General features: G+C 43.2%; 5 protein-coding genes across 6 annotated transcripts in view; 1 reads left to right on the forward strand and 4 right to left on the reverse strand.

The window, feature by feature from the left end:
- Rwdd1 (RWD domain containing 1) overlaps positions 1–15,387 on the reverse strand; it is a 19,566-nt gene extending 4,179 nt beyond the window's left edge. Inside the window, exons 1-4 of one of the 2 annotated variants that reach the window (XM_051175528.1) lie at positions 15,204–15,387; positions 7,749–7,814; positions 2,735–2,865; positions 348–491 (exon numbers count right to left, since the gene is read on the reverse strand). In XM_051175528.1, the coding sequence (XP_051031485.1) occupies positions 348–491; positions 2,735–2,865; positions 7,749–7,814; positions 15,204–15,276 (414 nt within the window). In that variant the 5' untranslated portion in view covers positions 15,277–15,387. The remainder of the gene's footprint in view (positions 1–347; positions 492–2,734; positions 2,866–7,748; positions 7,815–15,203) is intronic. The other variant, XM_051175529.1, reaches the window with a different exon arrangement.
- Positions 15,388–29,820: 14,433 nt separating this feature from the next.
- Positions 29,821–32,698, reverse strand: Calhm4 (calcium homeostasis modulator family member 4). The gene is made up of 2 exons (XM_051175628.1): positions 32,107–32,698; positions 29,821–30,322 (listed from the first exon to the last, which is right to left on the reverse strand). The coding sequence occupies exons 1-2, from the start codon at positions 32,665–32,667 to the stop codon at positions 29,936–29,938; spliced, it is 948 nt and encodes a 315-aa protein (XP_051031585.1). The 5' UTR covers positions 32,668–32,698; the 3' UTR covers positions 29,821–29,935.
- A 7,584-nt stretch (positions 32,699–40,282) lies between these two features.
- On the forward strand, positions 40,283–86,995 carry Trappc3l (trafficking protein particle complex subunit 3L). Its single transcript, XM_051175530.1, has 5 exons — positions 40,283–40,324; positions 43,340–43,437; positions 48,911–49,010; positions 81,994–82,179; positions 86,868–86,995. Exons 1-5 carry the CDS (start codon positions 40,283–40,285, stop codon positions 86,985–86,987), a joined length of 546 nt encoding a protein of 181 aa, XP_051031487.1. The 3' UTR covers positions 86,988–86,995.
- Calhm5 (calcium homeostasis modulator family member 5) lies at positions 74,031–79,957 on the reverse strand. Its single transcript, XM_051175531.1, has 2 exons — positions 79,377–79,957; positions 74,031–76,043 (listed from the first exon to the last, which is right to left on the reverse strand). The coding sequence occupies exons 1-2, from the start codon at positions 79,914–79,916 to the stop codon at positions 75,654–75,656; spliced, it is 930 nt and encodes a 309-aa protein (XP_051031488.1). The 5' UTR covers positions 79,917–79,957; the 3' UTR covers positions 74,031–75,653.
- An 11,748-nt stretch (positions 86,996–98,743) lies between the features above and the next one.
- Calhm6 (calcium homeostasis modulator family member 6) lies at positions 98,744–100,515 on the reverse strand. The gene is made up of 2 exons (XM_051175532.1): positions 99,831–100,515; positions 98,744–99,239 (listed from the first exon to the last, which is right to left on the reverse strand). Exons 1-2 carry the CDS (start codon positions 100,353–100,355, stop codon positions 98,817–98,819), a joined length of 948 nt encoding a protein of 315 aa, XP_051031489.1. The 5' UTR covers positions 100,356–100,515; the 3' UTR covers positions 98,744–98,816.
- Positions 100,516–116,830: the final 16,315 nt, after the last annotated feature.

Consider the following 116,830-nt stretch of genomic DNA (forward strand, 5'->3'; position numbering starts at 1 on the left):
TTGGTCTCTGTATAATCAGGAACTGCTCAGATCACTGTTGACAGGGCTTAGCAGTTCAGCGCTACACACGGGCTAGAATGATTTACAATTCTTGGTGCCAATGAGTGAGCTTTACCATTTGTAACTCACAATGTGTCATCAACAAAATTTCACCCCCAGTAAAATTTACTTATTAGTTTCACAACTGTGACTTCCAAAAGCAAGTTACGAAAACTATCAGAAAAGGGCTGGAGGGGTAGCTCAGCCGTTAAACCAAAGATAAAATTATCAGAAAAAAGAAAAGCTAAACATCAAAGAAGTCAACAAAGAGACCTGAAGAAAAGGAAAACCAAGGTTTTCAAGTGTACCTTCTCTGCTTCTTCTGCTTCCTTTTCTTTCTGTTTCTTTTCTTCCTCTCTTCTGGTTTTTATCTCATCTACTATCTCATTTAACTTTTCCTGAACGGCTGTCACGAGAGTGAAGATCATTACCATGCCAAGATTCTCCTCAGCCTGTGTAAAAAAAAAAGGGGTGGCGACAAACACGCTTCTCAAGAAAAGAAAAGCTGCCCAAAGACCAATGTTTCGTAATAATAACTAAACCCCATGTTTAGAACATAAACCCCCATTTGGTTATACCATATATTTGGATAAGTGAACATTTAAAATTTGAGTATGGGCTAGGAATAGTAGCCTGTAAATTCCAGCACTTGTCAGATGAAAGCAAAAGGATCGGAAATTCTTGGCTACACAGGGAGCTCAAGGCCACCCTGGGCTACGTGTGCCCTTGTCTTTAATGACAAGAACATGGACATAGGAAACAAAGAGGTATTGCTGCTCTAAAATCTAACAATATAGTGGGAAAGATAAAGGGTCACTTCTTAAGGATTAAGAGAATTTCAAGAGGACATTATGATTCTAGGCTTGTATGTCCAGAACACAAGACAGGTACACACAATTTTATAAAACAAATACCATTAGATGTAACATCAAAGACTAACCCCAGCACAGCAGAGTGGATGATCAGTACACAAAAAGAGCTGTGAGCTGAGCTGTCAAGTGGGTGCTGAGAACCAAACCCACATCCTCTAAGAGCAGCACCTACTCCTAACTGCTGAGCCCATCTGGCCCGTCCCCTTCTGTTTCTGTTGGTTAGTTTAGCTAGTGTCTACTTATTTATCATTTCAAAGATCCAATTCCTGTTTTGTTGATTCTTTGTATTCTTTTGTTTCCATTTCATTCATTTTGGCCTTGGAGTCTCCTGATTCAGGGTCTGGGTTCTTGGGTCTCTATGGCTTTGAGGTATCTGTAAGTTACTTGAGAGCTTGCTTATTTCTCAGTGTAGATGCATCTATACACTTCCTTCTTTGGGCTGTTCGCATAGTACTCCATAGGATCTGCTATGTTGTGTCTTAATTTTCATTTGTTTCTAGGAATGTTTCTATTTCCCTCTTCTTCATGGGCCTATTAACCATTCAATAGTGTATTGTTTAATCTCTATGCATTTGTGTATGCTCCAGAGTTTCTCTTAATAGAAGTATTTCAGTTTTCCCATATGTCTTGAGACTTGATCTGTTTTAAAGAAAGTTCCACAGGCTGCTAAGAAAATAAATATTCTTCAGTATCTGGATGGAATGTTATATAGATATCTTTTAAGTCCATTTGATCTATATCATTTAATTTAGATATTTTCCTGCAACTCCATTTCCAAAGGTCCAATGCGCTCTGCTGGTTCTCATAGGCACCAGGTATAAACACAGTGCAAATACGTATGTAAACCTGGTCAAAAGCCCATGACTGAGAAGTCGTAGACCCTAATGGAGAATCTACTATTACTGTTTTGCTAAAGGTTGTGTTATCAAACAGTCTTCTAAGTATTTAAACTTATACACAATGCTGTTCCCAGCCTTGGAGAGAATGAGAACTGCCCAAAGTGCTGAAAACACGTGACTGCTGACTCCCCATCCCTAAACAACACAGTCCACCCCCAGAGTTCAGGAACGTCATGGAAGAGGGTGTGGAAAGACTAAGAGCCAGAGGATAGGGAAGTGTTCTGTGTCTTCAGGACAGGCATAGTCATTGTGTTCACAAACTCATGAGAGCTGTAGAAACACACACAAAACCTACACTAGATCAAACCCGTCAGAATTCCAGCATAGATGGGAGAGGACACAAGACCCACCCTCAGCTGAGGAGCTATGGGCAGCTGATAGCTTCCACGGGAAGGAGTCATTTTTCTTGGGGGTATGGCCGATAGTAACTTGCCCATGCTCCAGTAAATGGTCCCTAGCCAAGAGAATACTGACAGCACTGATCGTAGTGAGCTATTTAAGGGAAGGGCTGGAGAGGTGGCACAAACTGCTTTTTCAGAAGACCAGAGTGCAGTTCCCAGCCCCTACATCAGATAGTGACTCCTGCTCCGGGGGCCAACACCTCTGCACTCCGTGCACAGACCCACCTAGAGACACACAAACACACACATAATTAAAAGGAAATCTTTAAAACACAAAGAAGGAGAACAGGGTCGAAGGTGGGGAACAGTTTGTTGAGGGAGGATCTGGGGTTAACATTATAGACATACATGAGATTCTCAAAGAATAAAATCCTGTCTTTTTAAAAGATGCTTTGTGGTTGTATATCATGAATTCTGATTGGTCAATGTACTATTTTATATTTACTTTAAAAAAACATCTTTTAGTCAACATTATAATAAGGCCAATAAAATATGCTGCTATAAAGCAAAATTATTTACTTACCTGCAATGCCAGTAATTTTAAAATGTCAGAGACATCATTATCTTCTAGATTTTCCTGGGAGAATATTTCATAAAGGGGAGCTTCATCAGGGTATTTTTCACTATATGTAAACTTCAGAGTAGTCTGCACAGCTAAAGCACAAGATAAAAGTTTAAAGGAAGCACATTAAAAGTAAAAAAAAAAAAAAAAAAAAAAATCAGTTTCTATTGAGTCAATAATTTATAACATCAGTGAAAAGTAGTACAACAGAATTACTAATTTAAACAACAACCTCAATAAAAATGAGGCAAACAAATCAAGGGAAAGGCAGAAATCTCTTCCTGCCCATGAAACACACTTATTACCTAGTGGCATTTTACTATACTGTATTTCAGAGGACAATATTCATTTAAAAAAAAAAAATCCTGGCAAACAAAAAAATTATTGTTTGTTTTTGGACGCATGGTTTCTGTGTGTAGCCTTGGCTGTCCTGGAACTAGCTCTGTAGACCAGGCTAGCCTTGAACTATTTATTGCCACAGTCTCACACAGTCTCACAGTCAGACTTTACTAGAGGAAGTTCCTGACAGCAGAGGAGTTAGCCATAGCCTGGTTCACATTCAAACATGCACAGTGCTAGCAGGCTAGCTGGGTAGTAGGTGACACATTTTACACCAGGCAGTTTGAGAGGCTAGCTGGGAATTTTTCAGCTAGACTCACCTACACTAATATTCTTAACTTTCTGGTTTATGCCAGTTTACTGACCTGCCATTTAAGAGTGCAATTCTTATGAGTATACGAGTGCAAGATAAAGCCCATGGGTGCTCTGGTCCATGAACAGGTTAAAGGCAGTTGTAATTAAATCTACGATCTTTTAGAGTTTATCATTCCTGTTATATCATTCCTATTACTCACATTTTTATTATTAAACCTAGTGATTAAGAATATAGTTATTTGCTTTGCATGAGGGGTTGTGTCACAAAGTACATGTGGAGATCGAGAACTTACAGGTGCTGGCTCCCCCACCGTGCAGGCTCTGGGGATCAAACTCTGGCTGCCAGACTTAGCTGCAAATGCCTTTTACACTGATCAGCCGAAAAGCCCACTGGTTATGATAAAGTAAATTCAAACTCATATTGTTCTCAATTAGAAAGCTAAAGCCTACAGGTTTGATATTGTTTTAATTTTCATGTCGAGTATCAATAAATATTTTTATGGTCTCCTGTGGTGATACATCTATAAGCTGAGCATTTAGGAGGTTGACCTATGGGGATCATGAATTCCAGAACAGTCTACACAGGAAGACCTTACATCAAAACATTTTTTAAAAATTTTAATCAAATTAGAAGTTTTTAAAAGCACAAAAGAACCAAAACTGGGAAGACACACAGCTTAGTGTGAGAGTGCTTGCCTCTGTGTTCAAGACCTTCTTTGTTCATTCCCAGTATTGTAAAATAAAAAAGCATTTGAGAGGCAGGCACAGACAGAAGGTCTGAGTGTGCAAGGCCAGTCAGTCTGGGTTACACAGACAGAGGGTCTGAGTGTGCAAGGCCAGTCAGTCTGGGTTACACAGACAGAGGGTCTGAGTGTGCAAGGCCAGTCTGGGTTACACAGGGACATCCTGTCCAGGACCAGGGTGCAAGGTCTTGTGGGTATCAGGTAAGTTCTTAGCACTGTACTACAGTTCCTCAGCCCAATTACAGAATATTGAAAGCCAGTAACTGCTAAGAAATTAAAATCACAAAATTTAACACATAAAATTCACCACAATCGGCATATCAGTATTTACCTCTACTCTCTGGAGTTCAACAATTTATTGTTTTCATGTTCATTACCCCAATTATTTTTTAAAGACACATTATAAACAACTGTAATGAAGTTTCTCCTACGGGTATATTAAAATGCACTTACCTATTTTAAGCAGTTAAACTGTAGGTATTTTTGTTGTTACTGTGTCTATTTTAGTTTCATTTGCATAGCCCAGGCTGACCTTGAATTCAAACTGCCCTGCCTCAGTTCTAAATGATGGGACTATAAGGATGTGTTGCTACATCTACTAAAAAGCATAAGCAAAACAAACAAACAAAATCTTACTGCTCCTTCTATAAGCAATATCAAGTATTCATTACAGAAAAGTAACAATAGCCACGATGCTAACAATAGTACATGATTGAGTCATTTCACTATATGCAAACTTATGAAATCAGAACACTATAGCATGTCTACAACTATTTACCAATTGAAAGTAAGACTGAAAGGCTGGAGAGATAATCCATGGATAATGTACTTGCCATACAAGCCAGAGAACCTAAACTTGACTGCCCAGAATCCACATAAAAACAGGGTAAGGAATGCACACATGGAATTCCAGTGACAAGATGGCAGACTGACACAGGACAATCCCTCCCCGAAAGCTTTTGCAGGCTAGGCAAAGACTAACACCTAAGATTGTCCTCTGGCTTCCACACATGGCAAGCATACACACATACACACTCGCACACTCACATACACACACGTGCGCACACACACACACACGTGCGCGCACACACACACACACACACACACACACACACACACACACACACACACACACTAAGGGCTGGAGAGGGATCAGCGGTTAAGAGAACTGGCTGCTCTTCCAGGGGACCTAGGTTCAGTTCTCAGCACCCACAAGATGGTTCACAACCATCCATAACTCTAGTTCCAGGAGATTTGATCCCTTCTTCTAGTCTCTACAGGATGTAATCACGTATGCTTACATACAAGAAGGGAAACACGAACAAAAATAAAATCTTAAAAAAATAAAAAAGGAATTAAGATTAAAGAAACAAAATATATAAAGACATTAACTCCAAACTCAAACCTAACAGGTACATCATTAAAATTCCCTAAATATTAAAAATAAGCAAACTTCCCTAAATATGTCACCATTTACTGGTTAAGACAGAATATGATTATAATATCCCATGTATCTTTTACTTTCCTTACAATAATATCCCATAAGTAGAAATGCACAAAGGGTTACTTTCTCATATCCCCTGCTCCATGATCTAACACATGTAAATGTTTACATACCCTGCTCCATGATCTAACACATGTAAATGTTTACATATCCTGCTCCATGATCTAACACATGTAAATGTTTACATATCCTGCTCTATGATCTAACACATTAAGTTTTCACATCCTTGCTCCATGATCTAACACATGTAAATGTTTACATCCCTGGTCCATGACCTAGCAGCTCTCCTATACTAACCTAAACTCACTTCTCCATTCACCAACACTGAAAATCTCCTGGATGAGATGAAACATCATCATTTGAATTTGTCCTAAGTATTAGTAAGACTAGTTTTTAAGTAATCATCTATAATGCCATATCTACAAACTACATATCAATTCCCTGTCAACACTTTTACCAATCAGTTCATTAAAATGAATTTAGACCCAGCACTCAGGAGGTAGTGGTAGGCAGATCTCTGTGAGTTCGAGTCCAGCCTAATCTACAAAGCGAGTTCCAGAACAGCCAGGGTTGTTACACAGAGAAACCCTGTCTCAAATAAAAATAAAATAAAATGAAGCACAGGAACAAAACCAGCATGACCTAGGCAGGCACTGTTTCAAACATATAGTTACACAGCATTTCTCAAATTAAGGATGAACTAACTGTACACAACATTACTACAGGGTGTTATTAGCTCCCAATGAAGGTTCTGTTCAGAACACAGGAATGTCTCCAGAACCTTCAATGAAGTGTAACAAATTGTCTCACTGAGCACTGCCATGCCATTCTGTATACACACACTGGTTTCACACAGCCAACTGATGCTAAAGAGCTCAGGGCAGGTTACAGCAGATTTATCTGGAACTTTGTTGGACTACTGGAAAATGTGTAGAAACTTATCCACAGAAGGACAGAAAGTAACTGTATCTAACATTCTTTTTATTGAAATTGCAAAATATCTCAATGTGCATTATGGAATATTAATTGAAGATGTGTTACATTTGTTTACACTGTGGAGCATTTGTTTAATGTGTTGCATTCTCTTATGCATTTGTTGATCTCTATGAAACTATGTTACTCTGTAGGTCTAAAACACATGATTGGTCGAATAAAAGCTGAACAGCCAATTGCAAGACAGAAGAAAGGGAAAGCTGGCAGGCAGAAAGAATAAAGAGAAGGAGGCATCTGAGGGGGGGTCTACTGTGGGGGGGGGAGGACCCCAGGGGCAGCTACACAGCAAGCCAGAGGCAAAGGGTAGATGGGATAATGTAAGCTAAGAAAAGTTGGCTGGAAACAAGCCAAGCTAAGGCTAGGCATTTATAAGAATTAGTCCCCAAAAGAGCCCAAAGAATAAAAAATAACCACCCAGCTTATATATACTTTTAAAATTACTACATTAACTTAGACCAAAAAATAGGTAACCTTCATATTATCACTAAATTTAGCTTACTTAGTTTTAAAGCTGTTTTATTTTTAGGGGGTAGGTGAACAAAGATAAGCAGACAGGTGTACATTCAGCCTGTTTATAATAGCAAATGCTCAATAAATAATCTATACTTCCAAAGAAAATAGAGGCATTCAAAAAGTAGTAGTCAGCTAGGCGTTGGTGGTGCATGCCTTTAATCCCAGCACTTGGGAGGCAGAGGCAGAGGCAGGCCGATCTCTGTGAGTTAGAGACCAGCCTGGTCTACAGAGCTAGTTCCAGGACAGCCTCCAAAACAATACAGAGAAACCCCGTCTGGAAAAACCAAGTAGTAGTCACTTGACAAACACTTTGAACAAGAATCTCCACCTCTCTTCATCTGCTGTCTTGTTAACCTGAATGCTTCACTTCTAAACATCAAGCATACTGACTGTGCAGACTAGAGAGCCCAGACCGCCTTTGTCCCCAGGAGCCACACCTACACAGAAAACACAGGCTACAAACCCAGCGCCTCAAACCTTGGCACCTGCAGTGCCCTGCACAATGACCGCTGAAGGAGCAGAAGTCCCAAGGAGCAGAGAAAAACCAGGGTAACTTCATCATGCTTACTTTCATCATTTTCTCCAGCCTCCGATGTCACGGTAATGGTGAAGCTGGGTGGATTTTCTGATAATACTGCAAGAAAATATACACAGCAGTTATTAGGATACTTCCCACAGCAGACACTTCCAGCAATTTACCACAGCTCAGCACTAGAAATTCATACCTTTACTTAAAGAACTTTCAAATCAATTAAATGTCAAGGCATTCACATTTTATCTCAAAGTCTACCAATATATGAAAAATATATTCCAAAAAAAAATCCAAATAGAGTGGTAAATAAAAACTCTGGCATTTTTTCACCAGCCACTACCCACTAATATTCATTCATGATGGATTGTTATATTATCTTATTATTTTCTGCAAGATTAAGTGAAGCCAAATCTAAGCTTTCCAAAAGACTGGGCCTTTACCATCTTTCACACAATTATAAAAGAAGGTTGGTAAGAACCTGAACATCAAATTACTTAAAACTTACCAAGCCAGACATGTAAGTCAACATTTACATAGGTAAGGAGTCTTGGAAGAGCACTTTAGAACATGTTCAATAACATCTGTCAGTCATCCACTCCCACACAAGAGTATAATAAAACACTGCGAGGAACCTCAAATCAGTGCCCAGCGAAAAGCGAGCAAATACTTAATGGAGGAAACGAATGGGCAAAATGGAAAAAACGAGAAAGAGAAAATTAAAAACCAAGTGAGACATAACCAGGAAGGCTCTGGCTGCAGGGGTGACTACTGTGCCCAGGCTTCACTCCACCCCGGGAAGAGCTGACCTCTCACAGCTGGCAGCAGCTGTGTGAACTCTGGAGAGCACAGATCACTCAAGAAGCCACAATGGAGACTTGCATGGCTTTAAACTGCGCAGGTACTTCCTGAAGATGCCACAGACACACGTTATCATAATGCTTTTAAGACGGAGGCCCTTACTGTGACTCAGGTTTAAAACAAAATGACCATCTATGATGACTCAAAAGCAGTTTGCCCCCAAAAATGAAGCACTCTCCCTACGTCACCATCTCAGACAATACACCCCTTGCTGAATAAGAACTGGAAGCTTCCTGGAAGCTCCCAAATAGGGTGTTCTTACCAATTTTAAATGTTTATTACATACCTCATTATTCTTCCTTAACAGTAACATACCACAAAAGTAAGTACTGGGACACAGAAATAAATGACATACCAACCAAGACTCCAGGAAGCTATCAGCCTAACAATCACAGGCATGCTGATTGAATACCACACTGTACTTGTGCTATGCTATGCACTTTAACAGAAATCCTTTAAGTCCAATACAAGACCATGGCTTTATACTCTTAACTACAGTCCACCAAATTTAAGATCCTGACCACAAAATGATTTACCTTATTCCCACTAAAAAAAGGTGCCAATTGAATATTGATACATAATTCTTACTCCAGTCATGTTCAAATACAAGGCATGCATCTCAGAAACAGTTACCTACACCGTGACCTCAAGGCCACAGATGTGGACACTGAGGCACAGAGTTTTCACATAAATTACCTGCATGAGCTTCTGCAGCTCTAAGTGCAAGCCTGGATAAACCACACAGGGCTTCCTTTTAAAAGGGGGAAAAATGACTCCCAGGTGATAAATTTCAGGGATATTATTTGAATGAGGCTGAAAGCCATGAATGGCACATTAGCAAGTCGAGTGGACGAAGGGGGAGCAGTGCGTGTAGGGCGGCAGGGCACAATGGACGAAGCGGAGGGACGCTTAGGGAAGAACTGTTTTCTGTAGGATGGGTACATGTGAGTGGACTAGCGAAAGGACATTCGCAGTATAACCCTAGGCAGTTACAGCGCCAGCAGCTGGACCCGTGTCTCTGCACAGGGCAGTACAAGACAAAGTGCACAGGATCGGCGGCTGATGAAACTAGGCAACTCGTGCAATCAAGCAATCGGCCAAGGATAATGAGGTTCTGAACTAGGATGGGAGCCATGGGAATAGCAGCAAATGAAGATGGTGATGACAGAGTTGAGTTTGCAGCTGCGAATATGGTGCCACTAACCCAGACGTGAGCACAGAAGAAATCAGACATGATAGATTTTAAATAGAGGAAGCCTGCAGGGGTGAGGAGTGGGCAACCAGAAACAAGCAAATAGGAGTCAAACAAGGTTTTAACTCAATTCGGGTCTGCTGGTAATAGTTGAAGCTATCGGACTAAGGGGGTCATCAGAATTAGATTAATGAGATCATTAGAGACAAGAAAAAAAAAAAAAGACAAAGGCAGCTTTGTAAGGAGTCCTTCATTTGGGAAAAAAAGGGGGAGGAAAAAACTGCCAGAAAAAAAAAATGTGGCAGCCACATAAGACAGTAACAAACAGTACATGATTGTAACACAAATCAAAGGGAAAGAGTCCGAGGGTGGACGGTAGCCCTGCTATCCCAGCCCGGCCCACCCCAGCACCACCCTGCTATCCCAGCCCGGCCCACCCCAGCACCACCCTGCTATCCCAGCCCGGCCCACCCCAGCACCACCCTGCTATCCCAGCCCGGCCCACCCCAGCACCACCCTGCTATCCCAGCCCGGCCCACCCCAGCATCACCCGTGCTCCGTCATCACTCACGTTGCCTCTTTTATAAGCAGTTCTCAGGACAGGGCTGGTGGCACCTGCCTGTTATCCCAGCACTTAGGAGGTGGAGAGAGAACAGTCAGGAAAGCAAGCCAGGCGAAGCCTGGCAATGGTGGGGGGAAGCCCTACACACAGCTCTCTAACTGTCCTCGGTGAGTTAAGATCACTGATGGCCCCCGCTCGCTCGTTAGTGCTCATCTCCCATCTCCCACTTCTTTCTTTCAGCTCTAACAATGCCATCACTCCCACTCAGCACAGCTGTCTGCTGTGGGATATCTAACTAGGCAAAGATGGCTTACACTTGTTTACGCTCCATTTGTTTAACGATGTAAACATGTGTTACTTTGCCTGTCTAAGGCACCTGATTGGTCTAATAAAAAGCTGAACAGCCAATAGCTAGGTGGTAGAGGACAGGTAGGACTGGCAGACAGAATAAGTTGGAGGAGGAATCTAGGCTTGAGAAGAGAGAGAATGAGAAGGAGAGGACAAGGGAAAAAGAGGAAGATGCCCAGGGCCAGGCGTCTGCCAGCAGTCTGACACGGAGTAGTACATGCAGAATGAAGGAAAAATTAAAAAGCCCCGAGGCAAAACATAGATGAAGAGAAGCAGGTTAAATTAAGTTATAAGACCTAGTGGGACAAGTATAAACTGAGGCCAGGCATTCATAACGAATAATAAGTCTCCATGTCATCATGTGGGAGCTGGTTGGTGGCCCAAAAGAAAGCCTTCTACACGTGTCAAGAATCCTGCTTCTGCACATGCGTGTCCCTAGCTTCACTCAACATCTCTGCTTTCCAAAAACACATCTGGCTATCCCCCCCCCCCCCGAATATATATTGCCTACTTCCCCAACAGACTGAGTTCTTTAATGTGTAACTAACAAATACTTAGTAAATGAAGATTCCTAAAGGACACAGACAGGTTAGCAAAAGTAACGCTACACAGCTAATCTGGGACAACAGAATAGGAAGGCAGAAAGCAGAACTACCAATCCAAAGTAACCCCAAGAGGTCTGTAAGGGCATGGGAACAAAAAGCCAAAGGAGCACAAAGGTCTCAGAGACAGGGATCTCCCCGATGTCCACATGCAACACAAAATCAAAAGTATTAGCTAATGAAGATGAAGAAGGATGAGGCCCCATCCCCAGAAGTATCAACAACTATGCTTGTCTTAAGCTTATTGAACTGTTACAAAGTATCAACCTTTACATTATTTCCCACCAAACACTTGAAGAAATCCAGGCTTGCAAAGGATACTAAGCCAAGCTGCCACTTTAAAGGGGAAAGGGAAGGAAAATGGGTACAGCTAAAAAAAAAAAAAAAAAAAATGCCAGAAAACTTAGTATGATGGGGCAAGTCCCTGCTACAAAAATGCAGACATATACGCCTTCTGACAATCACCAGGACATTTTCTTAGAAAACTGCTGGCGTCCCCACCCCAGGCCCACCTCCAGCCCTTTCTCTATGCTGCCGTTGCTGATGCTGCCAACTTGCCCAAGATGGTGAGACCACACCTTAAGGAAGACAAAACTAGAAGCCCCTTCCTGAAGGAACTTTCTTGAATGGAGCTGCCATGAGACTTTCACCTACGATTAAAAAAAAAATACTTTTACTTTTAAAACCTAATTTAGATTGTCACAGGTGAATCTAAAAATAATGAATGAATAAATAAATAATAAAATGAGGAAGGGAGGGGATAATGCCAATGTAGGGATGGGGAAATTACTCAACTGTATTTGCAAAAATTAACAATTCTTAAGTTCTGTTTTGTTCTTCGAGATGGGGGTTTCACCATGAAACCCAGGCTGGCCTAGAATTCCCAATCCTCCTGACTCAGGCTTCCACGTGCTTGGATTACAGGAATGCACCGTGAGTTCTGATTACAGGATCCCTGAGCTCTGATGAAGCAGTTCCATTCTAACACGCTGTTGTGGGTTAGGACGAGCCATGGGTGCCAGACTTCCACCGCTGTGGAAAGATCACAACACGTTTGAAGTTTATTTGTGTGTGTGTGTGTGTGTGTGTGTGTGTGTGTGTGTGTGTACATGTACACATACATCTCCTAGGTGTGAAGTAACCTACAGAGACCAGAAGGGGTAATGGATCCCAAGAGTTGGAGTTACAGGTTGGGTTCCTAGATAGAGCAGCAAGTGGTCTTAACTCCGAGCATCACTCCAGGCCAGGACCAAAGTACTTTTGAGGAAAGTAGCAGATTTCTGGGCATAGAAGAAGAAATTAGTAAGCAATCAGAACAGATGCCAGCTGACACAGAGAACAACATGCACGAAAAGGTGGAATTGAGGGTTTTGTTGAAAACATAATGGAGATGATGTCTAAGAGCTATACCAACAGGCTATACAAACAACGTTGTTCTTCCACACACACACAAAACACACAAAAGCCCACAAAAAATAAAAACAAAAACCAAGCAAACAAACAAAAAGCTCCTATTAAATAGATCCTTTGCTTGATGGGGGTACCTAACCTTTCAGAAAGTATTTCTCAAAAAAAAAAAAAAAAAAAAAAAAAAAAAAAAAAATCTGCTTTCACAACATGACCTCCACTCTTCCTTTATGATACAGCTGTAACTGTTGAGTGCTAATGACTTCTATTCGGAAACCTACAGAACAAATCCAGGATCCTGTCTATTCTTGGTAAAGCAAACAGAACTGAGGGGACTTGGCTTTGGTTAAGTGAAGGTCGACCACCGACTTCCAGAAAACTCCCACTATCACATAACCTAATACAGCAATGCAGACAACTACATTCTACTACCTTAGCAGATCTGTCCAGGAAAGCACTGCCGATGGAGAATGGCATCCAGAGAGTCCACTGGGACTTTGCAAAGCTAGCTGTTAGGAGGGTGGGTCAAAGTGCAGCCAAGCTGTGGCGTAGGTACGAAGGAGAAACTAACATGGTGATGATTCACAAGACAAGCAACCCTGGACCAAAAAGTCATCACAAATAGAACGGCACAAATACTAAGTGGCAGTGAGGTCTATGGGCCACAAGTTGCCTTTTGGATAGCACGCATGGTCAGGTGTACCCAACAAATGCTTCTCTCCTAGTTCACAAGTATCCATTAAAGAGAGGGGAGGATGGGGCAGAATGAGGTCCAATTCCTTCACCAGATAGAGTGTTTGCTAAGTCCAATAATAAATGTGATTCAAAATGAGGCAAGAAACTAGTGCTCTTGGCAAACGGACACAGGGTAACTTTCTTAAACCTAAATGTAAGTATGGAAACATACAACAAGCCACAAAACAGCAAACCTTAGAATTTCCAAGACCAAGCACAGAAATATTTTATTTCAAAGTCCTATCTTTTCTCTAAAAGGTTTCATAAGACAATGCTCAAAAGCAATGCAAAAATCCCTATGAAGTATAAATCAAGATCTTTTTATCTATTGTACAGATGCTGACAGGAATTATAAGCAGGCTCAACTGGTCACTACAGAATAGCTGAACGCATCAAAATAGTCATAAATTGTCATCTGTTACCCTGGCTCAGGCTCCTCTAACAAGAATTTCTTATACTACAGCTAATGGGACCTGTAAATTTTGACACAATACTGCTTTAGGATTTAAAATCATCTTTGTAAGATGCACATACACGCACAGTATTTAGCAAAGGGCACCTTTACATCAAAGACAAGAATATCACAAACCCCATGCACTTTTGCTTCTGCCTACAAGGGGTTTGTGCGTATTATTTTTCCAGAGTCCTAGAAAGGTCTAACATCAGATTAAGACTATCTGACAACCGACCCTAGGCTTCTATTTTAGTTTGACATTGACATATGTGCAAGAATAGAGAAGGGAGCCAGCCTCCTAACGCACTCACCCAGGTAATGACACTTCATTCATCCCTGAACACCCTCAGCACAGCTGTAGTGAGAGAGAACATGAACACAGCTGGAACTACCCAGGGGTAGCTGAGAGACATCTGCCTGTTGGCAAAGCAGAATAAAAATTGCCACCACTGCAAGCAGTTGACCAAATGGTGAAGCCAAGAAAAAAAACTAAACAACCAGAGGGTGGGTTTGGGGCTCAAGAGTTAAAGCAGTATCCCTTAGACTCTTGATTCAGACAACCAGGGATGCCACAACACTTGGAGGAAGGGGAATGTAAATCCCACCAAACTGGAACCTACCCGCTTCAAACTGGCTTTACCCTGACTAATCTCAAGTCTAAGAAAAAACCATAGATAGGTTATCCACGAAAACACAGGCTCACGCGGAAGGATTCCCCTAATAATGATTTATTTTCTCACACATGTTTTCCCTTGGCCCAAATCGCTGAAGCTGGATCCCAAACCTGAATCTGCAAGCCGAAAGAACAGGTTAAGAACTGGGACCCGGAGGCGGACCCAGAGCACAAGCCACTTGCCTTCCCCGGGCCTCCAGAACCTCGACGAAGTCTAAATTACCGTGCAGTCTCGCCCCTAAGAGCCACAGCGGCCACGACGCACACCAGACCAGGCATTCTGCAGAACGCCGCGCTCATCCTTCTGCCTAAATAAAATGGACAAACCCGAGCGCGCTGCTCTCAGAGCTCAGCATGCCAGGCATCGCTGCAGGAAGAACAAGGGGATGAAAGGGAGGCGGGGGTGCGGGGAAGGACCACCCTCCGCGGCTCTGGCCAAAGTCCCAGAGTTGCTTCCGCGAATCTCGGGTGGCTGCGGTTGCGCGAAACCAAAGCGCTCGGGGCCGATCCCGGGGCCTCGGCGGCGGCGCCCGGACCCTCAGGTTTCAGGACAGTGGGGAAGGGGGCAGGCAGGGAGCTGGAAACCGACCGGGGAGCCGGGGCAGGGGGCGGGCGGGCGGGCCCGGCCTCCGCCCCAGCGCGGGCGGCGGCCACAGTTACCTGTGAAGGAGTCGGGGTAGATGGACTCCAGCGCCTCCAACTCGTTGCGCTGCTCCTCGCCGTAATCTGTCATGGTGGCCCGCGCTGCTGCCCCTGCATCGGCGCGACACCCTGGCTGCGGGCTGCAGCGGACCCCGTGGCCGCCGGCTGCCGGGCGGGCGCACGCGCACAGTCCGGGTGGGAAGGCCTGGCCCGGCCGGCGGAGAATCAGCCCGGCTCGGCGGGTCGGGGCTCGACTCGTCGTGCCTGGGCCGCTGATTGGCTGGCTGCCCAACGGCCGCTCGGGATTGGCTGGAGCGTGCCGGCAGCCGGTCGGGCGTTCGGGAAGGTCCGGATGGGCCCGCGGCTCGGCTTTGCGGGCTTCCGATCCTTCTGCGCTCTATACGTCTGGGCTGAAAGTCTGGGTGTCGCGTAGGGCGCGCTGGCGACGCCGAGGGCGGGGCGGGGCGGGGCGTGGAGCTCCGCCCCTTCCGCTTTCCCAGGTTCCCCGCTCAGGCCCAGAGCGTTAAGCAGCTACTCGGACGTACATTTGTTTATAACAAAAGAGGACTTGATGGCGTCAACGAAATGTGGGGAAATGTGCGTTAGGCATAATAACTCAACATAACAAAATTATTCCTCCCAAGTTGTTCAACCTTTCTTATGTATTAAAGCTCACTTTACTTGTATAGCGTTCTCTTGCTGAATCATTGATGGCTCCATGGATGAGTTTTTCAGATTTTCTAAGTTTTGCCTGTGGTTGCTGTTGTTGCTTGGATGGATCTTGCCTAGGATTGCTGGAATTCATGATACCCTACCCTGCCCTCAATAGTGCAGTGATTTGGGTGTGACTCACTTACACATAGAATTTTGTTTTTGTTTTTAACTATCAAGTATTGCTAACAACAAAGGAATACGTTGTATCAGATGTATTCTACCACACTTCTGACTTACTTTAAATATATTAAGGGTTGATTTATGTCTTCTTTTAAGCATTAAAGAGAGAAAAGGAAACTCCTGAGATACTTAGTACTAGGGCCCACGAAGTAACAAGTTGCTTTGTTTGTTTACTTAAAGGAATTTTAATGATTTGTTACCAGGGTGGACTAAGGGAAGCAGCTGCTTCACAGTTTTTTTTTTTTTTTTTTTTTAAGACAGGGTTTCTCTGTATAACCCTGGCTGTCCTAGAACTCACTCTGTAGACCAGGATGGCTTTGAACTCAGAGGTCTGCCTAGGGTGGGATTGAAGGCCTGTTAAACACACACACGCACGCACGCGCACACGCACGCGCACACACACACACCCCTACCTCTGGGCTGCTTCATCGTTCCTAGGGAAACAGTTCTCTTGGCAGGTTGGAAGCCAGGGTTGTGGGGAATTGAAGTGTTGGCAAAGACTTGGTATTTGAGACATACCACTGTGGCTACTCAAGGGGACAAATCTGAAAGCAGAGAGTTTGGATACTATGTCCATAAGCTAAGCAACCCTATCCTGATTTGGACAGATATAAGGATCAAATGAATGTGTCAGGATTTGATGCTGGTGAGTGTGGGAAGAATCGAAACTAACTTGGATGATGAAGTTCTGATGATCAAAAATGGCAGGTGAAGAAAATGGTATACATTTGACAAAGGTGACACATGTTTCAAGGACCCAAGAGTCAAAGGACAAAGCGAATCCTCACAGAATAACAATGAAAACAAGTTGCCAAAATAGTTGAGGTACAAACAACCACCATAAAAAATTACAGAATGGCTCCTATTGGCTCATTTCCGTCTACTAAGTGGAGAGCCCCTTTATTTGATCACCACTTTATTAAGTGAGGTTTGGTACATCCCCGACTCATCTGTCCTGCTCAGAGACTCAGATAAGTGTAGTCCTTACCCCTCATTGAAGAATCTGCTTTCCAAAGCAGACTGAGAAACTAACCACAATTGATGAAAATGCAGAGAACAAGTGAATGTGGAGTATCCAACCCCAATTGATACACCTTGAACACAGCCGAGCCATCTAAGCCTTAGGGGAGAGCAGAAAAGGGAAAGGAGAAGTTGTAAGAGCCAGAGGACCAGGAAGTCTGCCCCAAGATTGTCTTCTAGATATGACAAGTATCTATGCCCATGAAATCTCATAAATATGATTAGCTTAAACAAGACCTGAACATTGACAGCACTAATTAACAAGCCAGCATGCAAAAGGGAAACCCATAGGGTGTCAGCGCTTGATGAAGAGCCACAATCCCCAGCTGCTGAGAGAATTAGTCTTCCCCACTGATGGCACCAAATCCCAGCACTCAAAGCTTCATTTAGTGACAAGAGATGATCAGTTGGAATTCTGTCTCCCTATTGTTTAGCTGCGGTGAAATAATACTTCTGCACACTATGAAAATGTGTCGCTCTCATTGTCTTAGGATCCAGGTGTAGAACTCTCAGCTACTTCTCCAGCACTATGGTTGCCTGTGTGCCACCATGTTTTCTGTCATGACACGATCATGGACTAAACCTCTGGAATGTACGGCAGCCCCAGTTTAGTGTTTTCCGTAATAAGAGTTGCCATGGTCATGGTGTCTCAGCAATAGAAACCCTAAGACTTGTCCTCCTGATCTGGCTAGAACTTGAAGTACTACACTGAATAAGTATGGAGAGAGTTAAGAGATTGATTTTAGTGGAATTACTTTGAATTCCTCTCTAAGTTGATATTGTCTATAGGCTTGTCATGAACTGTCTTTATTATATTTGGGTAAGTCCCTTGTATCCTTAATCTCTCTAAAATTTTTATCTTGAAGCATTGCTAAGATTTTTCAAAGGCCTTTATTGCATCTAAAGAGATGATCATGTTGTTTTGATCTTTCTGTTTGTTTACACAGTAGATTACATTTATCAGTTTATTTTATTGAACCATCTTTGCATCTCTGGGATGAAACACTTGATCAGAGTGGATTATCTTTTTGAGGTGTTCTTAGTTTCATTTTGCAAGTGTTTTATTGAGAATTTTTGCATCTATGTTCATAAGAGAAATTGGTCTGTAATTCTCTTTCTTTGTTGGGTCTTTGTGCGGTTTGAGTATCAGGGTAACTGTGGCTGGCAATGAATTGGCAATGTTCTTTTCTATTTCTATTCATTGGAATAATTTGAGGAGTATTGGCATTAATTCTTCCTTGAAAGTCTGGTAGAATTTTTGGTTGGAGGAGTTTTAATGATTGCTTCTGTATCACAGGGGGTTATAGGTTTGTTTAAATTACATATCTCATACTGATTTAGCTTTGGTATATGGTGTGTATCAAGAAAAGTATCCATTTCTTTTAGATTTTCCAACTTGGTGGAGTACAGGTTTTTAAAGTATGCCCTGATGATTGTCTAGATTTCCCCAGTGCCTATTGTTATGTCCCCTTTTCACTTCTGATTTTGTTAACTTGGATATTCTCTCTCTGTCTCTGCCTTTTAGTTAGTTTGGATAAGGGTTAGTCAATCTTTTTTAATTTCTCAAAGAACAGACTCTTTGTTTCATTGAATCCTTGTAATTTTTTTTTTTTTGCCTGTTTGTTTCTAGTTTATTTATTTCAGCCCCTAGTTTATTTCTTGCTGTCTACTCTTTTGGGCTATGATTTCTTCTGTTTATTTTTAAAGCTTTCAGATATGCTGTTAAGTTGCTAGTATGAGATCTCTCCAGTTTTTTTATGTGGGAACTTTGTGCTATGAACCTGCGCCTTGGAACTGCCTTCATTGCGTCTCACAAGTTTGGGAATGTTGTGTATTCATTTTCATTAAACTCTAGAAAGTGTTTCATTTCTGCCTTGATCCATCTTCACGCAGTGGTGAGTTGTTCAGTTTCCATGAGTTTGTAAGCTTTCTGTTGTTGCCATTCAGCTTTTGACCTGTGATGGTCAGATAGGATTCACAATGTTACTTAAACTTTCTTGTAGGTGTTGAGACTTGCTTTTTGTGCAAGGATGTGGTCAATTTTGGGGGGAATTGTGTGAAAAGAAGGTATATTGTTTTGTGTTTGGCTGAAATGGTACGTAAATATGTTAAGTCCATTTGGTTTATACCATCACTTAACTCCTCTGGGAATGGGGGCAGAGTGAGTCACAACAGGTGGTCTTCTAAAATCTGAGGCTTGAGGACTTACTTCACCAGCCTATTTGCTTATCTGGCAGGCTTGACTGGGGGGTTCCCAGGGAGTGCCTTATGGAAGTGGGGGCAGGGGTAACAGGATGAGTGGGGAGGAAGGTTGGAGGAGAAGATCTGATTGATGGAAAAGGGACAGAAGGAAGAGGGAGGCCACAGTGTGTGGTTCACTACAGAGTTCAGAGTGAGACTGGGGAATTGGATTTGGAGGACAGGATGGAGAGAGGTGAAGATCTACAGTTCGCAGAGCTGAGCCCGTGGCCGAAGTCAATTGCTACGTTATCTTTGAATCATATGGATGATGGAGACCTCCCAGATCTAGACCACAAGTGCAAGGGTTGGCACTAGTTCAGGGGGAACTGCACTTCCAACACGGCTGTGTAGGAACAGGAGAAAGGCAAGCAGACAAGCAGTAAAATGTGCATGTTCCTTCTCTCAAGCCTACAAGGAACAGCTTCCTCTCTAACCTTCTTCCCCAACTGCCCCCGCCCCAAGAGTGTGCTTTAAATTACTGTGTTTAAGGGATCTATAAATACCTATAATCTGTAAATCCCACTTGCCCAATAGCCGTCGGTCATGTAGGATAACAAGGCCCGTGATTTGCTTCTGTAAACAAGCTTGGTTGCCCAGAATGCACAGGGTGTCATGATCATACTGAGGCAGGAAGTTCTTCAGGGCATATGCTTGCCTGTGATTGGACAAAGGCAGGAAGCATGTAGCCTTGCATGTTTTTCTTTTCTAAGCCTCTGACTAAAGTAATTTAGTGCTGTTCTACACTGGGAATCCCAGGTATGGACCTGGGCACTGTCTACCGCCCTGCAGTGTTAAATAAAGCTTGCTTCAAATTTGGCTCAAAAATTGTGATAATTGTCTTATTCTCACCTGGTGGGATGAACATTCTCTCTCTCTCTCTCTCTCTCTCTCTCTCTCTCTCTCTCTCTCTCTCTCTCTCTCTCTCTCTCTCAAACTAAGGAGCAAAAGAATAGGACAGGATTCATGCCCAGGACAAAAGTGACCTAGCATTAAAATGAAAAGGTAAATAAGTCACCCTTCCTGTGAGGAAAGTGAAGGATCCAGTTAGGGTTTTACCTGAGGCATACAAGCTCCAGCTGGAGGTATCACGGCAGTGGAGAAAGAAACCCTCCAGCTTAGCCTGCTCTGAGTTACTTTGGTTTTAACTGGCTTTAAAAATGACTCATTTGGAAGTCTCAAAGCTGACTGTCCTGACCCCTACCAGGTTCACTGTTGGTGGTGCTTCTGGCTTGCAGGCCTTGGGGGAGCAGTAGCCTGAGTCACTTTTTAGGGGCACTGAGGACATTTGGTTGAAACGTCTAACCCTTTGGTTAGGCCTTCACAAGTGTCAAGTTAGTAAGTTTTTTTTGTTTGTTTTGTTTTTGTGTTGTTTTTTTTTAGGTCAGGATGCCCACCAAATCTTACTATCACCATCATTGTCTGCACAGACACCCTTTCAAGGGCCATCAACCTGCCTGCTCCTTTACTCTGTAAATGTATTCAAACTGTCTTGGGGAGAAAGACTTGAGTTTTCTGTCTCCGTGCTGGGCTGCTTACAAATAAACTCCTTTGTAAAATTAATTAGTATACTGTGTAGTAATAGGGCTGTCTGGCTTTTAAAGCAATTCATTGCATTAAAACGTGTTTTAAAATTCCATGGGCCCTTGAGGCTGGAGAGATGGATGGCTGAGCAGTTAAGAGCGCTTGCAGCTCCTCCACAGGACCTGAGTTCTGTTTTCAGCAACCCCACTGACCTGCACAAAACCTCCTGTAACTCAGGCTCCAGGGGATCCCATGCCCTCTTCCAGCCTCCACGGGCACCCACAGGCACATGATTACACACAGAGAAACAACACTCTCTCTCTCTCTCTCTCTCTCTCTCTCTCTCTCTCTCTCTCTCTCTCTCTCTAAAACAGGCTCATCTAAGATACAGTGGATTTATTTATGAAGACTTGGAATAAATGAGGAGATCCATATATATCTTTTGCAAGTATAGGGATTGTAGTTTAGATCCCCGGACCCCATGTAAAAGCTAGGCAGGTGTGACTATCTGTAATCCCAGCCCTTGGGAAGCAGAGACGTGGGATCCCCAGGTAAGATGGCTACCTGGAATCCATAAGCTCTGGGTTCAACATCAAACCACACCTCAATAAATAAAGTATAAGCCAAGTAAGGAAGACACCTGAGGTTAGTTTGGACCTCCACACGCAAGCTCATACATGCATCCAAACTCACATGTGTGCTCACATTTGAATATGCATAATGCATGCATGCATGCCATGCACATACACAGAGAGGGGGGAGAGGGAGAGAGAGTTGCCTATGCCCTATCTTTTCCATTTCAGGCTAACCAGCCACCTCTTCCTGTTCTTTAATGTCAATGCTCAGATGCAGTTTTGTATACCACCATGCATCTTCTTTTTGTTTGTTTTGTTTGAGACAGGGTCTTATTATTACATAGCCCTGGTTGATCGGAACTTGCTTATCCTGGCCAGGCTGAACTCACAGAGGTTCCCCGGCCTCTGCCTCCTGAATGCTGGGATTAAAGGCATGCACCACCACACCTGGCTGCAGTAGTGTTTTGTTTTGTTTTATGTTTGTTTGTTTTCAGGCTATAAACTTGAACCAAGTGCAAACAGTATTTGCAATGGAAGTGGTAACAGAAGGATCCCTAGCCTTTCAGTGTGGTCCAGCCCTGTAATCTCAGCCCTGGGAGATTTAGGCAGGACTGTGATTTGGAGGCTACCCTGAGCTACGTTATAGGAACTTATCTCTAATGATAAAAACAACACACAGTAATAATAGAATCCTAAATGGAATAAACATGTTACTATTTTGTTAGGATGCATAAACTATACACAGTAACCAGTTCCTTGTGACATTTTCATACATGTGTGTATGTTTGACCCTACTCACCCCATTACCCTCTCTTGTCCATCTCCTCCCACTGACTGACCCCTTCCTCTTCTCAACAAGCTTCTCTTATGCTTTCATGTCCTGTGTGTGCAGGAGAGGTAAGGGGAGGGGGGAGGAAGGGAGAGAGAGAGAGAGAGCTAATGCATTTCCTTAGGGTTGGTTATAGAGTCCTGGATGTGAGGTTATTTTCATGAGCATGGGTCCCTTACTAAGTAACTGCATCATGGAAGTAAATGTCTCCCCGTTCATCTCATACCTATTACCTATAGATCTATGGTTGGGGCTTAATTTTCATGAAGTATAAGCTTCAGTTGGCTCCCGAAACTGTGTATGATACTGATGATACACAAGCAGGCTAAGCAAGCTGTCTAACCATTGAGGAATCTCCCCAACCTTGAGTGTGTGTGTGTGTGTGTGTGTGTGTGTGTGTGTGTGAGGGATCATTGCATATATGAAAAGGGGGGATTATGAGGGTTGGGGACTTTAATATTTTTAAAAGTGATCTGCAGGATTCGGGTCTTTCACTGTTAGAGAGATCCCGCTGTGCTATCTCTCAACTTTATATATAGAATGTGGGGTGTTTTGTTTTCGGGTTTTTGTTTGTTTGTTTTTGTTTTGTTTTCCTAGACGGTTTTACTGTGTAGCTCTGGTTGTCCTGGAACTCTCTTTGTAGACCAGGCAGGCCTCAAACTTAAAGATCCACCCGCCTCTGCCTTTGGAGTGCTGGCAGCAAATAAAAATCTTACCCAAAATATGCAGAAAAGATGTAAGAAACCGTCTCCTTTCCAAATTGATCCGCGGTCAGAAAAGACAGCAATTTCACCTTAAGTCTCAAAGAAAGCCTAATCCTGGGCTGCCGCCCTGGTACCCAGGGTACCCTACACCACTAGGGATGCAGGCGGGAGTTGGCACCTGAGGGCAGAGTGCCGGGAAGTCGCTGGCCACACGGGGGCGTAAAGCTCTCGATCCAAGCTTGGGTGCCACCGGGCTTCGCTCCCATACCCCACCCTGGTACCTGGAATATTTCAATGAAAGCTCAAGGGCCAGGCGCCCTGATGGCGAGCGGATAATAATCATTACCTCTTGTTCTGCATGTAATAACCTGCTTTTTGGTTTAGGGAACAGATGAGAGATGCTTTGGGCTTTGTTTTAGAAAAAAGAAAACCTTTCTCAAAGTATTTGTTAGTCTACTAAAGATGCTTATTTCGCAGGTGACTTTCTTCAATGAAAGGACGGCAGTGTAGTCTTTCCAATAGCAAGCCAGCTTAATGTATGAAACTTACACAATCCATGAAGGCAGGCCCACAGAAATTAAAATTCCTTTAACTTTTTTTTTTTTTTTTGCTTTAATCCTGACACTCAGGAGGCAGAGACAGGCAGCTCTCTGAGTTCAAGAGCAACCTGGTCTACAGACCAAATTCCAGGACAGCCAAGGACTACAGAGAAACCTTATGAGAAAAAAAAAAAGTGTGTGTGTGTGTGTGTGTGTGTGTGTGTGTGTGTGTGTGTGTGAGCGTTCGTATGAATAAGCATTTGGTATGACATTTGCTTTCCTACATTTCAATAAATGAAATTAACTTATAGTATACAGATCTATTAATGCTAACTGCCATTGGACCAACTCAGACCCCCTGAACATGGGTCTCAGAAGGCCTGGGCTGTCTAAGGGACCTCAGACAGTGGAACCAGGATGTATCCCTGGTGCATGAAAGGACTTTGGGGGCACATCCCCCATGGAAGGATACTCCCTTAACCCAGAGGCAGGAGGGAGGGCCTAGTACCTACTCCAAATGACTTGACAGATCTTGTTGATTCCTTCTGGAAGGCATCACCTTCCCTGTGGAGTGGGGGGGTAGGAGAATGGGATGGGAGGGGGACGGGGGGCATGGGAGGGAGGGAGGGAAGAAGGGAGGGAGAGACGGAGGAAGAAGGAACTGGAATCAATATGTAAAATAAGAAAAAAGCACACATGCAAAAAAAAAGAAACAAATATTTTTAATTATGTTTGTAGCTTTAAAAACTGAAGCCTATGGGCTGAGTGCTATATTTCTGTAATCCCAATATTCAGTCATCTGAGGCAGGAGGATCATTAATTCAGTACTAGCCTGAGTTACACAGTGAATTTGAGACAAGCCTCAGCTACACACACACACAGAGAGAGAGAGAGAGAAAGAGAGAGAGAGAACAAGCATTTATGAATCTAATAAAGTTAATGTGAGCTCTTTTTGCAATACCTTAAAGTCATATTACGTTGTATTTTATTTCTTTACAACCCACTACAGATGATGGATAAATGACTGACAGATAGATAGGTATAATAAATTTCTGTAGACTAGGTGGTTTTAAGAAATGCAAATGTATCGTCCTGTAGTGTGAACTTTATGGAATTCTTGCCAGTCTGACACTGGTCTCCATAGGTCAAAATGATGTCAGCAGCTGTGTTCCTTCTGGAAGTTCTGGGAAAGCATCTACATCTTTGCCTCTTTGTAGAGGATGCCCACATCTCTTAGCTCATGGTACTCTTCACTTGTGACACTGGACACTTAGTGATGGCTTTTCTTTCTCCCATGTGACAATACACTCCAAAATGAAACATTTGCTCCAGGAGGGAGGTGCCTCAAGATTTTGGAAGTAACAATTCAATAGTCCCGGGGAGCCCCAAAACTTACCTGGTTCACAAGACTTCTTCTCCTTCCCCAAAGTTGCATAAACACCAAAGATGGTGCGCAGAAACCCAGGGATCTAGCCCGTGCATGACGGGCTTTTGTGGGATGCGCTTGGCTTTGAGTCACACCTACTCCTGAAAGCAGCCCTTCACCTATACTCCAGGAAACTCCTTGGCCTGCCAAGTTGCACTTGGTAGAATTGCTTCTTTGGTCTGTTTGTTAGTTCCCTGTCTTCGATGGGTAGACATTGCTTATGATTCTCCAGGAAGAGCCACACACTGCGATTGAGTCCTACTGGGGGAACGACTTATGACTACATGGGAAGAGATCCTCATCTAAAACTATTTAGCTTGATCACATTGGCAAAGGGTCTCCTTCCATAAAAACTGCGCTGCAAGGGCGTCCCCGAGTGTAAATTCTGTGGCATGTGAAGTAAATGTGTCTGTATATATGTGCAACTCTGTAGACAATTTGTTCAAAGTAGATTTCTCTAGAAGTACTCTTCAAATAAATCTGTGCTCAAAATGGTTTACTCAACCATTCCTACAACTTAATCATCCTCTCCCACCTCACATGAAGGAAAGTTAAGGTTCCAGAGAGATTGGAATCCGTGAGGCAGTATGAGTAATGGGAGAGTTCCCCTGACCTGTGCTTTAACCCTTCATAACCATGGCCTCCTGAAAACAAGTTAGATCATAGTGCTATCCTGACTGGGTCCTGAGAGAGGCCGGGGGACCTGGGACTCTAGGACAGGCTTATGATTACTCTCAGAATGGTAGAATCAGTGTTGCTGGCTACTGGGAAGTCCAAACTGAGTCTCCAGTAGGTGTGAAGACATCAGTCTGGGGAAAAAAAGGACAGTGCCTTGGCCGTGAGCCCTTCCTTACGCATGCCGGTGAGGTGTAGGTGGAAAGAGAGAGGAGCTCAAATGTACTATTGCGCCTTCTTCTTGGAGCTAAGGGTGAATGTAGGTGCACCTACAAGGCCAGTGAAGGCCAGTAATGCGCCCCTTGCTGCACAGCTCAACACTATGGAATGCAGGACGAGAAGTCAGAGAGCTGGGGCTGCATCCTGGCTTCCATACATGAAATGACGTGACCATCAGCACAATTCCTTGACCTCTGTGTGTCTCAATTGATTCATTAATAAAACAGAAGGGGCTATTTTGTGAGTGTCAAACAGGCTGGATTCCGAAGACTGATGAATTACTTGTAACCTAATAAAACAATTGTACATGTAGGAACATTACTTTGTGTAAGACTTGAAAAAAAATTGTCAGTCCTAACATTACCTAAGGTCATTTTGTGAAGCTGTTCCCTAAGATGTGACCCTATTTGCCAGATTTATAAATTGGTGGCACATGGTAATCCTGTAAAATACTTTCTTCTCCTTTAGTTGGGTCATCAATTCTCTGGAATGCTTGAGACCAGAAGGACTTTCAGATATCAGAGGTGTTTTTTTCAGGTTGGGAATATTTGTGTAGATTTACTTATTGGGCACTCCTAGCCCATCCTCTTGCTGCTTTAAATGTTTCAAATTTTGGAGCAATTCAATTCAGTTTTGTTTCTTGTTTTGTTTTAATGCTCATGTAAACCACTAGATGGCAACAGAGGAAACCATACATGGCTTAGACCAAGAACAGTGCGGTTCCCCTGTCAAGAACTATTTGTTGTTTTGTTCTTAAGTCACATCAGTGGACTTGTTGTCATCCAGGCCACCATCCAGCTCATGCAACCAGTATGAAATCTGCCTTCTCCCAACCCTGTCACTCTGTTCTCTCTTGGTCATATCTAAGCTTTGATATACTGCATTTTGAAACTAAAATTGTGTCTCTACACTTGGTATTTTTAAGATAACGTGTGTGTGTGTGTGTGTGTGTGTGTGTGTGTTCCACAATCAGAAAGTCTTTAATCGGTCATGTTATTTCAAAATGTGAAGGTTAATGTGCCTGCCTTTTAGTACAAACTGGAGGCAAGGGAACAGGAAATTCCTGCAGAAGTTTCTTTTTTCTTAAAAAAAAAAAAAAAAAAAAGTGTGTGTGTGTGTGTGTGTGTGTGTTTGCATGCATATGCACGCTCATGCACATGGGTCATGTATGTGCAGGATCCAGAGGAGAGAGGAGGAGGGTGATGGATCCCCTGGGACTAGAGTTTCAGGTGGTTACAAACTGCCATGTGCAGGTGCTAGGAATAGAATGCAACCCCTCAACATTGAGCCCCACACTGCTGTTTTTAATTACAATTACTAATTTGAATTTTTAAACAAAAATTCATCTGGAAATGAGCACACAGTACAGAAAAAGAGGGAGGATGGCAACATGTGACTTCTGTATAGATCACTGTTGATAACATAAAGGAATTAGCATCTACCATAGCTCAGCTTTGGGAAAGAGGCGATCCGAATACTGGGGGGGGGGGCGGGTTAACAAAGCAGAAGTCAGCAAGTCTCTCTCTGCCAAGCTAGATGCACTTGGCAGCAAAATACAAAGTAGTCTTAACACATATAATTGATTTTAATTACATGTTTTGTAGTTATGTAAATCAATTAAGCATAAAGGGGAGGAAGTGCCACATTCTTAGTGAAACAAAGTTTTGCCTAACTAGCTATGGAACAAAAGAATATGCCAAAAGTGTGTGTGTGAGGGGGTCAATGTTGTTTACTTTGAGTGCATGATACACAATACATGAAATCCCAAGGATATATTCTATTCTTCAGTTATTCATATAGATGGCCAGAATCCCTTGAAACTCTGTAGATGAGGATTTCTCCATCTCTTTTACCAAAAAGCCGTGATCATGATTAACTGGCTCAGTAGATGATGTATGTCATGCTTTCAGTTTGATGTAGAAAGGGCTTCAGAAGCCAGCCCAGTCTGTTCCTAGTGTTATCATGGCAACTGTCAATCTTCCTGGTGATGTAACACCATAAGATCATAATTCTTTGATTGTGCTGTTAATTGAAAACCTTTCTGAAGAGTCTGAAAACTAATAAACCAATTCTGAATATGGTGATAATGACTCATCTACTAGTTAGTCCCGGCAAGACGAAATTCAAAAACTCTTGTATCCATGAAGACTGAGAATTCTAGAGAATGGAGAGAATTATGAATAAAATGGATGATACATTCTGTATTTAATAGCTCTGGTATTCGAGGGAACTAAAAACCTGCATGGCCTTCCACAACAAACATTGTCTTTGTTTTCAAAATTGCTTTTGCAACACTGTATCATTACTGAGTTAAAAAGCAGAGTTAGCTTTCCCAGCCACCCGGAACTGAACGCTCTTCCAAAAGTAGAATGACAGTAGATGTTTTTAGAGAATGCCAAAGATTCAACTTGGTGAGGAAGCAACGCATGCCTCCTGTAGACATTAATTAACCTGTATAACAAGAAACATAAACATTCTATCAGGTTAGGAAGGAACTTCAATAGTTCATCTTGTTCACTCCCTTGCCTTCCACAAGGTAGGGTAACATCATCCCTTCTCTATAAATGGCTTAGGCCCCCAGAGACATGGCCGGGCTTTGGTAAGGTTGATGGTGAGGACAAAGCAGTGTCCTGACCTAGCACAGTGTTAAAGTCAGCAAATTCTACTGTGGAAACTTCTGAAGAGGTTTTGTTTTCTCAAAACTTCTTCCTTACTTGTGTCTGTCAAGACAAAGTACACAGAATTTGACACAAAATATAATCCTCCATTGTATACAGACTTATTGCTAAGAAATTGGTAGCACTTCAAATAATTCAGTTATTTGATCTACCCGAATGTCAAGTTGACATTCAGCAGCTGGTCCTCTGGCAACCCAAAATCATTCAGCTAAACTAAAGAAGTGAGTGAACAAGCTTTGGGATCTCTCTGTGGTCCGATGAGCCATGCTTAATTGAACACAGCAGAAATCAGGTTTGAAGCCAATCTAATCAAGACCCATCGGAAGATGTCAGATGTTAGAGGTTGCATTTAGCAAAGCCTGGCGGGGAAAAGCTGGTGCCCTCCCCCAGGTTCCATTTATTTTTAGAATTGTGTGCCTCTGTGTGTGTGTGTGTGTGTGTGTGTGTGTGTGTGTGTGTGTGTGTGTGTGTGTGGAGTTATGATCCTGTGAGACCAGTACCTATGGAGGGCAGAGGCATTCGATGCCTGAATCTGGAATTTCAGGCAGTGTGGGCCACCTGATGGGCGTGAAGAACCAAAGTGAGGTCACCCATGGATCAGTGTTTGCTCTTACCATGGAGCCCTCTTTCCAGCACCGTCCCCACCCCCCACAGCTTTGGGTTCTAGAAACAACCAGTTGTGCTTTGTGCTTCAGTTCCTTAAATCTACTTTGAGCATAGAGGGAGAAGTAGACAAGGAAAGGTATGGCTGGGACCCCTGTTGTGGGGCACAGAAGGGAAGCCTCTAGGATAACCTTTGTAAGAAGCTGTCTTAAAGACACCCCTACTGTGATGCTGAGGATAGCATACTCCCAATGATACCATGATGATGCGCCATCCTCCCTGAGCACAGGACATCACTCAAAACCTCCCTCACCATTACCACCGCAGAAACGCCATTTTATTCTTCCTTTCCCTATAGTGGGCTACACATTCAGACTTGAGGACAGAGGAGAAGGTAATAAAAATGTATCCTTTAAATTAAGATGTGGAGGAAACGAAGAATGAGAATGAGGAAAGACAATGACAGGAGACACAAATCAGGGAGAGTGGAAAGGGTCCCTGATCTTCTCAACACCCTCTGAGGTAGCTAATGTGGGCGTAGGACAAACTAACACTCAGGAATATTGATGTTCACACAGATGCTCACTAACAGAACTACATGCCAATTTGACATGATTTAAAATGGACCAACATGACACAATAGTCGTTATGAACACAGGTGACACCTGGTAAGTATGGGGAGGTTGTCTCTCTATAAAGTGATTTTGGAAATAAGATTTTGGAAGGACCTCTGTAAATAAGTGTCAGAGTGATAGCAAAGGGAGAGATTGCACTGAAACTCTAGCACCAGGAAATCAAGCACCCCGAACTTTGAAAGGTACAGCTATCAAGGTTTCAGTTCAATGCCTTCCTGTCTCTCTTCTTCATTTTCCTCAACCACCCTGTCTCCAAGGAAGCTATAGGGACCCTGTGAGGTGTCACCCACACAAAGAATATTGGGTATGGAAATATCTCTCCAATCCTGGCATGAAGGAATACGAATATGTTTGATGTCTTCACTCCCAGGAAGAAAGCCAAACACTTTCTTGATGCGATGTCTGATGAGAAGTCTGGAGTGCTCCTCTGCAGCTTGTTCAAAGAGCGCTCTCTCACTCTGGAGGTGTTTGGTCCAGTAGTGATGCTGCATGGATGTGAGGGGAGAGCAACATCTTGCCAGACAGTTGGAGACCAGAAGAACAATGGTTGTCAAAATGATCAAAATCCAGCCCAGCATCTACACATAATTAGTAGGAATATAATTAGTAGGCATAAGCATCAATCAATACAGCAAACATTCAAGAAGCAGCCATGGTAAGAGGGAGTCCCACAAACCTCAGAACTAAGATGTGGGTATCTGCTTCTGGTTTCTAATGTACAACATACAATGATAATCATTTGATGTGGAAACAGCTGTGGTGGAAGGGCAGGTCAAGCCATTTTGGTGTAGCCTTCATATTACAAAGGAATTTGACCTGTTCATGTGGGATGGATCCTAAGTACTGTCCTTGAAGTGATAGACGCTATGAACCACCAATTAACCTTATATAAAATGCTAAAACCTTGTCCTTTGCTTATAACCCAATTTTGCTTCTCAATCATTAGGTACAGACCCATGCATTTGTTGGGGGCTTAATTAATATTTGATAATGATGCTGTCATAGACACTAATGGCAACCTCCCAAGATGTCTTCGATGACCTGCTACCAAGTACTCATAGACATATCTTCCTGCATTCCTCTTATCTTTTGCAACCAAAGAAGTCAGCAAACAACTGTAGGCCATACCTTGAAATTCCTTATTGTTTACCTTTTGGATAAACTAGCTTTATTTGTGACTACTTGGTACCTGCTTTTTTAACACAACATTTTCTTTCTTTCTTTCTTTCTTTCTTTCTTTCTCTCTTTCTTTCTGTGTGTCTGTCTGCCTGTCTTATAATCTTTTTTTTTCCCCCTTCTGTATTATTCTTTTAAAAACATTTAGCCTCTGGCAGGTAAAACAGACAAGCTTTCAGGAATGCTAACAGAACACAGTCACAGATGGACAATACAAATGTCCTCTGCATCTGGCTTTTCTCCTACAAGCTTTCCCAAGCTCCTCTGCCTGAGTTGGTTTTGTGACTAGTCAAAAACAAATGACAAAAAAGAAAACCCCAAAAACAGTTGTGACCAATTTTCTGACTTTTCATCAATCGGAGCATTTCAGGGCTCTGAGTCTTGACTGTAATTTTTCTAACACAACAGTATCTAAATAACTGAAAGATAGCAGCAGACCAAAAGCCATGGAAGCCTTTGTAATTGGTACTTTTATGACACTCCAGTGCTTTGAAAGTATGTTTTAACTCATCCCTTAGGGAAAGTGATGGCTTTTTCTTGCCAAAATGAAAAACTGCACTTCTTCAATTTAACCTAAAAGCCTTGCAGACCCATGCCATCCTCCTATCCCCTCCCATTCCCTGCCACTAATTCATCCTTGAACATTATATTTAGTTACCATTGGAGATTTTAGAAACATAATTGAGCTTGCTGTAACTTCAGAAGAGTTTTTAATATAGAAGAACACAAATGTGAAAACGCACTGAAAAATGAGATTTGGTAATGTAGCACTATTATGATACTTACGATAATATTTATAATAATACTAATACTCATTATTTTAACAGAGGCTAGGCACAGTCATGAACTCTTTAAATGAATTAATTTTCTCATTCACAACCATTTAGGTGACAGTTTCTATTATTGTCTTCATTCCGCGGATTAGGAAAGTGAAGCGTGGAGAATTGTACAACTTAGTAAAAATCTTGTCAGTCACTAAGTGGTAAAGCAACAGGAGTGAACGAAGCCTAGGGACTCCCAGCATCCTAACTAAGTGCACGCAGCTGTCCAGTAGAATTCCCTTGCATGCATGGGGTCTCACTTGTGCTCTGAAATCAGACACTATGAGAGACAGCAGACACGCGGTTCGTAGGAACGGTAGTAAGCTCGGAATTGCATAATGGGACAAAAAAGGTCATGAACTTACTTGTGACTGGTATCTGTGTTGGAGAGCCACTTCATCTCTTACTGGAACGACATCAGATGGAACTGACGTGTAGCATGGAAATCCAGCTAGGATCTCTTCCCGTTTGCTGGCAGTGACATTAGCAAACATGGGGTACTGGTCCACAGAGGCAAACTCACTGGCTGCACATTCATAGTAGGTGCCTGTCATCAGGGTCACTGTCAGCCACGTTAGCGGAGCAACCAGCGCCCTCCCAGTGACGCTGAAGAACATCAGGCAGGCCAGCCTCCTCTCTAGAGGGCTGCTTCTCCGGTAGGGCGGGGTACAGCTGCCGCAGCAGTATTCGCTGACAGTGGTCCACATTTGGCCTCTTAGAGCATAGCCAGCAATCAGGAGGATCAAGGCAGGGACCACAAGAAAAGCTGAACCGTAATAGAAATTTTTCCCGACTTGACACGGACAATTGAATGTGTAAGAGGAGAACAGCTGCTGCCCACAAATAGTCAAAATCGCAATCAAAGAATTGGTGCACGTTCCACTTCTCTGCAGAGACGAGAGAAGGCAGTTGAGAGTTGGGCTCATTGTGGAAGCTCTGATCCAGCCAGCTGGTGGCCCTTTCTGGTCTCTAGACTCCACCAGCTCTGACCGTTTTATAGGACTGCACTGGTTTAACTGGTTGTGTCAAGCGACCCAACATCCTTCTGTGTTTAAAGGATCCTAGACTCTTCTTATGTGCTTTGTGAATCCTGAGCTAGTAAATTCACACCAGACGGTAACCAGGAGAAAGGAAAGAGGTCTCAGTTTTGTTTGAAAGGAGACCTTTGCAACGTCCCATCGTGGATGGCCAAAGCACATTAGCTAGGCAGATGCCCCCCCCCCAATCTTGCTATGCACTACTTTGTACAACACGGAATATTAAGCACCAGCCAACATCGCCTAGGAAGCGAAACAGAGACACTCTTCCCTCAGTGACAAACACATTCTACAGCCAAAGCACTGCAAAACACAGAGAAATGGAAACGATCAAATATTAGAGGAATCCAAAATTTTTAGGAGGCCCCACAATGTTTTCTAAAAGAGAAGGGGTCAGGTACAACAAAGCCATGTCAAAACAAAGATGTTTGTCAACAGGATATCGCTGTGTTAGCTTAAGAGTTAAATTGCAAACTTATTTTCATGATATCCCTGGGTTGTATGAAAATGTGATTATTTGTGATAGTTGTATAGTTTTAAATAAGAATGACATGATCAAACATGTAAGCTGTTTGTACTATATAATTAGGAAATATTTACCATACAATTTCTATGTACAGAGCACTGGAAAGAGGTTGGTTGGATTTATAAATCTCTTTCTCAGATTCTAGAGTGGCTATAATAAAGAACATCATTAGTATACATCATTAGTGAACTGACACAGAATACTGAGAAATTCATACAAAGTGAAACGCAGAATTATAAAAAATATAGTTCAAAAAGCACAGAGGACACAAAAGATAGACGAGGTCAACCCCAGTGTGAAATAGGAATTCCAAGAGAGGGTCAGGGGAAGGCTAGGCAGAGAAGTAATACTTGGAGAAAAAATAGGATCAAAGTTCTCACACAGAAAACGTTTGGAATAAAGCAGTATGAAGATACACTCACTGCCTGGATTCATTAGAGCGAAGTTATATACTGTGAAAACAAACATATTCTTAAAAGGTACAAGACAGAAAAAGTAGACATTGCACCCCCCCACAAAAAAAAGGCAATAGATCTAGAGCAGAATTCACATCAGGGACAATAGAGAGTAGAAAACAATATATCTTCAGGGGGTTTAGGCATCATTCTAGACAGAGCAAAATAAACAGATAAAGATAAAGAGAATTTGTTCATTAAGAGGATTACAGAAGGGCATATTTCAGCAAGAGGTAGATGAACCCTGAGGACAGACCTCAGATCACAGATAATAATGAGCCTAAAATACTAAATGATTCTCTGCTAGGTGTTGAAGCTATTATTTATATTTCAAAAATGCAACTATGTATTAATATGTGACAATATGTGACAATATATTATTATAATATGGCATCACTACTTATCTACAAAAAAATTGTGACGATTAACCAGCCAGATGTTGCTGAGGATGTACAGCAGCTGGAGTTCTCACACACTGGTGGCAGGAATGTCAAGTGGAACAGCTCTCTTTGGAAGACTGTGCCTTTCTTAAAGTATATCTATCCCTATCATATAATTGTCACATCTCCAAGTTATTTGTAACCGATAAAGGAAAGCATATGTCTATGTTAACATTTACACCTGAATATCCGTAGAAACTTCCTTCATAAAAGCCATAAACTAAAAATAACTCAAATACCCATCACCAAATGACTGAATTGACAAGCTGGCACACGCCCATTATCACTGCTTTCAGCAAAATCAAGAAGAAGGAAAAAAATCATGAATGAATTACGACTAATTTTTTTCTAGATAAAAATAACCAAAATAAATATGTACGATGCTCTTTATATAAAACTCTAAAAATATAACCAGGTAGGAGGCACAAGCCTTGAATTCCAGCACTCGGGAGACAGAGAATTCCAGTACTCTGCGAGATCAAAGCCAGCCTGGTCTGCATAGTGAGTTCCAGGACAGCCAGGGCTACATGGAGAGACCCTATCTCAAAACAACAAGAAAATAAACTCTAAAAATATAAATGTCTAACCACAGGAAGTAGACCCGTGCTTGCCGAGGGAGCAGGGAAGGAGGGATGGGAAGCGAGGTAAAGAGTCACGAGGAAAGCCTTTGAGTTATACATTTCACCCCAGTGGTTGGATTTGTGGGGGGGAAACGCCAACACTACCAAAAGATTTATTCTTTCTCTATCCCCCAGGAAACTAGGTCAGGGAATGCCAAGCCAGGCTACACCAGGAAGTATCAGCCTGGGTCAGAAGGTGCAAGGAGGAAGAGATAGCCTAGACCAGAGCCTTTCCTGGGTATCACCTGGGGAAGAGGAGACAGGGCAGGTGAACAAGCAAGATTGTCTTTAAATAAATCTAGTGGGCTTTGGGCGTAGAGATTATCCCTATATGTCTGCAACCTGGTAAAGGTTGATTTCAGGCAGGACGATGTTCACTCAGTATGTGAGCATTCAATAAGTTGATGGCTCTGGCTTTTGACCTCTGGCTCACAGGGGAAATACAAATAGCTTGCTATTTGGCCTTGTAATTAACGGATACCAAATAGATAAACATAGAACAGGGTGATAGCAATGTTAATTACATTGATTAAAATCTTGATCTATATACTTATCACACTGTATCAAATGCATCTTGATAAACCATTTTAACTATGATCTCTGAAAGACTAGATATACCATCCATAGATCATTCAAAACATACCCAAGAATGATAAAGAGAAAAGACAAACCACAGTGTAAATGAGACCAGACACATCAACAATAGCAATAAAATATTTTAATTAACTACCAACGACTGCTTGCTATCTGCTAGGAATTGTGTTAAGGACATTGAATCTCCCCAATAATCCAGTCTTGAGATACGACAAAATTAAAGAACTTGCCTATCCCCACACACAGATGGATGGAGGAGTCAAAACTAAGACCGATGTAGCCTGGCACATGCCTTTAACCCCATACCAGAGCTGGTTTAAACCTGCCCATGCAGTGCTTTAAAAACAGACATGCTGCTTCCAAGGGACACTCCCAGATCTATACCACACACAAAGCTTGAGACAAAGAGTGGAAGCATGGATCACTGGGAATGATAGTATTAGGGGACTGCAAGACTGGCTACGGGTAAAGAGGCAAAGGCTAACTGCACACTCCATCTTAATAGAAACAATGTACAAAGACGTGAGAGTGTCAATTTGTACATCCACGACTGCATAACTCTAAAACATGAAAAAGGAAGATCTGGCCAAATAATAAGGGGGAATTCTTTTACAGAGAGATTCTTAATTTAACACTAACAAGTGAGTTGATCAAATAAACAAAAGTAGATGAAAGGTTAAAAACAATAATTTAGCAAGTTTTGCCTAAGTCAGATTGTTAACGATACATGGCATTCTATGACCTAAAAATAGAGGATAAACATTTTATTATAAGTCCCACAAATAATTTCCCTCTAAATTGTGTGGGTGGTACAGAGGGTCATCAAGGAAATCTCAGTATTGGCATCCAATAACAAGGACATGGATTCAGAAACCATGGCAATGGTATATATTATAGTTGTGAGGTTAATAAAGTATGGTGTAGGGGCCAAATTGACTTGTTTTGTCCGGGTTAAGGAGCTAAGAATGACTTTTGCATTTTAAAATGGTAAAAAAAAATCTAATATGTATCATGAAAATTAAATTAACTACAGATGTCAGTGCTTATTAATAAAGTTTTATTGGAAAATAGCCATGTCTGCTTGGGGATGTCTGCTTTCCTACTGACAACAGGATGCAGTTACTATTACAGAATATGTATGGCTACAGAACCTAACTTACTTACTATCTGGTCCTTTACAGAAAGTTATCCTGACCTGATGTTAACCTGTGTCAATAAATTATCTACAATGGCAGGTTATCATTGTGGATGAACCTCAGCAAATAACCTTGAGGGAAAAGTTCTGGCGTGAGTTGTAAGCTGTATGTCACCACTATAATATAAAGTCACAAGTACGATGACATATTCTGTATGGGTAGTAATACACGAGGAACCTATGGTCCACAGAGTGATGATCACCAAGTAGGAAAGGAAGATAGGCTGTAAGACAGTTCAGCCAAGCATATACAGCAAAGCTTGGTGATGCCTACCACATCCTTCTTTGTGTTTATTATCTCATATCTTAAAAGCCATTCATTATAGTATCTGGTATATGAGGGAACGGACAAGAAAATTAGGACGCATTCCTTCTGGGGGCTGCATAGGATGCAGTAGAGCACTGATTGAACCCTCCTGGAGTACGGGCTTCCTTGATGCAAATCTGTAAGGATTTGCTTTGTAGATTCCTTTATGGCATAGCCGCGTGTGCTAGCGTTGGGTTGATGCTCCCCTCGCCCCTCCCTCACCCCCACTTGAGCTTTTCCGCCCCCTCCCCACCCCCCCTGTCCTCCCTTCCACTTTAATGCCACATGTGTTCTATTACCCTGCCCGTGCCTCTCCTGGATGCCTCTAGTGGCCACACACACCCTTTTCTCATAAATACGCATGTATCAAAATTCGAAGCTAGAACCCACATCAAGAATGAATGTGCTTGCCCTTCTGAACCCGTGTCCTCGCTTACAGCATGTTCCAGCCCTGTGTATTGGCCTGTAAATTTCCCAACTCCATTTTTCTTTATTGTTTACTTTGATAAACTGAATCCTAAACTTAGTGTGCTGTTGTCTGTAGACTCAGAAGAGATCACACCTTGATTTTACATAAGGGAACCAGGTTAAAATAAACACAAAGGTCAGCTTAAAGCAGAACGGGGTGTGTGTGTGTGTGTGTGTGTGTGTGTGTGCACATGTGCATGTATTTGTGCACAAATGTGTGGAGACCAGGCAAAGAAATCGGTATCTTCTTCTATCACTTCTTCCTTTCACTGAACTGGATTTTGTTGGTTCGGCTGGGCTGGCTGACTGGCAAGTTTGCAGAATCTGTCTGTCTTGGCCTGCCAAAGTTGGGATTATAAGCATAGGTAGTTATGCCTGCCTTTTTAGGGGGGCAACTGGGATTTGAACTCAAGTCCTCTTGCTTTTACATGTTACCCCTGAATCATCTCCCTAGGTCCTAGTAAAAATGTCTAAGACGAAGTAAGACTCTGGATGGTACTTTAGTAGCTGGGGTCACTGTTGTCTCCTGTTAGAACCTTCCCATGTCTTTCCTCAGTTGTCCAGCTGCCCCCGAAGGACCCGGGGGCAGAGGTGGGTAGAGGTGTGGTCCAAGACTCTGTTAACTTGGTGGCTGACAGCTGGGCAGATGGGGAAAGATTGAAGAGTGATTCTCAATTCTGACTCCAGGTTCCATTCTAGTCAGCTTAACTATTAGTGAAAGTAGAAACACAACACTTGGGCATCATTTCGAACCAATTCTCCTCCTCCCTGCTCTAGCACCAGGGCAAACATTGGTCACTTACCGTCGGAAGCACCAAACTACGTGTTCTCCTGTTTAAGAGTGGGGTGTTTTTAACGTAAAAAGAAGGGGTCTGGGAAAGGCAAGGTGTACTCCAATGATAAGAAGTATTGAAGGATGCTGAGTTTCACAGTTTGCAAAAGAGCAAACCAGTGTTCAAGTGAAGCCATGGCTGTGTTTGACCATGATGTGTGCTGTGTACCTGCTAGGCACTTAGGTCCTTCCTCAGTCAGGTGCTGGTCTGAGCTGGAGGGCTGATGGCAAATGAACAGCCTGTCAATCTGGAACAAAGAGTCGCCTTTTCAAAGGTTCCTAGGGCATCTTGAAGCTTTGTAGTGGCCTTGATATGACCACGACACAGCCGTGGCCTTGTATCTGTTGACTACAGTGACACCTTCCCCTGTTCCTCTCAGGGGTCTCTTACCTTGAAGCCTGAATTACCCCCAAATTGGCAATATGCTCTCAATTGCACATTCATAGTTGTTCAGTGTCCATGTCTAAAAGATTTTAGCAACTATGTTAGAATGTAAATAATAGATAAAGGGGGGAGGTATTTGGAATCTGCAAACGTAGTTTTGCTCCCTACGATCCAGATCAGGTTCAAGAGCTTTGTTGGTCTTTTTATTTTTATATTCCTATCCTATAAAATGACGAGTGTCATATTACTTCACCGACTATAGTAGAATTAAAATGATAAAGACCCTGAAAACTATGCTGTAAGCTGTGAGGTTGTAAATATGTTATCAGTCTGCCTCTAGGCCTCCAAACCAAGTATTACCGATTTCCCTGAGACCATGGTTTCACAGAGCAAACAGAACTATGTCACATGGTATTGAATTCCATCCCATATATCTGCCTATAAGAAGAGCCTGCAGTAATTAATTTTTATACAATGCATTATAATGTGTTTTACAGTGCATACCATCTCTTTGATAGTCAAATTACTCTGTGAGGTAGGTATTACTATTGCCATTTCACAGATGTGAAAACTGAGCCACCGAGCAATAAAGCAGCTTTTCCACGGTCACACAGCCAGTAATCAGGAGGACTGCAACTGAATCGGAGCCTTGCCAGTCATCCTAGGCTCTTTCAACTGTGCCACACTCTTCTTCAAAGTGCTCGCCCGTCTCTACTTTGCAGGAAGAGTGCGCCAGAACCGACAGGGCTAATTGTCTTCTAGATGTAAGAAGCGAAAGGTTGCCTTCTCCACCGAATCTTCCATGTCTATTTCTGGAACAGCGTTGAACTCCCCGCACTCTGCATTTGTCACGATGAGACGTCTTTATTTGAACTTTAAATATATGTGCTTTTGCATAAATAAAGAGAGCCTCCAGTAGCTCGGGAACCATCGAAAGAAAGCTAAGGGCTTATCCCCTCTGCCAGAATCGTTATGCATTATTAAACTGTAGAGCATCCATTCTGAGCAACAGCTCTGTAAGAAAATCGTGGCTCCTTAAAGTTGCTGATCGCCATTGTGAAAAGTTACCTTTCCAGAACAAGAAGCTAGATCTGTTCCGACAAGACGCCGTGAGGACACACGATGGGGGCAGGAAGTGTTCTGGGGACAATATGAAATTCATTTGTTGATCAAATTTAAACGCAGGATTTAGTGCCCGAAGACTGCTGATCCCGTCTCTGTAATTCATAGAACAATCAATACGGGAGTGAATAATGCTAACATTTAGATCTCTCTTGGATTGCAAAGGTTTCTGTTTGTGATTTTAAAACAATACCTTGGCATCTGAACAAAACACCACTCATCAACTCCCTAGGGCTGGAAAGATTTTAGTGTCTTGGTGCTTTGGGTCTGACTTCACACACACTGTGAGCTTTTATGGGCCTGGATTACAAGGGAGGCTGTTCCTTGATCAGTAGCAGGTTGCAAAGGAACAAGACAGTGCTGCCCTTCACATATTTTCGTGGTTTGTTTGTTTGTTTGTTTTCTTCCATTCAGTGAAGAGCAAAGGCAGCAGAGAACACTCCTGAATCAAAGCAAGGAGGAACTTGCTAAGACAAAAGGCGAGGAGAGGACTTCTGAAGCACATAGAAGTCACAGAGCAAAGAAAAGAACTGAAGGTCATTCTTCACCTACCAGGAGGGATGTCTCGCCCTGCACACAAAAGGCCAGAATGTCACAAAATAGTAAGACCATTTTTCAAATAGCCTTGCCTCTACCTCCCAGCAAATGTTTCCTTGAGGGGTGTTTTGTGTATCTGGGGAAATAATTCTCAAAGGTGATGATGTTTCATGAATGACCCTTCTGGGAATAGTTACAAGTATCTTTTAATAGTGTAGGAGAATAATCAATTCTTTATACAGATTTTTAGGATCTCCTTTTCTGTTGGATGACTTGAATACAGGTATCAAATATTCCTTTTGCCTCTAAGATAAAAGGATGAAAGCATCAATCAGTTCTTTGTATTTCATGTTTTATTACATAGTAAATGAAATGTATAGTCAATTATGTGTGTAAGATTAAATAGGAAAAGATCATCAAAACACCAGGAATCCAAATATTGCCATTAAAGATACATTACCTAGTCTTACATGTGTTTGTATTTGGCATGTGCTTTCTATATCTTCCAAATTTACTTGTTTCTAAAGTGTTTTGTTTAGGCACATTTAATTTGAAACAGTGCTCTTTTATTAAAACAAAAACCCTCCTAATTATAGCTTTAGTAATTCAGATAGTACAAGTCAGAAAAATTGTGGTAATGTTTAATGTGTTTTAATTATTTCAGGACTGGTAGCCTTTAGTGTGATTAGGTGATTCCAGCGCTCTGCTTTCCAGGCTGCATTGACTAGCTGCTGTGGACCACAGCTGGAAATGCCTACAAATACTTCATCTGTCATTCTGTAATCTTGAACCATTTGTGTGTTGAACTACCAAATGACAAAAATGTATAGCACTTAACTCAAATTGTGCCTAAATCAACACACACACACACACACACACACCAGTTTAAACCTTTTTATACTGGTGTACACCAAACCACTGAGAAAAATAACTGGAGTACTGATTTTCATCTGAAAGTTGTTGATTTTATTGTTTTAAAAACCATAAAGAAATTCCCGTTGCTAATTTTTGGGATCTGTAGTATGGGTTTGAGACATACAAAGATAGACTAGCTATGCGTTCACAGCATAAATCTCTGGTAATGAAACAAGATGAAGAGATGGAGCTTTATGGACAATGTACTTGAAACTCAGGTGGAAGCTGACATGTTTCAGTGTATCCTATGGAGGGGGTAGAGAAGGGGAGAGGAAGGAAGGGGGAGAAGGAGGGGTGGGGGGAGGGAGAAGGAGGGAGGAAAGGACCTGAGATTCCAGGGCAAGCTTCACCTTGGCTTTAATTCAAAGCAGACAGCATGCTCACACAATTTCACCTCTCTTCTCCATACAAATTCTTATTCGTGCAGAGTAGGAACCCATTCCTCTTTCTCCTCTCCCCTCTCCCCTCCCTCCTCCCCTGGAGCCCCTCCCTCTCTTCCTCTCCTTCCTGCTTCCCCTCCCCCATTCACATCCCTTTATCTCTAAGCTACAGCGTTGGTACATGGCAATGCTTAGTTCTCTGCTTGGCTTCTAGGTTAGGTAGAAGCTTTGTACATAATACATTATTGTGTTCTGTGTTGAACCTCTTGGAAAGTTTATATCACTAAAACAGGGATAAAATGAAACATTTGTGTCCCTCAGTCATAGGTTAACATTATTTTTGTTTGAATCTCTTGCGTAGATCCCCTATTTCCTGGAAAAAGTATTAACGTATTATCATAATGTTAATAAACATGGAATATAAATTAATTTACAGTCTATTCTACATATTCTTATGGCAATTTGTTTCTAGTTTTTACATAAATTGGTCCAGATGTACCAACTAATATTTATATTCCTTTCTTTAAAAATGTATCAATAATAAACATTTCCACTTGGCAAAGAGGCATGCTTGTCATGATATAAACCCACACCTCTCAATCAAATGTTCTCCAGTGGGAACACTGACGCATTGAGTTAATTTGGAATTATTTGCATCAAAGCTCATGGTGTTTTACAGGAGTTATTTGGTTGAATAAATAGTCATTGATTTTTTAAAAAGACATTCACATCCATCTTTAAAATATAGACCCGTGCATGATCACACCTCTGCTCTCCTACCTATGAAGTTAAGACACTTGATGGTAGAGGTAAGGATGACCCTCCTAGCCTGAAATCCACACTGACCTCTCATGAAAGTATGGGACTCTGGGAAATACTCTTATTTTCAACAGTGTACCCATATTACCTCCCTCTTCCATTTGCCTCTGCTCCTTCCACACATGTTCGTGGGTGATTAACTCTGTGTCAGAGTTGGAGCCTGGAGTTGGGGGGGGCCTTCTTGCTCTAGATGGCTGAGCGAGTATCTGCAACCTCCATGTCCTCCTTGGGCTCTGTAGGATGCGCAATGCGGAACACATTCTCCACATGCTTCCTGTCTTTCATAGGCAGTGCTTCTTTGCAGGGGCAGGACAGACTTTTAAAACAGGCTGACCAAACTTAGTTTTCTGCTTTTATTTTCATCTTCTTTGTACTAAATGAAGCCTGACAGGGCCTCAGTTTTAATTTTTTGCATGTAATTCATTCTAAAAAAAAAGAAATGGAACATAATTTGGAGTTTTATTTTTAAAGAAATAAAAAGGTACTAACATTTATATTTGGGTCCTCTAAAAATCTCCTCTTTTCTCTAAGCAAAAAGCAGAAACAATTCCTGCCATCTTATTGCTGTGGCTGGGAACATCCTGAAGCCCTCCTTGGCAGATCTGGGACTTAGAAGAGGCTATGTAAACTAACAGCAAGCCTCACCAGGCAGTGTAAAGCGGAGGCATTCCAGAATAATAATAATATTGTATCAGAAACTAGTAATTTTACAAAAGACCCTCCTCCATGAAAGTACACATCAAGGTATGAGATACAAATTCGTTGGAAGATGTTCTCATGTAAGAACACAGGCTTCTCCCAGCCTAGCAATGTGTGCAAATAAATGTAAGTGATGACTCAAGAATGCAAATTGTTACAGATGTGGGAAAGTGGGAAAAGTGATTCCAACCCATAGATTAAAATAAATAATACAGTAATACCCTGTCATAACTGCCTTAACAAAACCATGCATATTCTCCTCTGCAGAGCAAAGACCTTTTTGTCCTCACCTATGGAGCTCTGGTTGCCCAGCTATGCAAGGATTATGAAAAAGATGAAGATGTGAACAAATACTTAGACAAAATGTAAGTAGATTTCTTTTTGCTGTTAATAATCTATTGCTTATTAACAGAGCCTGCGTTTTCCAGCTCCCAATGGCTTGCCCCACCTCCTCAGATCCTCCTCGGAGCCTGCAAACCACATCTGAAAGCAGAGCATAATTTCTTACAACTCAGCTTAAACGAATAGGAAGGAACTTTTCCTTATTTCAATCAAATATAGAATTCTCTTTTGCCAGGTCGGAGATGATTTCTTTATTAGTCACATATGAGCAGCTGACATTATGGAACAAATGTATGTGATCATTTAGTAAGATTATAGAATATCCAATTTGATTTTGAATTTTCACATTTCCCTACAATGGAAATGTTCGCTTACACAAGCACTGGCCACCTATTAGGGCTTGCGCGGTAACAGGAAAACAAACAAAAAACTAAAGGTGGTTGCCTAAGAAGAAGACCAAGGAACTCGATTGAAAGGGGATTGTCTTTTTCTTATATAATAAAAATACTTCCACTGCTTGTGTGTTTTAGAAAAGATTTCTAATATAAAAACCCAATCTTCCTTTATAAATAATTTTTTTTTCCTTTTTTATTTCATTAGTGAAGATTCCTTCAGCTTATATTCAACCTCCTAGTTTTCCCCCAAATAATTACATGATCACCAAATTATTGGGTTTGTGTGTGTGTGTTCTTTTATTTGGTTACATTTTTTTGTTTGTTTGCTTTTATTTTTTTATTTTAAATATTGATCCCACTTCCCTCTCCCTCCCTCCTTCCCTCCCTTCTTCCCTTCTTCCCTCCCTTCCTCCCTCCCTCCTTCCCTACCTCCCTCCCATGCCTCCCCTCCCACTCCACAGGGAGGGTGATGCCTTCCAAGTAGGATCAACAAAATCATTTGGAGTAGGGTCTAGGACATCGCTCCTGCCTCTAGGTTTAGGGGAGTATCCCTCCATGGGGAATGTACTCCCAAAGTCCTTTCCATGCACCAGGGATACATCCTGGTTCCACTGTCAGAGGTCCCTTAGACTGCCCGGGCCTTCAAAAAGAGGCACATGGTATGCACTCACTCATATATGGATTTAAGACATAGAGCAAAGGATCACCAGCCTATAATTCACACCGCCAGAGAAACTAGGACACAAGGAGGAGTCTAAGAGATTCATACAAGGTCCCTCACATAAGGAGAAAGGAAAAGATCTCCTGAGCATATTGGGAGGAGGGGCAGTGAGTGGAGAGGGAGCTAGGAGAAAGAGAAGGGGAGGAGAGGAAAGCATGTGGGACCAGGAAGACTGAGTCAGGGGATGAATAGAAGAGAGAGAGAGAGAGAGAGAGAGAGAGAGAGAGAGAGAGAGAGAGAGCATAAAAGAGGGAGCCATTATAGAAATGTACAGAGACCTACAAGGGTGACCCCCAACTAGCAATCTGAGCAATAGTAGAGAGGCTATCTAAAATGTCCTTCTCTGATAATGAGATAGATGACTAACTTATCCACCATCCTAGAGCCCTCATCTAGTAGCTGATGGAAACAGAAGCAGACACCCACAGCTAAACACTGAACCGAACTGGAATCCAGATGCAGAGAGGGAGGAGTGATAAGAAAAGGGGTCCAGACCAGGCTGGAGAAACCCACAGAAACAGCTGACCTGAGCAAGGGGGAGCTCATGGGCCCCAGACTGACAGCTGGGAATCCAGCATTGGACCGACTCAGACCCCCGATCACTAAATTATTATAAAGTTGTCACAGTTTTTAACTTTTTCTTTTTTAATGTTTTATGAGCATTTATTTATCACGCAGGATAATGGGGTTATTATGACACCTTCATACATGTTCACAGTGTGTTTTGGTCGCATTAACGCCCTTTACCCTCTCTTGCCTCCCTCTCCTCCCTGCTAATCCTCTTCCTCTCTCACAGGCCCATTCCTTTCATGTCTTCTTTATACCTGGTGAGTTTCAGTGTTTCAGCAGCGGAGTCCTTCACGGGACCACAGACACCTTAGCAGTGGCTATACCACTGACCCAAACGTCTCTCCCTCCTCCATCAACCATTGCCAGCGTGAAAACAGAAGGGCCCCTCCCCCTCTCATAGCAAACTGTTGAATATGCAGATTGTATGTGGGGAGGTGGAGCTGCTCTGAGCCCAATAGTCACCTCACGCCCCACGCGGATGCCAGCATTCCATGCCTCTCCCCATCTCCCCACCCCTCCAGCTCTGACTCCCTCCCTGCATCTTCATCCTCGGTGTTCAGTAAGCCTTCGGAGGAAGGAGTGACACCGAGGCCCCAGTTTTGGCTGACTATTCAACAGGTATTTATTTGTTTCAGTATTTCGATATTTTGAGTATAAACGAGTCACTGCTGACAACTAAAACACAAACAAACACAAAAACCTTTCTCTTACCAAAGCTGGCAGCAGTACCATTCATTACACAGATATAAACACAGATATTTATAAAGCAGTTTGAAATGTTCATTATGACCACTTAGCAAGGCAACAACAGTAGCTTCCCCACTAGGGTCTAGGACCTCTCCAGCCGCAGGCTTTTGCCTGGGTTTACAGCCTTAAACACGACTTCCCTCCCGTGGACAGGTCATCAAATCGAGTCAGAAAGTGGTAACCACACAACAGACTTGCCTTTATTGTGCCAGTGTGCTCACCTTGCCTGGCTGCTCAGTATCCTTGCACAGGACCTGCAGAAAACTGCTAATAACATTTCTCCCCGCAGCCTGAGTCACCCCAGTACTAACTATTAGTGCGGCCAGTGCTGAGGAAGCTTCTAGCCCCGGTCTAGCTTGAGTTGTCTGTATCTTGCTACTAAGATGCATGCTATGTTCACCAATAATTCCTGACCAGGACATATTAGTTTTGATGGGAAACCAACCGCAATTGCTTGTATTGGTTTAGGACCTCAGGGACCTCTATGAGCATCAACTCATAGGTAGGCAGCCGGGCCTTGGCTATTTTTGTTTAATAGCCTATAGCTTCTGGGAACAGTTATATGTGCTCACACAGGGTATAGTCCTTAGAACTTGTTTTTAAATTCATGTATTTAAGTGTGTGTGTGTGTGTGTGTGTCTGCCGTAGCATGACTGTGGAGGTCAGAGGACAACTCTGGGGAATTGTTTAAATTCTTCCACTGGGAATCAAACACAGGTCATCATCCCTTTGCTCAAGCACCTCTACCTGCTAAGTCATCTTGCCAGTTCTCCACTTTATTTATTTATCATTTATTTAATACAGGTTCTCTCACTGAACACAAGTTCACTGATTGTCAAAGATGGCTGACCAGGAAGCTCCTGCCATCCACCAGCGGCAAAGTTACTGAGCAACGGTGGTGGAGTTGCTCGTCGCTATGTGGCTTTTACGTATGTGCTGGGGATCTGAACTCCAGCCTTCATGCTGGCACAGCAATCACTTTACTGCCTGAGCCATCTCTCCAGCCACTCCATAGTTTTATTACTTGATGGGCTTTTATCAAGTATCAGATTTCATTATAGCCCCGTGAGCACCCATTTTCTTCCCATCTCCCCAACTGATTGTCCCACCTAAAGTGTCCCAGCTCTAGAGTTTTTTAACCTCTTCATTATGGACTCTGAAAAGAGCTATCGCAGAGTAATGACTGGGAAATACAGGTGGGTTGTAAGATTTATTCAGGTGGGGTGAAGGGGAAAGTGAGCCTAGGTTTTAATAATATTAAACAGGGCCCATGTGTGTTTCCAAGAGAATGCAGGGAAAGTAAACATAAAGGAAAGCTTGAGGGAAAATTTAAGTTCTTATTTTCTTCTATTTCCATTTCCATATATGCATACTTTTCTTTGGGGGAAGCTCTTTCAGTTTAGGACACATAGTTTTGTTGCATTTCTTGACAGTTGCATTTGCAAAGACACAAACTTCCAGACAACACCTGCAGCCTTGTCCTCCTCTTCCTCAGATAACTGTTGGCTAAGCTCAGGACACACATCCCATGTAGCATTTCCAGAAACTACTCCAATTTATTTGATGTATTGTTTTGCGGAATAGCTTATTTGATTAAAAACACATTTGGTAAACCGAGTACACAGCTTAACAGATGTGAGTGTAAGAGCCGACAAAGAATGAAATTTGAGATGCTGTACCAAGGCGTTGCTTGAGTAAAAAAAAAAATGTTTCACATGTGCACTTCTTGAACAGCTTCTGAGAGCATTTCACATTTTAAATTTCACATACACATGTGTACTTTGTAGAAACATAGTCTCTGGTGGAAGGCAAACATATACATACAAACATGTATACACTAGGTATGTACAATATGCACACGATCATCACATTCTCCTCATACATGTCCCGAGGCTGAGCCTATATACACGTAAAGATTAATAGAAAATATTTAAGGCCACACTCAGCTGTCTTTTGGAGAAAACTCTTGTCCTTTTGGCATAGCCTTGAACAGCTGAGCCATCTCTCTCTTCTGCACAGATTCCGTGGTCTTAATAAATAGAATATCTCAGTAGATTTGGTGAATTATTAAGGACTCTGACCTCAGAGCCATTTCCTCATAACTGTCAAGCTACCAGAGCTCTTCCCACTCTGGGTTTCAAGGCACAATCACTGCCTTGGAAGACTCCTGCACTGATTTCTGTTGCTCTCTCCAAATGGCTTCACTTGTCTATTTATATGTGGCTGTGTAAGTAAAAGCCATTTTTTTTTTGACTGGTAGCAAGGAAAAATAATATTCCTTTTTGTTCCTAGTTTAAGGTCTTATATCTGTTACTGGATTAGAAGTTCTTATAAGACAGAGTCTCTGGAATCTCTTGGTGTCCTTCTAAGAAATTTAAGTTTCTCAGGCTGTCTTGTTCAAGGGGGCTGCCGGACCATCTTAGCTACTTATTTGGTTATGTTATAGCTCCTCCGTAAAGGGCTTTCTCAAAGGGCTTTCTCAGCCGTACTTCAACTACTGCTACAGGTAGTTGATTGGGAGGAGTTAGTATGTACTTTCCCTGGACCCATCGTTCCAGTCTCTATGGAGTGAAAAATGTGTCTTCTAAAGTTTCTTGCTCACCTTTACACACACACACACACACACACACACACACAGGGGTGGGGAGAGAGAAAGGTGGAAAGAGGAGGGAGATAAACTTAAATACTGAAACGTTCGCTGGCAGCAAAAGGCTATTTCCCTGTTCCCGTCCCCTCTTCCTTACACAGCCCCTCTGGTGAAGCTGCTCCCTTGCCATGACATGGATCCTAAGAGAGTATCCAGGTGCCACACCTGCAGTGGAAAAATTGGCAACCATCTTACTCTGTTTCACAATAGCTAACAACGAGAAATAGGGCAACCACCCTATCCTGAATTTACTGTCAAGTTTGGGCCGGCCTCAACTCCAGTCAAACTTTTCCTAGATATGCTGGCCTCTGCTCTTGTGGTCTGTGGAACACACCCATTACCTAAGACAATTGGACCTGTTATGTTAGGCCTGGTTTGTTATCTACTGTGCAAATCACACTTCCCTTTATCCACAGGGGTTACGGTATTGGAACACGGCTGGTGGAAGATTTTTTGGCCCGATCCTGTGTGAGAAGATGTCATAGTTATTCAGAAGTCATAGATATAATTGCCCAGGTAATTGCATTTCTGTTTTTTTCAATGTATCTTGAGAACATTCAACCTCCAAAATGTGAGCTCCAGGTCAGACTGCGTTAAATAGTAAGTTCCAGGCCAGCCTAAGCTAAGTTTTTAAAGATTCTCTCTCAAAAACAAAACTCTTTGTGAGTTTGGTAGTTTCCAGATCTGACTAGACCCGTTCCATATGCATGTACTACTAGGGGAGTATGATTGAAAAGCTTTTGCTCCTTCTCCTCCTCTTTTGAGACAGGGGTTCTCTGTGTAATTCTGGCTGTCCTGGAACTCATTTTGTAGACCAACCAGTGCTGGGATAAAAGGCATGCGCCAACACTACCTGGCTTAAGCTTTTTATTTTCATACAGATATATAGCTATTAGGAACTGAAAACAAAGCTTCCAACACTGACATTCTGACATGTATGTATGTATGTATGTATGTATGCATGCATGCATGTGACTGGTAGTGCTTTCCAGGGGCTGGGAAGATGGCTTGGCTGGTGAAGTATCTGCTACACAAGCATGAGAACTCCGCTTTGGATCCCCGGGAGCAGACCCTTGCAGAGCAAATCTGCAGAGAGGAGTGTCCAATGGGAAGGCTATTGCTATTTGGTTTTGAAGTGCGGTAGTTTTGGGGACTGGAAGCAGCTGCTGAGATGCAGCCCTTTATGCAGCTGTGACAGGAACAATCTTCTCAGCCTGCAGCCCCATGCCTGCAGGAGGATGGAGCCACGGGGCCTGAGCAGAGGTTGTGCCTCTAAGGAGTGGTGAAGGAGGAGACGAGGGAGAAAACCGGGGTGGGGGGTGAGATCCTAGAGTCTTCAGGCTGCTTCCTCTGAAGAGGGCAGGCCAGGCCCCCAGCCCAGCAACTGGAGTCTTCCTGTCTGCCTCCTCCTTCCTGCAGGCGGTTCAGGCTCTGAAGCCCGGGAGGACCTGAATTTCTAGGAAACAGACTAAGCCCTGACATGCTGAACATGGGTATGAAAATAGGGTGGAAAAACGAGGCCATCATTGTCAAAACTGGTGGTGGGAGGGGGATTCTAGACCACCCAAGGGCTGCGGAAACAGTCAGGTCTGCAGGCCTCTGCCTCTGCAAGAGGAGGGAAGCAGGCACGCTTTTTAAATGTCATGTCAGTTCCCAGTTGCTATGGAAGTTTTTGCTTCTCAGCCTTGGGCTTTTGGCTGTCATTTCATCCAGCTTGGGGTTTTTGTCCATTGTTTGTGTTTCCTTTGCCCCTTTCCTACTTTGTGCTTTGTGATGGCAAACAGAGCATAACAGGCGACCTTAACAGCAGGCAAGCCCCAAACCAGTGCCAAATGCCACCACGAAGGGACTGGTGTTTACCGGTGTCACAGATCATGGCTGGAGCAGTACTTTCCCAAGAGAAAATATTCCCAAGCTCTTGCTGCAGTGTTGGGTGTGTGTGTTCATTTGTTCGTGGGAGCACATGGGTGCAGGTACACGTTTAAAAGGACATGATTAGAGAACTTTTTTTAAATTTTACATGCTGTGTGTGATGCCTTCCACAGTCCCGATGTGTGGAGGACAGCTTGGAATCGTCCAAGAATAGCTATCTTTCTTAGAATAACGCATCTGTAGCCAGCGTCCTTCCTTCTCAAACCTGTGGTTATCAGGCTAGTGTTGTTAGGTTGTTAGTCCTCGAGGATACAAGGTCCGTAGGAGGTCTTGGTATGTTGCCGAAATCCAGTTCACACAACACACCTACTGAGCCAGTTCCCTCCTCTTTTCTCTTGAGCCCTGACATTTACATACATGACAGAGCTGACTTTTTGCATGAATGGCTACCACACAGCACCGGCTCTGAGACTCTGATTGTAGGCACTGCCTTGGGTCCTTCCGTCTAAGAGCATCCCTCTGAGAACATGGAACAGGAGTTGCTGACTGCCATATTTCAAATAAAAGCTCTAGAAAGAATATGATGGAAGTGAGCAATCTACATGAAGAAATAAACTTTCAAAACCATAATTCAATCAAAGTTGTTTCCACATTTATTATTATTATTATTATTATTATTAATGGTTAATGAATCATGAACTGACATTGGAAATCAGCTGTCTTCCAACTTCAGCACAGTGAGTTTAACATACCATTAAGTAGGTTAAAAAGAACAGAAAAAGGAAGAAAACCCTTTCCATGTGTGTTGGCACATTACCATCAAGATCATGTAGCAGTGTTGTGTGTGTGTATTCATTTGTATGTGGGAGCACATGTGTGTGTAGGTGCATGCTTAAAAGGACATGATTAAGAGGACTATTTTTAAAGATCAGGTAAGAGCACTATCCATTTGGGAGCTGGGGTTTGTGTAACCTGTTATTGAGAACCAGAGGTTATTTTCCATCATGCGTTGAAATGCTAGAGCTCATCTGATCTATGCTCAATACATGGGGGGATACTGGGAGATACTGGGGAATACTGGGGAATACTGTTGGTCTGAGCCGTGCATTAGCACAGAGTACCCTTCCGTTTTCTCTCGGTGTTATTCTTAGCTCTGTGAACCTAGGTTGGTGATCTCACCTATTCATCTAAATCAGAAAACAAAAACAAAACTAGGCTTCTCTACTAGGAAAAAGAAATCCATGTAAGACCTTTGAGCCAGGTGTAACAATGTAAGCTGTAATTCCAGAAGTTGAGAGGCTGAGGCAGGAGGATTATGAGTTCAAGACCAACTTAAGCTAGACAGAAATGGAAGCCAGTTTGGGCTACAGAATGAGACCCTGACTGAAAACAAAACAGAAAGGAATAACCTTTTCTAATCAAAATTATCCTCCGAAGAAGCCCTAACAAATAATTTATGAAAGTCATTCTTGGAGGTGGCTACGATGGCAAAAGTCTCACATGGAATGGTCTCGTTGTCTACAAGATGTTGACTGCAGGAAGACTGCAAAGTCAAGACACAAAATAACAATTTCAGTATGAACTATGGCATATTTTTAATAGCCCATGTTTAGGGACCTAAGCCAGAGCTTGCTACTTGATAAAATGGGGTGGGGAAGAGATGAAAAGGAGGAAAGTGAGGGATGAGGGAGAAGAGACAAAGGCAAGCTTTTGTTTAAGAACTTTGGGAAGAGTTTTCTGTAACAGGGAGGGGCATGGGAATGCTCCTCAGACGCCAAACTGTTAGCCCTTTCGTGAGAATCTGGGCTACATTCCTACCTGGTAATGAAATTAAACAAGAACCATTTTAATGTACCAGATTAGAGAGGCCTCTAGTGGGAAATGTTATATGGAAAGTGAGAAAGAAAGAAAGAAAGAAAGGAGGGAGAAAGGGAGGGAGGAGGAAGGGCAGGAAGGAAGGAGGGAGAGAAAGAGGAAGGAAGGGAGGGAGAAGGGATGGAGGGAGGGGGAGGGAGGAAGGAAGAAAGAAAGGGGGGAAAGAAAGCAAAGAAAAAGAGAGAAAAAGATTAGCATTGAAAGACCTGAGTGACTCAGGGAGGTGCAACACCCCAAATCACTCACGAGAAGCGTTCTTGATGCAAATAGCAAGAGGATTTTATCCCACCAAGCTGGGATCCACAGTCACACATCACACAGGGGTAGAGGACTGAGGACCCCTACTGCAGAATTGAGACAGCTTTTATAGGGTTTACATCAAAGCTAACAAGCTAGGCCAGTTTCAAAGTTAGCCTGCTATTTTCACTAGGCCTAAAAGCAAGGTAAGCAAGGTCCTGGGACAGCTCAAAACTTGGATGGTTAATAAGGTTTCCAAGGTTACAGAGATTTCATAGAGTACATAGTTTTTACAAGGCGGGATTGTTTAGCTCACCTGCAAGGTTAGGGTTTCTCTCTCTCTCTCTCTCTCTCTCTCTCTCTCTCTCTCTCTCTCTCTCTCTCTCTCTCTCTCTCTCTCTCTCTCTAGGACCAGTGGGCTTAATGGGGGCAGGGAGAATGTCCTCTCCAGTCAGGGAGTTATCCATATCTATTGGCAGAAGCATTTGTTCTTTCTGGTTTTCCCTTGTTGCCACGAGTCCTGTATCTTTTAGTTATTAATTTTCTTTGTGGACAGGATGACCCATAACAGTTCCCAGACTGTTGTTGTGGATAACAGCATTCCTCAGAAACTGGGGTTATAATAATAATAATAATTCCCAGAAAACGGTCATGGTCATCATGACTGGACTATTTCATGTTTTCCATTTTCTCTGAGCTTTACACGAGGCTGGGGTGGTTTTCAAATACACGCTGGTGGGTGTTTTTAAACTTCCAACTTCCAATGGTCATGGGCAAGCAAGGCTGTATATTTTTTATCCTTTCAGTATCTCAGCCAAAGAGAAAAAGGTCCACAGGCAATGCCCCCCTCCCCCACTAAGCAAGCATGTTCTGTCTTTAACAGAAATAAAGTGAGTGGCTTCTGCAGATAGCAGCCTCCAAATGCATCATATTCCGCAGGCTAGACAAAAGACTGGCAGGTTTAAAATTAAAGCGTGTAGGGTGTCTGCTTCCCATCACTCTCTTCTCTAACCCTGTCAAGGTCTTGCTTCGTTGTCTGTTCTCAGTGAAGTCGCATTTCCTGTACAACTTTTCTTAGCAATAAAAAGTACATGTTGCCATTTTTGTAGACAGAGCAGCTGTCTCCTGGATACATCTTCCTCCCAAGGCCTGGCTTTCACCTCTTAATCATTTTTACTTCCCCAAAGCAAACAAACAAAAAACAAAACAAAACAAAACAAAACAAACAAACAAACAAAATCCCTCTCACCTGTGTTGATGAGGTCACGGCTTCAGGAGCATTTTGACACAGATGCAAAGGTCAGGCTTTAGCTATGTGCACGCCCACTGATGTTTTCTCTATAATTAGCAGCTTTCATTCAAAGATCTGACCTTTGGCAGCATTGTCTCATTAACCCTGTAAACTCCCTTCAGAGGAAGCAGGCGGTAAATGTGGCTGAGTCAGTTATAGAACTAGGGCAAATTCAGAGGACATGCAATCATAGCTTATGCCAGAGAGCATGGCAGAGTCAGAGCTTGTGCTTGCTTAGCTGATCTCTCAGGCCAAGCTCTGACCTCCTGAAGTGCGCAGCATCCATATCCCTCGGCTCCACAGAACCCGCATAGCTGTTCTGGTTTCAGAGAGAGAAAGCATACATTTCAAGCGAATATGCTAGACTGAGAAACCTACGTTCACACAGGAAAGGGATTCCTCTGAGTGCCTTAGGAGAGGGTGGGTGAGAACAGATCTCATGAGCTTGACATTCGCTCCGTTCTGCTCTGATTTTCAGAGAGGAGGGCTGGGCAGCTTGAGTGGTAACAAGATTCTCTTCTCTTGTTTTCTCACTTGGTACTTTTCAGAGGGAAGGTCATCCATTACTAGGCATCAGCTGGTTCTTCCCATGTGTGTAAGATCTCAAAATTTTGCCATCTAGTGGCCTAAAGAAAAATCTCACAGTAGAGTGCAAGAACATGCTTACACTTTCATCTTTGCTTGTTTTAAGGAGATGAGAGGCTAACTCTAAGTTTAACTTTCTGCTACACTAAAATAGATCCAGTTTTAAAAATGTGACTGCCATCTACAAGTTTAAGTTTTGTAATTGCACCCAAGTATATCTATAGACATTAAACAAAATACTTTAAAATTTTAAAATTAGAATCAAGCTTGTTTTACATGTCAATTCCAGTGCCTTCTCCTTCCCTGTCCCTGCCCCTCACTGCACCAACCCCCGGTCCCATCCCCTTTCTGCTCCCCAGGGAGGGTGAGGCCTTGCATGGGGGATCTTCAAAGTCTGGCATATCATTTGGAGCAGGGCCCATACCCTCCCCCTTGTGTCTAGGCTGAGAGAGTGTCCTTCTATGTGGGATGGACTCCCAAAGGTCATTAGTATACTAGGGATAAATACTGATCCATTGCCAGAGGCCTCCTAGACTGCCCAGTCCTCCTAACTAACATCCCTATTCAGGGGGTCTGGGTCAGTCCTATGCTGGTTTCTCAGCTGTCAGATTGGGATCCATAAACTCCCCCTTGTTCAGGTCAGCTGTTTCTGTAGGTTTCTCCAGCCTGGTCTTTGACTCCTTTGCTCATCACTCCTCCCTCTCTGAACTGGATTCCAGGAGTTCCGCTCATTGTTTAGCTGTGGGTCTCTGCTTCTGTTTCTATTAGCTACTGGGTGAAGGCTCTAGGATGGCACATAAGGTAGTCATCAATCTCATTATTAGGGAAGGGCATTTAAGGTAGCCTCTCCACTATTGCTTAGATTGTTAATTGGGGTCATCCTTGTAGATCTCTGGATATTTTCCTAGTGCCAGATTTCTCTTTAAACCTATAAAGGCTCCCTTTATATTAAGGTATCTCTTTTCTTGTTCTCCTCTAGTCTTTCCCTATCTCAACCTTCTTGTTCCCTCATGCCAACCTCTCCCCTCCTCTTCTCCCCTTCTCTTTCTCCTAACTCCCCCTCCCCTCCCCCATGCTCCCAATTTGTTCAGGAGATCTTGTCCCTTTCCCCTTCTCCAGGGGGCCACGTATGTCTCTGTTGGGTCCTCTTTGTTTCCTAGCTTCTCGGGCAGTGTGGATTATAGGCTGGTGATCCTTTGCTCTATGTCTAAAATCCATACATGAGTAAGTACACACCATGTTTGTCTTTTTGTGACTGGGTTATCTCACTCGGGATGATTTCTTCTAGTTCCATACATTTTCCTGGGAATTTCAAGATTCCATTGTTTTTTTTTTTTTTTTTTGCTGAGTAAATATACGACATTTTCTTCCAGGTTCTGGCTATTACAAACAATGCTGCTGTGAACGTAGCTGAACAGATGTCCTTGTTGTTCGAATGTGCATCTTTTGGGTATTTGCCTAAGAGTGAAATAATTGGGCCTTGCGGTAGACTGATTCCCATTTTCCTGAGAAACCACCATATTGATTTCCAAAGTGGCTGTATGAGTTTGCACTCCCACCAGCAGTGGAGGAGTGTTCCCCTTTCTCCACATCCTCTCCAACATAAACTGTCATTGGTGTTTTTAATTTCAGCCATTCTGGCAGGAGTAAGAATGGTATCTCAGAGTTGTTTTGGTTTGCATTTCCTGATGGCTAAGGATGTTGAACACTTTCTTAAGTGTCTTTCAGCCATTTTAGATTCCTCTATTGAGAATGCTCTACTTAGTTCAGTACCCCACTTTTTAATTGGATTATTTGGTGTTTTGGCAACTAGCTTTTTGAGTTCTTTGTATATTTTGGATCAGCCCTCTGTCAGATGTGGGGTCTTTTCCCATTTTGTGGGCTGCCATTTTTGTCTTGTCCACTGTGTCCTTTATCTTACAGAAGCTTCTCAGTTTCAGGAGGTCCCATTTATTAATTGTGGAACTCAGTGTCTTGCTACTGGTATTTTGTTCAGGAAGCTGTCTCCTGTACCAATTCATTCAAGGGTACCTCCCACTTTCTCTTCTAAGAGGTTCAGTGTGGCTGGATTTATGGTGAGGTCTTTGATCCATTTGGACTTAAGTTTTGTGCATGGTGATAGATATGGATCTATCTGCAGTGTTCTACATGTTAGCATCCAGTTATGTCAGCACCATTTGTTGAAGATGCTTTTTTTCCATTGTATAATTTTAGCTTCTTTGTCAAAAATCAGGTGTTTGTAGGTGTGTGGATTAATACCAGGGTTTTCAATTCGATTCCATTAGTCTTCTGTCTAATTTTGTGACAATACCGAGCTATTTTCAGGTCTATAGTTCTATAATTGAGCTTGAAGTCAGGGATGGTTTTGCCTCCGGAATATACTATCAGACACACATAACAAAAACTCCCTTGGAGTTTAATTCGTCTGGTTCATTCTAATGCTGCTTTATGTTTGTTTGTTTGTTTTTGCTCTTACAAATTAATTGCTTCTTTAAAATATAGATTTGAAAGCTTTTCCGATTTTAATTGTACTGAGACTGTAAACAAAAATGTGTAAGTTGTAATAGAATGGTCAGAGCTGAACTCTGACAATACATATCGGATCAATGAGCACATTTATGCTAAGATAGTTTAATTACTCCAATAAGCTAATTAGAATTTTGACTTGATTTTTGAAGCAAGGATAGTTATGTAGGCCAGGCTGGACTAGCATCACACATTAGAAAGTCCCTTGGTGCTGGGGATGCAGCTCTGTCTTGGCCCTTGCCCAGTATCTGTGAGACTTAAGTTTGATTTACAGCACAGGGGCCTGGGGGGGGGGTAACTTAAACACAGGGACTCTATGAGTGCTAGCCTAGCCTTGTCCAGTAATGTAGGGACTAGAAGAGAGGTCCCATCTTGTTCAGCCCTAAGCCTACTATGTGCTCTTCAAGTTACTCGGGCTATTGGAGCCCGTTTTCCTGCTGAGAGACCTCTCTCTGCTGTTAGCCGGATGTCCTGATAGTTTTTGCTTAGCTGGGCTCTGGATGCTAACTTGTGGTAAATACCTGATTGATGCTGACTTCTGCTACATACCTGACTGTGGTAGGTGAGACTTCTGAAATCTTCCTCACAGCACCCACATTGGTTGGTTAATGACAGTGTTTCTAACTGCTTGGCCTCGCACATGTTCAGCTCATCAAAGTGAAGACAGTTTTTACTGTCTGGTTAAAGTCAGAGTGATGGCTTCTCTGAGATGTCACAGAGAGAAAGTATCATTTGCCAGTGTAATTAATATGCTTTTGTTGTCACACTAACAGGGTTTTCTTAATTAGAGAACAAATACAAAGACTGGTTTAACTTGAGGCTTTGATCTCAGGCTTAAAATATTCAACCATAATATGATGTACTTGTTGAAAATGCCAGAAAGGAAGAAAAAAAGACCGTTTCCTTTTACAGAGTAATTTGAGATTTTACCTTAATTAAATAACGTGAGCAATGATTTCTTTGGGGGAGAGTGATATAAAATCAATAAAATGATGGAAGGGAAGCGATCACAGGAAGCGAAGGGCATAGGTGCACCAGCCAGGGAGGAATCTGCACAGTGAACACGGTGAGCATATGGGCTGGGAAGATGGTTCTCAGCCTCCCCAATGCCTCGACCCGTTAATGTCATTTGTTCCTCATGTCGTGGTGGCCCCAACCATAAAATCATTTCTGTTGCTACTTCATAACTGTAATTCTGCTACTGTTATAAATCATAATGTAAATATCCATGTTTTCCAACGGTCTTAGGAGACCCTTGTGAAACACTCAGTCAACCCCAAGAAATCTCTACTTGCAGGTTGAAAAACCATGGCTCCAGCGAAAAAAAGATGATTGGGGGTCACACGCCAGAGAGGAATCTGAGTAACACAAGAAAACTTTGCCCCAGCCTACAAGTTTGCCTAAGGCTACAGCTGAATCTGTGTAAGAGGGCTGCAGCAAATCACAGTAGTCATAATCTTTAAAGTCCTTCTGACCCGAATGCATAAATCTATGGGGAGACCCTTCTGGAAAAAAATAATGCTAATGACTCTTAAGCAATGACATGTTCACACACTGCCTCTCTGGGCAACTCAAGTTAGGTGGTGGGAGAGAGCAAAGGAAGCCCCCCTCCCTCCCACCCTCCTCCCCCCTCCCCCACCCTTATCCCCCACCCTCCCCCACCCTCCCCCACCCTCCCCCACTCCGCTTTTCCCCTTTTCCGGTAGCCTGCCACAGAAGCAAGTAGACTGAGAAGTACTAGTCTCAGTCAGCAAACTTTTCTTCAGAAACAAGGGATTTTCATTAAACATTGTAGAATTGTCAAATGTAGCCACTGCCTCCAGTATCTAAGAATTTCTCAACTCTAATAACCAATTATAAGCACCCATTTACTGACCCGACCAAGGTCTCCTGATACAGCTTCAAGGAATGTAATCAGGCCAGGCTGTGACAATATAATGAGAACAATCAGACGTTTTAGACCTGTTTCAGATCAGAATAATGATCCTGGCAATTGCCAGGATCAATACAGTTGTCGTTGCTAGGATACAATGAAGTTTGAAAACTATAAGGGTACACAAGATTAATGTCTAAGACCAATTGTCCTGTCAAGTTCCCATGTTTCCTTGACTACTAAGGGAAGATACAGAGACACACAAAGCAGCCTGTGATGGTTTGAAAGAAAATGGCTCCCACAGAGCACTATTAGGGAATGTGGCCTTGTTGGAGGAAGTGTGTCATTGTAGAGGTGGGCTTTGCGGCCTTATATATGCTCAAGCTGTACCCAGTGCCTCAGACCACTTCTTGATGCTTGCGAGGCAAGAACTCTCAGACCCTTTTACATCATCGTGTCTGCCTGCATGCTGCTTTGCTTCCTGCCAGACTATAATGGGTTAAACGATCAAATGTTTTCCTTTACAAGAGTTGCCCTGGTCATGGTGTCTCTTCACAGCAATAGAAAACCCAACTAAGACACCGCCTGAACACTTCATTGCCTCGGGGAGTGCATCAGTCTCTCAGGAACTGGAAGGTACGATGTGCCCCAGGAACCATGGACTCTAACCTAAAAAACCTATGACACATGCCTCTCAGGACAGCTAGGACAAGCCAACTCCATGGTTCCCTGCAACCAATTATCTCTCTAAATCACTCTCATGGCTAGGAATTCCAATGGTAGAATGGCCAAGAACCCCAGAATGTGGCTGACCGAATCCCCTCTATAAGACCAAGGATGTGCATGCACGGCACAGTGGTAGGTAATGTCCATAGCAAATGCGATGTAAGCCCTGGGTTTAGACTCATGATTGTGTGGGTACATCGAAGACTTTTAAGTCACATTTACGTTCTGAATATCTGTCGGTTTCATGGTGGCCAAAGGGTGAAATGGAGTTTGTAGGGCAGGAGTTACATACAGTCCTGGGATAAGTAAGGGAAGACCTAGCTTGGAGAAGAAAGCGAACCCGTGATTCCTTTTCTTAAACGCCTTTAAGTGAAAAGCAAGAGAGCAACATGAATACACATTTTGGTCTAAGGTTTTGACCAATCTGATCTTTTGCCTTTGATCTTCCAAAATTTCTCTATTGGTTAGTTTCTTTCCTGTGTATTTCAGTTCTCCATCTTACTACCCTAAAATGTGTTGGGAAGAATAGACAGTTGGTGCAGTGGTCAGGCTAATAGTCTCAGCTCCTCAGCAGGCTGGTGTGGGAGGATGTTCTGAGCCAGGGAGGGTGGGCTAGGCATCAACATGAGAATCTGGGAAAGGAAAATTCACTTCCCAACTTAGTATTATGGTGCGTGTAGGCTTTGTTTAATTTGGTACATTATTGTATTGTTCAGCAAATTTCATTTCTCTATTAGATGAGTAAGCTTTTTAAAGGGAGGAAATCGCCCAGCATTGCTGGTGTTCAGCCCGTTGTGTCAAACATTATGTACTTCATTAAGAGTTATTAATGTGAACTCAGGAAAAATTGAAAAGCCACCCTATGCAGGGTATCGTGTTTTTCTAATTTGTTTAGACACAGAAAGAAAGAGAGTTGTGGTCCACATTAATCTATAATTGAAGATTTCCACCCTCTCCTCATACCCTAATTCTTACCTCTCATCCAAGCAATATTTACTACATTGGTGTACATGGTAGATCATAGTAACAGACTATAGCAGCAAGGTTTAAACTGCAGCAGAATCCAGGAGAGGGAAGCATCTGTTCTCATTAAGTAATTGACAGTGAATTCATCTTGATAATTTCATCAAAATGTTTATTTTTACCACCGCCATCTATATGACTATGGAAAATTACAGGAGAGAGAGATTCATTCCTCTACTCTGAGGTCAGTCGCAATTACAAAAGGTAAACATTAAATAGGTAATTAAGTAATTACTAATAATATTTCATGTTAGGAAAACGTTTAACATATATCCTAAAACTTACTGTGGAGCCAAAATGCGGTAGACTCCTCCAGTTGATGGCCTTAGGGTTTGCCAGGTCACAGCGTTTACTAAACTATGTGCTGGGACGTAAAATGAGGCCCAAGAACAGAACTGGAAAACTGCTCCATCGCTTTTGTCCAGCCTTTGTGACTCTGTGTCAGTCCCTCTCTGTTTCAGAGACTCCGATCGTGTGTCAGCTGCTTGTCTCTTCTTGCAAGAGCTTCTAGTATTCCCCCCCTCTTTCCGTTCCTATGCTTCTGGAGCCACACAGAATTTTCTGCCCTGGAGCTTTTGCCCTCTCTTAAAATAAAATGTGTATGTGTGTGTGCATGTGTGCGTGTGTGTGAGAGCGTGTGTGAGCGCATGTGTATGCATGTGTGTATGTGTGCGCATGTGTGAGCACATGTGTATGCATGTGTGTGAGCGCGTGTGTGTAAGCACCGAGGCCCATGCGGAGGTTAGAGAATGACTTGGAGGAGCTGGTCCTCCCCTTCCACTGTGAGTTCCAACATTTGAATTCAGGCCACCTTGCTTGTGCACCAAGAACCACTCTTTTCCCTGGGTATTGTGTGTCTCTTGCCCAGTCCGTCATCTGTATCGCATGTTTGAAGGTATGAAAAGAACACCTCTAATCTGCCTGCTCAATCATGGGACACCCTGGATAAAGTTTATGCTGGGTCGTTCCCAGAGCCCCAGAGAAACAATAGACTGACTGCCAGGCTCTCAAATGTCCACAGAAGCACATTTAGCGTAACCACAATGGCAGGGTCATGAGGCAGAGCATGGCATCATGGGAATCCCTCAGAAATAGTTCTGAGACATAACAAATGGAGCAAAGCTATTGGTTCCTCTTGCTTAGGAAATAATAAAATATAACCCTTCCTCAGATCCCCCTCTCCACGTTATTCATTTCAGGGACGGCTATTCACTTTCCTTTATTCCGGGCTAGACTTTTCAGGGAACCTTAGTGTAGCAGGCGGCATTGGCGCTTGCCCTGAGGGTACCGCTGTGGAGAGAGCTGCCTTCATTATGTGTTTTGCAAGATAATGATCAAATAAGTAAATCTTTAAAAAAAAAAAAAAATGCCTCCCTTAGGAAGCAGTCCAAGTGAAACCACATTGTTAGTTGAGAGTAAGTATTTTGGACCATTAGTGGGAGTGGGCCAGACAGTTCTCAGAACAGTAAACTCCAAGGGGTGCTTGAGAGCAGAGGGGCAGACAGCCTCCTAAGTGATGCTGTGGTTCAGGGGACAGGCTGGGTTCTTAAGAGTTTACAAAGGAAGCAAGCATTCAAGCGTGCTCTGGTCCTCTACTTCTATGGAGTGCTTTGTTTCTTTCTCTTTCCCTCCTAAATGGTTTCCAGTCCTGTCTGTGGGCATTCTGAGTTCTTTTCAAACGATGTTGCCTGAGATGACCTGTTTTTTTTTTTTTTTTTTTTTTTTTCTAATGTGACTAGGAAAACTGCCCAGATAAAAAGAATTTGAACCAGACTGCTCAAGTTAGAGACACCAGCATGTTTGGGGTTGTTTAATTTTAGTTTTTAGTTTTTAAATTTTCTTTTTCTAAAACAAACAAACAAAAAACGCTTTTGTGCCCTATGCTTCTGTATTTTACCGACTCTCCTTTTTAACACACATGCACACGGATTTCTTCACTTTTAAAACAATGAGATGTCTGAAAGCTGCTGTATTTCACAATTATTGCTCCTTTATGATACCAGCACATGCTCGGTGTAGCCATCACTGCACTGCACTCCAAGGCTGGCCTGTGCCTGACCTCTGGACGGTCATTCTTTTGTCAGGATAGGAATCTCTGTTTCCATTATACAGCTGCTTTCTACTGTCCTAATTGCCTCCTTCGTGCACACACAGGTGCACACACACGCACGCACACACACACACACACACACACACACACACACACACACACAGCACACACCCCTTCTCTTACAACTTACCTTAAAAGACATACTAAGAAACGTAGTCAGCAGGATGCGGAAGAGAACTGGGACCTGGCAGTGAGGCACCTCGAAACCACCTAATTAGACCACTGCCTGGGTAGAGAGAGAAGCTCATTGTGGAACACAAACCCACTGAGAATAGAGGATGGCACCCTGCAGGGAAGCTTCATCCCTTTTGTGGGGACATGTAGCAGCAGGAAGAGGGGGGTGGGTGCAGTCCAGAGGGCCCTGGAGCTAGCATGAGGGCTATTTAAGTTAATCAGAAACTAGAGGTGCTTAGGGTGGCTGACCATTGGGGGCAGATAAGGAAAGCCTTCCTGACTCGTGGGAGCCTGTCTTGAGACTCCTGAGGAATGTTGAGTTTAGGTTTCTCTTTACATGGTAGCAGTCCTTTTGTTTGCCAGTCGGTGTACTGCCTGGGCTGGTCCCAAGCTGTCATTTAAGACACTGTTAGAAGCATTGCCATTTGGGATGGCTTGGATGCAAGAGGACCTCTTTGTTTCCCTGCCGTTTCTGCTCCTGTTTGTTAAAACCTCTCACTGGTTTACAGAACTGAGTTTTGCCGATGATTTTCCCATTCCTGCTGCTGGCACCTCATCAGGGCTGGGAGACATCACTGTGGCTGCCTAGCTGTCGGCTCTTCCAGGTGACCATGTTACCCAATGTTACCCCTGCCTCTTAGAGGGAACGCTTACTCCTCCACATAACTAACTACTTAGGACAGATACAAACATAAGACACAGAACATTTCCACACAACTTGGACCTACCCGTCGTGGGACCTCAATGGTCTACCCAGGATAACCTGTTAATGAGGAGGGTGTGACGAGGGTATGGAGGGCACCACTTACTTCATAGAGTTCACCCCCCAGACCTTAAATTATTTGGATGTCTTGCCACTCACTACCTTCTACAAGAAAACTTTTGGAAACCCTACACTGTTCCATGTGCTTCTCATGCAGCCAAAGATTGGAGTAGAAAAATGAGATGCTGGAATAATACCAACAGTTCTGAGTTTAAAACCCAGGCAAGCCTTCCCATGCATTGAGCTGAGGACTTGGGGGAGGGGGCAGGGAGAGCAGAAGTTCATTTGTTAGTGCAGAGTTTTTACAGACATGGAAAAGACAGGCTCACAACAAACTGGATGGAAACGGAAAACCAGGTCTGAGAGAGCGCTTCTCAGCGCAGTGCAGACAAGGCAGGGCCAATGGCCAAAGCATCATGTGTATGGACCACATTCTAACCAGCCCTGGGCTGGACCACATTCTAACCCTGGGCTGGGTTCTCCACTTCCTCTAATTCTCCCACTGGAAAAACTGGATGCTAATCACATTAAGTTTAAGCGTAGCATCTTCTTTGGCCGTTGCCATTTAGCAAAGCCTAAGTCATAGTCTAAACGAGCTGCTTGCCTTTCTTCTCCTTTGTCCTGACATATATTAAAATAAGTGGGAGCTCTTGGTAAATGGGAATTGAATTCCATAGAAGTCACGGACCAACATAACACAACATTCCAGAGAAGGTTGGCATCGGAGTTAGCTAAATGTCCAGGCTGTTTTCCTACTTAACATTTTTGGGCAAAGAAGAAAGGGAGTAGAAATAAATTAAAAGGAGAGAAAAATTCTTCGCTTCAATATTTGAACGTTGATAGTTTTAACAACCAAACCAACTCATAAGAGAATGTTTACTAATTAGGCCAGAAATGTGGTAGATAGGATATTAAAAAGAAGAAACTTTAAAAATATGTAGACAGTTCAATTTTTCTCCCATTAAGTAGGACAAAACCTATTATATAATCTAACCTCAGGGATAGGTAGAAGAGAAATGTGGGAAATAGTTTCTCTTGGGAAGAATGTGTCTGCAGCCACTGAAGGTGATGGGTTTTGGAATTCAGGTTTGGGGGGAACCTAGAGACTGTCTGAGCAGCTTTGTTAGGGTTCCAATATGAAGAAAAGGTACCTTCAGGGAAGTTATCCTTACACTATAAAGATTATATTTGAGAACAGTGTTTGTCCTTTGGTCACAGAGAAATATCTGCTAAGACTTGATTGCCAGTGAATTCTGAAAGGCCCTAAACAAAAGTCCTGCTTCCTTTCTTATTGGCAAATGTTAATCCTCCCCTTCTGTTTGTGACCAAGTCTTACATGTAAGTCAGGCTTGCTCTAGGCACCTTCTCCTTAACTATATTACCAAATATTTAGTAGAGGAAATTTCAAATGGTCCATGTCAGCATTGTTAAACCAGGCTGCCACATTTTGTATTTAGAGTTATTCATTTATTTAGTGTGCATATTGTATGACTGTGTAGATGCACATATATGCACAGTCATGTGTCTTCGTGTATGCATGCACACCTATGGGCATGTCATTGCTTAAGAGTCATTAGCACTATTGCTTAGGAGTCATTAGCATTATTTTTTTTTTCCAGAAGGCTCTCCCATTGGCCTGAAGCTCATTGAGTAGCCTAGACTGGCTGGCCAGAAAGCCCCATGACCTCCCTGTCTTTGCCTCCCCAGCTCTGAAATTAAATGTGCACCACTATGTCTGGCATTTTTTTGTGCGTTCCGGGGCTCAAACTCAGGCCTTCATGCCTCAGCAAGCCCTTTCTCAACTAAGCCATCTCTCTAGCTCCAGGTTTTGTAGGTTAGGTTTGTGTTGCTTTTTGTTTTTTATTTTTCTAATGTTTAATTTCTCTCAATCAAACTCATAAAATGAGACAAAAAGTTTAAGGGGAGCCAAATCTTTACATCTAAGCCCTTAGGTTTTCTGGTTGTTTGTTTTACACCCAGCCTGAGTTATAATTGACATCATTACACACAGCACCTGAACGTATTTAAACATGTCTTACAATGCACGGGAGCCTTCCTTAAGAAACGGGGAACAGAAGGATTGACTACTCACATACTGATTGATTAGAAAAGAATAGTATAAGGCCGAAGAGCAAGTAAATGAGGTAAGGAGGCTGAGAGAGGATAGTTACATTAAGGAAGCCTGGAGTTTTCTCAGCATCCATCTTGCACTTAGGAATCCCATCTCCTGCTTTTAAAAACAACGTGGAAGGTCAAAGTGGCATTCTGTCCCGGATGTGCAGGGCCCTTAACTCAAAAGACAACATACATCAGTGACACATTTGGGAAATATGGTTTGGCCCCAAAATCTACTCCTGTGGGTTGGAAATAGTAACCGCTTTGGAAGCATTTCAACAGCAGAGCTATTTGTAATGAATTTCTTTATCAAGAAATGAAAACTACGGAACAAATAGTTTTTGGGGGGAGGGAAACCCTGCAGAGTTTTCAGTGCACAAAGAAGCAGAGACACCGAGAAGGCCAACTGAATTCTGGGCCATCCCTGCTGGTCTGGATTTATAGTCATTTCAAAAGGAAAACGTGGTCCAGACTTGCCCCAACCTCCCCCGGATCTCCAGGCAGTGGTTCTCAGCTACAGTCGCCCTGTAAAACCTCCTGAGAATTCCAGAAAGTCCGGGGCTGGAGGCTGACTTTTGACTAGTTGAGTAATGGTCTCTTGACAGGGCAAAGGCAATAGAACATTTTAAGTATCCCCGTGTGTTTCTAATGAGCATGAATGTTCAGAGCAATAGAGTCCCATGTCACTGTGGAGCAATGGCTACAGAAGTGAGGTGGGACTCTCTTTAACCACTTCAAATAAAGTAATAAAATAAGATACACTGAAGTAAAAAGAGAAGGCATTCCAAAGATGGGACACAGGCTGAAGAGTTGGGTTGAAGTGAAGTGTGTTGTCCCACGGTCCTGGAGGCAGGAAGATCACAGAGAAGGAAGGATGACAACCACATGTTCTATTCATTTGCTCCAAAGATGATAGAAACTGTCCAACACTAATTCAGAAGCACATTTTTGAATTGTTTTTCTTCATGGTTAGTGAACTAAAAGTCAGCCAACTGTTTAAGGAATAAAACTTTCGTTAAGCCCTAATCATTGTCCCTTATGGTTCCGAGATCCCAGTGAAGCCCTTGGGGGAAAGAATCCTGTCCTGTCCTGTTTAAACCATCAGTGCGTGCATTATTGAAGACACACTTTTCTTTTTGTAGACAGCTAGGGCTCCAGTGTTTTTGCAATGTCACCATGTTCCAGGACTCAAGTTATGTACTCTACCAAGGATGAAAACATTTTGAGTTTTGTCCTTAGAATCATTTATTAGCACGAGTTCTCATTTTGTCCCCTTGTTTGAAATGATGCACTGAATGTCATTAGGTGAATTAATCAATTTTCCCCATTTTAATCTGCTTTTATTGCAATTCATATAGCATTATGGTTTATAAATGTTTCCTCCTGGTATTGATATGGTATAGGTTTAGGAAATTATGAAAAATGAGCCTGCTGAGACAGATAAAGATAGATATATAAAATTTAAGCCTCGGGAGAATTCTGAACCTCTTATGAACTTCCTACCAATGTAAATTTTATCAGCTGGCATTTTAAACTAAGGTAGCAATAATAAACAAACTGAGACTGTGACCTCATTAATACTGTAGAGGAAGAGGTGAGCATAACTATCCAAATGTCCAGACACTGGATGCAGAGGATCCAGTGCTCCTGACACGGGTCAAGACACTTGAAAGCACACATTGATTCCAGGAACATAGAAAAGTCGTTCACAGGGCACCCATGTGCTACTGCCCATAATTTAAGGTGGTGGCTTGAGAGATGTTCTAATGTAAGAGCTCCACATTACACACGAGAGCACATGCTTTTAAGGTAGTAACATGAGAAAGCATCATGTGTGTTATCCATCAGACAAATATGGGTTCAAATGCATTTCCGATACCTCAACAGTAGACTAACCAGGGTAACCTTTTTGAATTTTAATGTATTTAATGAATTTTAATTGTGAGAAGAGGAAATATTAGTACTTGTCCCCACAAGTATGCTTGAGGAATTTGGGTGGAATAAAAAAGCAGCACTACAACATTAGCAAAGCTTTAAAAGTTAATTTAGTGGAATACCGACAAGAGCAGAGAGGTGATTTGGTTCTGAACCCCAAGAATGCAGTTCTTGAAAATGATCCAAGGTAAGAGTGTAAGGAAGGGACTCACCAGGTCAGTTTTCCTGAGACCGGGAGCAATGGCTCTCCACAGGGAAAGAATAGAACCTGTCCAGAAACTCTTACCTAGGAGGCATATTTGCAGACATCAGATGATAAATACAAAGAGCCACCTTTCGGAATATAGGCAAATACGGTGTTACTAACAGGAATATACCAGGTGTACAGTCCTAATACCTCTTTTAAGCAGATTCCCCCAGGGATCATTGGGAACTATTCCTTAAAGGCTCCACCACTTTCCAACAGCGCCATAAGCTGGCATCTTATGTGCAGGGGACTTTGGAAAGCGTTTTGACCCAAATGCAAAACAGAATCGCCTAAATTGGATTGCATCTGGTTGCTTCCTTATTATATTAACTACCTTGCCTTGTTTTGCTACCATTCCCTACAAATCCGATGTTTGTTGGGTTTCATTTTTAGTGGTACTGTGTGCCTAATTCTCATCTTGCATGCCAAGATACCAGACGTCTGCTTGCTGTTTTTGAGGATGCTACTCTAGATAAGTGGCTTCAAGTTGCATGGGATTTGGCTTTCTTGTTTTCACTTAATAGTTTAGGATTTAATATTTATTGTCTGCATCCATTATGTCATTAGGAGTTGTAAAGGTTTCTTTTTCTAGTTCTGAAAAGCAATAAAAAGATCAATAAGGGGCATAAAATGGCACAAAATAATAGGTTTTGTGCACTCAGCTAACAACCCCTTTGAAGATATAATGGAGAGAGACACCATTGAGAATGGCAGCAAGGAACAGTGACAAAGAAATGTTCCAAGAAACTCGGTGAGATAAGCTTTCAAACATTCCCAAAGCTTCACGAGCATCTCTGAACAAACGGGAAGAGCCCCAAGTTCTTGGACAGGTTGATATAACAAAAATGTGTGTGTGCATGTGTGAGTGTATGTGTGTGTGTGTTAGTGTGTGAGTGTGTGTGAGAGAGTGTGTGAGTGCATGTGAGTGTGTGTGAGAGAGTGTGTGTGAGTGTGTGTGTGAGAAAGTGTGTGAGTGTGTGTGAGTGCGTGTGTGTGAGTGTGTGTGTGAGAGGGAGAGAGAGAGAGAGAGAGAGTGTGTGTGTGTGTGTGTGTGTGTGTGTGTGTGTGTGTGGCTGGCTCCACACTTTGTAGCTATCTTGAATTCTCAAAATGACATCAACACTGAACCCGCTAAAATGCAGTTTGTCTTGCTTCTCCCTAGACCTGTTGACTCGGACACTTGGGGGGAAAATGCATTGGGCTACATTGTACTTAGCCTTCCAGATGATTTCCGTGTGAGCTAGGTTTGAGAAACGCCTAAGCTCAAATTTGACTTGCATTGGAATCACCTACGGGCTTTCAGATCAGACAGGTGTGGAGCCCAGCTCTAACTGCTAACAAGCTCCCCCTGGAAATGGGTGTTGAGGTTCTGAGACTGCATGGGGAAGCAAGACAAGGGAATCCATCTGTCTCCAACTCACTCAAAACCAACCGCCCTGTAACCTCTCCCATGCTCATTTTTGACTCAGGTATTAATGACAAATAATAGTTTAGTATATGGTTGTTATTGCCTATTTAGGTCTGAAGAGGGACCTTAGTGTGAAGATCGGGGAGTTCCATCTCTCATCTGGAGTTATTAATCCTATTTCATTTACCAAGTGTGATGGTTAATTTTGGATGTTAACCTGACTAGATTAATTCTCATTTGGTAAATCCTTAATTTGGAGTACAGCTACGAGGACTGCTCTGGGTAGAACTAGTATTTGAATCAGTGGACTGGATATAGAAGTCCTCCCTCACCCAATGCAAGTGAGCACCATCCATTCTACTAATGAATTGGAGAATGCAAAAAAGACAGATGAGTGATACATTTGCATTTCTCTCTAACTCTCCCCTTAATGAGCTTACTGCCTCTCCTCCTCATTCTCGTTTGTCCTCCTGTTCATTACTCAGTCCCTTCTTCCCACTCTTCCTGAAAAGCTGGCACATCCATCTCCTGTCCTTTAACACCAGACCTTCATGTTCTCTGTCCCCTGACCTCAAACTCAGCTTTAACATCAGTGTCTCTAGTTCCCAGGCCTTTGAACCTGAACAAACAATATTACCCACTTCCCTAATTCTTTAGCTTGAAAATGGACTTCAGGGAGACCATCCAGCCTCCATAGTTGTGTAAGCTATTTGCCATAGCAAATACCTTCTCATTTATCTGTATATATGCATACAGATGCCGTTGATTCTGTTTTGAGGAAGAACCCTGCTTAACACCCAGATATTAGATTTTGTAAAAATGAGAACTACATGTGCCAAAGATCCAAAATTGAACTGGCTAGAATTATGTACCACCAAGAAACAAAACAAAACTACTTATGGTGGTGTAGGTCTGCAACCCAGAACTCAGAAGGTGGAGGCAAGGAGATTAGAGGTTCAAGATCAACTTTGGTTACATGGTAATATAGTGAGTTCAATGCCAATCTAGACTACATGACACAAAAAACAAACACAGCTATTATTTCTTCCTACCTATTCATTTAATGGTACCACATTTGCAACTTAAAGTTGCACCAATGCACATTGTTAAATAGTTCTAATTAGGGCTTTCCTCTATCTGGAGACACAAGTCTTGTCATAAGTCCCTATTCAAAAACTAGATAGTATTGCAAGTATCACATTACCATGAATTCTCTGCAAACAATTATGTGGGTAGTTTTCAAAATACCAAGGTCCTGTTCCAATAAGAAAAAAAATATATCAGGATAAGTGGCATGGGCCAGACACTGAGATTGTCAAAGCCTCGATTATTGCAAAGTGTGGACAAAGTTAAGATACACTAACAAAAAGGGCTTCAGGTCCAGCCTTAATGTTTTTCTTAAGAGTTTATGATTGTAAAAGAGGCAGATCCTAGTCTCACCCACAGAGAAACCAAATATCCTCTAGCCTGTACGACAGAAGACAAAGAGGGAAATTAAGAAACCTGTCTTAGAGAACTCAGGAACACCAAAATCTAAGGACAATAATGCTACTATGCTACAGTGGTCATCTGTAAAGTCCTTCTAAGGTTTGTCCTCCACCTTTTCATGGCTTGGAGGTGGTGCTGGGAAGAGGTGAGGCATAGCAGGGGGACCTTAGGTTACTTAAGGCATGCCCTGAGTGGGGATGCCGGGCACAGCCCATTACTCTTAGTAACTCTTCATTTCCATTGCTTGCTGAGGCGAGGCTTTGCTGTGCTTCAGAAGATGTGGTACCCTGCCACATGCCTGAAGTGGGGCCAGGCTGTCATGAATGCTAACTGCCAAAATTGTTAGCCAAGACAAACCTTATCCTTTCGGGAGCTGTCTTATCTTAAGTATTTGTTGTAGTGGCAAAAAGTTAATGACAGTTAACAGTTGAAATACCTGAATTGACCCACGGGAGGAAAGGTATGACTTTTGTGCCATCTGGTGACTCCTAGAGTCTTAACCAGTTTTTATGATAAACCACTGATCATTGGGCTTTGAACTAGTGTACCACATTTCAAGTGGATAGCGTCATCAGTTTCCTTACACATGTAATGCTTTACATGTGTAAGAAGAAAATAATAGTGGGGTGGTGGTGGCCTATGCCTTTAATCCCAGCATTCAGAAGGCAGAGGTAGGTGGATCTCCATGAGTTCAAAGCCAGCCTTGTCTACAAGGTGAGTTCCAGGACAACCAGAGCTACACAGAGAGACCCTATCTCAAAAAACAAGACAAAACAACAGAGAAAGAGAGATAGTATATACTTTTAAAAACATAGTATGAGAACATATAAAATATGCAAAATATGTACTCTAAGTGTACAATATATGAAAATCATTATTTGTCTATCAAGACTTGCTAAATACTTTTTTCCATTTCCATTGGAAATAAATAATATGGATACACCCTAAAACTATGAGGCTTATTAATTGAGTCTGAAAAGAAAGCTAGTAATGCACCAAGAACCTTACATATTTGTGATTAGTTTTTCGTGGGATAATTAAATTAGACAAAATAAAGTCAAGCATCTTTGAATGTTCTTACATCAATCCCTTGTTTGGGAAGGCATCACATCCTTTCCCACAGCACACTATCCAGAGCAGCCGTGGCAGGAGAAGGCACCTGCCCACGTTTGTTACTGTGGCTTCAGGGAAATAAGAAGCTAGAAGAGGCAGTGAGCCTGGGCTTAGGTGGGTCCTGGGATGTCTTCCATCCACATCATTTCTGAGTCCAAAGGAAAGCTTCATAACAGACAGTGCTGCTGCCTCCTAGATACCTAATTTCAGGGTGATGATCTCCCAGGTGCTCCTGTATAAACTTCCCTGGAAAGTCACCTGGGGCCTTTGGCTGCTCCTTTCTTGGGAATTTCTCCTCCCATCATGGGAAAGGGTCTCTTACCTCGAAGAGCTCACAGCCTCATCTGAAGCCTTTGGAGCCGACACAGATGGCCCAGCGTTTGCTAATGGGTTAGCAGGGCTGACACTTTACCTGAAACTCCATCTGCTTGCATCTATTGTGCTAGTGGCTCTTTTCTGAGCCCATTCCTTTTGGAAAGCCATTTATACACACTCCCTAAGTTTGGGGTTCTTTCCAGAGAGTTCCACCTATGAGACACACTGCTCTCACTTCTGAAGTTCTCTACACCTCTAAGACCATCTTATCTCCCCACCTCTGCAGACCCGCACCCTCTGGACATCAAAGAACAGACACCAGTTTGCTCTCGCTGTCTCCACCCATCCCCTCCAAGGCTGTTGAGGGAACAGATAAGGCAGCTTGAACTTGTTTACCTCTGCATAAAATACCAGTGCACGGGAATCAGAGCAGGAGTCAGGCAGAGGACCTGACTCATCTCAGGGTGACCTGGTCAGAGTAGGAGGGTCAGTCAGCTCTTCTACTGACTAAGCAAAAAGTACAGGGTGCTGGCTCGTCAGCCTGGGTGTCCTTGAATGAGGCTTCTATAATCCTGGGCATCTTGAATACAGAAAGACTCTCAGGCAGAGGGTGGATGTGTCCCAGTAATTTCTCCTCACTCCCCAGCCTCCTGCAACTAAGCTGGTGTTGGACAGCTGCTGCCTCCATCTTTGTTCCAACTTGGGAGATGCATAGCTATCGGCTGAGTCCCATCGCCTTTCTGGGTCTCAGTAGACACTCAGTGGTGGGCAAGCTCCTAGTCAAGAAGGGCTAAGGGGAATCACTCTTTTTATTTTTTATTTCTTTTCTGGTTGATTTATCCTTATTTTGACACCTCTGTCTTGTCTCATCTGTAATCTCTATATCCCTCTACACAGCACATACTTCCAGTGCTGCTCCTCTGAAATTTGAAGGACGGTATATATATATATATATAGATATATATATCTATATATATATATATATATATATATACGTATATGTATATATACATACATACATACATACATACACACACACACACACACACACACACACACACACATTTCTGTATTAATACTCCTGGCTAACAAGAGTATGTGTTTTTTCTCATACTGATAAGTTCTCCAATGGAAAGGGAGTGTCTTATAATTCAAATCATTTCTGATACTAATTGGAGTTAAGCATGTGTCCCACGCAGGTTTAGAGCTAATTTCCCAAAAATTTTCCCTGACTTTGGATGCCGTTTGGATGAGTGACTTCGGATATCATTCACTAGCAGTAGGCTCCCAGGCTACCTGCAACTTGAGCTGGGGGCAGCTGCCAGTTAGAGGTGTCGTGATTTTTTCTTCACACTGGTGCATTCACCAGAGTAGCCCATACGATTCCGGAAAGCACTGCACTTGTTACCTGTTTGGACTTTTCCATTATATTTGGTGTGTGTTTGCCAGTTATGTGTGTGAGTGTACATACGTGTATGTGTGTGTATGAGTGTGTAGGTGAAGTGTTTGTGTGAGTGTGTGTATGTGTGTATATACATGTGTATACGTGTGTGTGGATATGGGTATGAGTGGTGTGTGTGTGTCTGTATGTGTGTAGTGTGTATGTATATGAGTGGTGTGTGTATCTCCTGATTGCCCAGGCAGTTGTGGATCATAAATTTTGTGATGACAAAAAGGCTCAACATTCCTGCCAGGATTAATTCAACAGCCCCTGTCTACTCTCTGGAGGTCAGAGCATGAGGCTGAAAGTTTCAAGCTTGTTGATCACACGGGCGTTTCTGGCAGCCAGTTCCCATCTTCAGGTGTTTAGGAGCCCCCTCGTTAGTAAAAGGACACATGGTAAGAATCTAAGGACAGACATGAAGGCAAAAAATATTTCTTATTATACATTACAATCTTAAGGTTTTCTGGGGGTCTTGGATCTCCTGCAGCCTCTCATCAACTTTTAAGTAAGTGAAAACCTAAGATGAATTGTTCTTAAATCTGGGGATACAGAGAGGTAGTGACATAAGGTATGAGCTAGTGATGGATGTGGATGCTGTGCCTTAAGCACTAATCTACTCAGAGATTTATGGGAATTTATAACATACAGACAGACAGACACAGACAGACACACACATGGTAAAAATTACATAGTACATAGTAACACATTATTTCTGATAAGTATAAAATAAAACCACAATTTTATGCTAGGACTACTGTGGACTGTCTCCTAATACTTGTATCAAGCCATTACCAATATTCTATGCATATTTTTGATTTTTTGAGACAGAGTTTCTCTGTGAAACAGTCCTGACAATCCTGGCACTCACTTTGTAGACCAGGCTGGCCTCAGACTCAGAGATCCATCCACCTGCCTCTGCCTCCCCAGTACTGGGATCAGAACTGGGATTAAAGGCATGTGCCATCATTGCCCAGTTAAAATTATTATAGTGAACATAACCACAAAGGTAATGCCATTAGGAGGTGGCCTTTTGAGGGTCATTTGATGAGGGTGGAGCCTCAGGGAGTTTTTGCCTTTCTTACCAAGTGACTCACAGTGAGGCCTCAACAGTCAGTGACCTAAAGGAAACCCCTCGCTAGGCTTTGCCTGGTACCCTGATCTCAAATTGTGAGAAGTATTGTTTGTCAGCCACACCATCTGTGGCATTTGGTTATAGTAGCCCAAAGAACCTAAGAAATACCCAGCATACAGCTGGCACCATGCCCTGGACCCAGATTTTAGTAGGGATCCATGAAAGTGATTTTCTATTTTAAAACCAGGAAAAAAAATGGAATTTTTAATTGAGAAATGTGTTTTAACATACAATATTAATGTGTTTGTCTTTATATCAATGTAGGCTTGTATGTGGGCCTTACATGATTGTCTTTTAGAAAGTAGAAATTAGCCTGTGAAGGCATAAGTGCCATTGGTATACAGCAGTCCTGAGGCAGCCCTGCCCTCAGAGACAGACCTCCAAGATCTGGGGGAAACCTCTTGTGTTTTAGACGTGATACTCTATCAGTTGGCGATGTTTGAGAATGGAGTTCTTCCGAGTAAAGGAATGTTAAATGTTAGAATCCCTTCCTTCTTGAAAGGCATTGGATATATTTGTGAACAGGTTTCTGCTGGCCACCCCTGCAGATGTCAGTGTCACAAACCCCTCCCCCAGTACCACAACAGATACTTGTGAAAAGCGACAGACACCTCACCAGAGTCTGGGGACTGAGTTATAGAATCCTAGAGCTTAGAGCCAGTTGGTTGGACCGCCTGGGCCCAACCCTCCACCAACCCTCCACTAAGTCCTCGCTCGGCCTTAGTGTGGGCACATCTGGACACGGAACTCAGAGGCTTAAAACCGTTTTTCACTGTGTGGTCATCGTCTAAAGAGGCTGAGATGGTGAGAAAATGCAGAGGCTCAGGCTGTGGTGGGGACAGCAGGAGACTCTCAGAATGAGTGAGTGTACCACGCGACATCCCAGCCTGCTGTGATAGTGGTTGATTCACACACCCTGGGCACTGCCCACAAGGATCATTGTTGTCTCTTCCTCTTGGGGGGTTTGTTCCAGTCCGTCGTCTATCACCTTGTGGAGAGCGCTGTAGTGTTCACGGTCTTGGTGGAATGAATGTAGCTCCGAAGCAGCCTCCCAGGCAGCAAAAGATGGCATGGGAAAGGGATCCGGCCTCTTGTTTTCAAAAAAGCATTTCAGGTTCCTCTCACTCAGCTTGTTGGCACATTCCAGGAGTTTGTTTTCCAATTGCTCCTTCTCCCTTTGTGCGTATGTCTTCCAAAAACTCAGCTGCAGATAGCTGACTTTAGATTTGCAGCGTGCATAGCAAGTGGTCAGCAGAGAGAAAAAGGATGCTGAGCAAATCAGGCACCACCCTAGAATCTTAGGGAGAAAGAGATATTGAGGGCACAGGAAAGCAAAATGGCATCTCAGAGAGCTGGGGAATATTACTGGAGAGTATGTAACCACCTTAGTACCACAGTCATTAGCTACCATCTCATTTGAAATGATTCATCTGTAAAGGCTTTTTTGACAGCCAAAATAAAGTTGTTTCAATATCCACTCCCCTACTCAACGTTGTTGCTATGCAAAGCAATAACCGGAAGGCTGAGAAACGGAAATAGTGACTACCCAATAACTTACTACAAAAGCACGTGCCATGCTATTACTAGAAGGAAGAATTCTTTCTCCCATCCAAGTACTAACCAGGACAGACACTGCTTAGCTTCCGAGATCAGACAAGATCGGGCGTGTTAAGGGTGGTATGGCCATAGACAAGAGAATTCTTTCTCATGGATTATGGTGGTCTTTTGAAGGAATGAGTGGTTTGTTAGCCAGATGTCCAGGCATTCATCACCTGCATTCACACACTCCTGACCAAGTTTTCCCATGGGACTTGTTGTGTAGAGAGCTGCAGCCACTCTATGGATCCCAAAATTTATTGCTCACAGTAAAGAAAAAAAGGACATAATACAGTAATGCACAGAAATGTTAAGAATTTCAAACCTTTCTAAATGTTGAGAGAGGGGAAAAAAGGGGAGAGGGTCACTTCAAACTTGGAGAATTATTTGTTCTTAATTTCTAAAATTAGAAAAAGCAAACTCTTTTCTACATGTGAATGATTCTATTGGGGCTTTAACGTTAAAAGCAAAAGTCTGTAGTTAACACATCTTCTAAATTTCATTGTTCTGACTTAACTTTTCATAATTTGAATTCATTTTAGATTTGAGCAACTACCAGATTTCTTGAAAGTATCTCTTTGTTTCAGTTCAAAGGATCCTTAGCAGATGGGTTCCACTCAGATCATAAGAGAGCCAAAATTAGCTTTAACCCAGTGGTTGCCAAACTCTGGATCAGGAGTGGGGTTACTGGAAGGGTCTCAGCCTACAGAAGTGCCATGTCTGAGTTGGCATTCCTCAGGCTGAACTATCTTCTCTACCTACATATCTTCTCACTGTGGGTATCTATTGTGAAGTTACAGTTACCCATCTCTGAAGTTATTTGGGGGGGAGCCCAAAAAAATGATGCTGGGCAAGAAGCTCATGAGTTCCACCTGTTTGCAAGCATCTCTTTCTGCTCTGTGATAACAAGTGAGGCCGTGTGAGGGTCTCCTGCTCTCCTTCAGTCACCGGTGGGCTTGTGGCTCACTCCCTCACACCTTCCTTTCCTTCAGTACCCATTCTTCCTTGTGACTGGGCCTCCTGTGTAGAAGGGACCCACCTCTACCTGAGCTGATCCTGATGAGTTAGACTCTATCTGATCATCTTCAGATCCTCTGCTGTTTCATGCACAGGGTTAGCATTGAACGTTTCTTACCCGACTGCTGAGTCTGCTCTCCTCCCAGACTCACAACACTTAGAATTCCAACCAGAGTGCAGTGACTGTGCCTGGCCCAGCCCCTAGCTGTATCATATTTGTCTCTTTCCCCAAACCCTGCCCGTTTTCTCCTTACCTCGGGATACTTAATACTTTTCTCGAAGCTTTATGCCTCTTTATGTCCATTATCTCTAAATAACTTTCCACAGTAGGTGTCACCGTCTCCCACTGTGAGAAAGCTGGGGTTCAGCATTCTGTATCACAGAGCTGGGGATTCAAAACCAGCTGACTCCAGGGCTGAGCTCTTCCCACTACTCCCTCCGTTCCACCATCCTGAAGAGTCACCCAGCTGTGTTTCTTGTTCCTCTGCCCCACCCATGAATGAATGCACTTTTCCACCTCCGCCCACATGCCCAATTATTGTTTTGGACCGTGTGATGCCTGCTGCCATCTGAACCTCATGGCCAGCTATTGCTACATCTCCCCTCATCCACATCTCTCCAGCATCCTCCTGCCCGCCTCAGCCCCCAGTCCTTATTCTGCTGAAAAGTTAACAAGTCACTGTGGCCAATCTAAGGTATAACCAGATGTGCCTATTTTATTTGGGCTTATATTTAAAGAAGAGTTTACACCATGATGAGTGTTTGCAGTTGGCACTGGCTGAATGGAGCCTGGTACCTGCCTGCGGAGGTAACCCATGTGTCATTTACACTATCATAACATCAGTAATTAATACCTTCCTTCAACAAAAGATGGAAGGCGCTCGGGAGCCTGACGTGTCCTGTCTAACCTATGCTTTGTGCATTAAACAAAGGAGTTTATTTAGGGACATTCTTTGGCTTATTAGTTTTTATTATGAATATGATTTTATTATCAACAATGTTAGATGTCGGGGGGCCAACTTTGCTTTGATGAGTTTGTTGTAGGGGAAATTCTTTCTAAAAAGGTAAAATTACAGCGTGTGTGCCTTCATCCAGAAACCAACCGTCTTCCTGAGAAATGATCTACTCCTACCTACTGCCTTTTTTTTTTTTTTTTTTTTTTTGGCCTAGGAAATAAGAAACCAACTTCATCTCAGGGCCAGGCCAGGGCTCTGCGTCTTGTGTCGAGATCTGTGTTCATATACATGGCAAGATGACAAGTTACTTCCTTGTACTGATTAGTTGGAACTATAAATTACTTCTCTCAAGTAAAACGATGCCCCAAACCAAACTCTGAGCTTCTAAAGTGTGTCGAGAACTTCTTGGGCTCTACATCACTCAGGGTAAAGGCCATGCTCCCTCTAGGGGACGTGGTCACTCTTCACCAAGGCCATTTAAAGATGGCTCAGTCGCACTTCATCTGGGAACCTCCCCATCCAGCAGCATGTGTGCACACAAGTAGCAGCGGCCACGGTGGTCACTCAAGGAAATCCCTACCCTAGTTGCACCACATGCTGCTTTGAGAAGTAGTAGCTGATTTGGTTCATCTGTATTTCGATGGATGAAGAATATGTGACTGTGTTTTTTGAGAAAGCAGCTTGCAACTTGACAATCGATAGAAGGCAGGAATGCTTAATTACAGCTCAGGGTTAGCATACAGTGTGTGATTTTGGTGGCTTTGCGTTCTGAATTATTTACAAAGTCAACCCAGGGAGAGGGTTTTGAGCACTTAAGTATTCGCATATGCATAACCCAGTGGGTATTTTCTTTTTGGAAATGGAGACGACAGGATCCAATCAGCAATTTTACTGAGCCATCCTGCCCCTAAAAAGCTGTCTTAATGCTACATCGTGTTCCAGTTTCTACTTAGTGTCAGAATGTTCTGGCGAGACTCAGACTCTGGCCTGGCTGACAGGAAGACAGTAGGGAATCTCCGAGCTCACAGTGGGAGCAAAGAGTCAGTCACTTTTGTCCTTACCTGAGACTGGGCTTGCAGGGACAGCTTCACCTCCTCATTGTCGGTGGGCGTCATGCTGCTTCTGCCACAGGACACTTTGTACAGCTCTTCTCGGCACTCTTTGGGCTTGCCCTTGCAAATCAGCTCCAAAAGCCCCGTGCTTCTTGTCCCGCTCATAGCGCATTCGTAAAACGTCCCATTAAGCAAAGCCACAGAGAGCCACATCACTGGGGCCACCAATGAACTCAATGTGATGTGGCCCAGGACGTAGAAGAAGCGGCAGCAGCGTCTCCTAGGGAAGATTTTCCTGGGGTTTATACAGCAGCCAGTGAAGAGCCTCCACGCCTTGTTATTCAGAAAGAATCCAAGGATCAGTAACACCCAGGCAGGGGCAAAGAGGAAAACCAGCCCATAGGCTGTATTCTCGGTGCTGCAGGGGCACTTAAAGGCCACGAGTGAGAAGAGACGCTCGCTTCCCAGGGTCAGCAAAGCCATGAAGCTGTAGCCGATAGCAGTTTTTTGGTTAAGAAAGAATTTTAAGATGCTCTGAAAAGCATCCATGTTGGAGACACACGAAGAGGGAGAAACGTTTGCCTTGGTTGCAGCACAGCGACTGTGGCTGTGGCGGTAGAGGGTGGGGCACTTTTCAAACAACAGTCCTCCTCTGTCTGCATCCAGCCAGATAAGGAAACAATGTCATTCCCCAGGAATGCTCATTTCCCAACAGCGTGCAGATAATGCCTCCTACTGGTGAATGCTGACACTTGGGGGCAGCCAAAACACCCGACATTAAAAGCAATGTGAGCTGGTTCCTTTTTCATACTCTTTCCGTGCGCTTTTGATTACAAATAGAAAATTTCCAGTGGGGGGTGGGGGATGGGGTGGGCTCAGCACTAGTAGACATGGGTTTCAGCCACTGGACTGGTAGCCAAATTCAGCCTCGAAACGCAGCATTTCATGAGGGGTTTCATGGCTTGCTCTGTGCCCTAAGATTTGGTAGACCAGGTTCTTGCTTCCTAAAAGGGCGTGCATAAAGACTCAAAACAACCGTTTGGGTTTGGGATCATTAGAATCCATAAAGGAAGTCTAGTAACTGAGCTTTTCGAGAAAAATAGAAGTCCTCATTTCTCTTCATGTAGGTTCTTGATTCATATCAGGGTCATTTGGACACAAAGGAAAGCCTTCCAAAGCTGGTGGGCAGTCTACATTAGGGTTTCTTCTGGCCTCTCATCTGCCCGCCAGTAGGTAGATTTATACCTTTCCCGAACCTGAGCAAGGTGTTTCACGCCAAGACACGTTTCCGTCTAAAGTATCTCTGCCCGTTCTGCACTTGACAAAATGCTAGCTCATCCCATGCTCGTGTATTTTAGGTCTAAGCATGGAGTCAAACGCAAATTGGAAACCCATTCAGTAGTCTGAATGCAGTGGTTACGGAAATTGCACTGTGGAGAGACAGGCAGTCCTCCATGAGAGCCTATTAAATGAACCAATGAACAAATGAATGAATTTTTGTACTTCAAATTATAAATAATTTAAGAAAATTGCTTCCATTTCTCTTACGCTGCTCTTAATTTTAAAATTAAGTTAATTAAGGCCTTTGAGTGATGGCGACACATCAAGCTAACAAATTTCCATTAATAAGCTTTGGAAGCTGGGCCTAGGTGTTTTGTGAAAAGAAATTGCCTTGGGTCAGGTTGCTGCCATTTTTACTTCTCTAAATACCAGATTGCACGTTTGTGAAAACTTACACTTCAAAAGAAATAGTGGGGCCAGTGAGATGGGGCTGGTGGGGTGAAGGTAATTTCCGGTAAACCCGAGAATCTGAGTTTTATCCTGAGAACCGGCAACGGTGGGACAGGGGAACCAGCTCCTCCTTGTCCTCTGTGCGTCCTGTACATACGTGCACACAAACAAACAGATACATGTAAACTACTGTTTCAAAAAGAAGTGAGCCCTTGGATGCTTAAGATCTGCTTAAAAACAAGGGCAAAAAGACACAAAAGGCAAGTGAAGGAGAGTGTCTAAGGGTTCTTCTGTTTCTTGTCGCGGGGTTCTTGGAGTCCTACACCGCAGCACACACTTTTGACAACTACGTTATCGTGTACTTACGTCGTTCACACCACTACTCTTTCTCCTACTCGAAGACTCGACATGTACAGTATGATAATTTTGTGTGTCCAAAAACACATGCTTGTGTCTAATCTGCCCCATAGCTCCCTCTTCTCAGACCGGTGCCTGCCTATTATGGAACATACACCCCAGACCCATTGTAACTCTGAATTGTATGGTTTGCCATGATCAGTGTGGTATATGATGCTGTGTTGATTAATAATCTTTTTGTCTCTTGCCATCCTAATCCCTATGTGTTTCCTCCAAGGGTTTTTTTTTGAAATAATACCTTTTATAAACCATATTGTTCCAGAAAGCCTAGCACTTTAGGATATTCTATAAGAATAGAAGGTAATTTAAGAGTCTCCCGTGGCATAAGGCCAATTAACTGCAAAGAAAATTGTGGACACAAGCATTCTGGCTGCAGACTCCGCCTGGCACGTTGATGATGTGCTTGTGACACCTGGGGTTGGGTCATCTGAACATACTTCTGCTTCAGACTAAGGCTGTCACACTCTCTCTTTCTCAGGTTGCTTTCAAGATGTACTTGGGAATCACACCAAGGGTGGCCTGTCACAATTCAAGCAGAAATGTCTTTTCCCTGATTCTAGACAAGAATCCTCTGGCAGAGTTTGTAGAGGAGCTGCCTGCTGGACGATCTGCGCTGTGCTACTGCAACTTACTCTGTGGGGTCATCAGAGGGGCCCTGGAGATGGTAAAGAGCACGTTTCATCTTGTTATGCATGCTAGCCATCAGTGCTGTCCTCAAAGTGCAACAGCCTCAAAGCAATGCACGGTCTCCAAAGATGGACCGGCCAGGACCGAGTGAGGCCTGTCACCTCGGCTTCTTGGGAGGTAAGGTAGGAGGATCAGATATGTAAGTCCAAGGCCAAGTTTGTGCTATCTAAAGCAGATTCAGCCCATTCCTGGACAACTCAGTAGCAGACTTCCTATTAATTAATTAATTCATTCACTTTTTAATGAGATGGAAGACTGAGGATTTTTACCCAAGAGAAAGAAATCTGGGAGAGGGCTCAGCATGTGCTGTTTAGTCTGACAACCCGAATTCAGTCCGGAGAACCCACAGCATGTGTAAAATCCACATCACATGAGGACTGAGCTGACTCCTGGAAGTTGTGACTTTCATTTACACTCTGTGGTACACGTGTCTGTGGAAGCACGCACACACTAAATTAATTAATGAAAAGGAAAGACTCCAGGAGTACGCCACGTGCTTGGGACTGAAGCCTCTCACTTCATTTTCCTGCAGCCTCAGCTGTGGCCTCTGCAGACTTGCTGGTGCTAGACAAACTGGGCACACACACACAGTCTCAGGGTCTTGCAGGCCACGGTGTGGAAGCCTAAGAAAGCTCCTTGCCCCGTAGACCTCCTAGTAGATCTAATCACAGCATGGCCGTCTGAGCTGCCAGCCTCGGTGCTCTATGGGAGGGGAATCGCTAAGGGTGTATGTCACAGGAGGGACAGGCCAATGCAGGTCATTTCTGAGGCTGACTTCCACACCTAAGTTATTCCTTGGTTTAACTGAGACAGTTATTTAGCATCTGTAAGGTGCCCGGGGCTGACCCTACAAAGATGGAAAGACAGAGTTGCTGCCACAAAGAATCTCCTATTTAGTTCAGGAAGTCATGTGCAAACAAGCATGATGAAGGGCTAGAAGGGGGCCTGGAGTAAGGGAAAGTCCACACAGTGTTGATGGAGACTATGAGCTGGCTTTTTGAAGGGACAACAGGAGTTAGATGAAGGCCTTTGTAAAGAGAGCAAGAAAAATAATCATATTTCAGATAGAGGATCAGAATGTTCAAAGGCTCCTCAAAATGAAAGGACCAGAGACTCAAATTAGTTCAGAAGGATTGGCATGAAGACTGGGAGAGGGTTTGCCATGACAAAGTCTTACATGTTTTAATAATAAAAGAGGGGATGCACATGGTAGGCCTAGACATTCAGTCTTCTACACTGAAAGTGTCAGAGTAGATGCAGGTTCGTATTCAAGGGAATGAGAATCTGAATTTTGTGTTCTGGAAATTCCATTCCCTTGTCAATCAGATGAGGGTATCCATGGAAGGGGGAATGCTAAGGAGGAAGAGGAGAACCGGTGTGAAGCAGATGCTGGTGACCTAAACTAAAACCAGTCGACATCCCTGACAATAGTCATCGAGAGGCAACTCGCTGGGCCAGTAACTGTCAAGGCAGGACAGGCAAAACTCAGATGTCAGCTGGCTGAGAGGGACAGAATTGACAAACAACCTTCAGGTTTCTGAACAACTTATAGGGAAAGTTATAATATCAACCCTCAGATCAAGACTAAAAGGATTGCAATTGACAAAGAAGGAGCTCAGTTTGGAACGTGCTAATGCTGAGATGTTTAATAAACACACAGTGAGGATTTCAAAAAGAAGTTGCTTGTTTTTTAATCACTTATTTATGGCCAAGGTCTCACTATATAGCATGATCCTCCTGCCTCAGCCCCAGAATTCTGGGATTACAGGTGTTTGCCAGTATGCCTTGCCCAAGTTGTTTATGTGGCCTGCAGACTATGACTGACGAGGTGTCTGAATGGACAGAAATACCTAAGGAGATTCTGTACAACAGGAAGAAAAGGGAACATGATTAGAACTCTAGAAAACAGCACAAGAGTATGAAGTCAATCAGAGCACCCAAAGACTACAGAGGGTGATGACAGGGAGTAGTCAGAAGTAGGAAACTGATAGAGAGTGGTGGGTTACAGAAACCAAGAAACAGAGTATTTCAATAAGACTAATGAGACCATTCAACAACATAGTTAACCCAGTAGACAGAGTTTTTCATTGGGACCACCAGCTCCCAAATAAACACAGAGACTTACTATTAATTATAAACGCTTGGGTGATAGCTTAGGCTTATTACTAACTAGCTTTCTCATCTTAAATTAACCCATATTCCTTATCTGCACTCTACCAGTAGTACCTTTTCTCAGCCCAGCATGTTCACCTCCTGCTTCCTCTGGGTCTGGCTGATGACTCCTTTGATTCGCTCGTCTTCCTCACATCCTCTCTGCCCCCAAATTGGCCACTCAGCATTTTATTAAACCAATTAGAAGGCATCTTGGCAAAGACACATCTGTTACGAGCACTTTCCCACCAGCTTGGTCCCACACCACATCAGTCCCAAAATAACACACAGAGACACTGTATTAATTATGAAACTGTTGACTGGTTACTAGTGTTTCCTATTGGCTAGCTCTGTCTTAAATATTAATCCATAATAACTAATATATGTATTTCTACATGGTCTTATCTTACCGAGAACGCCAGACTGGAGTCCTCTCTTCCTGAGATCAAATCGTGACTCTCTCTCTTTCCCAGAATCCTCCAACTCTCCTAGTTCCACCTATCTTGCTTTCCTATAGGCAAACAAGGCTTTATTCATTAACCAATGAGAGAAACATATTTACAGGATGACATCTCCCATCACACATCTTCACAGTGTACAAAAAGATTATTCCATAACTTAATCTCTTTTACCAACATGTTGGAGGGGACCTTGGTAGAGGCTGTGATGGAGGAAAGATGAGGGATAAAAGAATCTGTCAGACTGGTGAGGCTGCAGCAGCTGACAAAGAGGCAATGGCCAACAGCCAACAGTTTTGTTTTTCCAGAATCTTCTCCATTAGGATGGTGAGGCCACCTCTTAACCATTACAAACCCGTTTGTTGACCTTCTCAATAAGAATCCACACATATAATTTTATTTGTAGAAGTTAAGGAAGGGATAAAGTAACCAATGCACTCAAAGTGTAAAACAATGGCGATAATTGAATTTATCTTCCTTGTAGATCCTTCATGTTGTAGTACCCTAGATTGTGTTAGATTTGATCTGCATCAGTAGGCATTATATCAAGAAAAGGGAAGAGAAGAATTGTAGACTACACTGAAAATGGTAACCACATAACTAAAACAAAAATAAGATAACATAGTCTCTAGCTTTCATAGGTAATTCTTGATCTCATGTGCTGACGATAACTGTTAGAAGTCATGCAGTCTCATGTGTCCAAAGAGCTTCATCAGAGTGTGTGTGCTTCTTTAATGGATTTTCTGTTATATATTTTCTAAGTCATAAAAAAAACATAGGGGAAAAATTTCAGGGATTAATTATAGGCCTTGTATTTCAAAGTACAGTCCACTCTTCTTTCATTGGATGATGAGTATGGTAGTTTGAATGTAATTAGTTCCCATAAGCCTATAGGGAGTGACATTATTAGGAGGTGTGGCTTTTTTGGAGTAGGTGTGGCCTTGTTGGAAGACAAGTGTGCCACTGTGGAGGCAGGCTTTGAGGTCTCCTTCGCTCAAGCTTCACTCAGTGTGACACACAGTCTACTTCCTGTTGCCTGCAAGATGTAGAACTCTCAGCTACTTCTTCAGCACCGTGTCTGCCTACATGCCACCATGTCCCACCATGATGATAATGGACTAACCTCTGAACTGTAAGCCACCACCTTAATTAAATGTTTTCCTTTATAAGAGTTGGCATGGTCACAATGTCTCTTCACAGCAATAGAAATCCTAACTAAGACAGTGGGTATCACAAGGCTAGGGCTTTGTACTCTCTATGAACAAGACAATTTGACACTTGGAGGCCTGTGGTTTAGAAAATCCAGGCTCATTGCCTAGGAGTTCTTTATCTGGGAGGGGTGAGTCAGGTAAAGTTCAATAAATATTAATTAATTGCCTGCTAGACCCAAGAGTTTTTCACTTACTACTTTCTTCTACCAGCTACCCTCACTTATTTATCTTCTTTATCCCAATGACTAAAAATAACTCTGATCAGATACTCTATTGAAAAATAGGTCAGCAATACTGTGTTGTTCTTACATGAACACCGTTGTAATGAATAGAGATGTAAACCCTTGGGCTTACTTCATTGTCTGGGAAATGGAAAATGCTTTCAAGTTGAAAAGAAGGCCTAGCCATCAAATATTCATGTTTGTAATTCAATATCTAATCTTATATTTATAATGTATTTAGTCAGTATTTTTCAAAGCTCTCAAAGTCATGGGCAATTGCTAAATGTTGTTAGAATAAGTGATTATATTGTTTAGGTAATGACAGAATGCTTTATGGCAAGTCTTCTTGAGAAGAATCTTATAAGGACCCATTTCTCCTCTGAAGTTCTGCTTGGCCAAGCATCCAGAGTAAGGACTATCTGTGAGTCTGGGTCACCCCTGGACCGATTACCCTTTCTCCAGAGCTCACACCACACTGATGACATGTGGCCAAGATCTCTCTGGAGAGCACGGTCCAAGGTTCTTTATTTGTAAAAACAGATGTTAATTATTAAAAAGGAAAGACAGAAAAAAATGTGAAAGAAAATATTTCATAAGCCTGTTTTTCTCTTTCTTCTCTCCTAGGTTCATTTGGCTGCTGATGTTACATTCTTGCAAGACAGACTAAAAGGCGACAGTGTGACAGAAATTGGAATAACGTTCCTAAAAAAGCTGGACGAGAAAAAATATAGACGGAAAAAATGAAGACTAGCACGCAGAGTGTCATGAGTGGTCAGCTGGCCGGAGAGCATTAGCTAAACACACAGCCACAGAAGTTTTGCTTTGCCTGATGGCACGGGCTTTAACAGGCTCATACATGTTGCTGTGTGTCACACATTTTAAGGATTTCAGATGCACACAACTCCTTATAAAACAGCAAGCATGCATTACACATACTACCCAATCCAGCTTCAGCCAGTCAACTCATCCAACCACCCGTGGCAATAGGGGGAAAAGGGTGCCGCTGTTAGGTCATTCTCTTTTCAATGGATGAAATGATATAGCATTGTTGAGAGACAGACTCAGCCAGGTGGTGGTGCACGCCTTTAATCCCACCACTTGGGAGGCAGAGGCAGGCGGATCTCTGTGAGTTAGGGCCAGTCTGGTCTACAGAGCAAGTTCTAGGACAGCCAAGGCCACAGAGAGAATAAAAAAGAATAAAAAAGAAAAGAAAAAATTGTATACATACCTATATTTGCAACAGTTCTTGTAGTTTTTATAAATGATGACTACAGTTTTTCTCATATACTGTCTTGGCTTATGGCTTCAACCACTCTCTAGTTATAACCACCCAGGCCAGCTACTTATCTGGATGTCAATTCAGAAGCATTTAAAACTTTAGTTAACTTTAATTCATTTAGCTTTCAATTTAGCTTTCTCTAATTTGGAAATAGCTGGTATTGACTAAATATCATCAGTGTCTCATGACATTTGATTGGTAGAACCCATGGAGATCAAGTCTGAAAGCCTTGTACTTGAACCAGAACACTCCAGCTCTCTTGAATACGTTCTGGGCCCTGGAGCATGCCGCTATTTGATTATTTGTTCTCTCCTGTTCTGCCAACCTAGCCATAAAGCCTACCACCCTAAGGGCAGCTTTACCTGTTATTCTCAGAGACATTGCATAGGGAACCCTGATGGCACCAGAAGAAGAATCATTGAGTATCTGGGCATTGAATTCATTCTCCTGAAGTTGACTCATATACCTACAGAATGGCTTTCGTGTGTTCACTGCTTCATCCTGAAGACTATGAGAGTTCTGGACCCCACCTTCAAACCCCTCTTCTTCCTCCTCCTCCTCTCCCTTCCTCTTCTGAGATGCCACGCTACCCAGCTTGCACTTGAGTCCTGGCCCTCCCATTTCGACTCTCCGAGTGCTAGGATTTCAAGCATCATGCTCCAGCTAATTTAAAATGTTCCAATACCCACATTAAATTAGTGTAAAGAAACCAGTGACATTCGTTTTAATAATACATTTCATTTATGTTTACAATCCCAGATTATAAGACCTAGCATGGATATTTTATATCCCTTTATGATAGTCCTTAAAATCCACTTTATTGAGTTCATGTCCATTCAAGCTTTGATCAAAGCGGATTCTTATTGAATGAAAGAAAGGAAAGGATGTGACGTGACTGCTCCTTGGTGTGGTGGAGGAGAAGGCTTATTATAGATGTGTGGGAGAGCATGGCCAGGGGCAGGGACATCTGGGAGAGTCCAGAGGGGACATGGCCATCAGCCATTTGAGGAAAGGTAGGAGGGGGGAGGGAAGACAGGAGAAACAGGTGCCTGCCGCAGCCAGGAGGCCGAAAATGTCTGGAAGGGCAGCCAAGCCCCTGGGTTGAGGAAGTTCAGGGTAGGGGGCAGGGCATGCCAGTCCGGAGGGTCCTGTGGCAGGTAGGGACTGAGGGGTGTTGGGAACCTAGTGCCGGGCTCTCTTTGATATATTCAATAGGCACCGCATCTCCCCAGCTAAGACCACAAGCATCAGAGGAGAGACTGCCTAAACTGGCCTTTGCCTGTATTCAGACTGATGACTTCCTGAATTATCATCATAGAATCTCCATCTAACACTGACGGACACAGATGCAGAGATCCCCGGGGGAAGAGGCAGGAGCGGTAATGCAAGCGAAGGTGTCAAGGCCATTTGGGGCTTGGGCAGTGTGTGGGGCCGCTGGCAGTGGGCCAGGATTTATCCCTAGTGCTTGAACTGGCTTTTAGAGCCCATTCTCTTTAGGAGGATACCTTGCTCAGCCTGGATACAGGGGGAGGGCTTGGTCCTGCCTCAGAGTAAAGTGGCAGACTTCGTTGACTCCCCACGGGAAGCTTTACCCTCCCTGAGGAGTAGATGAGGTGGGGTTGGGAAAGGAGGCTGGGGAGCATGAGGAGGGGAGGGAATGGGAACTGGGGTTGGTAAGGCACCTCAGCCCTTTGCCCCAGCTTTAAGACCTAACACTTTCTGTCTTTGCAAAGCCAAAAGCAAAGAAGAGATTCAGATGAGTGTCAGGTGAGTGTTCAGATGGCCCCCAGGTTGTTGCCTGAGTTCTTTCCCACAGGGCCTGCTTACTGTGTGCAGCTTGGGGTAGGGGCAGGGGGTGGGTGGGGCAGGGGTGGGTGGGGCAGGGGTGGGATCTTCCCCTGCACTTTGGGCTCTTAGCTCTTGTCTTCTGGAGTTTCCTGCTTTCCTCACTTAGTTATTGGAGGTCCAGATACCACCGGCCGGCAGTCGGGCTGTTGGAAATGGATGGAAAGTTCCCTGCTGACTTGGCCATGAGGGGCGAAGTAGAAATATGGAAAACCAAGTGTATAACATGTGAGAACAGTGAAGATGTTGCAACCAAAAAGACTTGCTCAACAAAGATTTGCTACTTTTTTAAACAAACACAAAAAAATTGTTAACTATTTACTGACATGCTAACGCCGAGTGTCACTATTATTCACTGCTAAGGGCGAGGATTCAGCTGGGATTGTAGATTTGGGGCAGTCGTGGTGGCGAAGCTGATTGACATCTTCTCAGTGATACCGAAGGGGCCAGTGATAGAGTCATTTTTCCCTGCCATGGAACGTGGTACAGCAAGAGACCATCTCAAAACACTTAAGAAGGAGACAAATTTACTTACTTCACTTGCATGTCTCTTGTCTTGTGTGTCTCTGCGTGTGGTATGCACGTGGGTGTACTCAGTTTGCATGTGGGGACCTGGGGTTGACATTGGAGTCTTCCCTAATCACTTCCCACATTATTCATAGGAACAGGAAGTCTCAACTGAACCCAGAGCGTGAGCGTGCTAGTCCATCTAGCCAGCTTGTTCTGGATCTGCCTTCTGAGTGTTAGGATTGCTGGCAGGCCTCTCTGCCCATCCTGTCTTCATGCTTACACAACAAATACTTTACACACCGAGCCTTCTCCCCTTCTACCCAGCTCCCATATTTTATTTAAAAAAAAAAAAAGAATCCATCTAGTCACTGCAATTCCTCTGTCTACAAACCTTGCAGAATTTTAGCCAAACATGATCAATAGTCAACCAAGAGTATCTACAGAAACCATCAGTCGACAGGGGTGGTGATATCTTGTACTACACACAAAATACAGCCATGTGTTATCTGAGGAGAAATTTAGTTTCACACAGTGCACAAGTGTCACCTTGCTATTGAAAACACAGCCACAGCCACAACAGTTAGAAACGAAACTGTATTTTCCAAATGTTCCGATATAAAAAGAGTGTTCTGTTCTGGGCACCACACAGCAGGTACCTGGGCTGTTCTGCATGCAGAATCCACATCAGAGGGGAGGGGTCCAAACCAAGAAAAAAGTTGCAAGGCCTTCCCAAAAATTAGATGTCGTGAGACAATTTCTTGTTTTCCCATAAACCCAGCCCCATCTTTCCTCACTAAGTTTACCACCATTCAAGCGTCAGTAAGTAAAGAATGGACGGCAGAAGGCTAAGATTCCCATGGGACACGTAGAGGGAGGGATTCTGGAAGCATGATGGCAAATTACAAAAGAGTGATGAGAGATGTTAGCTGTTAGGTTCCAGGTCTGTCCCCAGCCAGCCTTCAGCAACTCAGCAACAGCAGCTATGCTATCACCAGCTGCCATCTACCCTCACCATCTGGCCCCTCACTGTCTCTCTCTGTCTCTGTCTCTCTTTCACTCTGCCTTGATGTGTTGATCTACGGCTGCCTAAGCTATCCTGCATTTCAATTAAAAAGAACTGCAGTCCAAAACAACATTCTTTCTAACCCAACCAACAAGTCTCCAAACCCAGGGCATTTCTATGCATGCCTCATCCAGCTATCTCCTAACAAAGAGTTGTCCCCCATTGTCTAAAGTTAAAGGTATTTGTCATAGTTGACCCAAGTCTTGATGATATTTCTGGTAGCTAACTTTGAGAGGCAAAGACATTTGTCAATTTTGACTTGGAGACACATGGATGGACCATGTAATTAGAAAAGTCTTTCCAATTCTTTGATAGAAGACTTAATATAGAAAAAGCTGCAAAGATAACGGTTCTGAATGAAAAATAGTCTTGGGGCTACATAAATAATCTTTCTTTTCAACCGATATGGTCTTTGTGATACATGAAAAGTCCTTCCTGCATGCACTTACTGCTTATCATGGTTACTAGAACCAGGGAAATGACGCTCTATTCCCAACCTTTCCGAAAACTGGCCATCATCTTGTTAACTATGTTATGTGTGATAATTGTCTTGTGGCTCTTTTGTTTGTTTACTTGTTTGGTTTTTCAATACAAGGCCTCACTATGTAGTCTTGGCTGTCTTAGAGCTAACTCTAAGCTGGACTTCTGCTTGTACCTCCGGAGTGCGAGGATTAAAGGTGTGTGCCATCATGCCAAACTTGTGGTTTGTTAAGATATTGTATTCCACAAAAAAGTATTAAATAGTTTTGGAAAACTAAGACATTTGTACATTCCTTCATGCTTATTCACAGCAGAGTGAATAAATGGAAGGAAAGGGCAAAAATGTATGCACACAACTATCCATTTGTACTAATTAAAATAAAAACAGACAAATGCTTATCTATATATTAGTGATTGAGAAAGCTATAGGATAGGTACAAATGGAGTATTATACTACTATAGTTGTGATGATTTTCATAATACATTAAGTAGCAAAATAATGTAGATAAAATGTGCATCATAGACATGGAAGATTAAATTAAAAACACTTGTTAAGTGCTTACTCTTTGAGGGGATAGTGAACTGGTTCAGTGAGCAAACTACTTGACCTTATCACAAAAGCATGAGAGCCTGAGTTTGGATCCCTAACACCCACATAAAAATACTGAGTGTGGTGACACCCACGATGTGGAAAATGACACCTGATGCTAACCTCTGACCTCCACACTCACATGCGTGGAATCCAAGCACATACATTTCCTCACACATGCAGGCATCACACACATGCACACAACTGAAACAATCAGCAATGAGACTGGAAAGATCAGATCTTGTGAGCCTTCCGTAGGAAGGTAAACGGAGGTCTGCTGTGGTTCACACTGTGCTGGCTTCCTTAGCAAGTTAGTGATAGGGTTACCTGTCACTCATCTCTTCTCTGCAGGGAAATACAAAAACACACGAAAGCAGTCTTGAAGTGATCTTTGTGTGCCTGTGTTTTAGTCCCATTGTTTGTTACAACCGAATGTGGCATCGGTCCAAGTGTCCATCAGTGGATGGAGGTTAAAGGCGCATGTTTTAATAAGTATGGATTTATCTACAAGGAACTTTACTCAGCCTGAAAGTAAGACATTCTGATACATGCTAACACATGGATGGACCCCGAGGACATTAGAAGGAGATGCATAAGAAGAAGGTTTACTGTGAAAACTCAGTGCAATGGAAATATGAACTAAAAGATGATCAAGATTATAAATCTCATGTTACAGGAATTTCACCACAATGTAAAAATTTAAAAATAATGTGTTAAGGCTCAATAATAAAGGATCAATTAAGCAAACAAAAGCTATTTAAGGTATATCCCAAGGTTTTAATATACAGTTTTATATGAATACCTTAATGACACATACTGAGTAAAATCCTGTCTGTGTTCTAAGATAATAGAGAATTACTGTTTCTCATATGCAATGATAGTGGTACACACACACACACACACACACACACACACACACACACAGACGGAATGATGTTGAAGACATGCCTGGAAATAATCTAGCAGCAGAGGAAAGAGTGGCACCACAGATAAGACAGACTGATGATTATTAACGCTGACATGTAGACACTGGACATGATTATAAACGGGGTTTGGGCTTATTGTTACCATTATTGCTTTGCTTCTGTTTATTCTTAAATCTTCCCTTTGAAAATCCTTGTTTAAAAATACTGAATAGTGTTTAGACTAATTAACAATTGTTAAATCTATGCTTATGGTAGGTTAATAATGTTCTATTTTTTCCACGTTGACACAATAGTGAGAAAGTTTAAAACAAAGTCCTCCACGAATGATCCCTATACACGTTGCTTATCTGATAGTATCAGCTGCTCCTTCATTGTCCACAGGGAAGTATTGGTCCCTTGTTTCACAAATGAAGCTGCCTGCTCCCTGCCTTTCTCTCTAGTCTGTACCCAGTAGCGTGCAAGGAAGGCCGGGAGATACTGACTCCTGAACGCACAATGCTGGCCCTACCTGCTTGACTTCACACGCTGTGAAATGCTCGTCCTTCTGGACAGAAGTAAACACGCAAGCTTGCAAAGTGCATTCGCAGCTCAGGTCTCAGGCCCTTCTCTCACTCCCAATTCTTAGTCAGTGGCTGTCGTGCCTTGCTTCATCCAGGCGATGTGGTGCTGCTTGCTTGCTCCCTGAGAATGGACAGTCTATTTCTCTGACGTGCATGCGCATGCGTTGGCTTTTCGTGCATCCATTGCGTCATTGGTCTTTCCTGACCCCAAACGCTGTGCTCATATAATGAATATATGGTAAGCACACTCGCTCCTGCTTTAAAGGGTTTGGGTGACATTCCAAAAAAAAAAAAAAAAAAAAAAAAAAAAAAAAAAAGGGGAAGAAAATTCAGAATGAGGGGAGGGGAAGTCTAGAAAAAACAGGATAGGTTTTCATACCTTAAATCCATAGAGGAAGCCACCACAAAACCTTCCAGCTGGAACTCAACGCACCACCAGCTTCTCATCTAGGAACACATGGAGAAGCTTCAGCTGAGGCTAATGTCTGTTGTGTAGATACAATGGCCATACCGGAAGGCCTCTTGTGTAGATACAATGGCCATACCGGAAGGCCTCTTGTGTAGATACAATGGCCATACCGGAAGGCCTCTTGAGAGGACTGAACATTGCTGAAGATGTCAGGCAGTAAAGGCAGCACTGACATCCTTCCAGATTCTTCCATATCTTTCAGTAGGTGTTTTACCAATAACCCTGCTTCTTTCTTTCTTTATTTACCCTTTAAAATTAATTTATGAAAATAGTTTAAGGACCAAGATAAGACCATCTCTCTCCCTGGCCCCCATGACTGCCACCCCACCATGATTCCCTGTGGGCTTCCAGTGCCTCCCACCTACTGTACAAGCCAACTTTCTGCTATTTATGATGTTTCCGAATGCATCATACCCATGTTTGTCTTTTGTTGGGATTTCTGTGGAATGCACTATTTTTCAACTCTTGCCTAGAAAAACTGAGGGCTTTCTCGCGCACAGTCCCCACCTCAACCACACACACAGGACACTTGCTGACCCCATCTCCTCTGTCAGAGGAGAGTTTGAAGACTCTGTCATCTATTTTACCTTTTTCTCGTCAGTTTAACTGAGCTGCTCAGCCCAGCACACTCATGAGGGAGGGGTTAATGTCCACCTCTTGCATGAGAGAACTTCAAGGACTGCGGGAATGCATTTAAAAGCAACCACAACTTGAGATCTTAGTGGTTTCCCAAGAAACATTATTGTAACTTTTTTTCCTGTTTCAGGCCTCCTATCTGGGCTGAACTTATGGACAGGATGCTTTTGCCTTGTAATTCCTCTAAGATGCTTCCTTTCAACTATTATCTCTGGGACTTTCTGCTCTTCCATGGAGCCCTTGTTTCTTTGCGGCGATCCCTTGCCTTTCTTAGTGTAAGGCTTTTTCTACAAGACAGTGAACTCTGCTAGTGGTCAGAATAAACAGGAGATAACGCTTGTGAAAACAGTGTCACCCGCCGCCTTGCAGTTGCTTTTCAGAACACGGTGCTTTTTTGAGTCTCTATCCTCAGTCTGTTCTATTTGTCTGGTAAAATTGAGGACTTTGCCCATTGCCTTAATGTCCTGAAGCTGTACCATGTTACACTGGATATTTGTCCATCCACTTATTCTGACCATTGTCTCAAAGTTCAAACCTTTTTCCATTTGGAGAAAACTTGTAATTGGTTTCTTCAATGGCATATTTTCCTATTTCCCAGATTCTCCGAGAATCATATCAGAAGAACACTGGACTCCTGGAGTGGTCCCTAATTTTATCCACTATTGTTGATTTTCTATTTATCTTAATCTGCTATTATACTGAAGCTCTATCAGGAAGCCGCTTGTCACAAATTAGAATCCCTTGAGTAGGGAACCTCACTTTAGGGAATTGCCCTGATTCCTTTAATTAACATAGTAGGGCCCTGCCCACTGTGGGAGGTGCCACCCCTAGGCTAGTCAGCCTAGGATGAATAGGAAACAGGCTGAGGAAGTAGGCAGAAGCAAGCCGGTAAGCAGGGTTCTCCCAAGGTCTGTGCTTTAGTTCTTGCCTCCAGATAATTCCGTTCTTCCCGTAGACTTCTGCTGACCAGTGTCCATCCAGCAACAGAAACTAAATGAAATAAGTGGAAACCTGTCCCAGCCACAAGACCCATTTGCTTAAGGGGCGGGTTCTGAATAATAATGGGTCAACAGGAAACCCACTACTGAAATCCTCAGCCCGTGAGAGCCTCCCAGTTGTGAATGTTGACTAGCCAGCCAGTAGCTGTACTTACTTCCATGTTTCAAATTCTATCCACTTGCAAGCCCCACTTCCACAGCCCAATGCCAGGAAATCTATTACTTCCATAAAACGCTGTATGAAGTTCTCAGCGTTAGAGACAGCCATACCCTACAAGTCCTTCTTTTGCCCACAAGTGACAAGTTGGACTTCCTGTTTTGGAAACTGAGAAAAGTCTCCTCCTCAGCGGCAGGAGCTCAGCCTCTAGATTGGCTGGTGTCAACAATTTGTATCTCCGTCAATGTCTAAGTGCCAGAAGCAGACACCTGCATTGGGAAGACTGCCACAGTTGGCAGCTGACAAAATAAGCATCAGCTGTTGCTGAAGTGGCTGGCCCAAAGAGGATTTCTCTGTCTTTTGTTGTCTAGAGGATTATTTACCACAAGCCACCTGCTAGATAAGATGTAGTATATTGTGAAACAGGGTTTCCCAGTGGTTGTTCAGTCAGAAGCACTTGGGACACGGTTGTAGCATCAGGTGTTCCCTGGGGACTCACAGTGTTTATCAGCTGATATTTTTAGCCATGGTCTGGGGTGGAGATCATGCTCGATCTATGGTTTCTGAACTGTATTACCTTGCCTAGCACTCATCACAATAGAGAGTCGTCTCTTGCGATAATATACATTTGTCTTTCAGCAAGTTTTAACCACACAGTCTCTCTCCTACATCTCTCTTAAGATTAAAGTTTCGGGACAGCATGAAGCTAGCGATAATGAAAGTTCATCTGTTAAGTCGGCAAACATACAGCAAGTCAGAACATGCATCTTGTGTCCATGTGGGCAAGCCTAGAGGAGGACTGGTGTGTCTTGCCCAATGACAATGCATGTCCTCACCAGGAAATAATCCTGTTGTGTCTTGGTCACATAATGTTAGTTCAAAGTAGTCTTGGCTATCTTAGCTGATGTTTCAAAGTGAAATGTGAAGTATTGGACCTAACTGAGAACACCTCAGTCTCTGCTCACAGGCACACATGGCTAAGAAGGGAACTATGAGTTAGTAACAAAAACAGCCAAGGAGTCACACTAGGTCAGACCCCAGCTCCTGTTTGACCTCCACTGCCCATGTGACCGTTCATGCTCATTCTATCTAATTTTCAAATCTTCAATCTTGAATGTGAATAATTTGTTTTGTGGGTAATCCATAAACCCAGGTTACAGATATAAAACTGCTTGGTTGACTGCATATCTCAACAACCATGCAGAACTCCAAGTTTTGTCTAATTACACAGTTATCCCCAAATCCAAAAATCAAAAGTATATAAGGATTTTCCTTTCTTTCTTTCTTCCTTCCTTCCTTCCTTCCTTTCTTTCTTTCTTTCTCCTTTCTTTCTCCCTTCCTTCCTTTATTGTTTGTTTTGTTTGTTGAGAAATGGTGTGTGTGTGTGTGTGTGTGTGTGTGTGTGTGTGTGTGTGTGTCCCTGGCTGCCCTGGAACTCGCTCAGTATAAATTCCAGGCAAAAATGTGGAGTACAAGCGAAAACAATGGAGAAAATGCAACACATCTGAAAGGGTTGAACACACAAAACAAAGCTGGAAAATGAAACAGAGAATGAGAAATGAAACTAGACATGGTCTGATTTCAAAAGTACACCCTTTGTGGGAGGGAAAAGGCCCCTTCGTGTAGTTTACCCTGCCAAGTTTCCTGTTAAACATGACCCTCCAGAGCAGGACATCCACCAGTGACGACTAATGGGGAAAAAATGGCCAACAGAACTTTCCAGGGAGGGAAGAGAACTAAATCTGATGAGTGTTTAATTGCTTTACAGTTTAGAGATTTCACAGTTTTAAAAATACAGGAAGAAGCCATCCATACGTCTTGGGGGATGGGCAGAAATGACAAGCTAAGGAAAGGTAGGTATTCTCGAAAGGTCTCACTGAGCAGGATTCTGTAGCTGCTTTCACAGAGTTTTCCAGTCCTGCCCATCAGCAACCCAGCTGTGTCTATGAACAAAGCGTACTTTGCCTGTTTTGATCACCAACGACGCAAACAAGTTCATTCCTCTCTCTTTCTGCTTGAGAGACAACCTTTTTGCCTCCACCACCTCCACTTTGGCTAGTAAGCTGTAAAAATGTGTGTATAGGTGGGCGGGTGGGTGTGTGCAGGACACACACACACACACACACACACACACACACACACTAATAGGCTGGAAGCCAAATCTTGGGCTGAAAACCAAATCTCAGTTGTAAGGTACTGCACGATCTGTGCCTTCCTTCTTTCCCTCGTATCTGTATGGCCTGGGCAGGCAGTGTCTCTTTTTGCTACGTGCACTTTAAACTTACCATCGTGGATAGTTTTTGAAAGTTTCCCCTGACCTTAGAAAATGAACGCAGCACAAGTAGGCAAATATTTCTTGTTTGTTTGTTTGTTTTGTTTTGTTTGAGACAGGATCACATCCTGTCTGCCCTGGAATTTGGGGTGGCCTCAAATTCAGAGACCTGCTTACCTCTGCTTCCTGAGTGGTAGGGTTAAAGGTGTGGGCTGCCACACCCAGCCTTTGACCTCAGGAAGGAAAAAAGAAACATTGCCTACAGCTTCCTTTTTCATGATTAATTTCCATACAGAAACCATATTAGAATCATAAATGTCATAGTACTTGAACAGTCGCAGGGAACCTGACTGGAAATAAAGCGTGCTCTCCACTACAGCATAAAGCGAGCTATAATGACGTAAGTGATAGGTTTCTAATACTCTGTCTTTTGCAAACAACAACAAAACCCCAACCTTGAAATTAACATCAAATAATGTAACAGAAAGATTTGAAGTTCAGTTATTCCTTCACCGATGGCTCTTATTTGACACAAACCTGGAATAAAGATATAAAACTTTTAATCTACATTATTACTTTGGGTAGATTATTTTCTCTCAGTTTTTTTTTTTTTTTTTTTTTTTTTTTTAACAATGAACACAAGAAAAACAATGGTCAAACGTATGTTCCAGTTTTGGATCTAAAAGTCTCACAATTTGGAAGAAAGCGATCAACCATAAAACATACTAATGTTTATTTTTATATAAAGCAACAATTCAAAATGATTTTTTTCCCCGTTCATTTGTAAGATCACACCCCATGAGTGGTGAGCATTCCTGACGCATCTACAAAGCCAAGGCCGGGAACCACTGCATCTCCTTCCACAGAGCGAAGACTGCCACTCATGTCCTTTCTGTTCACATACTTGTGCAGCATGCTGTAGAACTGGTTCTTGGGATTGAATGTGTACAGTGCGGAGATTTGCTGCCAGGCTTTACTGCTTGGGGTGATGCAATCTTTCGGATTTGTGCACTCAAAGAAACATCTAACATTCTCTTTTGCCAGCTGGGTCGCATGCTCCGTGGCTTCACTTTGGAGGATCTGCCTCTCCTTTTCCAAATATATTTCCCAGAACTTTAGCTGCAGATAACTAACCGGAGAGAGGCATCGGGTGACAGACTTCATAACCAGAAGTAAAATGATGACGGCTGCGATCAGGACCCAGCCCAGCACCTACAGAAAACACAACAGGATGCCAACTTAGTGACGTTTGACGTTAGACAAATTTAAGAGCCTGGGATAAAGTCTAAACAGTTATTTACCAGCTTTGATGATGAGCAAGCTGTGTCTTAAGACCTTTAGAAAAAGGAGAGTCAGTGACACTCCCCAGCGCATCAGCACAACTACTGTCTTGCAAAGCCAACCAGAGTCCAAGTCATATCAAGTACTCAAGGAGGAGCTCACACATCACTCCCCTAGAACTGAGAAAGGAGCATCCATTCTGAAAAGCCCCGGGGCTTCCTAAGTTCGTGGAGGGTGTGGGTGGTGAGTTTGGGTTCTATTGTAAAAATGCTTCTAGTTTCCCTCGGATGTGGAACTTCACCCGGCCCGAGTATTTGCTGCACAGTGAAAGGGAGCATTTCCACTACGAGATGCAGAAAGTACCAGTCCAGGTGAGCTTATTCCGACTCCTACAGCGCCAGCCACTGGAAGAATGCCTCCCTCTTTCCCTGCTATTTAAATATTCTCTGTCGCTGGTCTAGAGAAAACCCACAGACTTCTTTGTCGCCTCTCTGTGCCTCCCCATCGTGCCCACCGTCTGACCTGAGACTGAGCCTTGAGCTGACTCAGGATGTCCAGCATCTCCGCCTCCTGCTGCTTGCAGGGAACCTGCGGTAGCTTGGCGGCGCAGCTGGGGTCGCGGCCCTTGCACAGGTACCTGGCCATGGGCGTGCTCCCGCTGACAGCACACTCGTAGAAGGAGCCCCCGAGCAGCGCCACCGCCACCCAGGTGAGGGGCGCCAGCGCGGCGGCCCCGCTGATCTGCGCGCACACGAACGCGCCGCGCAACCCGGAGCTGGAACGCGCGCTAGCGCTCCGGGAGCAGCAGCCAGTGAGCAGGCGCCAGGTGCGCGCGCTGAGCGCGTAGCCCAGGAGGAAGAGAGCCAGCGCTGGCACCAGCAGGAACACCAGGCCATAGGGCAGATTCCAGGAGGCGCTGCAGGGACACTGGAACACCACCTGGGAAAAGATCTTCTCCCCACCCGCGGTCAGCAGGGTCACCAAGCCATAGCCCAGGGCATTGCGGTGCTTGCTCTGCAGGTCCAGCACTGCCTTGAACTTCTCCATGGATTCTGCTCAACCTGGGCACCCCGTGGCTCCAGAAGTTTCGGCTATGCTCTATGTGCCGGGAGGGTTGAATGAGCCAGGTCTAGGACTTTACACCCTGCTTTGAAGCAACTTTAGAAAGGGGAAGAGGGCTTCTCAGCCCTTTCCGGGTTTCACTTTTCCTTTTCAACCAAGCCAGCTCTGGCAGAGGCCCACAAATAGGCCCCTAGATCCTTGACCTCCCCATCCCAAGGCTGTAGGGAGCAGAGGAAGCCCTGAGTGAGAGGTATTTTGACACAGGCAGTCTGTCGAGGACTCCTAGACCCAGTTGGTCCATAGTAAAGTGGCAAAGCCATATGGGTCAGAACCAAGAGTATTGGCAAAGCTTTCTTTGGCAGTAGGAGTACGCACATTTATAAACAGTTGATCAGTGCGTGCAAAGAGTAGCAAAGGCAGCTTTCTCCTGTAAGTTTACAGGTTGTGAATGCTGGCCTCCAGAGGTGGCTTTCCGGTCTAACACCTCCCGGTGCTGTACCTAACATACACGCTAAGGTTTGGGGAGAGCCCCACCTGATCCCAGCTTCATTGCTGGGCGTCTGTGTGCCTGTCACTTCTTCCTGTGCTCTCAGCCTCTACCCAGCCTTCCAGGATCCAAGCTGCAAAGGACAGAGCAGGACGCAGAGGCCGTGTCACACGGAAACTGTTGTTCTGTTGTCTCCAAGGCAACGCGACCTCTTAACAATGTAGCCAATTAATCAAAACAAGAAAGTTACCAAATTTCCCCACTATTCATCAACCCTAATTCCAACCCAACACCCAATTACAAAAAAGCACAGCATTTACAGGAAGTACAGGCACACTTTCCCATTTCCCTTCATATGCTAAACCACAGCAAAAACTGTGAATGAAGACAAATTCCAGTTCTTCTATAAGGGGGCCCCCACTGGACTATAGGGGTGCCAGGTTAGTTCATGCTGACTGCCCACCTTTCTCTCTCTGTCTCTCTCTCTGATATCCCCAAAGGCTGAATGTACTGTTAATTTACCTTAGTGTAATGGATATTTTTCACAGGTATACTACAACACTGACTTCCAGGGATGTCAAATTATTACTTCATGACTACAGACCATCAGCACAGAGGAGGGTGTGTGGCTACTCAAGAGACACTGGGCTTGGTGTGTGGGCCTTTAATCACAGCTCTGGGGAGAGAGAGGCGGGTCGATATCTGTGAGTTCAAAACCAGCCTGGTCTACACCTGGAGTTCCAAGGCCGCCAGGGCTTTCGCGGAGAGATTCTGTTTCTAAACAAAACAAACAACAGCAACAAAAACCAAAACAGAACACTAGTTGAACCAAAGACTTTCAAGGTGAAGCCACATCTAACATACCCCCTGTCTTCACTCTTTACGTGAAAGTTCTTCTGATACAAACTGTAATCAAGGCTGTGACATTAAACCCTGCTATTTCCCGGGCTCCCAAATGAAGTGAGGGAATACCAGAAAGAACGCAACTCTGCACCTGACTGTTCTGTCTCTGTGTGCGTTGCTACTCTCTAAAACTTAGCATCTTCATTTGTCAATGAGGAGTAGTAGTGGCTGGCTCATGATTACTGTGGTAAGTTGGGCAGGATATGAGTAAAACTGCATTTGGGGCATGTAGTTGAAAGACTGACCAATCCAACGATGTCTTAGACTATATCTCCAGGAATATACGAACAATTAACTTCACTCTGTATTATTTCAGGCTCCATGTGTGTGCTCAGTTTTAGACCAAGGTACTTGGTGCAGGTACTTGATGACCATGCACTACCCTGAATAATTCATGTGACTTTTAGCTGACCACAAGGAGGGTATCCACATAGAGTCTAGTGGAGGGTCCCAATAAATTGGCTGCTCTTGATGCCTACACAAGCTGCTTTGTTTCATTTGGTAAGTATTAATAGCGTGTACCTCAAAGGGGATTTTTGAAATGGGTCAAGAAACATTCTTTTCTTAGTCTGCTTGCCTTCCTAGTTCCACAATACCATTATCACCGGTGACTCTGATCTACGACAAAAACCTAAGAGTGGTGTGACACTTCTTTCAATGTATGGTTAGAAGAAAGTCAGGCCATGATGTTTATTGTCCTACAGCCTCACTAGGGCTACCAAAGGTAATCTAGTCAGCTGTGACTCTTGTCTCTCTAGTCCGAATCTTCTAAAATGTCTTCCCTCCCATGAGTCTTGGTTAATTTTCCTCTCATTGCTTATGTTTTGTTTTTGTTCTTCATCCACCATTTCCATATTCCATCAAGAAAGAACCTGGCTCTGTTCATAACCTTCACGCAGGTGGCTTTATTCCAGTTTTCCTTAACGAAACCTAATGAAAATGCCGTTTTCCAGCCTGACTAATCCTTATTCTTATATCTCTGCCATCCAAGTACTAACCAGGGCAACCCAAAATACCTTCTGAGATTAGACAAGACCTCCAACCCAACCATATTTTCATGCTGAAAAGGGCTAGCCTTTTCCTGACTACTTTCTATACTGGTCAAACATGAGATTTCCCACCATTGTAAAATAGTTTATCCTCTACCAAAGTTCAAAGCCACTCAGAATGTCTCCCTTCTACCATCTGTTTTCATTCTTTTGTTTATCCAACTTTAATGGAGGTAGCGGGTAACTTTCTACTCTCTGGCTCTTGTCAAAGATCCGAATTTTCTTTCCCACATAAACGGTCTGCTTCCTTCTCCAAGGATATTAATTTGTTAACCATTTCACTAGCTAGTTCATCTCCTCAGTCAGGCACTCATTACAGTGATTAATAATCATACAGGCTGTGCTTGGCTCCTATAGGAAGTAGCTGATACTGTTAGATACAAGAAGATCAAGATGGAAAGGTCTCATGCTACTCCTAATAGTAAAGCAGAAAGACGTAGAAAACGAGGTAGTTCTAAAGAATAGACCGAGGGAGAAAGCGGAATGACGGGGAGTGTCCTGCAATTAATATACAAGCAATGACCCTGGAAGCCTGGCTGTAAAGAAGAGCAGGGCAGTGGGGTGTGAGAGGCCAGAAGCAAGGTGGACGTCATGAGGACAACGTTGCAGGTGGAAGGAAGGTCAGGGTTAGGGTTTTATAGAGCACAACATTCACTTGAAATTCTGCCTGGAAACAGCCTGCATTGTAAGAACTTACAGTTGGGTCAGCTTGTGTCTGTAAAAGCCCCCCACCCCCACACTTCCACCCCGGATTTTCTTCCTCTGTGCTCACAGATCCATCTCCTGGGGGAGGGTGATCATGCTAGATCCACAAGTTTCTACAGCCGTGGAGGGTTCTGGTCCTGCCTCAAGTTTCTCCTAGAACACCTCTGGCTCTGTGAGTGGTTTGAGTTCCGGGTCTTTTGAATATAATCCAGCTCTCTATACCCAGTAATAGTCTAGAGAATACTGCTCAGAAATTAAACTCTCAGTGGACGTGAACTCATATAAAGCAGCGGCGTCTAAAAGGACTCTGGGAAAATCTATGATTTGAACAAGGTCTTCTCAAAAACAGCTTCTGTTCACACACCGTAAAGCCAGTGGTGGTGTGTTTGACTTTCTTTGTGTATTTTGTTTCTCAGCTATCATGAGCAATGTCAGGAATGGGTTTCAAATCACCACAATTTCCGGGAAAAGAAAGCAAGAGAAACTTGAAAGAAACCACAGCACTACGACTCTGAAAGCTGTTTGCAGCTGTCAGGCAGGGAGCTACTTCTCACTGCAGTACACCAGCCTCAGGAGAGAGCTCAGGGAATTCTCGTGGATGACCTAGAATATGTTTGCTGAGAAAGCCCTAACGTGAAAGAGAATGTCTGTGTGCATACTAAAGAACGTGTGTGCATTTAGCATATGTAAATTAAGAAGCATATCTGAAGATTATTGGGATGGAAACACTAAGGATTCAGGCATTACGCTGGCCTGCCGCTGTCACCTGGCAGAAGGTACTCAGGCAGTGCTCTGGTCAGCCCAGGTTTCCATCAGTACTAGTCTGCAGGCAGATGTAAAGGACCCCTTTAAAAGTCAGACCCCGCCCACATATGCTCTCTTTTGCTTTCTCTCTTCCTGTCCTTTCTCTTTAGCTTTCTCTCTCTCCTGCTTTTGGTTGGCCACCAGCTCCTCCCCTCTTATTCTCCCCCCCTCCTCTTCTGTTCCAGGTGCCTCTATATCTCTTCCCTTACCCCTCACTCCCCTTTCTAAGTAAACTCATTTAAGCTCTATCTGCCTGGCGTGTTACTCTGCCCCCCCTCCCCCGTCACCCTCACCTGCTCTGGAAACCTGCTCTGCTCTCCCACGTGGTTCCTTACCTTGGGACCCTCACCCGGGACCACCCGCCCCTCCAGCCTTTTATTCTTACAACTGTAACTAAAGAACAACAGACGCAATTCCTAAGTTATATAATTCATCTATTTAAGGTATACACTCCCACATTTCAATATGTCCTCCAAATTGAACATTCCATCCCCACCACTGACTAACAGCATTTTCATCACATAGAAGTTCAACGGGACTTCATAGTCATTCCCATTCCTCTCCTCTCCCCAATTTACCCTCCAATTTCACATTCCCAGGGCCTCTCACCAAGTGCTGTTTTCTTACTTCATTGCCTATTCTGGATATTTTCCATCTTTCTAGCTTTAGTCATATTGGGTTTGCCCAGCATCTCTCTATCATCTGCACCTCTGGTAATCACTCTTTCTTCTTCTAAGGCAACATACTGAACCCTTTTCTGCCTCAGTGGCTTTGGAAAGAAATCTTCCTCTGCCTGGAATTTCCCTTCATTGCCTCTTTCTCATTCTTAATTTTTATCTCAAGTTTCACATCCTCAAAAGGAGTCTTTGCTCTGTGTTGGAAAGGTTAGACAATGGCAACAACAACATCCAAACTGGTCACTGATGGGAGATGTCATTCTGTAAATATGTTTCTCTTATTGGTTAATGAATAAAGCACTGTTGGACAATAGGAAGGCAAGATAGGCGGGACTAGGAGATGAGGACTAAAGGACCCATTTAGGCTTTCTCCTCCCTTTTGTGGTCAGAGCTATTACCTGTTTTCTTCAGCTCACAGCTCGAGCCCTTTTGTAGAGTTCACACCTGTGTGAACTCTCAGAGCTGGATACCTTCAAATGTCAACGAGGTGACTAACAATGACAGCCTATCCACAGAGGAACAGTGCAGCATTCAGAAGACAGAGCCCTGGGAAGGTTCCAGGTGCAGATAAACAGGTACCTGAATACCCACTCCCACTTGCCTTCACCAGTCACCAGTGGGGGCTGGCGAAGCTTGAGGCATGGGCAGAGCCAGGAACCTCCCATGACTTCCTGCTTTGAGCTTGTCTGCTTCTGTTTTGTTTGCTCAGCACAAGTGTCTGTCCCATTGGCTTCCTTATTTTTCTTCTACCGTCCCCAACCACACATAACTCAGTCACCCAGAGATGGTTGCTTATTTTTACTCAAGCAGTAGAAAGTAACCAAAGAACAATAACTATTTTGTTGTACTTTATTTTTAGATTAAAAAACCAAACAAAACAAAACCAGATTTTATTTCCTTTCCTGGAGGCAAAGAACCCAGAGGGGAGAGGTTTTACTCCTGGCTGAGCCAGATTGTATGGGGACTCTACTTTGGTAGCATCAAACCTGGCAGTGCTTTCCTTATTAAGCCAATCCAAATTGGGCTACAATGGCACTCTTCTGTCTGCCTTCCAGGCTTCCTTTCCAGTCTCCTTTCCAGGCTCTCTGCCTGTTCATACCGCTAATATTGCTAACCACCAAAGTTTAACCCTTGCTTGATTGATATCTTCTTGGTCCCATCACTATCTGTGCCAACCTGGGCAAGCAAGTGAATATGCCTGAGTTTTCTCATCTATAAAATGAAAATACACTGGACCATGGGGACTAAATGCGTTGATACATGAAATATACTTGTAATAATAAATATTCAAGTGTCCTGCACTTCATCAAAATTCTTTACCATGACTTAGACTATGTGTTAACATGCCCACATCTTCCTCCCCACCACCTCCCCTTCCAAAGTTCTATACTGTCATCTCCAGTGGCTTAGTATATATTTCCACTTACACATGCATCGGTTACCTCACACCTTCAATAGTATTAATATTACCCCCAAACTTATTTTTTTTTTCAGAATTTTCATGCCAGTTAAGGTTATTAGGTTTTCAACCTAGAAAACTTAGTTGCTGGTGAGTACCACTCAGTTTCCTCTGCAGTTTAATTCTGTCTCAGGATTACCCTTTCAGATTGGCTATCTCCTCTTCATGTATGGAGCAGACTGTCATTACCTCACTCCTCTGCAGCTCACAATACCTAGTTCTATCCATCAACAGTAACTTGTTGAGAAATGATGATGAGTCATTGCTGGCAGAGTTGGAAAATGGTACAGTTGCTTTGGGAGACTCTTTGGAAGTTTCTTACAAGCTAGAATATTCTTATCTTATTATCCAGTATTTGTACCTCTTTGGTATCTACCCAAAGTAGGCAAGAGCGTATGTCTAGCAGAAAGCCTATACACAGATGTTTATGGCAGCTTTAGCCATGATTCTCCAAGATTGTAAACAACAAATAGCACCTAGGATAACCAAGCTGTTCTTCAGCAAACAATGTGGTAATTCAGACAATGGAATATTATTCAACTCTTTTTTTTAAAAAAATGATGTCAAGATATAAAAGGCGTGATGAAATTGTGTGTACTTAATATCATTTAAGTGATGGAAGCCTATCTGAACGGGTTCTATATGGTACAGTCCTGTGACCCGCTGGAAAAAGCAAAACCGTGGAGATAGTAAAGGGTTGAGTGTTTGATGAGGAGTAGAAGGAGAGCTGAGTACACGGAATACAGAAAGAAATGTAGGCTGATGCTGATCTATCCGGTTCTGACCTAACACTGTAGCTACTGTGGAGGAGAGGGGCTTGACTTGGAGCTTAGCGTAGAGTGGATGTTTAGTGTGCATGAAGTTCTGGGTTCAAGCCCCAGAACCTAAGAGGGAGTGGGGGAACAAAGCAAAAAGAAGAAAAGTAAAGGAAGTAACAGGAAATAATGAGGGAGAAATAGCAATTCTGGACGGTATGACAAGGGTTAGTGCAGGCCATGACACATTTGTCCAAGCCTGCAGATGCGGATGGGGCTATTGAAAACTGGGAGGCTGTGCACCTGTGTGCCTCAGGGAGCGCATGCGGCGTCCCATTACTTTCCTCTGAACTTTCAATGAGCCTAAAGTAATGTCTCTCTCTGTCTCTCTCTCCTCCCCTCCCTCCCTCACTCTCAAGCAGGGCATGTATAAGTTAGAAATGATTATTGACATGTGAACAGGATACAGAGTATGAAAATACATGGCAGTATTGTTCACAACAATTGGCAAGTAAATAATAACTGGTTATATACATAAGAACTAGTGAGGAAATCAAATAACTAGCATCCAAACAACAGACAAGCTGTAAAGGATACAGTATTGAGACAACTGAGCACTATACAGCAATGTCAATCAATAAATATGGTAGCAACAATTAACAAATACAAATCTTTAAAATGGCATGTTTAATGATAAAGTTAAACCTCCAAAATACGTTCGGTGTGATTTCATTTATAAACAGTTTTAAAAGTCTCAAAGGTAAATTCTATTTTTGAAATCATATCTATGTATTGTATCATGGTAAAACTATGCAGAAAAACAAAGTCAAAGGTCAAGAATCAGGACAGCACTTTCCATCCTTGGGGCCTGAATGAAATGTGATTTGGAACAATGCAGGAACCCGGGCATCATTATATTTATAAAACACTGTGGGGATCACAGGAATATGCTGATTTAAACCTGCCTTATGCTCTATGTCTTAGTATTTGCCACAACTACAAGTTTTATAGGACAAGGAAAAAAAAAAAGGAAGCCAGTGGCATCCCTTTCCAGTCAGATAGGGCACCAAGGGTCTGCCCAGTCTAACGTCTACACTCATCCCTGGCGCCTGGTTTCCAGCGCCCCGCGCCCCTTAGACTCCCCATTCCTCTCTAACACACCTCTCTGTCTACTTTCTTGTTGCCGTGGATGGTGTCGCTCTTCTTCTCTTGGCAAACTCCCCTTTCATACTCAGCCCAGCCCATGCCTTCACCCAGGCCATCTCCCCTCCCCCGCTCCCAGTCCCAACGCTTTGCTCCCATGCAATTTACCAAGGAAAAGCAGGCCAATATCTCTCACTGTGGCCACTAACCCTCCTTGCTTTGTCTGTCTGATACTTTCTGGGTGCTCCAGAGCTCAGAACTCTTCTTACTGCTCCTCTCTCGCCACAGCAGCAGTGGGGTTGTCCTGAGCCCTCTTCTCACACCGTAAGGGCGAGGGCGTGGGTGACCATCGCATGTTAACAGAGCCCCCGCAGCCCATGCTGCCCAGGCTTGGTGAGAACTAAAATGATATCCTCTAAGGAGTGGAACACAGTGATAAAAACAGAGAGGTTCCGGTTTTTTGTTCTTCTCGGGCTGAGCTAGGGGGCGCTGATGTTAACATGTGATGCCCTCACTAATCAAGAGCCAGAATGGGATTTAGTAATGTTTAGTAAACATTACTGAACCTTTTGATTTAATGAAAAGGATAACATCATTCATATTTTATGTTTATCATGTATTTGAGTATATTGAATACTTTGAGCGCTTCCTAGTGTTAGTTTGCTACACAGTGGAATCATAAAGAGAAAAACTTTTGCAGACCTACCCTGCTTTGAAGTAGGAAGGTTGGACTGGGTCATCTACAGGGTCCCCTTCAATTCTAGCATTCTGTGATACACACCTCTAGCTCGTTAAAGGGAAAGCTCATAAAAGAATGCAACTCCATTCTTTACAGCAACAAAGATAATCCTGGAGGACATTGTGTGAAACGACCCAGGACAGGCTCACAAAGGCAAGCCCGGGTAGGAGGAAACTGAAAGGCTGATCTTACAGAAGTTGATGGAGGGAGGGAGAACATAACACATGCCAAACTGTTAGACAGAGTGAGCTCTGGAATTCTACCCCACAACGGGCAGCTCTGATTATTTCTAAATGCTAGAATAGAGGACCGGGTGCTCCCAACACAAAGAAATACCAAATGTCCAAGATGCTGGAAATGCTGACTGGTTAGTAGATGTCATCATCACAGTGCACACATCACAGTGCACACATGCCCAGCAACGGCATGCTGTGCCCTATACAAATGTACAACTATAGTGTGTCAGTGAAGAAGATAAAACTTAAGGATGAACCAGGAAATTTGGGGGGGGGGGGTGGCGGGGAGGTTGCAAGGGCAGAGTGTGGATACGAGGGACCATGAGCTGAATGGGACCCTGATGCATGACGTGTAGGGGAGGGGTTGGCAATGGTAGCAGGCCCTATCCCCACGGGCATGAACGGGCTTTTTAGAGTCCTCTCCCTACCGTGGGATACCTTGCTCAGTCCTGATACAGCGGGGAGGGGCTTGGTCCTGCCTCAACTTGGTATGCCAGAGTTTGTAAACTCCCCAAGGAAGTCCTTAGCTCAGCTGAGGACTGGATGGGAGGTGGGAAGGGTGTGAGGCAGCGTGGGGGGGGGGTAAGTATGTAATGTGAAAAATAACTTTTTTAATTAAAAAAGATGCATGATGTGAAAGACACAAAGAATAAATAAAAGAAAGTTGAAGGTTAAAACAAAACAAACAAACAAACAAAAAAAGGAACCAGGAAAGACCATGGGAAATAAACAAAACACTCAAGCTGTGGAAAAAATTCAATGGAAAGTTTTGTTGTTGTTGTTTTAATAGCCAATCAAAACAAGGTTGTGGCTTCATTTTTCCTCCCTTGTAACCCTATTTTAACGAAACAAAGTGAGTGGCAGATGCTTGGCTGTCTGCCATAATGTATCGATCGAGGAAATACCTGGCCTGTCTGTGTCTCCACAGCTCCCATTAAGAACCCCGCCAAATCTTGCCTTCCTGGGAGCTAAGATGAGTTTCATATATGGTATTAGCCAATTCAAAGCGTTACACTTTTACAGTGACTCCATTCATTCCATCCATGTCAATCACGTGAAAACCACAAACATTTATGACTTAAGGGCGATAGCTGGAGAATAGCAAGCATTAAATTAAGATAAGGAGACAGATTAGGACGTCATTTTATGTTTGTGATGGTCACAGCCTTTTTTTTTTTTTTTTTTCTGAGTCTGAGTTTATCAGTCTCTGTTTGAATGCAAGGTAGAACTAAGGGGGAAACCCCGAAGTCTAATTTATGCTGATGGTATTTCATTTGTATTTCCCACAGGCTGTGCTGCGGCATTCCAAACTCTGGCACATAGTAGCAGTAACTTCTCATTGTGAAAATTCCCCTAGAGTATCTTTAATAAACATTTGATCTACTTTGCCCCAAAAGTTGTATGTTAGGGTTTACACCATTAAACGTCTACAATGTTATAGTGATAATTTAATGTTTTCCGTACAACTATACACAGCTCAATATTTTAAATAGTATGTGGTATTTTGTGCATTCCAAATAATTAAGATTCATGTATCGGAACTTATTTTGAGATCTATACCAAAGCCTGCAGTCATTGCTAGCTGTGTGTCGGAGCCTAGCTTCCCGTTTGTGACAAGGGGCTGTAGGGTCACAGTCCTTGAACCCTGCTAGCCCTTAGTAAGTTAGTGTTCCTACCATTGTCACCAAGAGTACTTAATGATGATACAAATCTGTACTGAGCATATCTTTCCTATTTTAACCTATTTTTATAAAAATAAGCCTAGCATATGGACTCTTTATAAACTATTTTAAAAAGCAAACTTACTTTTGCAGAATTATCAAATAATCCTTTATTCCCTACTTCTTCCTCTGGCATCTAAATCTAAATTAATTTTTAAAATAAGAAAAGACTTCTTAGTAGCGAGTTTACCAAGATCCTCTCACCAGGGAGAATAAATGTAAGGGCCCTTCAACCCCAGGGCAATGCAGAAATACCATTTAGCAGCAGAGAAAACACACAGTTGCACATGCATGACATCCTTCTTGCCACAGGCCTTTTCAGGAAGTTTATGAACTCACGAAGGTGTGGCTAGAAGTCCAGCTGTACAACCCTGCTTGCCATGTGGCTGCCCACTTCTCCACACCCGCAGTACATTGATCTGTGTTCTCCAGGAGTCTGGGGCACCAGCTGGCCATGCTTTCAGGGTTGCACAAGTCTTGAACCCCAGAGGTACTTGTCTAGGCAGCTCCTGACGCTTGGGAGCAGTGGGTGGACTGCCTGTGGTTTCCAACACCCCACACAGATCGAATGTTATTTTAGGTTGTGCTTTGGCATCTGGGCATTCTTGTCTACTCAGCAGCACCCCACATGTGACAGCATTGTAGCGTCCACTTGTGCCCAAGTTAGTGTCTGCCTTTCAAAATGCACATTGTCATGGAGATGGCGTTTCAGGGCTTCAGGGTGCAACGTGGCTCCGAGTGTGATCTTGCTGAGTTGGCTCCAGCATCTATTTGGACACTTTGGAGGGCCTCTCTGCGGCTAATTAACAACATTTATTACAAGAAATTCAGCTCTTAGTTGATTCAGCCAGTCTAACAAAAATATGAACTCTAAACAAGAGTTCCAGTATTTCTGAATTCTGGAGGCTGCAAAGCTCAAGGCAGAGGAACTGGACGCTTGGGACCAGTGTTATGGTTCATGAGTGGCTGTCTTTCCACTGTCAGTCCTCAAGGTAGAAGAGACAAGGGGACTGTCTGGAGTCTCTTGTATAAGACTAGCTCCTAAATAAGAGGACAGACCCACCCGCACGACCTCATCATATTCCCAAAGGCCCATGCCCTGACCATCGCACTGAGGTTCAGCTGCACTTTGGGTGTAAGGCACGGTAAGTTTACAGCAAGGTTGATGCTAAAGTCTTCTGAGACTGTGCTCTGCGATAGTCTACACGCTCAGCTGGCCCTTCAGTCTACCAAGTCATTGGTGTTGATTGAATGAAAAGTGTGACACAGGCCAGGCACTGTGGAAGACCTGCCATTCCTTCCCTGAGGGGTTGCAGTCTCTCTCGGAAGAGACCGAGGAATGGCTGCTTATAAGATCTCTTTGTCAGCTGATGAGATGGCTCGACCTGAGTTGGGTGCCTGCGGGAGGGGCCACAGGTGGAAGAGGAAATTCACTGCCTTCTAGTTGCCCTCCCATCTACACAGTGGGTCCCTCACTGTGTGTGTGTGTGTGTGTGTGTGTGTGTGTGTGCATTTCTAAGTGTGAGCCGCACAAGGGCAGCAATCAACTTCCAACTTCGATTTTGGAAATTCTAGGAGAATTCTCGGCCAGGTGGTGGGATGAACATCTTTAATCCCAGTGCTCAGGAGGCAGAGGCATGAGGACTTCTCAGTTTGAGGCTACTCTGGTCTCCAGAGCAAGTTCCAGGACAGCCAGGGCGACTCAGTGAAACTCTGTCCCCCACCCACCAAAAAAAAAAAAAAAAAAAAAAAAAAATCAAAAGAAGAAGAAAAGAAAGAACTCTCAAAATTCCAATAAATGACATGAGTTTATCCTTCTGTTGTTAGATACCTTCTTTGGAGAAGATGGCGTTTAAACAGAAAGGCAAAATGAAAGCCATTGCTGAAGGCTCCTAATGCCGAAGCAACAGTGATGAGTGACAGACTGAAAGGCAGGGGACAAGTTCCCTGCTCACAAAAATGTATTTCAGACATCCCACTATCTATTTCTTTGGCAGAAAGAGTGCCCAAGCCATTTCAAGCTTTTTGTTCAGAAAATGATTCCTATAAGCCCAGACTATTGCTCATTGTTTCATTTGGAATGTACCAGGCTTGACTGCAATGTTTTCAGAAGCTCTTATGTCAACCTTAATCCAAAACCTCAAGAACCCATTCCAAATCATTAGTGTTTTCTTTGGGCCAAAACTCAGAGACATCCATCACAGTGCCCTCCCCCACACCAGCCTCTATAGGCACTGGAGAGTGGCACTCTTGTGGTCTGCCTCTTTTTCCTTCCTTCCTTCCTTCCTTCCTTCCTTCCTTCCTTTCTTCCTTCCTTTCTTCATTCTTTATGTCTTTCTTTCCCTTCATTTCCTCCCTTTTCTCTCTCCCTCCCTCCCTCTGTCCTTTCTTTCTTTCTTTCTTCCCTTATCTCTCTCCTTCCCTCCTCTCTCTCTCTCTAACATTCTGGTAGTTTTGCAGGACAAGGTTTTTCTGTATAACAGCCCTGGCTGTTCTGAAATTCACTTTGTAGATCAGGCTGGCCTTGAACTCACAAAGATCCAGCTGCCTCTGCCTCCCTGGTGCTGGGATTAAAAGCATGTGACACTATGACTAAAACAAACACAAAAAAGGATTTACTTTTATTTTCCGAGTTTGGGTTTTGCTTGTATGTGTGTATGCGCACTGCACATGTACCTGGTACTCAGAGGCCAGACGGGGAAGCTAGATCTCTCAGAACTGGTGTTTCGACTGTTGTGAGCCTTTCTGTGACTGCTGGGGACTGAATCTGGGTCCTCTACAAGAGCACCAAATGCTCTCAACCACTAAGACATCTCTCAGCCCTTGCATTATTTCTTTTGAAAGTTAACCTGGTCTACCTTTCCAGCATCTTCTCTCCTTTACTCTCCACTACCCACCCAATACTCCAGCCATTCCAACCTAAGTTCAATCCCTGGAGAAGGCATCCTGAAAAGAGAAATGACAGCTCAATCCGGGCAATTTCCTGCTGTTAAGGGATAGCCAGGGGAGTGAAGCATAGACTCAAAGGACGCCATATTCTTGTATGACAGGCAGGACTCAGACACATATATCATGGCTGATCTTGACTCATCCTTTGTCTGGTCAACACTCCCACAATATACCCATTCTTTTAGCCACACATTTTGCCTATGAGCTGTCAAAGAGCTAATTGTCTTGTAATTAGACTATGGAAATAACCTCTAATACTCCCACTGGACCATCTACAATTGAAGCCATAATTGTCTTCCTATAATGCAAGCCTTGCCATTTAAAGAGAAAATGCCTAGTGTCTCCCCATTGCTCACAGTGAATTCCGGTCAGAGCGGTACCCTCCCCTGGAGTGTGACTGTGGAATGTGGAGTGGTATACATGGTCTGAATGTCCCGTCCAAACCACTTGTTGAAATGTTACTGCCACCACGATGGCTTTGAGAGGAAGGAGCCTCTACAAGTAGGTTAGTTATCAAAGATGCAGCGTGGCCTCTCTCCTAAGTGTGCCCCATCTTTTTATCCATGAGCTAGCTTTGGTCGTGTCCAGTTGCAACAAGAAAGTCCTTATGGTGTGTGGCATCAGGATCTCTGATTTCCCAGCTCATAGACTGAGTCAAAGGACATATACTGTTTATAATTAGCACAATCTATAGAATTACATTAAATTAAGCACAAAGCAGACTAACATGTGGGGGCATAGCAAAGCTACTTCAGGGTTTTAAAACAGGAGGGTGTGTGAAAATCATCCAACATACACAATTACCATGCCATGAAGTTTCTCCGATGCTATCTCAGTAATGTGCTTATAGCATATCCCCCAGTTATGCTGAGTCATCAAAAAGGTTAAGGAGCCCTCACTACAGAATTAGGTCCAACGTCCTTAGCAACACTTTAAATAGCAATCTGCCCTCTCTGTTCTCTGGTGTGGCAGAATGCCGACCTCTGAGCCTAACAGCTGTCATCTACATTACAGCAGCTGGAGCTACTAGATAGAGTCTTCTGGTTTAAATGTCATAATCTACATATTTTCAACCCTTTGAGGTCAAACTCAGGGGTATACCTCATAACCCAAGTCTCCACTTTACTCTATGATGTTCCCATCTATCTCCCTTTATCCATTCTACACCAGTCAGGTCTTATACCTGTAACTATGGCCGTGTCAATCTTGTCTTATACTTCTAAGTAAACACGTGGGCTTAGATTAAAGATTAATAGTGTGTGTCCTTATGTGTGTGATACATGTTCATGCATAGGTGTTCAGAGGCCACCAGATGACATCAGGCATCCTGTTCTATTTCCTTCCACTTGAGTTTTGAGACAGGGTCTCTTTACTGGGCCTGGAGCTCACCCTTTTGGCTAGACAAGGGATGGCTGGCAAACTCCAGGGCTTCACCTGCTCCTCTCTTCTCTGTGTGGAAGTTATAGATGCACAGGCCACTGGGCATAGTAGCTTTTAAGAGTGCTTCAGATTCAAACTCAGTTCCTAATGTGAACAACAAGGACTTTACCCACGTGGCTATCTCCTTAGCCTGCCTTTCAACTCTTTTTTTGAGATAGATTCTATTTACATACCCCTAGCTGTTCTGGTACTCACTATATAGACCAGAATGGCCTCAAACTCACATAGATCCACCTGCCTCAGCCTCCACAGTGCTGGGATTAAAGGGGTATACCAGTCACATCCGGTGACATTAGCGATTATATCCAAAGCATCACCATGGATGCTTAAAAGCTAACCAGCTATAAACACAGTGATATGTTACATTCATCACACAGTCTAACACTCCGTGCTAACTCATATTTCCTTGGAGGCTGGGACCCAAAGTTCTGCTCGGTCCTGAACAAGAGCGCGTAGATTAGTCACAAACTTGAAGCATTCCTTTCACAGTGAGCAGCGCTGATTCAGAGTCCACAGTGACTGCTCAGTTTCAAGGAGCTGTAGCATTGCCTGGTTTAGTTGAAGATAAAAAGGCTTCCTTAGTTTGACCCAAATATACAGTATCCCTGATATAAAACATGTCCCTTTTTAAAATGAAATACTGAAGAATGCCACCATTCATTAGAAGAGGGAAAACCCAAAAGATGCAATGCTAACATATTTTTTTTTAAAGTTATCTCAAAAGTGAGGGCATGTTCTGGTTAAACAGGATCACACAATGGGTACTAATGCATTGTCTGGTCCGAAACTAATTTAAGTTAAAAGGAAAGCTACATTTGGCTTTCACTTGCATTTTCCATCTTTGTTACAAACTATGCCTGTGCTTTGGAGCTGAAGTCAGAGTTTTCTTGGTAACCTCAAAGCGTAACCCCCTCCCCATTAAATTCCCTTTTTATCATTTCAGACAATTCATCTTATTGAATGAGAAAGAGTAGGAGAGGAATGTTGAGTGAGGGTTAAGTAAACAGCAAATCTGTCACACAAAGCAAGTATAAATCCCAGTAAGAGCAACCGCGAGGGACAAATGGAAGCATTGTTCTTTAAACAGTGTGTAATGACATCCTCTCTAGAGATGCCCCGAGAGGGACAAACTTCTTCCTCAGAGGTGAGTTTCCAGGCTTTGAATATAAGACCAGCGACACTAAAAGTCAAGTTTAGGTTTCCCTTGTGTGAAACATTCAAATTGGAGACAGGGAAAGGTGCTCACAGGAGTTACTCTGGGTTTGTCTTTGCTGCCTCCTGATGTTTCTATGAATGCCGAGGAGGAGACAGGACCGCTATCATGCTTAGCTCCACATACCACTGAGCATATCCTTACTCTGAAACGTTTGCCTAGTGCATTCCCCATTTTCAA

Source organism: Phodopus roborovskii, unplaced genomic scaffold (assembly GCF_943737965.1).
Source record: "Phodopus roborovskii unplaced genomic scaffold, PHOROB, whole genome shotgun sequence".
NCBI classification, from domain to species: Eukaryota; Metazoa; Chordata; class Mammalia; order Rodentia; family Cricetidae; genus Phodopus; species Phodopus roborovskii.

Coding starts and splice junctions, on each gene's coding strand:
- Calhm4 (XM_051175628.1), bottom strand. CDS start 32,667: ATGAGCCCAACTCTCAACTGCCTTCTCTCGTCTCTGCAGAGAAGTGGA. Junction 30,323..32,106: donor AACACAGATACCAGTCACAA/GTAAGTTCATGA, acceptor AATTATGTGTAG/ATGCTGGGCTGGATTTTGAT.
- Trappc3l (XM_051175530.1), top strand. CDS start 40,283: ATGTCTCGCCCTGCACACAAAAGGCCAGAATGTCACAAAATA. Junction 40,325..43,339: donor GGCCAGAATGTCACAAAATA/GTAAGACCATTT, acceptor TCTCCTCTGCAG/AGCAAAGACCTTTTTGTCCT. Junction 49,011..81,993: donor TCATAGATATAATTGCCCAG/GTAATTGCATTT, acceptor TCTCTTTCTCAG/GTTGCTTTCAAGATGTACTT.
- Calhm5 (XM_051175531.1), bottom strand. CDS start 79,916: ATGGATGCTTTTCAGAGCATCTTAAAATTCTTTCTTAACCAAAAAACT. Junction 76,044..79,376: donor CCCTGCAAGCCCAGTCTCAG/GTAAGGACAAAA, acceptor TTTCTCCCTAAG/ATTCTAGGGTGGTGCCTGAT.
- Calhm6 (XM_051175532.1), bottom strand. CDS start 100,355: ATGGAGAAGTTCAAGGCAGTGCTGGACCTGCAGAGCAAGCACCGCAAT. Junction 99,240..99,830: donor AGCTCAAGGCTCAGTCTCAG/GTCAGACGGTGG, acceptor TGTTTTCTGTAG/GTGCTGGGCTGGGTCCTGAT.